This window comes from Meriones unguiculatus, chromosome 19 (assembly GCF_030254825.1).
Source record: "Meriones unguiculatus strain TT.TT164.6M chromosome 19, Bangor_MerUng_6.1, whole genome shotgun sequence".
In the NCBI taxonomy this organism is placed as follows: domain Eukaryota; kingdom Metazoa; phylum Chordata; class Mammalia; order Rodentia; family Muridae; genus Meriones; species Meriones unguiculatus.
The window spans coordinates 23,104,803-23,248,981 of NC_083366.1; the positions used below are offsets into that span (position 1 = coordinate 23,104,803).

Here is a 144,179-nt window from a genome sequence, read left to right on the forward strand (position 1 = left end):
TGTTGTTGTTGTTGCTTTGTTTTGTTTTTGTTTTTTTCCTTCATCAGGAGATATAAGCTGCCAGTCTACATTTGGCATCCTAAATGGGGCACATTATCCATACCCTTAACGTTGGTACTCAGGTATTAAAAGACTGGCTAAACCCACATGGTTTTCTAGGGCAGACTGATCCGGTCTAAGCTCATTCCTGTGGCTGTGCTAGCTACTCCACTCTCCTGCCCACCATGCGAAAGCTCTCATTCTGAGTCATTTATAAAAAGTTTCACAAAAGGTAAAATTTATGTTTTTCTTTACTAAGAAGATTAAAGGCCTGCATATGAAACACTATGATTGGATATAAATACATTGAAATCATTAATTTTAAGGACATAAGGCTAATAACATGGGAGAGAGGACACAGACTTCTTGGAGATTGTCTGATGTCCTCTTCAGTTCTGGAACAACACAAAGAACAACTACAACAATATAAAGAAAAAAATAGAAGTTGGAAGGAAAACATAAAACAAGAGACTGATAGGAAATCTATCTCTTAAGGCACCGACCCTTAAGAGAAGAGGTTAAAAATATTAAGTAAAGAAAATTCTCAGGCAAAGACAAAAGATAAAAATAAAGAAAGCTGAGGACTGGAGAGATGGCACAGAAGCTGTTCTTCCAGAGGTCCTGAGTTCAATTCCCAGCAACCATATGGTGGCTCATAACCATCTATAATGAAAGCTGATGCCCTCTTTGGTATGCAGGTGTGCACGCAGACAGAACATTGTATACATAATAAACAAATAAATAAATAAATCTTAATATAAAATAAAAAAGCCACCTAAAGGTTGTTAAAAATGAATGTTAGCTTATCCAGTTAGTATACAACAGAGAGCAACAGATGATAATCATCCATTGGATTATCAAGAGATTGAATGGCAACCTGTGGAAATGTTAGATTTGAGAAAATATAAAGAAAATGTTACCAATTTTCGAATGCATTCAATGTTTGTAAAACAAATGGTGACTTCTTGGTCAATTAAAAGTAGAGTTCTACCAAAACACAGGGAGGGTATTTTATCTTGTTCAGTATTTTGTTTCTATTTCTGAGTCAAAGCCTTTATGTTGCTGTGTGTGGCCGGTAGGTAATCAATTTTTTTTTTTTATTCTTCACTATTTACTAGAACCAGAATTTCTAAGTTACAAGGTAGATGTGGTTTTTTTTGTTTATTTGTTTTGTTTTTTTATTTTTTATTTTTTTTATCAGTTACATTTTATTAACTCTGTATCCCAGCCATGTCCCGATCCCTCATTCCCTCCCAGTCCCTCCCTCCCTCCCTCATCTCCACCGTGCCCCTTTCCAAGTCCACTGATAGGGGGGGACCTCCTCCCCATTCATCTGATCCTCTTTTATCAGGTATCTTCAGGACTGGCTGCAAAGCCCTCCTCTGTGGCCTAACAGGACTGCTCCTCCCTTCGGGGGTGGGGAGACCAAAGAGCCAGTCATTGAGTTCCTGTTAGAAATAGTCCCTGTTCCCCTCACTTTGGGAAACCAATTGGTTACTGAGCTACCACAGGCTACATCTGAGTGGAGGTTCTAGGTTATATCCATACATGGTCCTTGGTTGAATGTCAGTCTCAGAAAAGACCCTGTGCCCAGATATATTTGGTCCTTGTGGAGCTCCTACCTTTCCCCATCAGACTAACTCCCCTTCTTTCTTATGATTCCCTGTACTCTGCCAAAGGTTTGGTCATGAGTCTTTGCTTTGAGAACACTGCTAGTTAGAGTCTTTCAGATGTGCTCAGTAGACTCCTGTCATACGTTCCATGCCCATCCCATCTGTCTTTCTAAACGAGGATTGATCATCTTACCCCATGTCTGCTCAATTGATTATCTTTTTTAGGTGTATAGATTTCATTATGTTTATCATATCTTATAGGTCTATATAAGTGAGTATATCCCATGTTTGTCTTTCTCCTTCTGGGATATTTCACTCAGAATGATCTTTTCTAGATCCCACCATTTGCCTGCAAATTTCATGATTTCCTCCTTTTTGATTGCTGAGTAGTATTCCATTGTGTAAAAATACCACAATTTCTGTACCCATTCCTCCGTTGATGGACATCTGGGTTGTTTCCAGGTTCTGGTAATCAATTTTTAATTGACTTAAAAATTGAGGTGAGATCACTAGTAGTCATTTCATATATTCAAACTATATGTTAATACAGATTATTCACCTAGTTTCTTTATTTCAAGGCAAATAGACCAGTTTTTTAATTTTATTGAGGAACTATAATAGAACATTGATGTTCTTCTCTTCCCTGGAAGTCTGTTTGCTACCAGTCTACGAAAGCAGGAGAGTCAGAAGATGAGGCACAGTGCTTGGAATGCCACTGAATATGACAGAGATCTGGCAACCACTTCAGGGAGCTAGTTCAACTTTAATTCCAGAGAACAAAGGCTATATATCCCCTGAGGAGTGGGTGCAGGGCTCCAAGGATAGGTGTGCATACATGGCTAAGACTAGACACTTCAAGGATTCTTGATTTGAATTGAACGCATGCTCCTATCATATGAAAGGGAGAACTTTACCTAATTATCCTGTAGGCGCATTGAAGGGAGAACTAGCAGGGAGCTGTGTTAAAGGCCATATATCAAATGTGGTTAAGGGCATCTGAGTCTAAAGACACCCTCCAGATGAAGTCAGGCAGAGAGTAGGAGGCCCTGCCGGGGAGAGGGAGTCCTGCACCTTAGCACCAAGCTCAGAATGGCTATCCAGACTGGGGGGACTACAACCACAAGCATCAGGGTCCACCCAACCGAATTTCCCAGGCTTTCTATTTTTCAATAGATAGATGCAATCTGATAGATGCATGCTTCATTATTTGATTCAACATTCTTTCCTGAGTTTCAGGGAAAATAAAATGAATTATTTATTTATTGGTTTATTTGCAATTAGAGAACATAAAAGTAAAAGGGATAGACTCAGTGCCTTACCAGAAACTAAGAATATATACTTCCCAATAATATCAGCTTCATAAAAATCACTTTTTCTAGAAACAGTTTAATTAAATGCATCATTAATTACTTTTTGTCTTCGCAGTTTTCTGGTCACCTGAGCTTTCTGTTTGTGATGAATAATATGTGAGGACTTCCAGTGGAAGCCCTGAAGGTGGCAGCTGGACAGTGCTGTAGAGGAACTCTCAGATGACAATACCTGGACTTTGTCACTTCTACTCAGTAGCAATTCATCCTGGAATTACTCCAAGGCTCAGGGGAGATAAATGAAAAAGTAAAAACTTTAAAAAGACAGAAAAAAAAGTCATGTTCAAAAAAAATGAGACAATTTCTTTAGCATTTGTCAATGTTAGTATATTAATTGAATGTTTTGATCCATTATGATCATACATTGATTTGCCAAGAAGTTTATATACAAGGATCAGGAGGTGTCAGACCACAGTAGATTGGAGAGGGCTGAGAACTGATCATGCTCTGTGTGGGTGTTTTTCTATGTGTGTTTTGAAGATAAAAGGAACATTTCAGAATATAGCTCACTTAGAGACCAACATCTGCTCCTGCACAATCAACTCTGATCAAGGACACAGAAGAATTTCGAGAGATGTAGGAGGCTTGAGAGTTGGTTTGTTGTCCTTGGAATACTATATGATCTGGTATCATAGGAAAATATATTAGCCAAGATTTTTGTTGGAGTGGGAGAGGAGGAAAGAGTTTATTTCATCATATACTATCAGGTCACAGACCATCACTGGAGGAAGTCAGGGCAGGAACTCATGGTAGCAATCTGGAGGCAGGAGATGAAGCAGAGGGCACAGAGAAACATTTATTACTTGCTTTCTCTTCATGACTTTCTCAGTTGCTTTCTTACTCTACATGGAGGCACTGTGCCCTGGTGTGGCACAAAAATGGGCTGGACTGTGCTCTATCAATTAACGAACTAGAAAAGTTTTTACGGAGTTGTCTATAGACAGTCTGATGAAGCATTTCTTTCTTTTCTTAATTTAATTCTCTTTATATATTTAATCTTCATAATTTATTTATTTTGCATCCCTGCTGTAGCACTCCACTCGTATACTCCCAGTACCACTCACCCTTCCTCTTCTCCCCCTATATCCTTTCCTTAATCCCCTGATAGGGGAGGACCTCCACCTCTTCTATGGCTCTCCCTTATCAGGTCTCTACAAGGCTGGCTGCATCATCTTCCTCTGTGGCCTGGCAAGGCTACACCTCCTGGGGGAGGTGATCAAAGAGCCAGCCACTGAGTTGGGATGCACAACTTTAATCTCAGTACTTGAGAAGCAGAGCAGGCAGATAAAAAGAAAAGCACAAATCATCTGAGTCTTTTTTATAGAGGTGAGAAAGTTCTAAGAGGAAAGTAGCTATAGCTATAGCTATGAGTGTTCATGTTGACTGACAAGTTATTGTCAAGTGCTGGCTGCCTGGGAACACAGATTCATTTTTCCCTTAGAGATGCAGGTCCTGGGAGGCTTTCCATTTCCCAAATTTCAAATTATCCCATGCCCATACAAGTGACACTAAATAGACATTGGGTATTAAAAACTATGAGAAAGAGAGGGAGAGAGACAGAGATATAGACACAGACAGACAGACAGACACAGAGAAACAGAGAAAGAGAACATGAAGTTTCACAGGAAAGGGATAGAGAGGTGAGGAAGGAATTTGAAGGGAAAGAATAGGGAAGTAGATTTGATCCAAACATACTGCCTGCATGTGTGACTATCAAATAAAGAAATATAAAAACAGACACTACAAATAAACCTCTCCAGCATATTGCCTAATGTTGTTGTTTAAGTCCTTCACAAAGAAGCATCCAAAGCAGAAGTAGTGGCAAGATACATTAAAAACCAAGGCAGAAATGAATGGAGACAAAGAAAACACAACATGGACAAGTGAAACAAAAGGCACATTCCTTAAAAAATAGTCAAGGTTGATAAAGGTTTAGTGACATCCATCAAAATAAAACCACGGAAGAACCAAACTAACCACCATATATGAAAACTGGGAGTTTCTTCCAGGTTCCAATAGAATCATTAGGAGTTACTGTGAAATTTTGTTATCCCAAGCATGATATGGATAAATTTCTAGATTCAGATGACCTACCATAGATAAATCAAAACTATATAATCAACTTTAAGATATCCAAAGCAACCAGCCTAATTCATGTAGCAGCATAGTATCAGAAGAAAAGCAGCAACTGGAAAAATTCATCGCCAGTTTCTATTGAACATTTCATGAAGAGCTATATCTATATCCCTCAAAATTTTCCATAAAATAGAAATGGAATGAAGACCATTAAGAATCGTGTGAATCTGTTGTTATCTTGATGCCAAACCTAAATTAAGATACAACAAAGAAAGAGAACTATAAACCTATATTCTTGCTAAACATTCATGACAATTTAATTTAATTTATTAACCAAATACACTTAAGTACACTTAAGTACAGAAATCACAAATAATCAATAAGTGAAGAACTAGTCTTACCTAAAACTAACATCTCTTCATGATTAAAAACACCAAAGAAAGTGTAGTAAGAACATATTATAACATAATAAAAGTCACATTCAACTCATAACCAAAATTATAATAACTGGAAATTGTCTGAGAGCATTTTCTTTAAAATGAGGCCAAAGCTATCTCCTCTTTCCACTCATTATCAATACAGTGCCCAATATCTTAGCTTGAACAATAAACCAAGGGAAACATAAAAGGAGCAAAAGATAAAGGAAGAAACACTTCCCATTTGGAGATTATATGATTGTATACAGTAAAATCGCTAAGACATCTATCAATGTGGACTCAGGTCACAGCACAGACCATGAATATCTTCATGTCACTGGATTACAACACTGTCCTAGGACATCAACCTGGATGCTAGCCATATCAAGGCTACTGACACACACACACATTGCCCTTGGCAGCTTATTGGGACATGGTGGTTCTTCAAAGGAAGTCTAATCTAAAAAGTGGACCATTCCTCATCTTTATCCCCCATCATTTCCCATACCAAGGGTGATCCTGTGGCTGGATTGCTTGTTTGAAAGGTGAGTTACATCTGTATAATCTATATGCTGCTGCATAGCACCCACTCAACCATGCTAAGTAACAACCTACTCTACTACCCTTGATCTCAGTCCTCTCTTTCAGCTGTCACTGTAATCATGCCACTAGTTCTTCCTGTGTCCATAGCCAGCATAGGACTCCTCTGCTCTTGCATCACTCGCATTTCTACCTCACCTGTTTCCTTCTTGCCTGATTGGGGAGGGGGTGTTTGTGCCCTGCCCTGCCTGTCTGGCCTTCCCTATTTCTTATTTTTATTTTTATCATACATACCAAATAAAAATATGTATCATATCAAATATCACATGTATTAATTTATATATATGAATTGTATATAATACATGTGAATATATATATATATTAACTATAAAGACATGTATATTGAAATCTCTTTTCACCCTACAGTTTTGTTGTATATATGCTATGGCTTCCAGTCTAGAAATTTTATGAGATTCCTGAGTGTGAAAGTGAGTGGGTCAATGCTTTTAAATATATTCCTTATCTTTTTTCTTAGGCTTTTTTTTTCTGTTTGTTTTGTCCTATTTCAATGTATTAGTTTTTGCTTATACTTATGTTATCATGTTATATTATTGTTATATTTATCATATTATATTACATTAAAAGGTTATTTTTTCAAATGAGAGACAGAAATGGCATGGATCTGGATGGGAGGGGAGACAGGGAATGAGTAAAAGGAGAGAAAAAAGCAAGCAGCATTAATTGTATAAAAATCTATCTTCTAGATCCCACTATTTGCCTGCAAATTTCCTTGTTTTTAATTGCTGAGTAGTATTCCATTGCGTAAAAATAGCACAATTTCTGTATTCATTCCTCAAGTGAGGTACATGTGGGTTGCTTTCATGTTCTGGCTATTTTGAATAAAGCAGCTAAAAACATGATTGAGCAAATGTCCTTGTTGTATACTTGAGCATTGTTTGGATATATGGCTAGGAGTGGTATAGCTGTATCTTGAGGAAGCGCTATTCCTAATTGTTTGAGAAAGCAGCAGATTGATTTCCAAAGTGGTTGTACCACTTTACATTCCCACAAGCAATAGAAGAGGGTTCCCTTTTCTCCACAACCTCTGTATCTTTTGTCACTTGAGTTTTTGATCTTAGCCATTCTGATGGGTGGAGGGTGAAATCTCAAAGTCACTTTGATTTGCATTTCCCTGATGACTAAGGACATTGAGCATTTCTTTAAGTGTTTCTTTGCCATTCTATATACCTCTACAGAGAATTCTGTTTAGCTCTGTACATTTTTTAATTGGATTACTTGATTTGTTGCTTTTTAAATTCTTGAGTTCTTTATATATTCTGGATATTAATCCTCTGTCAGATATAGGGTTGGTGAAGATCCGTTCCCAGGAAAGTTCATCCTAAGTGAGGTATCACAGAAGCACAAAGAGACACATGGTATATACTCACTTATAAGTGGATATTAGACATATAATATAGGATAAACATACTAAAATCTGTATACCAAAAGAAGCTAAGCAAGAAGGAGGACCCTGGGTAAGACGATCAGTCCTCAGACAAAAGGGATGGACACCAGAAGAGAAAGAAACAGTGAACAGGACAGGAGACTACCACAGTGGGCCTCTGAAAGACTCTACCCACCAGTGTATCAAAGCAGATGCTGAGACTCATAGCCAAACTTTGGGCAGAGTGCAGAGAATCTTATGAAAGAAGGGGGATATGAAAGACCTGAAGGGGACAGGAGCTCCACAAAGAGAGCAACAGAACCAAAAAATCTGGGCACAGAGGTCTTTTCTGAGACGGATACTCAAACCAAATACCATTCATGGAGATAACCTAGAAGCCCTGCACAGATGTAAACCATTGCAGCTCAGTGTCCAAGTGGATTCCCTAGTAAGGGCAACAGGGTCTATCTCTGACATGAACTCAATGGCTGGCTCTTTAATCACCTCCCCCTAAAAGGGGGGGGCAGCCTTACCAGGCCACAAAGGAAGACAATGCAGCCAGTTCTGAGGAAACTTGATAGGCTAGGTTTAGATGGAAGTGGAGGAGAACCTCCCATATCAGTAGACTTGGAGAGGGGCATGGGAGGAGATGAGGGAGGGAGGGTACAGTTGGAGGGAATGAGGGAGGAGGTTACAGCTGGGCTACAAAGTGAATAAACTCTAATTAGTATAAAATTAAAAATTAAAATCTCTTTTCAATAATCAGAAAGACAAGAATTCTCTTTCTTACAAGTAAGTTAACCAGCTGAAATTTCATCATCACTTGTGGAAATTTTAATTCCTCCCTGTGACATGAACTGAACTTTAGCCAGGAAAGCAGAGGAGGAGCTGCCATTACTTAAATTCCCTGTGAGGGTGAACATCAAGCAGAGCAGGCTTCACATGAAGAGTGATAGACCATGGACTCCAAATATCAATGTGTGGAACTAAGTGATGGTTATTTCATTCCTGTCCTTGGCTTTGGTACTGCTGTACCACACAAGGTAAAACCAGTGCTGTCTCTGACATGAACTCAATGGCTGGATCTTTGACCTCTCCATCCCCGAGGGAAAAACAGCCTTGCTAGGCACAGGGGAGGACATTGCAGTAAGTCCTGAAGAGACCTAGTATGCTAAGGTCAGATGAAAGGGGAGGAGGATCTCCCATATCAGTGCACTTAGAGAGGGGCAGAGAGGAGATGAGGGAGGCTGGGTGGGATTGGGAGAGAATGAGGGAGGGGGATACAGCTGAGATACAAAGTAAATAAACTAATTAATATAAAAAATAAAAATTTAATAAAAATATTTCCAGTGAGAGTTGAGAGTTCAAAGAAACTCACCTAGAGTGAGTGTGGGTCTATCTGACTTGTAAAGTCACTCATTTCCTGGGGATAATTTATACTTTTAGAAAGTCAATTATTAAAGATATTTCTACAGTAAAGTTTATTGGATGAAACATTTAATTCTGGTCCTTTGCTTTGAGTTTGACTTAGTATCTCATTTTAATTACTGGGTTTGTTTTGAGCAAAGTAGATGTACCGTGTGTTATTTTTGTGGCTGTTGATGATTCACAAGATATCATCACTCTGCAAACAGGACAGTCTGGAAGTTTTAATTCCCCTTAGGCTTTCCAGTGCTCTTGTTACAGACTTATTCTGAAAGCAACTCCATGAGAAACCAAAAACTTAGTAAAGGCATTGAGACATAATTTATCTGTGTTCAAACTTGTTGGATTTAATGCACATTGTTACAAACCTTTGCAATGAAAGTATGGAACTGGAGAGTTCACTTGCCTGTAATGAAAGTTGTTTTCTGGTAATATACATATCCTGACTAACAATATGTATCTAGGGACTAGTTACCAAAGCTTTGAATTCACTCTTTTGTTCTATGAATTTATTCATTTTATTTTTATTCATTTGTTTTTCTTCTCTCTTCTCCCTTCCACTTCTTTCCCCTTGCCTCCTCTCTCCTTTTCTCTCCTTCCCTCTGCTCCCTTTACCTCCTTTCCCCTCCCCTCCTCTCACCTCCCCTCCTCTCCCCTCCCCTCCCCTCCCCTCCCTTCCCCTCCCTTCCTCTCCTCTCCTCCCGTCTCCTCCCTTCCACTCCACTCCACTCCTGTTCTCTTCTCTTCTCTTCTCTTCTCTTCTCTTCTCTTCTCTTCTCTTCTCTTCTCTTCTCTTCTCTTCTCTTCTCTTCTCTTCTCTTCTCTTCTCTTCCTCTGCACCTCCCTGCCACTCTCTCCTCTCCCGTACCCCACTGTGTTTATTGTATGCATACTTGCCATGGTAATATTGTAGAGGACAGGAGTCAAAAAAATTATGTCATTTCACCTACAACATGTGGGTCTCAGGGATTGAAAATGGGTTATTAGTTTTGTTGATTAGCACTTAACTTGTTGACTATTTCAATGGACTCAAGGTGTTTTTAAAGTGCTGAAGTGCCCCAAATAATGAAGAACAATGACAACAATTCTTTAAGTTGTGCAAAAAAGTAAGATGAAGGGGAAGAAAACATTGGTACCACCAAAAGAATCCAAAAGAAGATAAGGATGGTGTCCAGAAGAGGTACCAGAACCTGGTATCTTGTGTACAGTGATTTTACTGATAAAATTAAGAACACAGATTTTATAGTACATAGATGGCAAGCACACTGCCAACAGCTCCCATAAAGACATTTTAATTTGGAGACAGGATTTTTGGGACATGTTAGTGTCTTACGTAACAAATTGTGAATGAATGTCTTTGAATGGTGGCTCTAAATCACATTCATTTTAACACCAGCATAAACTTTGAGAATTCACATTTGGGAAATGTGTTCATTGTGCCATTCCTGAAAGAAAGCTCTTAGATGATCCATGATGTAAGCATATGTAAGAATTAACTGTGTAGGAAGAAACAAAGGAGAGAATTTAAGTTACCACATGCAACTAGAGCAAGGTTTACTTGCCACCAGAGGTGGGGAATCTCAAGTTTGGGCTATGCTCTGATCATGGGCACAGAGCCCAGTCACCAAATGACCTAAGTTCAAGGGAATACTAGATTGTGTCATTTAAGCTGGATTTCTGTAGCTAATGATAGGAAAGAGAAAAGGGAGGATCAATAGGTTCAGACTGGGAATGCAGGCTATTTTTTTCTCATCAGAATATTTTTTAATTTTTATATTTTTATTAATTAGTTTATTCGCTTTGTATCCTCCCCATTCCTCCCTTCCTCCTCCCCTCCCAGTTCCACCCTCTCTCTTCCCCACCCGTTTCCCTCTCCCAGTCTACTGATAAGGAAGGTCCTCCTCCCCTTCACTCTGATTCTAGTCTATTAGGTCTCATCAGGAGTGGTTGCATTGTTTTCTTCTGTGGCCTGGCAAGGCAGCTCCCCCCTCATGGGGAGGTGATCAAAGAGCAGTCCAATCCGTTCTTGTGAGAGACAGTCCCTGCTCTAATTACTATGCAGCCCACTTAGATACTGAACTGCCAGAGGCTACATCTGTGCAGGGGTTCTAGCCCATCTCCATGAGTGGAACATAGCTGGAGTATCAGTCTCAGAAAAGACCCCTGTGCCCAGAGTTTGTACCTTGCTGTACTTGTGGAGCTCCCGTTGTCTCCAGGTCTTACTATCTCCCACTTCTTTCATAAGATTTCCTGCACTCTGTCCAAAGTTTGGCTATGAGTCTCAGCATCTGCCTCAATACCCTGCAGGGTAGAGCCTTTCAGAGGCCCTCTGTGGCTGACTCCTGTCCTGTTCCCTGTTTTCCCTCTCCTCCAATGTCCATCTTCTTTGCCTTTCTGAGCAAGGATTGAGCATCTTAGACAGAGTCCCCCTTCCTGATTAGCTTCCTTAGGTGTACAGATTTTAGTACGTTTAACTTGTATTATATGTCTAATATCCACTTATGAGTTAGTACATACCCTGTGTGTCTTTCTGCTTCTGGGATACCTCACTCAGGATGATCTTTTCCAGTTCCCTCCATTGACCTGCAAATTTCATGATTTCCTTGTTTTTTATTGCTGCATAATATTCCATTGTGTAGATGTACCACAATTTCTGTATCCATTTTTCAACTGAGGTGAATCTGGGCTGTTTCCAACTTCTGGCTATAACAAACAAAGCTACTATAAACATGGTTGAGCAGATGTCCTTGTTGTATACTCGAGCGTCTTTTGGATAGATGCCTAGGGGTGGTACAGCTGGATCTTGAGGAAGCACTGTTCCTAATTTTCTGAGAAAGCACCAGATTGATTTCCAAAGTGGTTGTATAAGTTTACATTCCCACAAGTAGTGGAGAATGGTTCCTCTTTCTTCATGATCCCGCATGTGTTGTCACTTGAGTTATTCATCTTAGCCATTCTGATAAGTATAAGGTGAAATTTCAGGGTTGTTTTGATTTGCATTTCCCTGATGACTAAGGACATTGAACATTTCTCTAAGTGTTTTTCTGCCATTCAATATTCCTCTATTGAGAATTCTCTGTTTAGCTCTGTATCCCATTTTTTAAATTGGAATATTTGATTTGTTGCTTCTTAAATTCTTAAGTTCTTTATATATACTGGATATTAGCCTTTTGTCAGATATAGGTTTGGTGAAGATCCTTTCCCAATCTGTAGACAGTTGTTTTGTTTTGACGACAGTGTCCTTTGCTTTTCAGAAACTTTTCAGTTTCATGAGGTCCCATTTATTGATTGTTGTTCTTACAGTCTGTGCTCTTGGAGTTCTATTCAGGAAATTGTTTCCTGTGCAAATGAATTCCAGGATCTTCCCCACTTTTTCTTCTAACAGGTTTAATGTGTCTGGTTTTTATTGAGGTCTTTGATCCACTTGGACTTTATTTTTGTGCAGGGTGAAAGCTATTTTTGAAAATGCAGCACCTGCTAACTTTATGCAATTTCCAGTTATCTAGGGGCAGGAGAAGCTGTTTTCTTCTGGAGTTACCAAATAGCTGTCCTTCTGGAACTTTTGAACACAGTTTTAGGACCTTGGCATTTAGGGTCATTTCCTTATAGAGTATTTAATTTTTATGTCAAATGGAGCATATTTTCCTGTGTAAATCGTGCTTAACATCTTTATGGTTACCTGAAGTAAGTCCTAGATTTTAGGTGCTAGTGGACATCTCCTATGTCATGACTAACCTCTGATTCCAAGAATAAAAGAGGTTCCCAGGTTACCTGACTCTTGTTACCCCATAGACAATGACCACTATCATATCAGAGGGAATCTTTACTATAAAACATGGAAAAATAGATAGCAGAGAAGTCACATTTTGTGCCCGAGTACATTCTGAATCATACATATCTATCTATACATGCCACTTTTTGTTGCTCTTCAGTTTCCTGTGAGTATGGCTAAGGATATCACCAAAATAGCTATTGATGCTGGCTTTCGTCATTTTGATACCGCTTCTGTCTATCACAATGAAGATCAAGTGGGAGAAGCCATCCGAAGTAAGATTGCTGATGGCACTGTGAGGAGAGAAGATGTATTTTGCACAACAAAGGTACCGTTTACGTCATGTACCCATGAATGAACCATGGTGTTTGAATAGGCAGGTGTTCGTATATTAGATCAGTAATGGCTAGCGATCCTCACTTTCTGGTTTGTATTTATTCATATATATTTGCATATCGCATACAGTGTTGATTCATAGAAAGTGACTTTCTCATCATTGCTGCCTGTGGATTCCTGAATTTAATGCATGTCATTTCTACATCTCAGTTCATAGGTATATGATGTAAACTAGAGTATGGAAGACAGTAGCCCTGCGTATCTCCTGGATAACTTTTTATGTGTCGACACTTTAAAAATTGTAGATATCTTTTTTTTAGTGTTATTGCTTATTTTTATTTATTTGGTATTTTATTGACAAATATTAACTGTAAATATTTATCAAACACAATTTGAGCTATTGTTCTGTCATTTTATTTTAGATTTACATTACTTTTTCTTTCTTTTTTTTTCTTTTTTTTTTCTTTTTTTTCTTTATTTTATTTTATTTTTTTTTATCAGTTACATTTTATTAACTCTGTATCCCAGCCATGTCCCGATCCCTCATTCCCTCCCAGTCCCTCCCTCCCTCCCTCCGTCCCTCATCTCCACCTTGCCCCTTTCCAAGTCCACTGATAGGGGGGACCTCCTGATATCTTTAAGCAAGATATAATGCATCCTGTTTGCTTTCTAGCAAACATACAATAAAATATTGAAATTATATCCACTACAGTTATAAAAATTAAAAATTACATAAGGTAGAGAACGACAGAAATAGGCACCCAAGGTTGAAATTATGGGATTGACATATAACTCTTCCATATGTGCATGTGCATACCTAATAAGCAAACCATACATACATACACTGACCCTCCCACCACTAATTCTTCCATATTGAGTTGACTGGCTAAGAGCAATAGACCCTTAATGTGCATTTTCAATCCAGCAAAACATAATATGGAGATGGAACATTATTATGACTTGATTAAAACACTGGACCTTGAGTGATTTCAAATTAATTCATAATAAACATAAGGGATTCCCATGGGAGAATCAGATTGAAGGATATTTGGAAAGAAGTACAATATTCCCCCAAGCACATCAATTTCAAATTAGTAGAAAAATGTCTCTGTGTTAGGTGATTTATAGGATTTATTAATTCACTGTGAATTCCATCTTTAACTGTAGCTTTGGTGTAATAGCCATCGCCCAGAATTGGTGAGATCTTCCTTGGAATGGTCACTAAAAAAATTTCAGTTGGACTATGTGGACCTATACCTCATTCATTTCCCAATGGCCCTGAAGGTATGTTGTTTGTATTTCCAGATATATTTCTTTTAGAGTGTATATTTGGGTTAGGATGGCTTAGTGATGTGGCACCTATACGTTCAATGGATCTAAAATACAACTCCTGCTAAAGCTCAAGTATCGTGGTAGAGGAGGGAACAGAATGATTATAAGATCTAAGAGAGTGAAAAGTTTGCTTTGAGATTGCCTCTTATAGAGATATCAGAGAAGCTATACCTGTGAAGTCTTTCCAAAATGCTGACTAAAGAAAACCAGGATGAGAACCAGTAGACATTAATGTGGAAAGGAAAAGTCTCATGGGGCTTAACACTAAGGAAAAAAAAACCTACAACTAAGGAATTCTGAGAGATTGAAATGGTCTTTTCTGGGGAAGAGACCTCAAATTGGCTTCCAGCAAATGGTCATCATGAAACAGTCATAAGTACTAATTAAGACACTCCAGACTGATCCAAGATGCAATATTTAAGATTATATATAATATATATAAGAAAATAAAATCTTATAACCAAGGGAATTGCCTATAACTCAATTTAAAAAATATATTACAAATAAAATGTTATTAAAAATATTCTATCTATCATATGGAGATTTAGTTCTCAGATTTCCCTTTCCTGAGAAGCATAGCTATTGGTTGGAAAATGTGTTTGTTGAAGGTTATTTTAACACTTGATTCTATTCCAGCCAGGAGAAGATGAGTTCCCAAAAGATGAACATGGAAAATTAATATTTGACACAGTGGATCTCAGTAACACCTGGGAGGTAAGTACTTGAACTCGAGAGCACAGGGGGAATGCAGCAAGAGAAAAAGTCATGCCACAATTGATTTGTGAGAATAGAGTGTACCTTTTTTCATACAAAAAAAAAAAAAAAAAAAAAAAAAACAAAACAAATCTAAAGCTACTTTCAAGTGCTGTTTTGTCTTAAGAACAGGGGTCATGTTCATGCCTTTATTGTAGCAGAAATGAAGAAGGTGTGCAACCCCATCAAATGTTTTGTGACTATCTTTTCCTCCATAGGCCATGGAGAAGTGTAAGGATGCAGGACTAACCAAGTCCATTGGGGTGTCCAACTTTAACTGCAGGCAGCTGGAGATGATCCTGAGCAAGCCTGGACTCAAGTACAAGCCTGTGTGTAACCAGGTGAGAATCTTGGCATTCTCTTCTCTTTGTCCATTCCCTTGTTTCCCTTCTTGCCATTGGTTGATAAGTACTCTTCCGGTATTCATCTTAGCTTTGTGGAACGGCATGAGCCTATGCAAGTGTTTATGCATAGGACATTTATGATGCTTGACTGCTTTGCTCTGGGAAAGTCTTAGTGAATGTCACAGAGAGAAAATATTGGATTCTTGGTAGATTTTAGAGAGGTAAGGATGATCAAGGTAGACTGTATTCATGATCACACTCCAAATAGGAAGGTTGTCTTATACTTGATGTCCTAAGAATGAACAATGATGAACAGGAGGAACATGGTAAGGGTCTGTGCCAAGAAAAGACAGAAAAAGCTTGAGATTACCCTGAAACAAGGGTGCTTTAACAGTAACGGATGATGATGGTTTGTGTTTTTGTATGGTTGAGATGCTTTGTTGATTATATACCAAGACTTAGCTACATTAAAAATTACAATAAGGATATTTGCTCAATCACGTTTGTAGCAGCTTTATTTGTAACAGCCAAAACCTGGAAACAACCAAGATGCCCCTCAACTGAGGGATGGATACAGAAAGTATGGTACATCTACTCAATGGAATACTACTCAGCAACAAAAAACAAGGAAATCATGAAATTTGCAGGTGGGATCTGGAAAAGATGATCCTGAGTGAGCTATCTCAGAAGCAGAAGGACACACATGGTACATACTCACTCATATAGACATATAATAATGAATAAACCTACTAAAATCTGTACACGTAAAGAAACTTATCAGGAAGGAGGACTCTGGCTAAAATGCTCAATCCCATCCAGAAAGGTAAAGAGGATGAATGTCAGAAGAAGGAGAAAACAGGGAACAAGTTAGGAGCTTGCCACAGAGGGCCTCTGAAGGTTCTGCCATGCAGACTATCAAAGCAGATGCTGAGAGTTATGGCCAACGTTTGAGGAGATTGCCGTGAACCTTATGAAAGAAGTGGGAGTAAGTAATACCTGAACAGGACAGGAGCTCCACAAGAAGAGCAACAGATCCAAAAAATATGGGCACATGGGTCTTCCCTGAGACTGATAGTCCAACCAAGTAGCATTCATGGAGATAACCCAGAACCCCTGCACAGATGTAGTCCATGGCAGTTCAGTCTCCTAGTGGGTTCCATAGTAATGGGAACAGGGACTGTCTCTGACATGAACTGATTGGCCTGCTGTTTGATAATCTCCCCTTGATGGGGAAGCAACCTTACCAAGCCACAGAAGAAGAAAATACAGCCACTCCTTATGAGACCTAACAGACTAGGATCAGAAGGAAGGAAAAGAAGACCTCCCCTACCAGTGGACTTGGGGAGGGGCATCCTTGGAGATGGAGGAGGAATGGAGGGATTGGGAGAGGAAGAGAGAGGTAACAACAGGGGGGATCCAAAGTAAATAAAGTATAATTAATAAAAAAAATTTAAAAAAATCACAGCAGACTAAAATTCTCATCCAGGTTAGAAGCAGGAAGTTAGTTATCTGTGATGACATTATTTGGGTATGTAAAATTTAGTACTCAGAAAAAAATGAACAATACTTCAGCTACTTTTATTTTTGATCAGATTTGAATACATTCTTCTGGTTTTTGACATCAAGTAAATTGTGACATAATTTCTTTTTATCTGTGGCTGCATTGTTTTAGGTATTTATAACAAGTTTCAATAGACAAGTGAAATTCACAAATAGGAAATGAGAGCATATGTTATTTATGTATTTGACATATAAGGACCGAATCATTAGATATTCTGATATTGAAATAAGAAAGAATAGGCGGGGCAAGATGGCAGTGCCAGGACAACTCTCATTCTGACCAGCAGCACAGCAGGATCAGCACAGTGACCAGCAATCAGAACTCACAGCCATAAAACACAAGCAATTGTGTTTCCCAGGTGAGAGGATACCCCACGGTGGGGGATTCAATCAGCTTTAACTCACGTGGCTAAACCATGGAAGAGATCCGGGTTCCACCACGCTCTTGGTCACCAGCCCAGAGCCACATGCCAGCAGGCTCTGGTCGCTGTCCCAGACTGAACTGTGGGCACCAGGACATCAGAGACTGAAACTTGCAGTCAAGAGATAACCCCATGGTGCAGGAAATAATTGGGACCTACCTTAGGTCACCCAGACATCCCCTGGATAAAACTCAGGTTCCCAGGGTGCACCAGGAGCGAGCCCAGAGGCAGAGCCGGGGACCCAGGCACGGGCACAGAGCCCTGCCTGCACACCTGATTCGCTGCCCCAGATAGAACTGTGGGCCCCAGGACACCAGAGACTGAGTTTCACTGTCTGGTGCAAACCCACAGGGAGGGGAATAGCTGGTCTGATCTCAGAGCATTCAGCTGATACCACCACCCCGAAAAGGTCTCAGGAAAAGTTAACCAGTTTCGGCAGACACCCAGGCACCCAATCCCCAAAAAGGCGGAGCTATGTAAGTCTGTGCCTTCAGGTTCTACATGCCATCACAGACAGAAAGGCTATCCCCAAAGCAAAGACTGGGTGTCCCTGTCAGGAGGAAACCCCACAGTGGGGGGATAATCAGATCTAACACTCAGGATACCCAGCACCAAAAGACTTTCTGGATTCATGCAGACTCTAGGCTCTAGCCTTCTACTGCAGGCAGGAGCGCTGTGCTCACCTGCCATTATTGAGTACCACTAGGGCACTGGGGCACACAGGTGCATCTTTAGACCTAGAAAAGCCAGAGAGCCATTACAGCAGCCCTCAGATACTGTGCCAAGGATGAACCAGTTTTCCCTAGCTAGACTGACAAAACTGTGGGAATCCCTGGTCCTTCAAGAGGGATGCACCCAAAAATTACACCTTAAGAGCAACAGCTGCTGCTCACTAAATTCAGAGCAAGAAACCCAGCAGCAGGACAGCCATCACCAGGACAATTCCTGATGAGAGGAGAGCCTTCTTGAATACCAGTTACCATACAGGTCCATACACCTGAAGTGAACTGTGACAATTCCTGAGAAGTACCACTATTCAGTTGACCATACCCAAAAAGCAGAGGAGAACTTCAGAACCCCACCAAGTGGATTCTCCCCGCCCCAGGACTCAGCAGGCACCAGAAATTAACAGACAACACCTGAGACAGAGAGATGGGTAGAGGCCAGCAAAAAAAAAAGCACAACGAACAAAAGGCAAAACAACATGACATCCCCAGAACCCAGTTATCTGAGGGCAAGTATCCCTGGATACCCTAACATAAGTGAAATTCAAAATGACCTTATATCTATGCTAATGAAGAGGTTAATGGAGGAAGTAAATAAAATGCATAAAGAATAAGAGGAAGATATAATAAAACAGATTATGGTCATCCGTAAAGAAATACAGGAAGATGCAGCCAAACCTTCTGTGTCACTGAAAGAAATAAAAGAAACAGAGGAACGTTCAAACAAATAGCTGAAGGACTTGAAGGAAAAAAAGGAAAATACAGTCAGACAGGTGAAGGAAATCAACAAAACGGTTCAAGAGCTGAAGACAGAATTGGAAGAATTAAAGAAAACACAAACGGAAGAAATCACGGAGAGGGAGAACCTAGGAAAGAAAACAGGAACTACAGAGGTAAGCATAACCAACAGACTACAAGAGATGGAAGAAAGAATCTCAGGTGTGGAAGATACAATGGAAGAAATCGATGTATCCGTCAAAGAAAATAATAAATCTAAAAAATTCCTGACACAAACCATCCAAGAAATCCAAGACAACATAAAAAGACAAAACCTAAGAATAATAGGAATAGAGGAAAAAGAAGATTCCCTCCTCTAAGGCCCAGAAAATGTTTTCAACAAAATCATTGAAGAAAATTTCCCCAACTTAAAGGGGAAGGCTATAAGAATATAAGAGGCTTACAGAACACCTAATAAACTAGAACAGAAAAGAAAATCCTCCTGTCACATAATAATCAAAACAGTAAGTATACAGAACAAATTAAAAATACTAAAAGCTGCAAGGGAAAAAGGCCAAGTAATGTATAATGGCAAACCCATCAGAACCATACCTAACTTCTCAACAGAAACTATGAAAGCCAGAAGAGCTAGGACGGATATCGTGCAGACGCTAAGAGAACACAGATGTCAGCCAAGGCTACTGTACCCAGCAAAACTTTCCATCCTCATAGATGGAGAAAAAAAGATATTCAATGACAAAAACAAATTTCAACAATACCTACAAACAAATCCAGCATTACAGAAGATACTAGAAGGAAAAATACTACCCAAGAAACTAACTACTTTCAAGAAATCACAGGAAATAAATAACCTCACTACAGCAAAACAAAAGTAGCCAAACACACAAACACACTACCATGGCCAACATCAATATCAAAAGATCTAACAGCCACTGGTCATTATTCTCCCTCAACATCAATGGACTCAATTCTGCAATAAAAAGACACTGACTAACAGAATGGATGCATAAACAAGACCCAACAATCTGATGCATACAAGAAACACAGTTAAATCACAAAGATAGACATTACCTGAGAATAAAGGGCTGGAAGATGGTATTCCAAGAAAATGGACCCAAGAAGCAAGCAGGAGTAGCCATTCTAATATCCAACATCCATTCATGTTTAAATATTGGAGAGATCAAGGATACAAGGCACATACTTGAAAATAGTAAAAGTGATATACAGCAAGCCTATGGCAAACATCAAACTCAATGGAGAGAAACTTAAATCATTCCCACTGAAATCAAGGACAAGGAAAGGCTGTCCACTCTCTCCATATCTTTTCAACATTGTTCTTGAAGTCCTAGCTAGAGGAATAAGACAATCGAAAGAGATCAAGGGGATACAAATTAGAAAGGAAGAAGTCAAAGTATCACTCTTTGCAGATGAAATGATAGTATACCTGAGTGACCCCCAAAACTCTACTAGGGAGGGGCAAGATGGCGACACCGGGAGGACTCTCATTCTGAGCAGCAGCAGCAGGATCAGCACAGTGACCAGTAATCAAAACTCGCAGCCATAAAACACAGTCATTGTGTTTCCCAGGTGAGAGGATACCCCACGGTGGGGGATTCAATCAGCTTTTAACTCACCCAGCTAAACCGCAGAAGAGATCCCGGTTCCACCAGACGCTTGGCTGCTGGCCGCCAGCCCCAGCCCCAGCCCAGAGCCATAAGCCAGTGTCTCTGGTCATGGTCCCAGACTGAACCATGCGTAACACACTATCAGAGACTGGAATTTTCAGTCAAGAGATAACCCCAGGGTACAGGAAATGATTGGGACTGGTCTTAGGTCACCCAGACATCCCCTGGAAAAGACTCGGGTTCCACGGGCACCCCAGGAGCCATCCCGGATCCAGAGCCTGGGACCCAGGCTCCAGCACCACAGAGCTCTGCCTGCCTGCGCGCCTGATTCGCCACCTGAGATAGAACTGTGGGCACCAGGGCACCAGCGAATGAGTTTCACTGTCCGGTGCAAACACACAGGGAGGGAAACGGCTGGTCTGATCTCAGAGCACTCAGCCGACACCCCCAGCCTGAAAAGGTCCCCAGAAAATTACCAAGCTTAGGGAGGCACCCAGGCTTCCAAAGGCCGCAAAGGCAGACACAGGCAGTTTCTGCGCACCAGACAGCTGGCAGAGACTGAGCCGCCATCAATCAGCTGTGCTCCAGGCACAGGCAGTTTCTGTGGCCAGCCAGCTGGCGGACACTGAGCAGTGCGCACCAGGGCAAAAAAAAGAAACTGGGAGTCTGTGTCTTCAGAGAATCCACAGGGAAGGAAGGAAACTGTACTGACTTAAATCACCCAATCCTTCCCTAGAAAATGTCTAGCAGACCAGTGGGGCCGAGGCGCCAGCACTCAGCTGTGCTCCAGACACAGGCACAAACAGTTGCTGCTCGCCTGATGTCCAACTGGGTCACAGCAGCTGATCATTAATTTTACAATAAGAAACCCAGAAACAGGGCAGCTGCCCTCAGGACTTTCCTGGGTGAGAGGAGAACCCTCTCGACTAACAAAGACCACAGTTACCACTCAGGTCTATATCCCTGAGGTGAGCAACTCCTGAAAAAACACCAGCCATCCAGGGACTATACCCAAAAAGCTGAGAAGACATCCTTCAGGAAAAACCAGCTTTCTGCAAAGGGGATACTCTCCACCACAGGATCCCCAGGAACCACCAGGAAATAACCCCAAACACCTAAGATAGCACAATGGGTAGAGGCCAGCGTAAAAGCTCAAGCAACAAAAGACAGAGCAATATGGCATCTCCAGAACCCAGTTACCCAGGGGCAAGTAGCCCTGGACACCCCAGCATAACTGATATCCAAGAAGATGACCTAACAACTATGCTCATGAAGATGATAACAGAGGAAACAAATAAGATACGTAAAGACATAGAGGAAGATAAACTCAAACAGAATATTGCCATCCATAAAGAAACAGAGGAAGCTGCAGCCAAACAGTTTATGGCCTTTAGAAAGGAAATGCTTAAAACACTGAATGAAATGAAAGAAACAGAGTTGAAGGAACTAAAAGAAAAACAGGAAAGTACAATCAGACAGGTGAAGGAAGTAAACAAAACAACTCAAGACCTGAAGATAGAATTGGAAAAATTAAAGAAAACACAAATGGAAGAAATAATGGAAAGGAAGAATCTAGGGAAGAAAACAGGAACTACAGAGGTAAGCATAACCAACAGACTACAAGAGATGGAAGAAAGAATCTCAGGTGTAGAAGATACAATGGAAGAAATCGATGTATCTGTCAAAGAAAATGTTAAATCTGAAAATTTCCTGACACAGACCGTCCAAGAAATGCAAGACAATATGGAAAGACAAAACCTAAGAATAATAGGTATAGAGGAAAAAGAAGTCTCCCTTCTCCAAGGCCCAGAAAATATTTTCAACAAAATCATTGAAGAAAATTTCCCCAAGCTAAAGGAGAGGCCAATTAGAATACATGAGGCCTACAGAACACCCAACAAATTTGACCAGAAAAGAAAATCCTCCCACCACATAATAATCAAAACAGTAAGCATACAGAACAAAGAAAAAATACTAAAAGCTGCAAGGGAAAAAGGTCAAGTAACATATAATGGCAAACCCATTAGAATCACACCTGACTTTTCAACAGAGACTATGAAAGCCAGAAGGGCCTGGACTGATATCATGCAGACCCTAAGAGAACACAGATGTCAGCCCAGGCTACTATACCCCGCAAAACTCTCAGTCCTCATAGATGGAGAAAATAAGATATTCAATGACAAAAACAAATTTCAACAATACATACAAACAAATCCAGCATTACAGAAGACACTAGAAGGGAAAATACAACCCAGGAAAACTAGCTACATTCAAGAAAACACAAGAAATAAATAACCTCACTTCAGTAAAACAAAAAGCAACCAAGCACACAACCTGATGACCACAGCCAATATCAAAATCAAGGGATCTAACAGCCACTGGTCATTAATGTCTCTCAACACCAATGGACTCAACTCTCCAATAAAAAAGACACAGATTAACAGAATGGATACTTAAACTAAACCCAGCAATCTGTTGCATACAAGAAACACACCTAAGACACAAAGATAGACATTACCTGAGGGTAAAGGGTTGGAAGACGACTTTCCAAGCAAACGGACCCAAGAAGCAAGCAGGAGTAGCCTTTCTAATATCTGATAAAATAGACTTTCAACCAAAATTAATAAAAAGAGATGGGGAAGGACACTTCATACTCATCAAGGGAAAATTCCACCAGGAAGACATCACAATCCTGAACATCTATGCCCCAAATACAAGGGCACCCACATTTGTGAAAGAAACATTGATAAAATTTAAAGCACATATAGATCCCCACACATTAATAGTGGGAGACTTCAACACCCCACTCTCAACAAAGGACAGGTCAACAAAACAGAAATTAAACAAAGAAACAATGTCTCTGACAGAGGTCATGAATCAAATGGACCTAACAGACATTTACAGAACTTTACACCCAAACACAAAAGAATTTACCTTCTTCTCAGCACCTCATGGAACCTTCTCCAAAATAGACCATATAGTGGGTCACAAAGCAAGCCTCAACAGATACAAGAAGATTGAAATAATCCCTTGTATCTTGTCTGATCACCATGGAATAAAGCTGGACCTCAACAATAACAGAAATAGCAAAAAGCCTACACACACATGGAAACTAAACAACTTGTTACTAAATGACAGCTGGGTCAGGGAAGAAATAAAGAAAGAAATTAAAGTCTTTCTAGAAAACAATGAAAATGAAGACACAACATACCCGAACTTGTGGGACACAATGAAAGCAGTGCTAAGAGGAAAGTTCATAGCACTAAGTGCCTTCAAGAAGAAATTCGAGACAGCTCATTCAAGCACCTTAATGGCTCACTTAAAAACACTAGAAAAACAAGAAGCAAACACAAGAAGAAAGAGTAGACGGTTGCAATTAATCAAACTCAGGGCTGAAATCAATCAATTGGAAACAAATAAAACAATTCAAAGAATCAATGAAACCAAGAGATGGTTCTTTGAGAAAATCAACAAGATCGACAAACCCTTAGCCAAGCTAACTAAAAGGCAGAGAGACACCACACATATCAACAAAATCAGAAATGAAAACGGGGACATAACTACAGACACTGAGGAAATCCAAACAATCATTAGGACTTACTTCAAAAGTCTATATGCCACAAAATTTGAAAATTTAAATGAAATGGACAATTTTCTTGATCGATTTGACTTACCAAAGCTGAATTAGGACCAGGTAAATCAAGTAAATAGACCTATATCCCCCAAAGAAATAGAAGCAGTCATCAAAAGTCTCCCATCCAAAAAAAGCCCAGGACCAGATGGCTTCAGCGCAGAATTCTACCAGACCTTCAAAGAAGAGCTAACACCAATTCTCTTCAAACTATTCCACAAAATAGAAACAGAAGGAACATTACCAAACTCATTCTATGAAGCCACAGTCACCTTGGTACCTAAACCTCACAAAGACTCAACAAAGAAAGAGAATTTCAAGCCAATCTCCCTTATGAACATTGATACAAAAATACTTGATAAAATACTTGCAAACCGAATCCAAGATCACATCAAAGATATTATCCACTATGACCAAGTAGGCTTCATCCCAGGTATGCAGGGGTGGTTCAATATACGGAAATCCATCAATGTGATTCACCATATTAACAAACTGAAAGAAAAAAAACCACATGATAATCTCCCTAGATGCTGAAAAAGCATTTGACAAAATCCAACATCCATTCATGTTTAAAGTATTGGAGAGATCAGGGATACAAGGCACATATCTAAATATAGTAAAGGCGATATACAGCAAGCCTATAGCCAACATCAAACTGAATGGAGAGAAAGTTAAAGTAATCCCACTAAAATCAGGGACAAGACAAGGTTGCCCACTCTCCCCATATCTCTTCAACATAGTGCTGGAAGTCCTTGCTAGAGCAATAAGACAGTTGAAGGAGATCAAGGGGATACAAATTGGAAAGGAAGAAGTCAAAGTATCACTATTTGCAGATGATATGATAGTATATGTGAGTGACATCATAAACTCTACCAGGGAACGCCTACAGCTGATAAACACGTTCAGCAAAGTGGCGGGATACAAAATTAACTCAAAAAAATCAGTAGCCCTCCTGTATACAAAAGACAAAAGGGCTGAGAAAGAAATTAGGGAAAGAAGACCCTTCACAATAGCCACAAATGACATAAGGTACCTCGGAGTAACCCTAACCAAAAAAGTCAAAGACTTGTATGAAAAAAATTTCAAGTCTCTGAAGAAAAAATTAGAAGAAGATATGAGAAGATGGAAAGATCTCCCATGCTCATGGCTTGGCAGGATTAACATAGTAAAAATCGCCATTTTACCAAAAGCAATCTACAGATTCAATGCAATTCCCATCAAATTACCAACACAATTCTTTACAGACCTGGAAAGAAAAATTCCCAACTTCATATGGAATAACAAGAAATCTAGAATTGCTAAAATAATCCTCTACAATAAAAGATCTTCTGGAGGTATCTCCATCCCTGATCTTAAGCTGTACTATAGAGCAACAGTTTAAAAAACTGCATGGTACTAGCATAGAAACAGAATGGTGGATCAATGGAACCGAACAGAGGACCCAGAAATAAACCCACACACTTATGGAAGCTGATCTTTGACAAAGATGCCAAAACCATTCAATGGAAAAAAGATAGCATCTTCAACTAATGGTGCTGGTCCAACTGGATGTCTACATGTAGAAAAATGAAAATAGATCCATACTTATCACCCTGCACAAAACTGAAGTCCAAGTGGATCAAAGACATCAATATAAAACCAGACACATTAAATCGGCTTGAAAAAAAAGTGGGAAATACCCTAGAATTCATTGGTACAGGAGAAAACTTCTTGAACAGAACACCAACAGCACAGGCTCTAAGAGCAACAATCAATAAATGGGACCTCATGAAACTGAAGAGCTTCTGCAAAGCAAAGGACACCGTCATCAAAACAAAGCGACTGCCTACAGATTGGGGAAGAATCTTCACCAACCCTTTATCTGACAGAGGACTCATATCCAATATATATAAAGAACTAAAGAAGCTGAAAAGCAGCAAACCAAGTAATCCACTTAAAAAATGGGGAACAGAGCTAAACAGAGAATTCTCTGTAGAGGAATACCGAATGGCAGAGAAGCACTTAAAGAAATGCTCAACCTCATTAGCCATTAGGGAAATGCAAATCAAAACAACCCTGAGATTTCACCTTATACCCATCAGAATGGCTAAGATCAAAAACTCAAGTGACAACACATGCTGGAGAGGTTGTGGAGAAAGGGGAACACTTCTCCACTGCTGGTGGGAATCTAAACTTGTACAACCACTCTGGAAATCAATCTGGTGCTTTCTCAGACAACTAGGAATAGCGCTTCCTCAAGATCCAACCATACCACTCCTGGGCATATATCCAAAAGAGGCTCAAGTACACAAAAAGGACATTTGCTCAACCATGTTTGTAGCAGCTTTATTTGTAATAGCCAGAAGCTGGAAACAACCCAGATGCCCCTCAACTGAAGAATGGATGTAGAAATTGTGGTACATCTACACAATGGAATATTACTCAGCAATGAAAAATAAGGAAATCATGACATTTGCAGGTAAATGGTGGGATCTGGAAAGGATCATCCTGAGTGAGTTGTCCCAGAAGCAAAAAGACACACATGGTATATAATCACTCATATAGACATACAACATAGGACAAACCCACTAAAACCTGTGCATCTAAAGAAACTAAGCAAGAGAGAGGACCCTAACTAAAATGTCCAATCCCCATCTGGAAAGGCAAAGAGGATGGACATCAGAAGAAGAAGAAAACAGGAAACAACCTAGGAACCTACCACAGAGGGCCTCTGAAAGCCTCTGCCCTACAGACTATCAATGCAGATGCTGAGCCTGAAGGGCAAGTGTTGGGCAGAGTGAAGGGAATTTTATGTAAGAACTGGGAAATTGTAAGAGCTGGAAAGGATAAGGTCTCCACAAGGAGTGCAACAGAACCAGAAAATTTGAACACATGGAATTTCCCAGAGACTCATACTCCAACCAAGGACTATTCATAGAGATAACCCAGAACCCCTGCACAGATGTAGCCCAGGGCAGTTCAGAGTCCAATTGGGTTACATAGTAATGTGAAGAGGGACTGCCTCTGACATAATCTGATTGGCCTCCTCTTTGATCACCTCCCCCTGGGGGGGAGCAGTCTTAACAGGCCATAGTAGAGGACAATGCAGCCACTTTTGATGTGAACTGATAGACTAAGTTCAGAAAGGAGAGGAGAACCTCCCCTACCAGTGGACTTGGGGAGTGGCATGCATGCAGAGGGAGGAGGAAGGGAGGGATTGGGGCAGGAGGAGGGCGGGAACCACGTGAGGGGATACAAAGTGAGTAAAGTGTAATTAATAAAGAAAAATAAAATAAAATAAAAAGAAAGAATAATGTTTTGTTAATCACTGTTTTCTAGGTTTATTTATTTTTTTTAGATTATTCATTTATTTTTATTACAATACAATATTCTTCTTGTGTCTGTGCCTGTGTACCAGAAGATGGCACAGTACAGCATTATAAATGGTTGGGAGCCACTATGTGGTTTCGGGAATTGAACTCAGGACCTCTGGAAGAACAGCCTATGATCATAACCTCTGAGCTATCTCCCAGCTATCTCCCAGTTAATCACTTCTTAATGTAGTTTAATTGTTACATTTAGTGATTACATTTAATTGTTGCATTTAGTGATTTTGAATGGGTGGTATAGATCTTCTATATTTCTTCTTCTCTGTCCAAAATTGTTGACCATTTGCAAGACTGCAAATTGTAGCATAGTTTATGTGATTACATATGGATATGTGTGTTTCACATGTTGTATAACTTTTTAAAGTTTAACATACATATCATTATTAACTGCTGATGATTTCATGAAATTTCTCATAGTAAAGAAGATACATATTTTTTGTGATTGTATTCACATTATGAGAACCGAGAGAGTTTATAATATCTCATTGTATACGGTTTTTTTTCTTGTACATGTGCTTATGGTGTACATCCAGTGTAGGTAGGTGAATATGTGGAGGCCTGAATTTGATGTCATAAGTCTTTCTCTGAAGCTTGCTCTTTGAAGCATGCTATCTTATTCAAGCCCATTTTTAATAAGGCTAGTTTTGCTAACTGAGTTGAATCCCAGGTCTCTGCCCCTGTTGTCTAGAAATATTGGCACACTGTTCTGCCCATCTCAAATTTATATACATTCCTGGGATCTTCCTTGTGTAGTATTTACCCTAACAATTCAGCCATTTCTCCAACCCTCATTCTGTTATGAATTATCAATTCACAATCAATTTCCCTGTTATTCAAAATAATCTAGGTAGTTCATTCACCAAGGAAAATTGTTATTCTTACATCTTTTCCAAATATATTCCCACCTATTTTACAACTTCGTATTGATGATCCCTTTTCCAAATGACATAAATGAAGGATATTTACTGTTATACGTTTACAACAACAGATCACCTGGAGGTATCTCCATCCCTGATCCCTGATTTATTACTATGGAGCAATAGTAATAAAAACTGCATGGTACTGGCATAGAAACAAAATAGTGGATCAATGGAATTGAGTAGAAGACCCAGAAATAAACCAGCACACCTATGAATACTTCGTTTTTTTATGCCAAAATAATAGAATGGAAAAAAAGATAACATCTTCAACAAGTGGAGCTGGTCTAACTGGATGTCTACATGTAGAAAATGCAAATAGATTTATATTCATCATGCTACACAAAACTAAAGGCCAAGTAGATCAATGACCTCAATATAAAACCAGACACATTAAATCAGTTAGAAGAAAATGTGGGTAAGAGCCTTGATCTGATTGGCCCGGGGGACAACTTCCTGAACAGAACACCAACAGCACAAGCCCTAAGATCAACAATAAATAAATGGGACCTCATGAAACTGGAAAATTTCTGTAAATCAAAGGACTCTGTCCTCAGAACAAAACGACAGCCTACAGATTGGGAAAGTATCTTCACCCACCCTATATCTGACAGAAGGCTAATATCCAGTACATATAAAGAACTTGGGAAGTTAAATGGCAAAAAATCAAGTAATCCAATTAAAAATGAAGTACAGAGCTAAACAAAGAATTCTCAATAGAGAATGGCAGAGAAACACTTAAACAAATGCTCAACATCCTTAGGCATCAGGAAAATGCAAATCAAAACAACCCTGAGATTTCACCTTTTACCCATCAGAATGGCTAAGATCAAAAACTCAAATGACAACACATACTGGAGAGGATGTGGAGAAAGGGGAACCCTTGTCCATTGCTAGTGGGAATGTAAACTTGTACAATCACTTTGGAAATCAATCTGGCATTTTCACAGAAAATTAGGAATAGTGCTTTCTCAAGATCCAGCTATACCACTCCTAGGCATATATCCAACAGATTCTCAAGTTTACAACAAGGACATTTCCTCAAACATGTTTGTAGCAGCTTATTTGTAATAGCCAGAAGATGGAAACAACCCAGATGTCCCTCAACTGAGGAATGGATAGAGAAATTGTGGTACATTTACACAATGGAACACCACTCAGCAATTAAAAACAAGTAAAGCACAAAATTTGCAGACAAAAAGCGGGAACTAGAAAAGATTAACCTGAATGAGGTATCCCAGAAGCAGAAAGACACACATGGTATAAGTGGATATTAGACATATAATATAGGATAAATGTATGAAAATCTGTACACCTAAAGAAGCTAAGCAAGTAGGAGGACTCTGGGTAAGATGATCAATCATTACTCAGAAAGGCAAACAGGATGGATAATGGAAGAGGAAGAAAACAGGCAACAGAACAGGAGCCTACCACAGAGGGCTGTTGAAAATCTTGACCCTGCAGGATATAAAAGCAGATGCTGATACTCATAGCCAAACTTTGGGCAGAGTTCAGGGGGTTACTCTGATGAAAGAAGGGGAAGATTAAAGACCTGGAGCCAACAGGAGCTCCACAAGGAGAGCAAGAGAACTAAAAAATCTGGGCACAGGGGTCTTTTCTGAGACTGATACTCCAACCAAGAACCATTCATGGAGAAAACCTAGTACCCCTGCACAGAGGTAGCCTATGGAAGCTCAGTGTTCAAATCATTTTCCCTATTAAGGGAACAGGGGCTGTCTCTGACATGTACTCATTCAGTGGCTGGCTCTTTGATCCTCTTCCCCTGAGGGGGGTGCAGCCTTACCAGGCCACAGAGGAAGACAATGTACCAAGTCCTGATGAGACCTGATAGGCTATGATCAGAAGGTAACAGAGGAGGGCCTCCCCTATCAGTGGACTGGGGGAGGGGCGGCAAGGGAGGAGAAGAAGGAGGGAGAGTGGGATTGAGAGGGGATGAGTGAGAATGCTACAGCTGGGATACAAAGTGAATAAACTGCATTAAAAATAAACTATACTGGAAGAAGTAAAAAGAATAAAGTACTAGATTGATTTAGGTATTTATACTTTAATGAAATATATTTTTTCTAACACTTCAAGCTTGTAAGAGGTTGAGCTGTAAGCGCTTATCACACTAATGATTAGCATTTTTGCCAGGAAAATATCCTGCTGTGTTCTGACATTCACAGAGGCGTCAAAATATCCTGATGCACTGTCCCACTCTTAGTCATGTGCCATTGGACAGCTTGGCCACACTAGTCTCACGCGGATCTATTTTTTGTCAACATTTTTTTCTCCATGATATTACTGTGACATGGGTGCATGATTTACAAAACAGGAATTCATACTTTATGATGAACTTTCACATAATATTTGAGAATGCATCAATGATTTTTACCTGAGTGAGTTATTTTGTTGAAGCTTGGCAATACTCTTTCTTTTTCAGTTGTATTGTTACTTGTTTACTTGTCTACTACAGAAAATTTACATACTAAGTCTCAATCCACCAGAGCTGTATTTATTGTTAGTGTATAGCTTTAGTTACCAATGTTCTAAGAAAAGTTTCTGTACTAACCACAATTGATAATGAGAAATATATTTTCTTTTCATTTTTCTATGTCCAATTATCTGTTTGTGTATATGCATATTAATATATTTTTTTTATTTTGAATTATTTCACCTTTTGAATTGATTTTTACTTTTCATTTCTTGCTAAAAATCTGCCTGATTTGAAATCTCTACCCAGCTGGCTGTTTCATCCTATGGACTATAACCTTTCAAATGTTTGATCAAGTTCATACTATTTCATAGTTAAAATTTAGTAAGTCCATTCCCTGTTCCACATTTTGACTCTATCATGAGTCCTTATTAAAGAAATGGACATTTACCCCTAAGATTTTATGCAAAGGTTGGTTCATCTCATAATTGTTACTTTTAAAACTATTCATAAGAACATAGATATTAGAAGTTTTCATAGAATCTGAAGAATTGAATGGGAATTATGGGAGTAGAGAGTAAAAGGAGGGTGAGAGTAAGTAGAGCAAAAGTGCAGGTTATAGTCATATCAACATATCTTTACAAAGTCCATCAATATGTACAATAAATGTAGCAATAAAACATATATATCATGGGTCTAGTGAGATGGATTAGTGAATAAAATTAAGCCTAAAAACCAGAATGTGATCCTTCAGTTGGTGGAAGGAAGGAGCTGACTCACATTAGTTGTCCTAGAACCTCCAAAAGCATGCTGTCACACACACACTCTCTCACACACACACACACACACACATACACACACACACACACATTGACTCAGCCTTCCAAATTCTGGAATTAGAGCCATGAACAAATCTATTATTTTCTTTTATATACTTAAAAATTGTATGTGTTCTTTTGAAAATTTATGTATGTACCTCAGTGAAACTCCTCCTGCCAATTATCCTTTATTTCTTCATTCTACACCCGACCCACAAACATTTTCTACTTCCCAGGAATCTCAATTTTCATTTTTTAATGAACGCCTGACATTAATTAATGTTTTTTGCATCAGCATGGTCAAGGGTTATTTGCTGAAGTCTTTTCATTGTTATATTTAATCCACACTTAGTTACACAGGCTTTCCTAATTTAGCTTATTGTAATTTAACACGTTTTTATGTGAACATGGGATTTCATCTAATATGGTATCTTTCTTTATTCGTCTGCAGGTAGAATGCCATATTTATCTCAACCAAACAAAACTTCTGGATTTCTGCAAGTCAAATGACATTGTACTGGTTGCCTATGGTGTCCTGGGAACACAAAGATACAAAGGATGGTAATGAAGTCATTAAATCATAAACTCACAATTGTTCTTGACATACCTTTAGTCTTGCAACTTTAAGACTATAATCATGGGTTTGGAAGCAGAGAAAATTTGCATTTTGGAGAGAATAAAAGGTGATAATGGTGTATCAGGTCCAGGAACACACTTGGGACCCTCATTCTCTAGAGCCGCTTTTGTGTATATTTGAAGCTTCTTTGCAAGCTACAGCTTGAGGAATTTAGCCTCCTTACATTTCATTTCAGGGTGGAAAAGAACTCCCCTGTTCTTTTGGATGAACCAGTTCTTGGTTCTATGGCAAAAAAGTACAAGCAAACTCCAGCCTTGATTGCACTTCGCTACCAGGTGCAGCGTGGGATTGTGGTCCTCAACACCAGTCTCAAAGAAGAGCGGATCAAAGAGAACATTAAGGTGAGGAGTACTTGAAACAGTATGTTCTTCTTTAACAACTCAAAAGCCTTGATGAATGTATTCCTTCTACCTCATGTTCTTGGTATTGATTTCAAGATCAATGCTAGTGATTTATAGACAGAATTGTTTCAATATCTTAATAATTATAGGTCATCCTGTAGATTAAACTTCAAAGTGTATTAAAGATGACCACCTGGAAGCCAGTTCTTAGTTCCTTTCAATGAGACATGCCTAGTATTAAAATATCTATATAATTCTCACTTACTGTATGTTCAAAATAACATTTTCATACTTTGACTTTTCTCTGTTCAGGCATTGAAATAAACCTATATAAGTGATGATTACTGAATTGAGTTACACATTCAGACAATTGCACTCATGCTTTAGATCTCCTAAGCAGTGATGTTTTTCTCTTTGAATTATATCCAATTTCTTTCCTCCTCACATTTCATTCAAATCTTTCTTGGTTGTTTATTGTGGATGGATTCAATATGTGGAGGGCTTTTGAGTGATGCTGATGCTGGAATTTATTTCTCACTTCAGTGTTTTATTGAATACCTTTGTATTTTGTGAAAGCCGGGATTTTTCAAGCATTTTACCAAGCAACCACATTCACTGTTCAATCTCTTAAATTTACAATGTGCTGATTGGAAAAGATGTAGTTTAATTATGTAAATACATAAAAATGTTTCCTATCTGTGTGGTAGGTTTTTGACTTCCAGTTGAGTTCAGAGGATATGAAAGTCCTTCATGGCCTGAACAGAAATTTGCGATATATAACTGCTGACAAGTAAGTAGCTTTGTTTATATGTTTTATTCTGTTTTTTTTTTTTTTTTTTTCTGGAGGAACATTTTTAATGTTATCTCAATAAATGTAAAAAGACAGAGAAAATCAGAGTACAGGAGTTCTGTACTGTTTCAAGGGAATATCCTGGGTTAGCCCACCTCAGTGTAGAATCTCTATTTTCTCTATGGTGAACTCAATCTTTATGTCCTGTAAATATGCACTGTGGACATATCAGGTAGCTCATTGAAACGTCCCAATATCAATATCATGCCATCATGTCATTTTCACCAGTACTTGCTTAAATCTTGATCTTACTAAATGTATGACATCAACCTTATAGTCTATGTCACCACCTGCATATGAACTTGTTCAATGTCATCAGGAAATTTAATGACTTTAAAGGTTTGAAAAACTTCTCTTCATTCCTGACGTGCTTCTGTTCAGGAATTAAGTGTTCTAGTTTGAGAACTGCTGATTGATGTGATCAGTAACACAGCTGGTACTGATTTTTCTCAAATATTCTAAGGTCAATGTAGAGGACTAAAAATCATTGAGAAGACATTTAAGGCCCATGGAGATGCTGAAAGATGGCTCAGTCAGTAAAGCACTTGCCTTGCAAGTGTGATTAAAACCTGGGTGCAACATGTGCTCTTGTAATTCAAGTGTTCTGGAGGTGAAAACTTGAACATACTCGGGGCTTGCAGGCTAGCCATCCTATGCTAACCAGTGAGTACAAGGTCAGTGAGAGACCCTGCCTCAAAATAGTGAATGCATTCTTGATGATACACGTAAGGGTTTCCTATGGCCTCTATATCCATGTACATACTTTATACATGAAAATGCTTCTGCAATCACAAATACACATATATACACCTACACAGAGACACACATATACACATTTTTAAAAATCATGGAATAATATTTTGAAACATTTTTATTGCTGTAGAAAATTTTTCATTTATTTATTTATTTTTATTATTAATTACATTTTATTAAATTTGTATTCCAGCTGTATCCTGCTCTCTCATTCCCTCCCAGTTTCACCGTCTCTCTCTCATTTCCTCCCTGCCCCTTTCCAAGTTCACTGATAGGGTAGGACCTCCTCCCCTTTCTTCTGACCCTGTTTTACCAGATATATTCAAGACTGGCTGCAAAGTCATCCTCTGTGGCCTAGCAGGGCTGCTCCTCCCTTGGGAGGTGGGGAGGTCAAAGAGCCAGATATTGAGTTCATGTCAGAAATAGTCCCTGTTCTAACTGGGGAACACTCTTGGATACTGAGCTACCGTGGGCTACATCTGAGCAGAGGTTCTAGGTTATCCTCAAGACCCAGCTATACCACTCCTAGGTATATATCCAAAAGATACTCGAGTGCACAATAAGGGCATTTGCTCAACCATGTTTGCAGCAGCTTTATGTGTAATAGCCAGAACCTAGAAACAAACCAGATGTCCATCAGTGGAGGAATGGATACAGAAACTGTGGTATTTTTACACAATGGAATACTACTCAACAATCAAAAACAGGGAAATCATGAAATTTGCAGACAAATGGTGGGATCTAGAAAAGATCATTCTGAATGATGTATCTTAGAAGGAGAAAGATAGACATGGTATATACTCACTTATATAGACCTATAAGATATGATAAACATAACGAAATCTATACACCTAAAGAAGATAAAAAAGAAAGTGGACCCGGGTAAGATGATCAATCCTCACTTAGAAAGACAAATGGGATGGGTATTGGATGTAGATATTTGTATGGGCTTTACCTACATGTATGTCTGTGTACCATGTGCATTGAGGAAACTTATAGGGCAAAAGAGGGCATAGTATCCCCTGGAACTTGAGTTTCAGATGACTGTGAGCCATGGGGATTGTGAATAGCATCTGGGAGCTCTGGAAGAGCAGTCAGTGCTTGTGAACCCCAAGCCATGCCTCTAGCTCCTCTTCTCTCTCTCTCTCTCTCTCTCTCTCTCTCTCTCTCTCTCTCTCTTTGATAGAGACCAGTTTGATACTTTATTTTCTACATATTGAGTACTAGGAAAAGAAATCTCTATAATTTATCTACTGTTTTCTTTTCAAGTAGAAAGAACTATTTTGAAAGTAAGAAAAGATGATTGTATGCCTTAGGAAAATAAATTTTCATACTTTCATGCTAAAATCAACTTCATAGAAATCATTCCTTCTGGAAACAGAATGACCACATGCATTATGGACTTTCTTACTTTCTTTGTCTTTGCAGGTTTGATGGCCACCCTAATTTTCCATTTTCTGATGAATACTAGTATGTGAGGATGTCTCTTGGAGGCCTGCTGGTACCAGATTGCTCAGCTGCAGATGTCTGGACTGACCACTTGTGCTCAGTAGAACCTCCTGGAACTATTCCTCAGCTAAGACAATAAACAGCAATGTGCCATTCTCCAAACAAATAAAAGATACATTCTTTAGCATTTAACAGTGTCACTATATTGTGTTAATGTTTTGTCTTCCTCTGACTCATGAGAACCCCAAATTAATTTGCCTGTGAGTCTGTGCTCAGTTGGTAAACAATAACAGTCGCTTTGCAAATAGTTTTTTTCACCAAAATAGGTAATGTTACCATCCTTTGAAGAGTAACATTTAGCAGGCATTTATTAGTCTATGTTTCTTCAGCTCAAGGATGGAAAAAGTTTATTGTGTGGTTAGAAAGCATTGAGAAGAAAGGACAATAAACCCAGGGCCACATTAAGAGATTTTGGCATAAAAGATATAAGGTATACAGAATGAGATTTAGTGTATGACAGTTGGCAGAGTTAAGTGAGAGATGAAACAGACTGAGGTTCTCATAACAAACAATACATTCCTGTGGGTATTTTATTTTTATTCTTCTGTTATTTATTACATCAGCACTGCAATGTCCCCTCCACTACACCTCTGCTCTCCCTGCCTCTATTCCCTCTCTCCCAGATCCTCTTCTCCATTTCCTTTCTGAAAAACAAAAACAAAAACAAAAACAAAAAACAAAGAAAGGACCTCCCAAAGCCTGACATAGAGGACCTTTGAAAAGCTCTGCCCTGCAGACTATCGACTTTTGGGCAGAGTGCAGGGAATCTTAGGAAAGAAGTGGGAAACAGTAAGATCTGGAGAGGACAGGAACTTCATTAGGAGAGCAACAGAACAAAAAAAAAATTTGAACACAGGGGTCTTTCCTGAGACTGCTATTCCAACCAAGAACTATACATGGCGATAACCTAAGACCCCTGCACAGATGTAGCCCATGTCAGTTCAATATCCAAGTGGGTTCCATTGTAATAGGAACAGAGACTGTCTTTGACATGAACTGATTGGCCTGCTCTTTAATTACCTCCCCCTGAGGGGGAAGCAGCATTACCAGGCCACAGAAGAAGACAAGGCAGCCACTCGTGATGAGACCAAATTGACTTGGATCAGAAGGAAGGAAAAGGAGTCCTCCCCTATCAGTGGACTTGGGGAGGATCATGCAGGCAGAGGGTGGAAGAAGGGAGGGATTGGGACGGGAGGACGGAGGGAACCATGGGGGGATACAAAGGGAGTAAAGTATAATTAATAAAGAAAGAAAATTAAAAAAAGATATCCAAACATAGCATAACAGGTTACAATAAGACTAAGAACATGACCCTTCAGGAAACACAGGCAGCAGATGTGAGCTGCATGCTGCCCTCCAATCCCCTACACCTGCAGCTCCATAACTTTCTTTCTGGATGAAACCTGCGTGCATCAGTATCATCCAGGCTTTTGGGACCCCAAAAATAACCAGGATAGACCCTGCTCAGATATTCCCCTGTCTGCCAGAAGATACAGCCAGCAGGGGTATGCTGCTCACTATCCCTTCTTTCCCCCACAGCTCCATAAACTTACCTCTGGAGGAGGCCTGCTATCTCCAGAACCATCCAGGCCTGTGCGTCCCTAGCTACAGCCAGGATAAAGGCCGCACAGCCTTTTTCTTGTATTCCTGGGGATACAGACAATAGATGAGAGCTGCAAACTTCCCCCTCTTCCTCCAGATCCATAACTATCCCTCTGGAGGAGGCCTGCCAGGCCTGTGGGTCCTCAGGGATAACCAGGTTAGACCCTGCCAAACCTTTCTCCTGCCTGCGGCAGTTGTGGGTAGTAGGAACACAGCCAGCAGAGGTGAGCTTCTATCCCTCATATACCCCACAGAGATCCATAACATTCCCTATGGAAGAGGCTTGCCAGCCTCAGGAACAGCCAGAAACAGCCAGGTTACCCTGCATCCAGCATTTCTACTACCTGCCATGCCCATGTGAGACACAGCCAGTGGAAGAATATCCAAGACTGCAGATTCCCAGCAACACCCACCTAACATAAGTGAGCAGGCTGCTATTCCCTGCTATCTACTCTCTGGCCCAAGGCTCTACCTGTTTTTCTGAGGACTCCTGTCAGCATCAAGAATGTCTAGCCAAGATCAGAGTCAACCAGATGGGTAAAGGCCAATGTAGGAACACAGCCAAAAAAACTCAAGACAATATGGCATTACCAGAGCCCAGCTATACCACTACAGTAAGCACTGGACATCCTCACACCACCAAAGCTAAAGAAGACTACCTTAAATCCAACCTTATAAAGATGATAGAGGCATTAGGAGGATATGAATAAATTCCTTGAAGAAATATAGGAAAATTCTATCAAACATGTGAAGGAACTGAATAAATCCCTTAATGAAATACAAGAAAATACAATTAAGCATGTGAAGTAAATGAGTTAAACTTTCCAAGATCTGAAAATGAAAGTAGAGGCAATAAAGAAAACACAAACTGAGGGAATCATGGAGATGGATAATTAGGGAAGGGCCTAGAAACTACAGATACAATAGAATACAAGAGATGAAAAGAGAATCTCAGGTGTTGAAGATATGATTGAAGAAATAGATACATCAGTCAAAATTAATGTTAAATCTAAAAACTTCCTGACACAAAACAACCAAGAAATCTGGGACATTATGAAAAGACCAAACTTAAGAATAATATGGGTAGAAGCAAGGGATGACTCTTAGCTCTAAGGCCCTGACTATATTTTCAAAATAATCATGAAATTTTCAGGCAAATGGCGGGAACTAGAAAATATCATCCTGAGTGAGGTATCCCAGAAACAGAAAGACACATGTGCTATATATTCACTTATCAATGGATATTAGACATATAATATAGGATAAAAATACTAAAATCTGTAAACCTAAAGAAGCTAAGCAAGAATGAGGATCCTGGATAAGATGATCAGTCCTCACTCAGAAAGGCAAATTGGAAGGATATCAGAAAAGGAAGAAAACAGGACAGGAGCCTCCAAAGAATGCCTCTGAAAGACTACCCAGCAGATATTAAAGCAGATGCTGCGATTCATAGCCAAACTGTGGATGAGTGCAGGGAATCTTATGAAAGAAGGGAGAGACAGATAGACTTGGAGAGTCCTGTTCCCTTCAGGAGCTCCACAAGGAAAGCAACGGAACCAAAAAATCTGGGCACAAGGGTCTTTTCTGAGACTGATACTCCATCCAAGGACCATTCATGGAGATAACCTAGAACCCCTGCACAGATGTAGCCCATGGTAACTCATTGTCCAAGTGGGTACCCTAGTAAGGGGGACAGGGACTCTCTCTGACATGAACTCAGTGGCTGGTTCTTTGATTGCCTCCCCTGAGGGGGGTGCAGCCTTACCAGGCCTCAGAGGAAGACAGTGCAGCCAGTACTGATGAAATCTGGTAAGCTAGTGTAAGATGGAAGAGGAGGAGGTTCTCCTCTTTCAGTGAACTTGGTGAGGGACATAAGAGGAGATGAGGGAGGGAGAATGGATTGGGAGGGAATGAGGGAGGGTCTACGGCTGGGACACAAAGTGAATAAACTATAATTAATATAAAATAAAATAAATTTTTTTAAAAATCATAAAAGAAAACTTCCCAACCTAAATAAAGAAATGCCTACAAACATACAAGTTATAAAACACGAAATAAATTGAAACAAAAAAATCCTCCCAACACAATAACCAAAACACTAAATGTACAGAACAAAGAAAGAATATTAAAAGGGAATAGCCAAGTCACATATAAAGGCATAGCTTTCAGAATTATACCTGACTTCAAAAGAGATTCTAAAATCAAGAATGACAGATATCTTAAAGGCACTACGAGACCACAGATGTCATCCAGAATACTATATCCAGCAAGACTTTTAATCGCCATACATGGGAATGCAAGATATTTCAAGACAAAAACAAATTTAAACAATATCTACACACAAATCCAGCCCAACAGAAGATACAAGAAGGAAAACTCCAACCCATGGAGGCTAACTACACCCAGGGAAACACAGGAAGTAAATAACCACACATCAGCAAAATTGGAAGAATGGAAGCACACAAATACCCTCTACTACTACCAAGATCAAAATTACAGGAATTAACGATCATTGGTCATTAATATATCTCAACAACAATGGACTCAATTCCTCAATGGAACGATACAGGCTTACAGAATGGATATCAAAACAAGATCCATCATTCTTATGCGTAAAGGAAACATACCTTGGCAGCAAGTACAGACATTATCTTAGAGTACAGGGCTAAAAAGGGTTTTCCAATCAAACGGACCCAAGAAACAAGCTGGAGTAGCCATTCTAGTATCTAATAAAATAGACTTTCAACCAAAATTAATCGAAAGAGATGGGGAAGGGTATTTCATACTCATCAAAGAAAAAATCCAGCAAGATGACATCTCAGTTCTGATCATCTATGCCCCAAGTGCAAGGACACCCTTGTTCATAAGAAACATTGATAAGGCTTAAATCCCACATTGAAGCCCACACATTAATAGTGAGAAACTTCAACACCTCACTCTCACTAATGTAAAGATGAAGACAGAAACAAAAATAGAGAAATAATGAAACTAACAGATATCATGAATCAAAATGACCTAATAAATATCTGCAGAATATTTCACCTAAACACAAAAGAATGTACCTTCTTCTTAGTACCTCAGGGAACCTTCTCTAAAACTGAACATACATTCAGTCACAAAGAAAGCCTCAAAAGATACTAGAAATTCGAAATAAATCCTGTATCTTACTAGAGCACCATGCATTAAAGCTGGATTTCAAAAACAACAGAAACAATAGAATGCCTACAAACTCATGGAAACTGAACAACTCTTTACTCAATGACCACTGGGTCGGGAAGGAAATAAAAAAAGAAATTGAAGACAGTTCTAGAATTCAATGAAAATGAAGATAAAGCATACCCAAACTTATGGGACACAATGAAAACAGTGCTAAGGAAAAGTCCATAGTACTAAGCACCTTCATAAAGAAAGTAGAGAGTTCTCACACTAGTAATTTAAGAGCACACCTAAAAGCTGTAGAGTACATAAAAAAAAAAACCAAACCCAAGAAGAATAGATGGCAGGATAGGCAGGATATAATCAAACTCAGGAATGAAATCAATAACTTAGAAACTAAGAGAACAATACAAAGAATCAATAAAATGGAAAAAGTCAGTAAGACAGTCAAACCCCTAGCAAAACTATGTAAATGCTAGAGGGACAGTATTCAAACTAACAAAATCAGAAATGAAAAGGGGGATATAACAAAATACAATGATGAAATTTAAAGAATTATTAAGTCTTACTTCAAAAGCTTGCATTCCACAAAATTGAAAAATCTAAATTAAATGTACAATTTTCTTGACAGATTTCACTTTCCAAAGTTCAATCACAATCAGATAAACAATATAAACGGTAATATAATCAGATAGAAGCACTCATCAAAAATCATCCAACCAAAAACACCAAAAAAGGGGTCAGATGATTTTAATGCAGAATTCTAACAGACTTGCAAAGAACAGCTAATACCATTAGTTCTTAAACTATTCCACGAAATAGAAACTGAAGGAACATGCCCAAACTCATTCTATGAAGCCACAGTCAACCTGATAGCTAAACCACACAGACTCAACAAAGAAAGAGAATTTCAGACTAACTTCCTTCATGAACATTGATGCAAAAATACTTAATAAAATACTTGCAAACCGAATCCAAGAAAGCATCAAATACATTATCCACCATGATCAAGTAGGCTTCATCCCAGGAATGCAGAAAAAACATCAAAATCCCATCGATGTAATCCACCATACAAACAAAGTGAAAGAAAAAAAATAAAAAAGAAAACAGTGTATGATCTTCTCATTAGATGTTGCAAAAGCTTTTGAGAAAATCTAATCCAACTTCATGATAAAAGTCTTTGAGAAGTCAAGGACACAAGGATCCTACTTATACATAATAAAGACAATATAAAACAAGCCAATAACCAACATCAAATTAAATGGAGAGAAATTTAAAGCAATTCCACTAAATTCAGGGACAAGACGTTCCATTCTTGTTATATCTGTAAACACAGTACTTGAAGTTTTAGCTAGAGCAATAAGACAACAAAAGTCAATCAAGGGGTACAAATTGTCAAAGAATAAGTCAAAGCTTCTCAATTTGCAAATGGTATGATAGCATACATAAGTGACACCAATTTTCTACCTGGAGACTCCTACAGCAGTTAAACACTTTCACGAAAGTTGTTGGATTAAAAAATTTAACTCAAAGTAATTCAGTAACCCTTCTTTATACAAATAATATGTGGGTGGAGAAAGAAATTATGGAAATGACACCCTTCACAATAACCACTAATAATGTAAAATATATTGGTGTAACTCTAACCAAACAAATAAAAGACCTGTATGACAATAACTACAAGTGTATGAAGAAAGAAATCGAAGAACTTATCAAAAGATGGAAAGATTTTTCATACTCATGAATTGGTAAGATAAACAGTAAAAATGGCCATCTTATCAAAAGCAATCTAAAGATTCAATATATTCCAACACAATTTTTCAAACTTCCAACACAATTCTTTACATATCTTAAAAGAACAATTCTCAATTTCGTATGAAAAAAACAAAAAAAAAAAAAAAACCCAAAATATGGAAAACAACCCTCTACAATAAATGTACTACAGAGCAATAGTAAGGAAAACTGCATGGTATTTCACAAAAACAGACAGATTGATAGATGGAGTTGAAGATGAAGAAATAAACCTACACACCTTAGGACACTTGAGTTTTGAAAAAGAAGCCAAATCTATACAATGGAATAAAGAAAGCAGCTTCAACAAGTAGTTCTGGTCTAACTCAATGTCAGCATTTAGAAGAATGCAAATAGATCCATATTTTTCACTCTGCACAAAACTCAAGTCCAGTTGGATCAAAGACTTCAACATAAAACCAGATACTTTAAATCAACTAGAAGATAAAGTGTTAAATAGCCTTGAAAGCATTGGTGTAGGAGACAACTTCCAGAACAGAACACGACAACTGAGGTATTAAGAGCAGCAATTAATAAATGAGACTTCCTGAAATTGAAAAGCTTCTGTAAAGGAAAGGCCACTGTTAGTAGGACAACATGGCAGCCTACAGAATGGGACAAGAACTTCGGTAATCCTACATTGAATAAAAAGCTAATATCCAAAATATATAAAGAATTCAAAAATTAAACACCAAGAAACCAAATAACCCAATTAAACAATAAGGTACAGATGTAAACAAAGAATTCTCAACAGAGGAATCTTGAATGGCTGAGAAGCACTTAAAGAGATGTTGAGAAAAGTGGGAACGGGATAGTAGCTTACCACAGAGGGCCTCTGAAAGACTATCCAGCAGGGTATTGAAGCAGATGCTGAGAATCATAGCCAAACTTTGGATGAGTGCAGAAAATCTTATGAAAGAAGAGGGAGATGAAAGACCTGGAGAGGAGAGAAGCTCCACAAAGAGAGCAACAGAACCAAAAAATCTGGACCCACGGATGTTTGCTGAGACTGATACTCCAACCAAAGACCATGCATGTTGCTAACCTAGAACCCCTGCACAGAGGTAGCCCGTGGTAGCTCAGTGTCCAAGTGGGTATTCTAGTAAGGGTAACAGGATCTGTCTCTGATATGAACATTCAGTAGTTTGCTCTTTGATCATCTCCCCCTGAGGGGGAGCAGTGTCACCAGGTCACAGAGGAAGACAATGCAGCCACTCCTGATGAGACCTGATAGGCTAGGGTCAGATAGAAGGGGAGGAGAACTGCCCCTATCAGTAGACTAGGGAAGGGGAATGGAAGGAGAAGAGGGTGGAAGGGTGGGGTTGGGAAGGGACAAGGGAAGTGGCTACAGCTTGGATACAAAATGAATAAATTGTGATTAATTACAAAAAGAAACATTTAACATCATTAGTCATCAAGAAAATGAAAATTACTCTGAGATTCCTTCTTAAACCCACCAGAATGGCTAAGAACAAAAACACAAGTAACAGCATATGCTGGCAAGGTTGTGGAACAAGGGGAACACTGCTCCATTGCTGGTGAATGTGCAAATTTGTACCTCCACTTTGGAAATCTATCTGGTGTTTTTCTCAGATAATTGGGAATAGTTCTACCTCTAGATCCAGCTATACTATTCCTGGGCATATACTCAAAACATCCTTTATCACAAGAATGTTTGTTCAACTATGTTCATAGCAGCTTTATTCTTAATAGCCAGAAACTGGAAACATCCGAGATATTCCTCACCTGAACAGTGGATAAAGAAACTGTGTGGCAGCCTTTTTGGAGTCAATGGCTATTTAAGAGTGCACGTCTCAACAAGGGAATTCGGCCTCTTGGTCCCTGTTCCTATCTAAATCTTGGGGGCTAAGAGATTGACCTTGGAAGCAGAGGTCTCTGGCCCTGAGAACTAGACCATAAATTCCAGGTAACCTTGGTAACCAGACAGCAAGTTCTGTGTAACCTTGATTAAGCCCTCTTATGTTTTGGCTAAGTAAAATTGCCTGCGTGAGAAACTGCTTGTACTTTTTTGCCTACTTAAGTGTTAACCTGACGTCCATTAAACTGACACTTTGATCGGCATGTAGACTTGGTGTCCTTCTCTGTGTCGTTCTGTCTCTCTCTCCCCAGCCCTCTCTCAGGTGGTATTCAGGTGTCACTGCTGGCCTGTGACAGATGGAGCTGAAACCCTGGGAACCAGAGATGGAGGACCAGCTGAGGAAAGTTATACAGACCACAGGAGCAGCACATGCAAAGCAATTGACCAAAGTAATGTCATCAGGTGGCTGTCAGGGGCAGGGAACTAGTAAGATGGGATCTATCTATCAGATCCCCTAAATAGGTTTTTAAGACACAGGGAATTAGAATAAAACTCCCTAATCCCTTTACTTTGTAAAACTAAAGAATTACTTGAAAAATGAGCAGCCAAACAGGCAAAATATATATATATTTCTAAGGTTATTTCAAATGTTCATGAAGGAGCTCGAACAGATTTGTGTAATTTGAGAGCAGAAAATAATTTTAGGAGCTAGATAGTGAAGATGAAACGGAGTCAGAGATAAAAGCTGCCAAGTCTCATAATTCAGACTGGCCTCCTGCGCCCTCCCCCCATGGGTGCAGTGGCTCGAGATCACTGCAGGAAGATGTTACTGTTCTCTGAGAAAAATCCAATTAGAAAGAGAACAGGTTTAATTTTTAAAAAATTGAAAAAGTTAAATATTATTAATAATAATAATTTTAATGTAACACAAAAGGAGTATTCACTTAGAGTAGATTTCCTTTTGTGAAGCAATTGGCTTTTGAGAATGCTAATTCATCCTGTAAAACAGCTATCAGGCCCTATGGAACTAAAGCAAACTTAACTGTTTATATTGAAACTTTGTGTTGATATTGGGCCACTCTTGACTATCATGCTAAAATTACAGCTGAATCCAGTAAAAAGAGCTTTATCTCTGTGTTTAAATATATGGTCATGATATGTTTGTTTTTTGACTGATCTTAAATGGCTAATATATATCTAGGGTATAGATCAAAAGTAATTAAATATATTTTAAAGTTATATTCAAACTTGTTTAGAATATATATGTATATATATGCATATATGTTTATAAAGTTTATAAACAAAGTTTATAAACACATGTTTAAAAGGCAACCATATGATATAACTCTGTCATCTTTGCTATATGATATGGGTTAAAATTATTATAAGACCTCTTAGTTAACATAAATTTTGTTTCCTTTTAGACTGAAAAGACAAGTCTCATTTTAAATTGGTGTTGATTTTAAAAACTGGACTGTTTGCACTGGTAAATTTTGAAGTTTTAAAATTATAAATATGCTTTATAATTTCACTCCTAAAAATGCTGTTTTTAATATTGCAAAAAGAGGTTTTAAAAAATATTTAAATGTTGAAAAAGCAGGTACTGCAGTTGTTTCTTGTCTTTGTCTTTGTTTTCTGTTTTTGTCTGCCAGCTATCTGTTTTGGTTTCTGGTTTCAGTTAGCTCACAAAGTCTGGGGAAGCTGAGAGTTTCCAATCTGGTTGAGGGAATCTGGAGGACACTCTAATTCCCGGGGAGGGGGACAAGAAAGGGCTCCAGGGGCCTGTAATGTCTCTACTCCTTTTGGGACAAGTAGAGAGGTTCACTGGGACCCTACTCTGGATGGAGAGAAAGCTACTGGAGCCCACTCTCCATCTGGAAGCTGTGCAGAGGGCCATAGGGGCTGTGCACCTTGTGATATCTATGTGGGGGGGGGGCTTGTCGGGGGTCCACTCCTTCTGGAATCTGTGGGACTTGTGTCCATCCCGTAGGGGAGGTCAAGTCCTGGTATTTGGATATTCTGGTTACTCCAAGGTGGCAATGTTGAACTTCTATGTTCCTTATGTATGTCTCTCTGTGTGTATGTTTATCTGTAGACTTGGACGAACTATATTGATATTTTTGGACATGAAACAGTTTGAATCAACACCTCTGATCCAGGACCATTGGAGTTAAATTCTATAAAACATTTTAAAATTTATCAGGTATTTTAAAATGATAACCCTTGGGCAATCTAACAAAGAACTTAAAACAGTTTCTCAACCCTTTGGGAGAGGTCAAAGGACCTTGGCATTTATCTTATTAATTTTGCAAAGTGAAACCAAGCCATGCTGTTTGAGCCAATTAAGAAAACTGTAGTTATTACAATATATCATATCAGGAAAAAAACTATAAAATATGTTGTTCTTCATTTTAACAGACTGGAGATTCTTCAAAGCAAAATCTTTGGTTATGCTCTTTTAAAGGAAAAAATAAACTGCACTTCCATATTAGCCCAGGGTTATATATAACCTGAATATAACCATTTACGGGGTTATATTCAGATCATTGTTAACCATTATAGGGCATATAGTTCCCTCTAACACACCATGGAACATGCCCGTTTTTATAATTAGAAAAATATCTAACAAATTTAGATTATTACAAGATTTAAAAAAGCTAAATGAGACTATGATAATTATAAAATCATTACAACCAGGACTCCCATCACCTGGTGGGATTCCTCACAATATTTACAAGATTGTTTTAAATTTAAAAAATTGTTTTTTTTTCCATTCCTTTGTATCCTGAGGATTGCCGTAGATTTGCTTTTAGTCTCCCTTTTATTAATTTTAAGGAAACTATAAAACATTATCATTGGAAGATGCTGCCACAGGACATGGCAAATAGTCCTACTTTATGTCAACAATTTATAGTTAATGCCATTAGTCCAGCACAAACAAATGGTCTTCTATTTATATGATTCATTATATGGATGATATTTCATTAGCCTCTCCTATAGCTCAAGAAGTTATGACTTGCTATACAAATCTATCTAAGGCTTTGTCTCAAGCAGGATTAAATTTGCTCCAAAAAAAGTACAAACTAGAGATCCATATAGTTATTTAGGTTTTAAATTATTTCCTCTGCCTATTAAACATCAATAAGTGAAAACTAAAAAAAATAATTTAATGACCCTTAATGACTTCCAAAAATTATTAAAAAATATAAACTGGCTTACACCATATCTAAAATTAACCACTAGACAACTTATGTCATTGTTTAATATTCTTAAAGGGGATACAGTTCTTACCTCCCCCCCCCAAAAAAAAATTGACCCCAGAGGCTCGAGATACATTATTCTTAATAAGAAAAGGCTTAAAAAATCAATTTGTAACATATTGGGATCCGGAGACTCCTCTTCTATTACTTGTATTTCAAACAGTCAACTCCTCCTGGATTGTTATGGCAATCTAATCCTCTATTGTGGATCCACTTATGGGCTAGTCCCAATAAAGTAATTTTGCCTTATTATAAGGCTGTTGCCCAAGTCATTGTGTCGGGACATACCCAGGCAAGGGCTTACTTTGGAATTGATCTTTCCAAGATTATTATATCCTATAGTAAAGTTTAAATTAATTGGCTTTATTCCAATTCAGATAAGTGGTTCCTTTCTTTGGCTACAACTAGATAATCATTACCCTTCCAATAAGATTATTCAATTTTTTACTTTACATACTGTTGTTTTTCCTACCATAGTTAAAAATAAACCTTTAAAAAAATTCTTGTTCAATTTTTTTATGGTAATGCTAAAGAAAAAGCTGGCTATACAAAAAAGTTATTTTTCAAGTTCCAGAGTTATCTGCTCAACTTGCAAAACTGGTGGCTATTCATGCAGTTTTACAACATTTTTTTGAGCCTTTTAATTTGTTTACTGATAGTGCTTATATTGCTCAAGCTATTCCTAAGCTTGAAACAACAGGGCAGATTCTTTCTACCACTTGGGCTAGTCAAATGTTTGCTCAGATTCAAAGACTTATTCAGGCTCATCATAATCCTTTTGCTCTTATTCATGTTAGAGCCCATTCTGGCCTTGCCGGACCTCTTGCTGTAGGTAACCACACTATTGATAAAGCCTTAATAACCTTGGCTCAAAAAAAGCTATACAAAAAGCTCAATTGGCTCATGGATTGCATCATATTAATAGTCATTCCTTACATTTAGCTTATGGTCTGACCAAAAACCAAGCCAAAAAAAATTGTTAAAAAATTTAAAAATTATGATGTTTTCAATCCATTACCTCATCTTGGGGTTAACCCCTGAGGGCTGACCCCAGGTCAGCTATGGTAAATGAATGTGACTCATTTTATAAAATGGAAATAATTAAAATTTATTCATGTAACTATTAGTACCTGTACAGGATTTAGTTTTGCTTACATTCTGGAGAAGCTGCACGGCACATTATAGATCATTATTTGCCTGCCTTCATTGTTCTTGACATGGCATACCAAATTAAAATTAATAATGGAACAACTTATACTAAGAAACCCTTTCAAATTTTTTGTAAAAAAATTAAATATTAAGCATGTAACAGGTATTCCTTATAATCCTATGGTCCAAGGCATGGTTAAACGTGCCCATGATACCATTAAGATGCATTGACAAAAGACAAAAAAGGAGGAATTATGTCCAACTCATACATTCAGAGTTCAATTTAAATTTTTTAACTTTGGACAAACATGGCAAATCTGCAGCTGAAAATTTTTGGCACCCTGAAACCTCCATGGTTAAATCGAGGGACCCCTTGAATGATACATGGCATGGACCTGACCCCATTTTAATTTGGGGACGAGGATATGTTTGTGGTTTTTTTTGCAGGGTAAAAGTGCTTCTCAATGGCTGCCAGAGAGACTGGTGCAACAAGTGGATTACATCAAGGAACAAGATTATTCCTCAAGTGACTATATTGTTGATCCTGCTGCAGCTGATTCATCCCAGTGAAGGTTGGGCCTTAGTGCCCAATACCCCTCTTGTTCTCCCTGTACATGTTAGCACACCTTTGTTTGGCTGGTCTGGTATATTCATCTTTGTTATTGCCAGATGTGTCCACTTAGCTCAACAGCGCCAAGCTAGAATTAATGCCATTGAAACAGCAGTATGGTGTGGCTCCCTTGCTCCAGGTAGGGGCTTGGCTTGCCCAGCTCAAATGTCAGCTTTAACCTTCCCTTTCCTGTGTGATGGGCCGGTTCGTCAATGACAGGTTCTGGATGATCAGGTATTTACCAACCAAAGACAGGGAAATCCCCCTATAAGCATGATTTTTCCATGATAGGTTAAGGTATTCATTGGGAATCACCCCCAACTAAGATAGGAACGGTCTCTGTGTTTTAACTCAAAAGGGAGGAATTGTGGCAGCCTTTTTGGAGTTACTGGCAAATTGGCGCACCCATATCAACAAGGGAATTCAGCCTTTTGGTCCTGGTTCCTATCTAAAGCTTGGTGGCTAAGAGATTTATCTTGACAGCAGAAGGCTCTGACCCTGAGAAATGGACCATAAATTCCATGTAACCGTGGTAACCAGGCAGCAAGTTCTGTGTAACCTTGAGTAAGCCCTCATGTTTTGCCTAAGTAAAATTGCCTGCGTAAGAAACTGCTTGTACTTTTTTGCCTACTTAAGTGTTAACCTGACGTCCATTAAACTGACACTTTGATCAGCATGTAGACTTGTTGTTCTTCTCTGTGTTACCCTCTCTCTCTCTCTCTCTCTCTCTCTCTCTCTCTCTCCTCAACCCTCTCTCAGGTGGTATTCAGGTGTCACTGCTGGTTGGTGACACCCTATCCCCCTCTCCTAGCCCTCAGAAGGATGTCCTTCTCCCCTACCCAATGATCCTAGCCCATCAAGTCTTCTTAGAACTGCCTGCATCTTCTTGCTCTGTGGTCTGAGAAGCCACCCTGCCAAGAGGGCCAAGAGGGAAATGATCAAAGAGTGGGCATAAGAGTCTATGTCAGAAACAACCTCTGCTCCCCTTACTAGAGAACCCACATGGAAATAGAGCTGCCTACCGGCTACATATGAGCAATGGGTCTAGGTCCTCTCCATGCATGGTCCTTGGTTGGTATATCAGTCTCTGCAAGCCCCCCTGTGCCCAGATTTGTTGGCTTTTTTGCTCTCCTTGTGGAGCTCCTGTCCTCTCCAAGTTCTTCTACCTACCAACTCTTCCATAAGACTCTCAATGCTCTGCTCAAATTTTGGCTGTGAGTCTTAGTATCTGCTTTGATCCTCTGCTGGGTGGAGTCTTTCAGAGAACATCTATGGTAGGTTCCAGTCCAGTTCTCTCACTTCATCCACATCCAGTTTCTATTCTATTTTCTCTTCTGAATGAGAATTAAGCATCCTCCCTAGGGTCCTCCTTGTTATTTAGCTTCTTTAGATTTGGGGATTTTAGTATAGTTATAATTTTTAAATGAATGAATGAATGAATGAATGAATTACAGTTTACTCACTTTGTATCCCAGCTGTAGCCCTCTTCATCATCCCCTCCCAATCCCATCCTTCTTCCCTCTTCTTTTCCTATGCCCCTCTCCCAGTCTAGTAATATGAGAGGTCCTCCTCCCTTTCCATTGAACCCTAGTATATACGGTCTCATCAGGACTGGCTACATTATCTTCCTCTGTGGTCTGGTGTTGGTATAATGTTCTTTTAAATTGTATACGCCTTACCCTTGTTAATTCAAATACTGATTTCTCCCCAACCCCACCCCAACTCTCTGGTTTCAATCAGGATAGTGCATTGTGATACTCATTCTAAGCATCCTGTCTCAACTCTTGTGTAAACAGGACAAAAATAAAGCAACTAGACACAATGTTGTGCAATGGGAGGAGCCAGAGGACAGGAAAGAGAGGATGAGCCAGAAGGCAGGAGATGAGTGGGAGGAGAAGGGGCGAGAGGAGAGCTGGGAGAGCAGAGCCGGAGGAGAGATCTTGGAGGATGTGGAGCATGAACCAGACCTAAGATTTCACAAAAAGCAAGTATAATGTGGGAAATGTAAATGTTAGGAAACTGAGGTCTTGGAGGTTTAGGAGGGAGTAAATATTGCCCAGCATTGTGTTCTCGGTTAACTAAAAACCCAGTCTCTGTGTGGCGATTTGGTTATACAGCTGCTGAGGATTAACAGCAGCATTACCAGAAGATAAACAAATAGTAAATATTAACCGCTTACAACAGTCTGGTAGGGCTGCTCCCACCTCATGGGGAAGTCCCTTTTTTAATGGCTAATATCTGCTTATAATTGAGTAATACTGTGTGTCTTTTTTATTTTTTTATTTTTTTCATATGTGTCTTTCTGGTTCTCAGTTACCTCACTCAGGATGATTTTTTTAAATTCCATCCACTTCCCTGCAAATTTCATGGTTTCCTTGTTTTTAATAGCTGAGTAGTATTCTATTGTGTAAATGTACCAGAATTTCTGTATCCATTATTTGGTTGAGGGACATCTCAGTTGTTTTTAGATTCTGGATATTATAAATATGCTATGAGCATAGTTGAGTAACAGTTCTTGTATGGTAGAGCATCTTTTGGATATATGCCCAGGAGTGGTATAGCTCATTCTTGAGGTAGAGCTGTTCCAATTTTCTGAAAAAGCAACAGATTGATTTCCAAAGTGGTTGTACAAGTTTACACACCCACCAGCAATAGAAGAGTGTTCCCCTTTCTCCACATCCCACCAGAATGTATTTTCACTTGAGTTTTTGATGTTGGCCATTTTGGTGGATGTAAGGTGAAATTTCAGGGTTATTTTGATTTGCATTTCCCTTACGACTAAGGACTTTGAACATTTCTTTAAGTGTTTCTCTAGCATTCGATATTCTTCTGTTGAGAATTCTCTGTTGAGCTCTGTATCCCAATTTTTAATTGGATTAATTGATTTATTGGTGTTTAATTTTTTGAGTTCTTTATATATTTTCGATATTAGCCCTCTGTCAGATATAGAGTTAGTGAAGATATTTTCCCATTCTGTATGCTGTCGTTTTGTTCTATTGACATTCTTTGCTTTACAGAAGTTTTTCAGCTTAACTTATTAGTTGTTGATCTTAGAGCCTGAGCTGTTGTTGTTCTTTTCAGGAAGTTGTCTCCTGTGCCAGTGAGTTCAAGGCTCTTCCCCAGTTTTTCTTCTAGTACATTTAGTGTGTCTGGTTTTATACTGAGATCTTTGATCCTCTTGGACTTGAATTTTGTGAATCTGGAGGTTTCACTTTTCTGCTATTGAATTTCATTTCTCATCCACAACTGCCCACTTCTGTATATAGTTGAAAATCTATTGTGTTGGTTTTAATTCAGGAAGGAATGCCTTTATGCTATCATTTTGCTCAATAAATTTAAAAGTTCTAATTGTTTATTTTAATGGAATGTACATTTCCCCTCTATGAGGAAAAATTGTTTAGATTTCTAGACTGGTTGGTGGGATTCAAAGAGAAACAATGGAGGAGGTGACCTTGGCTCCTGTGGCATTTTTAAGTCGTGTGGCTTAATTTCTTGTATGGGCTTATGGGGGTGAAAGTAGGACTTATTGTCACATGGTGAGGAGCTTTGTCACCATCAGTCTGAGGCTATGTCACATAATCTGTGATCTGAGACAGAATCTATAACCTCTCCTTTGCCCAAAATTTATAAAATGCCATTTAGAATTCATGACTATAACTAAACAGCTGTGTTGCTGCCCTCTCCTTGCATTCTGGTGTCGGCTGAGTAAATACAGTAAGAAGAATTATGAACAACTAGGACTTTGTGAGGTCGTGTAGGTTGTGTTAAGAAAAGACTCATTGCTTATTGCAAATGCGGGGGGGGGAATAAAAACAAACATCCTGATTCGTTTGGTTGTGTCATAGTACCCATATTTCTCAGTTTCTTTTCTAGCCTCTGTTCCCTTTCAATTTTCTTTGACCAACTCAGTCATAGAATGTCTCATGTATCACTTTATTAATGTCCATTCTAACCTGCTCACATTTCTCACTCTTTAATTTCAGGGCTTACTTTCCAATAGAATCTAAATGCGTGTCACTGGCAAAGCTCTAGGTTTACCTGTAAAACTGTTTTTTGCCCTCAGCTGGCTACCTGGAAACTCAAATATAATGTGTGTAAAATTCAATTCTCATCTTCCTGAGAAAACCTGATTTAGTTTCATCTTCTCAACAAATCTTCATTTTTTGGCCTCACTAAATTTTGGGACTCAATCTGAAGTCCATTTCTTTTTTTTCTTTTTCCCCTCATTATGAATGTAATATTAGAAAGCTTTCTTTTCTCCATCTTGAAAAATAGCCATTTTAGTAAAACCCCCTTCCCTGATGGTGTTCTGATTCAAGTCTGTACTAATTCACATGTGAGAAGTTTAGGAGAACTTGTTTTCCCCCACACCTGAAGCTTCTTCTAAACAACAGGCAAATGACCTTGTGAAAACACACCTCTTATGTACGGACTGTGCTGAGAAATCATAGTGATTCTCCTTTTATTCCTGTGTAAATATGAAATCACACAAGTAATCATTGAGAAAGTATAGGGAAGAATCAAAATTATTAAGGTTCTTAACTAAGTAAAGGAATCCTCCAAACTGAAAGGATGGGGTTGAGATTAGCGAGGCATTACCAAGCCGTGTAAGTGGAAGATCCAGACCCTGTAGGAGCTTCAACTGAGATTCTAATTATGGTTCTCTCCTTTTTTCACCCTGCTAGCATGGCTATAAATGAGACATAATGAATATTTCCATAGGAAAGAAAGTACCACTGAAGCCTAATTGTCTCTCTCTGACAGATGCTCTTCAGTTTTCATTTTTTGAGTCTTTTCTCATTGATGCTCTTCACTTTCATACCACATTGTAATTGACAGCACAGAATTATGTGGTCTGGATTTTGTGGCTTTTGGTAATGATATTTTAAAAATTGGCTTCTCTAGGAGATAGGGGATAGCCCCATCAACTTCCACAATAAACTACTCTGTCTGTCTATCTATCTTCAGACAATAAAAAGGTTTATCACCTTACCATTAAAAAGGATTTTCATGAATGCAGTAAGTAAAAGGAGCTAAAATTTCCATCAGCAGGTGAAGGTATAGACAATATGTGACCTAAATATAAACTAATACAACATTACTAAGCAATCAATAGAATGAACTGCAGGCTCTTTCAGTCACATTGATGGATCTCATTGATAGATATGCTGCACAAAGGAACTAGGCACAAATGTAATATAACTGATACACTTTTCTATTTCTTTTAAAATACTATTTATTTTTATGTGCCTGTGAGTCCATCAACCACATACATTCCATGCTCATAGAGGTCAGAAGAGATCGTCAGATCCCCTGGAAGTACAAGACTTTGTGAACTCTCAAGTGGTTATTGGAGCTGATGCTCTTAAGAGCCAAGCCCTCTCTTCAGCCTTCTTTTATATTTCTCTTTTTTTCCCTTATTAATTACACTTTATTCACGTTGTATCCCCTCTGTGGTTTCTGCCCTCCTCCCATCCCAATCCCTCCCTTCCTCGACCCTCTGCATGCATGCCTCTCCCCAAGTCCACTGATAGGGGAGGTCTTCTTTTCATTCCTTCTGATCCTAGTCAATTAGGTCTCATCAGGAGTAGCTACATTGTCTTCTTCTGTGACCTGGTAATGATGCTTCCCCCTCAGGGGGGAGGTAATTAAAGAGCAGACCAATCAGTTCATGTCAGATACAGTCCCTGTTCCTATTACAATGGAACCCACTTGGATAGTGAACTGCCATGGGCTACATCTGTGCAGGGGTCTTAGGTTATCTCCATGCATAGTCCTTGGTTGGAGTATCAGTCTCGGGAAAGACCCCTGTGCTCAGATTTTTTGGATCTGTTGCTCTCCTTGTGGAGTTCCTGTTCTCTCGAGATCTTACTGTTTCCCACTTCTTTCCTAAGATTCCCTGCACTCTGCCCAAAGGTTGCCCATAAGTCTCAGCATCTGCATTGATAGTCTGCAGGGCAGAGACTTGCAGAGGTCCTCTGTGTCAGGCTCCTGACTTGTTCCCTCATTTCTCCTTCTTCTGATGTCCAGCCTCTTTGCCTTTCTGGATAAGAATTGAGCATTTTAGCAAGGGTCCTCCCTCTTGATTAGTTTCTTTAAGTGTACAGATTTTAGTAGGTTTATCCTATATTATATGTCTATATGAGTGAGTATATACAATGTGCATCTTTCTGCTTCTGGGATAGCTCACTCAGGATGATCTTTTCCAGATCCCACCATTTACTGCAAATTTCATGATTTCCTCAGTAAACACTTTTTTCCAGACCCCGAATTGATAGATATCAATTCTTGAATATTGAAAAGCATACAGAAAAAATATTAATCACAATAACTGTTTCTTTGAAAAGAACCAAGTTTTATAAAATTCAGCCTTACCTTATATATAATGCACATGGTATGGCCACATTACATTAACGGTTATCATATATTCTAGTCTCATGTGCTCTGCTTTAGTGAAAACCCCGATATTCAAGGTAAATCAAATTAAAAAATCTATCTCATCAATACTTAAAATTTATTCTTCCACTCTAAAAGTCAGAGTAATTTGATAATTTTCAGTTTAGTTCTTCTACAAATGTAGATTGAAGCCATAATTATAAAACACTGATTTACATTTTAACACATTATTTACATTTATCTAAAAATCAGGGACGGGAGAGGTGGTGCACTGGTTGGATGATTGCTGTGAGGTCAAGGGACCAGAGTTTGTGTCCTAGCACCCGTATACAAAGCTAGGTTTCATAGGAATACTGCTTAATACATCCCATGTGATTAAACACATTCTTCTGGCACAACCAGCATGTATACACAAACATTTAACAAATTAAATGAATATTTTTAAACTTACATATGAAACGTTTAAGTCTTCTTACATGTGGCAAAATAACATCCAGTAGCTGCCAAGAGTTTATCAACCACTAAGCACTATCCTGTGCTGTCCCTTTTACTGTATGGATTTTAGGATTGTACTTGTGACAATGACAATAAAAAAATACAGAGAAAAAAATTGTAGTGAGAAATTTAAAAAAAAAATTAACCTTTTCAATTTTAATTGTTGGTCATTTTGAACCTCAAAATATTTTAAGTGTCTATAGTTGTTTCTTCGTTCTTTGAGTATGCTCACATGGTGTGTGGTAGCTCATTAATGGTTTGGTGGCCTTTCCATAGCCAATCAATCAAAAATGGAACATCCATTTTGTGTTTCGACCAATAGGTGTTTGCCAGGCCAGTATCTCCCTGCTTTGGACATACTGTGTGGGACCGGACTCTTTAAATCTCCCAACTAACTTGAGCATGGGTTCTCAGCTCTCACCGCTTCAGAGGTGAGGGTGAGTGTGGATGAGCCCAAGCTGCAGCTTGTAAAAGAAATATCCTCATGTGTTTTGCAAGACTCCTGGTGGTGGTCTTTGAGGGTCTTGTGATTCGGGAACCACAATAACACTTTATTTAAAATTTATTCTTCATGGAGGACTCCAAGAAAGATGCTTGAATCTTACTCATAAAGGAAATAAAATAAAAATCTGAAGTAGATGAAAAGAAATAACCGGATGGGAGAGGGGGTGGAGATGAGAACAGGGGTGAAGATCAGATGCAGAAAGAGGGGGAGGACTAGTAGAAAGAAGGAAATTTGGTGGAGAGGGGGCTTCTCTGGGAATAGCGGAGGCTTCTGGGGGTCTATGGTGGTGACCCTACTTGAGACTCCTAGAAGCAGGGTACATGGAGCCTTAAGTTGCCATTTCCTGTAGCCAGGTGGGACTTCCTGTGAAGGGAGGGAGATACCAACACACCAACACAAATCTCAACACAAAGTTTGTCCTGCCTATGGGAAATGATGAACATGGAGTAGAGACTGAGGGAAAGGACAACCAATGACTGGCACAACTTGAGACCCACTCAATAAGAAAGAACCAACTCCTGACACTATTAATGATATCTGCTGTGCCTGCAGACAGGAGCCAAGCATAACCATCTTCTGAGATGCTTTTACAACAGCTGATGGAAACAAATGCAGATACCCACAGCCAAACAATAGGCAGAGCACAGGGCGTCTTTTGGAAGAATGGGAGGAAGGATTGAGGGAGCTGGAGGGTTCAAGGATACCACAAGAAGACCTACAGAAGCAGCTAACCCAGGATCCTTGGGGGCTCACAGAGACTGAACCACCAACTAAAGAGCATGCATGGGCTGGACCTAGATCCTCTACATATATGTAGCAGATGTGCAGCTTGGTTGTCATGTGTGTCCTCTAACAATTGAAGTAAGGGCTATCTCTAACTCTGTTGCCTGTCTCTGGATTTCTTTCCCATTGCTGGGATGTCTTGCCTGGCCTCAGTGGGAGAAGATATACTTAGTCTTGCTGTGACTTGAGATACCAAGGAGGATTGGTACTCATGGTGGGGAGGTTCTCTTCTCAGAGAAGTGAAGGAGGTAGGGAGTGTGAGTGTGGGATTGGGAGAGAGGAGAGAGGGGCCTGTGATCAGCCTCAAAGTAATTAAATAAATCAATGAAAAGAGAATAAATTGCAAAAGAAAAGTTAAAAAACAAATATAATCATTTTCATATGAAAAATGAGTGGTTTCCTTTATTACATGTGGATTTAACTTTTTTGTCTCCTCCCTTCTGTTGGTTGTCCATTAGACAGTCAGTAGTAGTATTTAAATAATAGGCACACATCAGTATTGTTTAACTGTTAACCAGACAGTAGCACTGATTAATCATTAGCCAGGTATTTGAAATATTTAAATAGCCAAAGACTAGGAATGATTAACCTAAAAGGGAGTGCCACTTGTTAATAGTGAGTCAGCAAGTGGAAATATGATTTCTGATTCAGGGCCACGGAAGTATCTACTTAGCCAGAGGAGCGAAAAGTTCCATTTCTTTTGAAACACTGAGTTCCAAACTGCAGTGTGTCAAACTAAATGATGGCCACGTCATTCCTGCCTTGGGCTTTGGCACCTATAAACCCAGAGAGGTAGGAATTCATGATTCTCAGTATCTCCAGGCTAAAGCTGTTCCCTGTACGAAACGGCAGATTGCTTGCCCTGCATCCGGGTCTGATTGTTTCTGTACTTGTTGATTATTCCTGTTAAATAGATTTTACAGCAGCAGCTGCAATTAGTGGCTGTGGTAGAAGACTGAGCTGGTTCCCTGGATAGGTCAAGTCAGGATTCAGACCGAACAGGGTCTATATTCATGCTGCATGTCTGTGGGAAAAGATCCCTGTTCACTGTGAGCCATCAGGGAGGTGTGCTTAATGGGGAACAAATGAAAGGCCTAATTTTTAAAATATTTTATTTGAGGGTGGGTGTTATTGCAGTAGATAACGTAACTACAAAGTACATGCCTCAGTTTCACTGGGACATTTGCACTAACTAAGTGATGGACTTCCAGTACAGGGAGAAAGTTTGTTTATTTTTCTTGTGATTCTTGCTGTCACTAGGAATCTGGGCCTGGCAGGATGTGGCCATGTCTTTTTTTCATGAATTTGCTTTTCTGCCTTAGACCTGCCTTGAGTTTGTTTCCATTTGGGGTCTGTCAGCTCTAAGAGTGAGCTTGTTATGAATCTTCAGTCTGTGAGCTCTAGGCTTAAAGGGACAGACCCATGACTAACAATTTTGGCCACTATGCTTTTCCTGTATCTATGTTTCTCAGCTTAATAAAAGATAAGAAAGTCACTGGATTGTCTGTCATCTTTCTTGGTCACAGTTTGCAAGGGGACTTCTTTGTGCATGTGTACAATACACAACACCATGTTTCCTGTTAAAAAGGCAAAATGCAGGGATATCAGCATGATAATTCAGGATGTCTTTCTCTGATTTTCAGACTGTGGGTCATGACCCTTCTGAGGGTCAAACAACCCTTTTCACAGGAGTTGCATATCAGCTTTCCTTGATATACTATATTTACATTAAGATTATAGCAGTGGCAAAATTACATTTATGAAGTAGCAACAAAAATAATTTTGTGGTCGGGGATCATTATAGCATGAGGAATGTATTAATGAGTCAACAAGTCCCAACATTGGGAGGGTTGAGAACCACTGCTGTGGACTAATGCATGAAACAAATACTTGAGGAACACTTAGGTTTGGGGTAGCCTTCAGCATTTCACAGTGAATGTTGTACCACAGCTAAGTGAAGTCTCCCGGGTATAATTCTTAACTGTGGAATTCTTAATTCTAGTCATTTCTTTTAAAAACAAATAATCTTTTGTTGAAGGGGCTGACACCCCAAATGAATAATTTTCAACATGACTTATGTAATCCACTTAGCATAGATTTTCTCCTGTCTATATTTAGGACTGTCAGACAAAGAGAATGGATATGTAGAAAGACTACATGCAGTGCTTTTCTCTGTCAAAGTCTCTATTATTAACCTGGCCTTGCCTGGTATCTGTGATCTTTGCTTTCTCACTCCTTTGTGACAGTGTCTTATCTGGGGGCAAGGAAGAGTGTCTGAGGAGTGTCTGTATAATTGTATGTTGTCCCGAGCAGACTTCCTTGTGTTCATATTGCTTTGTCACCCTGTTACATAATAGAGCATGACTCTAGCAAACCACTGAAACCAGGGTAAGCTTGGCCTTCATCAGTGCTAGTAAGAAAGCAGGGTATAAAATGGTTCTTGGATGGGATAGTCTTGCTATCAATTAAAAAAGAGCCCAAGAAAGTAGTTTTTGGCCCATTACCTCAAATGTGGGCCAAAATATAGGCAAACATTGATCCTGTGAAGATAGTTTTCAGTGACATATATTAGATTTCTGGAGATTTCGTTGTGATTTATAGAATAGAAAGCAGGAATTCAAGGATCAGGGGACAAGGCTCTTGCCTAACAAGTGGTCTGAACATGACTTTGAAAGACAAAATTATTTTCTTGTCTAGTAAACTTTCTGCTAGGCTCACTCTGAGCTATCTCTCAGGACATGTATCTCTAAATACCTCCTTTGATTCCCCCTCTAGGTTCCCAAGAACTGGAGGCTGCAAATCTAGCTATAGATGCTGGCTTCCACCATATTGATACTGCTTTTGCCTACCATGTAGAAGAGGAGATAAGACAGACCAATCAAAGCAAGATTAAAGCTGGGGTTATAAAGAGAGAAGACAAGTTCATCACTACAAAGGTATAATTTTTATGGTATGCAAATGTGCAGATTATGTAAAAAATAACATTAGGGAAGTAAAAATTGTATTACTGGATGAGAAGCAGGTTAAAGGTATCAATTGTACAACTGGGTAAAGGAAAGTAATGGCAGATTAAAATCTATATAAAGATAATTGACTTCTTGGAAATTCTTATTAATGTGCATTTTATTTCTTGATTAATGTTTTCATTGTTCAATAAATGAGCCAACAATAACCTAAAAAAAAACCACCAAAAACAAATGAACAAAAAAACAAACTATAGCTGACTTCACTTTTTTAAGTAAGAGTAAGTAAATCCTGGGTTAAAAGGAATGACTATTACTTTCCTTCAAATTTAAAAAATATCTCAGGATTAGGATAAATGTATATGCATATTTGGATACTCCATTAATCCAGCACAACTTCCATTCTTCAACCTCTGCAGCTTTGGTGCACTTGCTTTCGACCAGAGCTGGTCCGGCCTGCTTTAGAAAGATCACTGAAAAGCCTTCAGCTGGACTATGTTGACCTTTACGTTATGCATTACCCAGTGCCAATGAAGGTAAGTGATTTGTATTGTCAAATGTATATATCTTTGCATGGGGGCATGGGTATCATTTTTATGGATGGTTGAGATAAGTTTCTATTATAATTTTATATAATTTATATGTTACTAATCTTCTGAGAGGGTTACACAAAGAATTTAAGGGATTACAAAATGAGGTGCCCGAGCAATGTTCAGAATCACAGATTAAAACTAACCTCCAGAAAAACTTGTATTTACACATCTTTTACATTTGTACTGCTACATGTTTTCAGTCTTGTCTTGTTTTCTCTCCTGGAAGCAAAAGTGCTTCAAGACAGTTTCAGCTTCAATGTCATTAATGCTTTATTGCTTCTTTGAAACTTTTCCTGCCAAAATTAATCCTGTACAGTCCTGACTGGCCATCATTGGCTCACATGCCTGCTCTTAGGCTAACATGTATTCATATTCATTGTTTATTCTCGATGAGGACTGATATAATTTTTCCTGGAGGTAAAGGCCATGAAATGACTGGGTTTCCCAATGAACATGAAGCATTTCCTTTTTCCCAAAATAAAGAGTATGCAAAAGAATGTAAGTCCACTAGAAAGTCTTTTTGTAAATATCTTTTAATTGTAGGAATTATGTATTTGTGTGTGTGTGTGTGTGTGTGTGTGTGTCTGTGTGTAACAATTAAGGAAAGAGAGGCCATGAATTTTAGGGACAGAAAGGGCATGTATGGGAGAAACTGGAGATAGAAGAAAGAAGAAGGGAAATGATATGATTAAATTATAATTTCAGGAAGAACAGTTTTTATAAAAAAAGAAGCTGTTTATTTATATAGTTAATATATGAGAATACATCAAACTAGTCTGCAAAAGATAACTTTTACAACTCTACATTCATATCACTTCATAAACACAGTATACATTATGATGCCTCATCACTTAATGGCTGTTGTCTTATTTCCAAGATATTCTTGGAAATATATTCAAAAACTATATTTTTTGTTTAATGTGTATGGGTGTTTTGCTTGTTTGTATGTCTGTGCACTCAGTGCATGCCAGGTGCTTGTGGAGGCCAGAACTGATCTTTGGATGCCATGGGACTGGAATTGCAGGTAGTTGTGACCCACTATATAGATTCTGGGAATTAAACCCAAATACTCAGAGAGCAGTCAGAGTTTAATCACTGAACAATCTCTCCAGATCCTCCAAGGTAGTCTTAGAAACATTATCATAGGCAAAATCCATATTTTGGGAGATTGTAACAACTGCTTGCCTTCCAGGCAGGGGATGATGATTTTCCTTCAGATAATGAAGGAAATTTTCTATTGGACTCAGTAGGTTTCTGTGACACATAGGAGGTGAGTATTTTTCAAAAGGACAATAAAGCAAGCAAAGAGAGGGAGAATCAGCTCATTTTCCCTTGGGTATGGAAATTGATTTGCACACATCCATATTAGCTGGAGTGGAAGGGGAGAAATGTATTACTAAAATGTAAGGGAAGGAAATGAAGAAGGACTTAACACAAGAGGCATATGAATATTTTGCCAACTTGTAGTAATAGCCTCTATTTTTCTAGCAATGTTACAGACATTTCTCTTTGGCTGGCAACTTTCTCTTTCTTATCATCATCTTGACTGCTTTATTTAAATCCAGTGATCATTTGGGCAAAAACACCCTTTCGCACCTTTTTTAATGCCTGTGATCAAATTTAGGCTCCTGTACACACTGGCAAGTGTTCTAATATGTGTCTAGATCTAGATTTTTTTTTCCTGTAACCGTTCCATAATTCTGTTTATATTGATGCAGTCAGTTGTAAGTATGACCCTTCATAACCTCTTTCACATCACCAGGCATTGGTTGGAGAAGTGTAAGGGTGCAGGATTGATCAAGTCCATTGGGGTGTCGAACTTTAACCACAAGCAGCTAGAAAGAATCCTAAATAAACCAGGACTTAAGTACAAACCTGTCTGCAACCAGGTGAGGACCCGCCTTCCTTCTCCATCTCTCATGCTTTTCCTTACTTCTGTACTGCCTGACTCCCATTTTATTTGCAATCTGCCCATGTGATTCTCATTTTGTGGAAAAAATATTCTAAGAGCAGTATCACTGTTTCAAAAAACATGGAAGATTCAAAATTTAGCCTTGGACTATTAAAGTACTGGTAAGAAAAGGGACATACTATAGAGCCCTACTGACAACGAATGTGGAGATTTAGAGTTGCTGTCAGACAGAAGTTGAGGGCAAGGGAAAGTGACCTCCCTGAAATGAGAACAATGAGCAGACATGGGATTGTTGGCTGAGAAATTGAGTTAAAAAAATTTATGCAGTGACCAGGACTTGTGTGGAGTTTATGCTTATCACCATCTTATTATGGTCCTTCCTTATGATTTTATTAAGCTTAGCAGCTGCTGTCTTCACCCACTAAACCATCTTGCTGACTGCTATTTTTTTTTGATCAAAACTTGCTAGTCAAATGTTATCAGAAAATTGATTCCGAATTAGTTTTGTCTTTTAAGAAAAATTGGAACAGTTTGATTTTTTTAATTCAAATGGGATATTGCATGTGATTTTCTTATTCTACTATATTGGCTCTAAGCATTTTATTTTTATTTTTATTATTAGTTACATTTAATTAACTCTGTATCCCAGCTGTATCCTGCTCCCTCATTCCCTCCCAACTCCACCTTCCCTCCCTCATCTCCTCCCAGTCCCTTTCCAAGTCCACTGATAGGGGAGGTCCTTCTCCCTTTTTATCTGACCCTGTTTTATCAGGTATCTTCAGGACTGGCTGCAAAGTCCTCCTCTGTGGCCTAGCAGGGCTGCTTCTCCCTTGGCGGGTGGGGAGGTCAAAGAGCCTGCCATTGAGTTCATGTCAGAAATAGTCCCTGTTCCCCTTACTAGGACAACCCACTTGGTTACAGAACCACCACAGGCTACATCTGAGCAGAGTTTCTAGGTTATATCTGTACATGGTCCTTGGTTGGATAAACGATCTCATATAAGACCCCAGTGCCCAGATAAATTTGGTCCTTGTGGAGCTCCTATCCTCTCCACATCATACTAACTCTACCTTCTTTCAAATGTTTCCCTGCATTCTGCCTAGTGTTTGGTTATGAGTATTAGCAGAGAATTCTCTGTAGAGGAATATAAAATGGCAGAGAAACACTGAAAGAGATGCTCAACATCCTTAGCCATCAGAGAGATGCAAATCAAAACGACCCTGAGATTTCACCTTACACCCATCAGAATGGCTAAAATAAAAAACTCAAGTGACAACACATGCTGGAGAGGTTGTGGAGAAAGGGGAACCCTCTTCCATTGCTGGTGGGAATGTAAACTGGTACAACTACTTTAGAAATCAATCTGGCACTTTCTCAGATAATTAGGAATGGTGCTTCCTCAAGACCCAACTATACCACTCCTAGATATATATCCAAAAGAGGTTCAAGTATACAATAAGGACATTTGCTCAACCATGTTTGTAGCAGCTTTATTTGCAATAGCCAGAACCTGGAAACAGCCCAGATGTCCATCAATGGAGGAATGGATACAGAAATTGTGGTACGTTTATGCAGTGGAATACTATTCAGCAATCAAAAATGAGAAAATCATGAAATTTCAGGCAAATGGCGGCTTCTAGGATAGATCATTCTGAGTGAGGTATCCCAGAAGGAGAGACACACATAGTATATACTCACTTATATAGACCTATAAGATATGACAAACACAATGAAATCTATACACCTAAAGATGATAAACAAGAAAGAAGACCTGGGGTAAGATGATCATTCCTCACTTACAAAGACAAATGAGATGGGCATTGGACATAGGAGAAAATAAGTAAAAATACAGGAGCCTACCACAGAGGGCTTCTGAAAGACTCTTCCTAGCAGTGTATCAAAGCAGATACTAACATTCATAACCAAGATATAATCAGGTATCTTTCTCTCATATTCTATCATAGGTTGAATGTCATCTTTATTTGAACCAGAGTAAGCTACTGGATTACTGCAAATCAAAAGACATTGTTCTCATGGCTTATGGTGCTCTGGGAACCCAACGATACAAAGAATGGTAATAAGATAAAAAGGGTAATCCTGTCAAGCAAGACTGTTTATTTGTATCAGAACACTCAGTTCTCAGGGAGAGGGGGATCTTTCTTAGAGGGACGTGGTGAAGCAATATCTTAGTTTCTTTTCCTGTTGCTCTGATAAAATACTCTTGCAAAAGCAACCTAAGGGAGAAAGGGCTTCATACAATTCACAATTCAAGGGAGATCAAGGTGTCAGGAACTTGAAACAAATGGTCAATTCTCAATACAGTCAAAAAGCAGAGAATGATGATTGAACAGTAATGCTAAGAATACTCTCTCTATTTGTTACAATGCAGGATACCCTGTTCAGGAAAGTGGTCCCACCCATAATTAAATCAGGTCTTCCCTAATCAATTTTCATAATAAAATAATCCCCCACAGGCATCCCAGAGGCCCATCTTCCAGATGATTCTAGACTGTCCAGTTGACAATTATCCATAACCATCACACCCAGTTTAACCATCATAATCTTACTGTGTTTTGAAGCACCATAGCAAAACACAAAACTTGGTCTCATAAGCTTATTTTTTCTTTCCTTCTAGGGTGGACCAAAACTCTCCAGTTCTCTTGAATGATCCAGTTCTTTGTGATGTGGCCAAAAAGAACAAGCGCAGTCCTGCCCTGATTGCACTTCAATACCAGATTCAGCGTGGGGTTGTGATCCTGGCAAAGAGTTTTGAAGAGCATGAAATGAAACAGAATTTGCAGGTGATGAGCTCTGGTCCTCATTGTTCTTACATAGTATCTCCCTTATGCTTGCTTCCTTCAAATCGTTCAGAATATTTTTGAGATCAAGTCCATATCTCCTTGTCTCTTCCTCCCTCTTTCTCTGTCTTCATATTTTTAAGATACCGAAGGACTTAACACTGCATATGTTTTGAGATGTGAGTAGTTAATGAAAATAATTTTAAAGTTAGTGTCTCAAATTTAAATAAAAAGATCCTTTTTAGAGCTAGCTCTTTTGTCTCACATGAATTTAAACAAGTCTTGGCTTACCTAATGTTGAAAAAGTGTTGTTTACACGTTAATTGTTTAATGTTGGGTTACATAAATCTAGCGCCCCATGCAAATCACTGATTTGTGTGATGTGTTTTGAATTTTTGCTCTAGGTTTTTTGGAAACTATCTAACTTTGGATGATGTCAACATCTTTTTTTTTTTCACAATCTACTCTCGAGATTAGCTCTTGTCTGTAGTGTTGTTCAATTTTAACAAATCTCAAAAACATTTTTTTTTCATTTTTACTTGGTATTTATTAACCAGGAATGTTTTGGTAAACAATGTTCATCATTTTTGGAACATACATTTACATTGCCTTTGAGACATAAAAACACAATTCATTCAAAAGCTAATGTCTTTGTTTTTCTGACAGGTTTTTTGAATTTCAGTTGTCTCCAGAGGACATGAAAACCCTAGATGGCCTGAACAAAAATTTTCGCTATCTTCCAGCTGAGTTGTAAGTCATGCTGATAAACACCCCTCCTCAATTTGTTTTAGTCAAGTAGCTCCCTCCCTCTTCCATTCATGATGTTTCAGAAACTAAATGCTCTGCTTGTCTGTAGCAAGTTTCCCATGGAGACAATTAATACAACATTTGTTTCCAAATTTTTGTAATGGGATGTGTCAGCACAAAATACAGAGAAGGTTTCCAAAGTCATGCTCAAAAGTAAGAAGAGAACCTTCAGGAAAAAGCTTAAGAACATTAAGCCATTCAAACATCTTTAGTTTCCCTTTATGTTCTCATGGTTACAAAATTTGATAATGGACATTGGTTATAAATGATGACAAAGAAATAATGGATATAGGTACATATATGTGCATTTGTGCATATTCATCTCTATCTAACTATCTAGCTATCATTTCTCTATTTTCTGCTTGTAAAATTTTCATTCTTAGTAGAAATAAATATGATAATATTTGAAGGAGGATTAGAAAATCTACAATGTAAAATTGGGGTATCTATCATGATTATTAATATTTTTGTTAGTCTGGAGCAGAATAAAGCTGACGAAAGAGATATAAATGAGTGATTGAATCAATGTTATAAGTAATAAATATTTCTAACCACATTTTAACAATTAATAATGCTCACCATTGTATATTTTGGAGTATTATTCGTATATAGAGTCCTACAAATTATACTGTTAGCTCCTTGGACATGGAAGCCCATTTTATCAATGACATTCTTTTCCTAACTCAATCTAATACAATACAGTATGTTTGATGGGCAGAGACTGAATAATTAATGAATTACTAATAGTTAATGTAAGTGAAAGTAGTAGGCATAACTGATGCATGGTAAGATATTTTTGTGTTGCCTAATGTCTATAGAATTACCTTGAACTAAAGATGACATAATGGTTTTCTCCTTTTATTAGATACAAAAGTTGGAAATGATTTTTGGCCCTTCTCACTTTGATCCATAGATGAAGCTAAGAGAGACAAATATTTATGAATACTGGTCTTTGTGTTTTCTGTTCTAAGCAAATAGACCTAATTTAAAAAATTATAAATCATATTTAAAAAACATTTCTTATAAAACAGTGTAAAGGACTATAAGAGTATGTCATTCTGCAACTAATCAGGGAACAAAATGGTTAGCTTTTACCTCAATTGTAGCTTCCTAGATATCACATCTTTACATTGTAAAAATATATCATACAGTGTATGCTTGTTTTTATTTCCTATTTTAGTTTTGCTGACCACCCGGAATATCCATATTCTGAGGAATATTAACATGGGAACCTGGTCATGACTTGTGCCTGATATCTCTGTGTGTGGGCAATGATGCTGGTGATCTGTCTCCGGTGCAGTTGGGTGGACATGTCATTTCTGATCAATGAGGGTTGCTTAGCAACTCATATTCGACTGAAGTACCAGCTAATGGTCTCAAAGAAAAGGAATTTATTTTTTTTAATTTTTTATTTAACTTTTATTAATTACACTTTATTCCTTTTAATTTTTATGATTATTTAAAAATAAATATAATGTTTTCACTCAAAAGATATTTCTTTTTTTTTTTTCTTTAATCATTCCTACACAAAATTGGTTTTGGTGCACTAGTTTGTGAGTGGTGTTTGGAGATGACTATTCCCATTTTATAAACATTTCAGATGAGGGGATGACTGCTGGTAGTTGTCACATAGTCCATGATTCTCAATCTGGAAGGTGAGCTGGACATGGTAAATTTGATCAATAGTGCCTGGGCTCTCACCGGCTGCTTAGCATTAGAGACTTGGAACTGGAGAGTGAGAGGCATTCCTGAGACAGGTTAGGCTCAAAGAGGTGACATAAGAACTGGCCCAGCAGGATCATTAAAAGTCAGGATGGGGGACTTCACGGGCAGGGAATTGACTATAGCTCTACATAGACATGATGTCAAGGTTGCTTTTTTCTGTATGTATGTAGAATGTATGTATGTATGTAAATATGTATATATATATATTACATACAAAGATGCTTTTTATACGTTTAACCCAATGACACAGCAGAGTTAATCTTAGCATTTTTTTAAAAGAACCAGTTTTAACTATAATAAATAAGAATTGTGATGCATTGACGGAATGGTATCTAAGAATCTCTGAAACTTTAGTGTATAAAGAGGTTAACACAATGTTGGACTAAGAAGCTTCAAGTTTTTCCCAATGGAAACATCAGAAAAACCTTGTGACCCAGGATAACTCACATCATACAGGCTCTGGTAAGGAGTTGGCTGTCTACAAAAACCAAGAAAGCACCCAATAATTAGTAACACATAGTTCCAAAGTAGATAGTTTTACTGTGTTTTATATCCTACATTGAAATGCCTGGCACCGTGTGGTATTGGCATGAGAGTGGCATCAACACTTGCCATTTTTCTTTAAAGAAGTTATAGCAACTGATATTATAGGTCCAGTAATTGAAAGACCCATCATACCAACCCTGTGCTTACTGTTTCAGAATCATTTTCTTAGTACTTCCTACATACAGTCTAACCTTTTAAATAGCAACTAACAATAGGTAGCAACTCTAGGTCTATGGTACTTTCTTTAGGAATTTTACAATTTGTTTTTAATGAAGCAACTTCCATTTATTATGAAGGCTGTTGTTGGGTGGTGACCCTTAACTGTCTTCATCCTTTACAGGGTCTCCTTGCCCCCTCCTACTGCTGGGATTCTTTGGGCTTTCTTTTTAAAATATTTTGTTTATTATTATTATTATTATTATTATTATTATTATTATTATTATGTGTGCATGTGCATAATGTTCCCCTAGGTCACATATGCCATGGCATGCATGGAGAGATCAAAGGACAGTTTTGTAGATTGGTTTTCTGTTTCCAGCTTTATGTGAGTTCATTCAGTCAATTTCAGGTGTGAAGTCTTTCACAGAAAGGGCCTTTACCCACCATAGGACCAAAGAAAGTGTGTGTGTGTGTGTGTGTGTGTGTGTGTATGCATGTGTTTGTGTGTGTTTTGCAGCAGTAGTAATGGGAATTGAGAACAGGGTTCTGCACACACTAGACATGCTCTATGCCACTAAGCATGCTCCCAGGTTTAGTGTATTCTACAAAAAGCCTGTTGACCCCTGGCCCCTAAACAGTGCAGTAGCTCCATTTGTTGAACAGACACCAGCTAAGTTGTCAGGGAACTAGCAAACTCAAACACCAGGTTTAATCACATAAAAAGTGGGACCACACTTTTCAGGGAGAAACTCCTTGATACTAGAGCTCATGTTAGAATGTTTGGGAGGATAGTCCAAGCATGAAGGGAGAGAGATGGGGAATCGGGCCCATCTCCATCTCATCAGATGCCCATTGGGATGCATCCTAAAGAACCAGGACAAATATATCCCTGACACTTTCAAAAGGAGGCAGCTTGTTTTCTTTTGTATAAAGCCCAGCTCTATTATGAGTTGGGGTTGGAAATACTTGGTATCTGAATGGGAGCCAAAATTTGAATACCATACTACAATTTATTGACACATTTATCAGGGCTGAAAAATAATTCTACAAGATTCCTTACGTTTAAGCCTTCTCTGTTAATTATGTAGCCATCCTCATGCTTGATCTACTTTGCAGGTTAAAAAAAAGAAAAAGGGTGAAAAGTTTCTTATGTACATATTTATATCCTTAAAGGACAACTCTAGCTCTTCCAAAAGCTACAAATTAGAACCCAATTCCAAGTATTTATTCATGTGAGTTAACTGGCTTTAGCATTTATAGACTCGATATTGATTCAAACATTCTGTGGGGAATCAAATTCATTACAGTCTGGTCTTAGTGCAACATGCAGATCATGAAATAATTTAAAATTTGAAAATATTAGGTTGTAGGTTTTCACCATCAAGGGTTCCCTCTCTGAAAGTTTTTTCTTAGATATAAATGAGAGAAGGTGTCGCTCTGAGGGGAGAAAGGACTGTTTTCTGTTGCTTGTCAATATCCATTTCCAATGTCTAGGACAAGGTTTGCATATTAGAAACGGGACAAGCATCCTGGTTGCAGCCTTTCATCACTCAACAGCAAATCATCTGTACAGTAGACAACAGACTTTTCTCTTTGCTTGATTGATACTCCACGAAAAAAGTAACCATTTGCAATCTCTTACAGTCTTTCATTGGAACAGACAGATTTTGTGAACCCAAACTTCAATTATACAGTTAGCTTACTAACAGTTTTTGCCATGTGTCTTTTCCCATTCCTTTTCTTGTGTAGTAATTCACGGTTCATCATCCTTGAAAGCTCTTATCATGGCAGGCCCTGCTGCAATGCAACAGTTAGTAACTGTCAGAATTGTATGAGACCAATTAAAAAATAGGAGAAAGAGAACCAGGTGAATCCCACATAGTCACATGGGAAAGCGGGTAACTTGCCAGCTTTATCTTCTTCACCTACTCCAACCTCTGGCCTCATCAAAGAAATCCTTTATTCACTCCCATAAAAATATTTCTAGATGTTTTCCTAACATTGTTTAAACAGGTGTGGACCTGGTTAGCCTCTCAATCCTTATGTTGTTGAATATTTCAGTCCTAGTCCCTCCTTTTGATGGGCAATCAAATTGGTTTGTCCCAGAAATCAACAGATTACTTTTCAGATAGTTATGCAAAAATATTGCTCTATTTCTCCTGGACCAGATCCAGAGACAATATAGCTTACATTGAATTAAATAAGACAAGTTTTCTTTGGGATGTTTTTTTAAGATTCTTTTCTTTTCTTTTCTTTTCTTTTCTTTTCTTTTCTTTTCCTTCCTTCTTTCTTTCTTTCCTTCCTTCCTTCCTCCCTTCTAAACTAGTCTACCGATATGTATACCTACATGCCAGAAAATGGCACCAGATCTCATTATAAATGGTTATGAGTCACCATGTGGTTGCTGGGAATTGAACTCAGGACTTTTGGAAGAATGACCAGTGCTCTTAATCTCTGATGTTACTTATACAAACAGGCACCCACAACTTTTTTCTCATGGTTCAATTTTTATCTTATGTCTTTGGTCCTTTTTAATTAATACCCTAATACAACCAACATCATCAAGATTCCACGCTCAAAAATTCAACTGATGGTAACTGAGCAATGTTAACTCCTGACCACTGCAATCAATCCGTTTTTTTTAAAGACCTCCAGAACTCAATATCCTTGGAGAAATCTGTGGTTCCTTATCTGATGTTCCTATTGACAGTGTCCTCACCCAGCAAGAAATAGGCACAGTGTTTTCAGGAAACACTGCCCCTGTTTCCTGAAAAATTTCAAGAGCCTAATGGTAAGCATGAGGTTGGCTGACCAATGGTAATCTCAAATCAGGATAGAAAGAATAGTAGGTGATCCCTGAACCTTAGTACAGGAGCTGTGATGTGGATTTATCAGTTGGGACCGGGCTCCACAAATGTGCATTTTGATTAGTTGTGTTTTTTCTATGATGGTCTATGTCTGTTACAAATAGAAGTTTTCCTGATGAAGAATGGGGATTAAACTTATCTTTGAGTAAAAGAACAAATATTTAGATGTAGTTAAGAATTGCAATGGTTTAATAAAGGGGTATTATAGGTTCTTCCCGAAGATCGATGACTGCACTAGTCCTGGGTAGATAGCCAGATTTTCAATACCAGGACTGTTTTTCCCATTGTTGAGTGGATCTTAAGTCCTTTTAGTCAGCTGTTGGTTACCACCAAAGTATTTTTTAAAGGCTTTATAATTAATTAATTATTTTTTATTAAATACAGTTTAATCACTCTGTAACTCAGCTGTAGCCACCTCCCTCGTCCCTCCCAATTCCAACATCCCTCCCTCATCTTCTCCTATGTCCCTCCTCCAGTCTATTGATAGGGGAGCTCCTCCTCCCTTCCATCTGATTCTAGTCTTTCAGGTTTCATCAGGACTGGCTGCATTGTCTTCCTCTGTGGTCTGGTAAGGCTATACTCCTATCATTAATGAAACTACTACATAGTTAGGCATATTGTACCATGGTAGTGGTCATTTTAATTGGGACAATTCTTGGCCCTCAGGAGTTTGTGTAGATGGTGGTGGTGGGTGAAAAAGATAAAACAACATTTGGCAGTGTTCCTTTCACTATGACTCCCAAATAGAACATAAAGAAAAACATGGAGGAGTGGTTGACTTTACCACTTCAGGAATTTCCTCACATGAGAGGGTGTGTCTCTTGAAATTAGGTTTTTCTTAGTGAACTTTTCTACTTTGGGGTTAAACTCTCTCCCTCAATTATGAGACTGAATTTTGAGCAAAACATACTTTCAATAGATGTAGAGCCCTTTTTAAAAGGTGCTCACACTGAGGGAAATATAGGTGAAGGATCAACAGAGAGAGAAGATTTTGTCTGTCACAGTCAAGGTCACACCTGCCCAGCCTGGTCTGTTCTTATACTGAAGTTTGTTCTTGCTTCCTTGTTTGCTAAAATTCAGTGCTAGACTGCTGGCTCAATAGTTGTGCTATCATGATGTCTTCTCTTTTATGAGCACAAGAAAAGTGCTGCTGAGGTTGAGACACAAGGAGACCTGGGACATCGCCATAACCACAATGGACTAGGTTTCTATCTAGGAAACAATCAGTGATTCTTCATGTTACCTCTTGCAGTAACATGCATTAATTTATACATTTATAAAGAGCAATTTTACAAAATAAATTATTGCTATATAATTATTTTCTACAGAATTAACTTTTGATTAATTGGTAACTGAATGGTATCAAGTCACATGTGAATTGGTTCTTTAAGTTTCCTACCTTCCCTTTTTAATTGTTTAACAGTTAAGCAGATAATGTCACTAGTTAACCATTAGACAAGCAGAGGTATTGTGCATTCATTAATAAGAGAGTAACACTGCTTAGCCATTAGAAGGGATGTTTATCTGGTTCTCCATTAGCCAGAGAGTCGATTAATAGGTTCACAAAGGCGGCTGGAACATCAGAACCTGCTTACTCAGAAGAGTGATAAGCAATGAGTTCCAAACAGCAACGTGTGAAACTAAATGATGGCCACTTCATTCCTGTACTGGGCTTTGGCACGTATAAACCTGAAGAGGTAAGAACAGTGGTGTTATGGTAGGGGATTGAGGAGAAAACAGACTAAGGGTGGCTGGAGGAGATAAAGCTGTCAGGTCACCCACTTCCTAGGTGACACTGTGGGACTCATCTGGTACTGTTTCTTTAGACTAGAGCTATTCTAGGCACAAGATAGAAGATAGTGTGACTTTGCTCTGTATTAAGGTCATATTTCGTGTTTCTTTGCTTGGGAGAAGAGATCAGTCACCTGTCCAGAAACACATCAGCTTCCTTGATTTGATCCTAGTTGAAGGGTTTTATGGCTTAGCTCTAAATTCCAGGGTTTTGCCCCCCTATTAAATAGTGCAAGACTTAGGGAAATCAGCATGTTGAATGTTTGTGTAGACATGACACATAAAGCAAATGTCTAAGAAGTATTGCAGTTCTGTGTTGGAGAAATGTCAGTATTGTACCATAAATGCTGCCCCTGAGTTAAGTGAAACCTCCAGTGTGCCACCCTCTATTTAACTTTGAATTAACATATTTCTTCTTTTCTTTCTTTCTTTTTTTTTGAGACAGGGTTTCTCTGTGTAGCCTTGGATGTCTTAAAAATAATTTGTAGACCAGGGTGGCCTCAAACTCACAGAGATCTTACTCCTTTTGCCTCCCTGGGTGCTGGGGTTAAAGGTGTGTGCCGCCGCGTACAGCAAGTTCATTTACTTCTCATCTCTAAGATTTACAAAGATTGTATGGAATGCCAATGGCCACATTGCCTGTTCACAACTTATCTTGTCACAAATATTTAAAAAGTGAAGAAATATAAGGAACTTAATTACTTTGTAGGATAAAGTGGCATAAATAAAAAAGAAAAGCATCAATGTTGAAGAGGTGGCTCAATGGTTAAAAGCATTTGTTGCTTATCCAGAGACAGGATTTGATTCCTAACAGTCATATGGTGCCTCACAACCATCCATAATTCCAATTCTAGAGATCTAACTTGGGCCTCCATGAATACTGTATGCATGTGATGTGCAGGCATACATGTAAGGAAAACATTCACACACAAAATTAATCTAATAAACAGTTTAATACCAAGTCTTCATCTGCAAGGGTATCAAAGCAGATGTTGAAACTCATAGCCAAACTTTGGGCAGAGTGCAGGGAATCTTAGGAAAGAAGAGGAATATAGAAAGATCTGGAGAAGAGAGGAGCTCCACAAGGAGAGCAAAGGAACCAAAATATCTGGAGCCAGTGGTCTGTTTTGAGAGTGATATTCCAACCAAGGATCATGCTTGGAGATAACCTAAAATCCTTGCACAGATGTAACCAATGGCACTCAGTCTCCAAGTGGGTATCCTAGTAAAGGGAACAGGGATTGTCTCTGACAAGAACTCAGTGGCTGGCTCCTTGATCTCCCTGAGGGGGAGCAACCTTACCAGGCCACAGTGAAAGACAATGCAACCAGTCCTGATGAGACCTGATAGGCTATGGTCAGATGGAAGGGGAGGAGGACCTCCCCTATCAGTAGTCTTGGGGAGGGGCATGGGTGGAGAAGAGAGAAGAAAGTTGGGATTGGAAGGGGACAAGGGAGGGGTCTACAGCTAGGATAAAAAGTGAATAAATTGTAATTAATAAAAAACTTTATGAAGGGAAATAAATATAGAAAGAGAAAAGAAGAAGAAGGAGGAAGAGGACAAGAATAAGGCAATGTCAAGAAGCTCCAGGCTGAGAAGCCCTGTAGGTAGAAATCCTGGGCAGGCTTCTTGGCTTGGTGCTGGGAGTCTTCAATTCATGTGCTATAACTTCATTGTGAAAAGAGATATTTTTTCTTGTTTTATTTGTTTTAAGACAGGGTCTTACACAACAGCCCAGGGCCTGGAATTTGCTATGTAGACCAGGAAGGCCTTGAACTCACAGAGGCCTGCTTCAGGAGTACTGGGATTAAAGGTGTGTGCACCTTCCCTGCTCTAAAGTATTTATATAATGCAAAAGTAGTTTGATGCCTATCCTCTATTCTTAAACACATGAACATTACAGCATTATCTAATTCTGGCAAAGAGGGAAAATTATACATCTGCTTATATCTTCACTAAATAAAGTAATTATTGCTTTAAGGGCTGACAACCCAATATGAATTATCCTTTACAAACTGAAGAACAAACAGCTTTCTATACAGATGAGATTAACCACATATTGTTACAATTTGATACAGAACAGAACTCAGTATTTCCTAGGAGTCTTCACTGGGAGAAGACTTATAATGCTGTACCAAACTTGTATTTCTTCTCTGTTTTGTTCCAAGCATACTTATCCTGTGTTCACTGTACTGGTAATGCCACTATTTAAATTATAATAGAGCTACTCCTGTATACTTGTCCTGTAAGCTTTTCCAGAAAAAACAACTGAATTTGAGGTCTATTTGAGGACCTTCATTGCAAATGATTGACCATTATTGTGTGGTTATAAAGATTATAGGATTTGAAATTCTGATTATTACCCTGAAAAGACCCAGTTAAAGTAAGTTGAGACTTGCTACCCCAAACATTCAACTAACCAAAGATGTGTGGGAAATGATGATTCTCCTGAAATCACCTTTGTGTCTGTGATCTCTACAATTAATGTTTGTAGTTTCTGGTAAGTTTTGCAGGAGGTAGAATTAGAGTGGTCAGGAAGCCAGCCACTTATGAAGCAGTAAAATGGTGTGAGAATGATAGGAATATATAGGCCCTATTTCTGCAGAGAATTACCTATCAGATCCACTTGAGCTACCTCTTTTATCATGTGTCTTCAAATACTATTTTTTTTCCTTCAGGTTCCTGAAAACAAGCCACTGGAGGCTATCAATTTAGCTATTGAGGCCGGGTTCCGTCATATTGATACAGCGTACGTGTACCCAACTGAAAAGAATGTAGGACAGGCTATTCATTCGAAGCAAGATTGCTGCTGGCATTGTGAAGAGAGCAGACATGTTCATCACTACAAAGGTATTGTGTGTGTGGTGCTTGAGTACACAGATTAATTGAAATGTGATATACGCAAAAGACATTTGATTGGCTCATTAATTGGTGAAATATATATACTGACACAACTGTTACATGCATACAATCCATTAATGAGTTCAGCATGAAAAGCAGAAAAAGATAACGACTTCTTTCTATTTACAAAACAAAGCTCAAAGTCCTTTCCTTTTCTGAGCCTCAATTCAAAGCATTGAACCTTAGCATGGGGTATGATTTCAGATAAACTGTGAAATTGTGGCTTTCTCTATCTCCCAGATAGCATTGTAAAATCTGTTGTATTTCAAATACTAATTTTTACCTTTAAGTATTGAAAAGCAGGAAAAGAGAACTTTCACATTAAAGATTGGTAAGAAGACTTACAGGGTAAAGGAACTTGGGCCCATGGGGGTATGAAGAGTGTGCATGGGCTATAACTAGACCCCCTACACATATGTGGAGCTTGGTCAACATGTGGGTCTTATACCAATGTGAGTAGAGGCTGTCTCTGACTCTGTCCCCTTCTTCTAGCTAGGGTCCTTTGTGGGAGATCCTATCAGTGGGAGAGGATGCCCTTAGTTAGTCTTGCCCTGACTTGAGATGCTAGTGTGGGTTGGTACCCCTTGGGGGCCTCCTCTTCTCTGAAAAGAAGAGAGAGGAATTGGGGAAGGGAAGCATGAGCATGGGAAGAGAGAAGGAAGGGGGCTGAGATCATGCTGTGAAGTGATTAAGTAAAAAATAAATAAATAAAAGATTAGATAGTTATAGTTCATTTCCTTGTGTCCATCACACCTTAAAATGTCACCTTGCTTTTGTTCAATGATGAACACACTGGGCTGTTAATTTTTTTGGTATTGGATGAATGGATCACATAATTAGATTAATATTGTTTTCTAATCGCTGTGAGATATAATCTAGAGAAAGAACATGATTAGTACTTGGTAGGAGTTTTATCTTTTGAGAAAATTTCTTTCATTTTATAAAGATTCAGAACAAATTTATAATCATATTTATATGTATAAGTCAGATTAGTGGAAGCCATAGAACAAAGAAAATTTTATGTCTTATGATCATGTTTCTATATAGTACAAAATATATCAGTATTAGGAAAAATAAAACCTTCATGTTTGAATAATATAGTAATCCCATATTACTTCCATTCTTTCATGTACGTAGCTTTGGTGCACTTTCCATAGACCAGAGTTGGTTCGACCTATCTTGGAAAAATCATTGGAAAACCTTCAGCTGGCCTATGTTGACCTCTATATTATTCACTACACATTACCGATGAAGGTGAGCAATTTGAATGATAAGACTTAATCAACTTGCCATTTTTTTTCAGGATGACCAAGATATGGTTCTATTATACTGTCTTGTACACTCAATTTTTGTGTTATGCAGCTTGCTCAAAGTAGGTTATACAAAATGCCATAAAATGGGAAACACAAGAAATTTCTAGAAATATAGCTTCAAAAATTAATCTCCAAAAATGTCACTGCTTAAGCATTCCTTATATTGTGTTTGGAGATACTCCTGTATTATTCTGATTTTTCTTCTTTTAGCATTGAAAGAATTCAAGCTTTTGGTTATTACATCTTTGTATCTCCTTTGAGTTTTCGCCATCAAAGTTAGTCTTGCATGTGACCTTGTTTCACATTATTTAGTGGTCATAGTTCCCTTCTGCCTAAATAAATTCAGTAGATTGTTTGGCCTGGGTCAGCAATGAATTCTAAAATTCACTGAAATTTATTACTGCTAGAGGTCCACGTTGTATGGCTACTTAATTTTTCAGTGAAAGAGAACTGTCTCACTGGAAGTATGAGGAGGAAGTGACAAAAATAGTGGACATCAGCTAGAAGAACACAGGTAGATCTATGAGAATGCTGTTCAATAATAAAAATATGTACATAAACATGTATATATGATTTATACATGAGACTAGTTCAGACACCTAAAAATACACCTTATAATTCCACATACAAATCACTGTGTAAATATAAGGAGGGGTGACTTCCTGCAGTGGGAAATGAAGAAAATAAAGGGAAATGAAGAAGTACTCAAGACAGCTGGAATGAACGTATTTTACCATCACATTCAATGTGAAACATCACTGCTTCTTAGAGAGGACGGAGGGATTCCTTTATGGCTGTCACTGTCTTCCTCTATTATCTTTACTCTTTTGGCTTCTTCATATTCAGTTTCAGTGGTCATCCAGGCAGTATCTCCCTGGTGCCACTTCTTTAATGTGATGATGAGCAAATTCAGGGTCTGCCATACACTGGCAAGTGCCCTGCCAGTGAGCTGTATGTCAGAACTGGATGGTGTACTCTAAACTGCTCCATCTTGCACTTATTTCTGTGCAAATATGATTCTTCAGAACTCTTTCATTCCTAGGCCATGGAAAAGTGTAAGGATGCAGGATTGGTCAAGTCCTTTGGGGTGTCCAACTTTAACCGCAGGCAGCTGGAGATGATCCTGAACAAGCCAGGGCTCAAATACAAGCCTGTCTGTAAGAACACTCACATGTCCTTTCATCTCACACACTTCCCTATTTTTGTTCTGATGCCTCCAGTACATTCATGCCTTCCTCAATTCATCTTATCTTCACGGAAAATATCCTAAGAGCAGTGCCACTGTGTCAAAGGACACTTGGAGATTCTAAAATTCAATCTTGGATTTTAAAATTTTTGTGAAAATGAGGGTACAGCTTAGTGCCCAACTGGTACAGTGTGTAGAAATTTAAATTAGTCCAGGAAGCAGTGGTCATTAGTAGACTTATCCATGGCGTAGGAAACATATCAGATGAATGAAGGTGCTGGCAACTGGACTGACTTATAGTCCAGGAAAACAGTGAACGGGCAGTAAAAAAACCGAACAAAAATTGGAGAGATGAGTGGTAACAGCAGTTTTGGAGGTTGATTATTCTTTGCTGTTTTCTGCTCTTGGAGTTTTGAAACAAAGACATAGCTGCAGGGAAAGTAAACTTAAAATTCTGAAAATCATACACGTTTGAGAAATCAGATTATATGTTTATGGTGGTCTTAATGTTGGATAAAATTCACATCTAGAGACTTCAGCTAGTTCTGTGCCTAAAAAACCTCTTGGTGAGCTTTTCTTTCTTATATCCTAACACAATTTAAAACATATATTCTGTGAGGGGTCTTATGTTCTCTATGACTATTCACTACATTTTTATCATGTAGTGAAATATTTGACTAGAAACTGTAGTGAACTGGCTACTTTGGTAGCAAACAAGAGGTTGGTGGGCAGCTGAAGGAGTCCCCTGATAGACCAGAATAGGAAAAGCATCTCTTTGAGTGTGCTATAACAGAAGCATTGCCTGCCCTCCACTCCACTGCCCCCTCTTTTCCCTCCCCTTTCCATTGTTCCTCAAGCAATTTGTCTGTACTTTCAAGTCACCTACATATGTGGGATTTATGCATCCACAAGGTCCAGGACCCACAAACGTGAGAAAAGGTGAGGTACTAGTCTCTCTGCAACAAACTTAAAATAATATTATCTTGCTATAATTAACTTGTCTCCAATGCATCAATTTTCTGCAAGCAATTTAACTTCATACACCTTTGTGGCTGAAAACTTCCGGAGTGCTTAGAAAGCCCATTTGCTTTATTCTGTCCTTCATTGTTGGCAGCTATGTTTGCTCCCTAACCTAACTATCATATTCTGATAGCAGCCTTCCCCTGACAGAAAATACAGCTTTAGGCCATTAAGTTTTACATGATGACACAAAAATGTGACTTTCCAATGTAAATACTAAACTTTTTATGTGGTTTTGTTATTAATTTTGTCAAGAATTTATTATCATAATTTTAATCAAAACATCTGAATAATTGATGAGCTGATACTGAATATTTCTGCTTCCTAACCTTTATCCCCCAAATGTGACTGTTTGTCACATGGGAAAATATACCCTTTCCTCAGCTTATTTTATTTGCATAGAAAAGAATATGTTAAGAGCAGTGTCACTACAAAAAAGGACACGTGGAGATTCTAAAATTCAATCTGGATTATTAACATTTTGTGAGATGCAGGTATACCGTAGTGCCCAACTGGAGATTTAAGGGGGTCCGGAAAGCAGAAGCCATTAATTGTGTTTCAGGATCAAAACAGATTTATCCCTGAGCTGGGAAATATATATCCACATTATATTTTATTTAATTTTTTTAAATTACATTTGTGTCTGTGCATATGAGTATGTGTATGCATGTGTGTGTGTGTGTGTGTTTGTGTGTGTACATGCATGTGGTGTGGTGGTACATATGTGCAGGGCAGAAGATGACTTGTGATTCATCTCACTGGTCCTATTTTTGTAACATTCCATGAATGATCAGTGTAGATCCTTTGAATGTTCACCTTCAGAGAGCACAGAAAATATCACCATGAATGATGTTATCAGACATTGTTAGATTTGTATTTAGAGAAATTAACAATAATTTTCTTGTATACTCTGAACCTATCTATATTTAAAATCCCCAATAATTTGGGGAAACATCTTCAAGGCAGCACTATGCTTTTTCTTTGTAATGCAAAATGGAATTAAACTTCATAATTGGTTATATATTAGTAATATAGATGTGAAATTAGGTTTTAAAAACTCAGATTAAATTATATTAATAATCTAAATATGTTACATTTTCTTGTTCAGGTGCTTAAATTTATTGCTTCTCTTTTACATTAGCATAGCATCTCATCTAAACAGTTGGCTTTCTGTTTGTCCATCCACAGGTGGAATGCCATCTCTACCTGAACCAGAGCAAGCTGTTGAACTACTGCAAGTCAAAAGACATCGTTCTCATTGCCTACTGTGCTCATGGATCTCAAAGACCTGAATGATGGTAAAAGAACAGTAGGGCATTTACTTCCAAAAGCAGTGTTGGTGAAAGCTTTTCGGTACTATAAACTCAACTTTCAGAAGTTCAGTGCAGACTTGGGCAAGGAGAGGGAAGAATTTGCATTTTTGAGTTTCTCAATGATGGAAGTGCTGCTGATCCAAGGATTCCGGTGGAGTCTCCTGATTTTGAATGAGCAACTTATGTGTTCAGAATCTCTGTAACACTTCTCAACCTTTGAAGCTAAAGACTTCTGCCTTTTACTCCAGGTTAGACCCAAGCTCTCCAGTTCTCTTGAATGATGCAGTTCTTTGTGACATGGCAAAAAAAGCACAGTTGAAGCCAGGCTCAGATTGCCCTTCGCTACTATCTTCAACACAGAATTGTAGTCCTTGCCAAGAGTTACAAAGAGAATGAGATAAAAGAGAACTTGCAGGTGACCAGGGAAGCTGGGGGCATTAGGACTCTTACATTCTCTTACATTCTCTATCTCTCCACTATGTTCTTCTTTAAAATATCAACTTTGTTTATCTTTTTTTTTTAATTTGGTCAATCTCCTTAGCATTTCCTATTCCTGTGAGATTTCAGTTGCATTTAGAAGTATTCTGTTCTACTCTAAAACACAAATATCAACGTAGTTTAATAGAATTAGGTTCAGAATTAGAATAGAATTAGAATAGAATTAGAGCACAGAAATTTAGGATTCAACATATGTCAGCCACGCACTGTGAATACCCCCTTTGTAATGGATCTCTTCATTGTTCCCGGAAATGATAGTTTCAGATGGGGCATATCATATCTTTATATAATAATTTTTAACACCTGTATTTTGCATTTGGACTACATATTCACGTATTTCACTTTATTGTTGTTTACTCAATTTTAAGTATATGGGTATAGATGTTTTGGAGACATAGATGTCTGCGCACCATGTACATCCCTGAAAAGCCAGAAAAGGCTGGCCTATACCCTAGAACTGGAGTTGTGGATGGTAGTGAGCTGCCCTGAGGTTGCTGGGAATTGAACCTGGCCAGGCAGAGCAGCTAGCGCTCTAAACCACTGAGCCCTCTCTTTAGCCGTACTCTCATATTTTTGTGGAAGTATCTATTTATTTATTTATTTGATTTGCCTCACTGGCTAAGTGCATATTCTTTTCTTGAAGACTTACCTGTGCTGATGATCATCTATTTTCAACTGCAAGAACTTTGCTATACCATAACCTATAGTAGTTGCAAAATGAACCAGGCCCAACATAGTGCTTCAATACAAAGTTTTGTTTATTTCATTGTTCTATGATTTTAAAATTTTCTTCAGTTCAGCCTGAACCCTGAGGCATCTGTCTAGCCTGAGTTCACTCAAGTGTGTTCATGGAACTGTTGTATATGTTTTCAGGATGATGAGCTCCATCTGCCTCAGGATTCATATATCTCTTACCTGACATTCCTTAGCTTCAAATGGTTTTCATTCACTAGCCAACTGGCAGAGGTTTCACCTACTCACATACTCCTCTTTCAAGAAATTGAGTAGATACTTGGGAAGACTTTAAACCTAAGCAAAGGATTATTATATCACTTCTCCTGCTAAGTGTAGTAGTCAATAAAAGCTACAAAAATCTTTAAGAGACTGGAGATGGCCCCATGGTTAAAGCTCTTGCCAAGCAAATGTGGGACTAGATTTTATATTTCTAGAACCATAAGATCCCAGGAGGATGTGCCCACTCCAATCTCAGTCTAGCAATCAGAGATAAGGGATCCCCAGAGTAAGTGATTCTAAGTAAGTGATTCAGAGTAAGGATCCCCCTTGCTAGTGAAAATAGCCTCAGTGACTAAGGTGCAAAAACTATGAGAATGAAGCCTAGTACCAACCTCATGCTTTCATATATGTGCACACATGGATGCTCACACAAGCCCATGTGCACATGAAAGAAGGCAAAAGTGTGTCCCTAAATATGCAAACATGAATAAATACACACATGCCACACATACTCACATGGACATAAAAAAAGGATAAAAAGGTTAAGATTAAAGGGATGAGAAAATAGACACTGCCTGGTAGTGAAAGTATGCACAGATTTTCATAGAGTATGGAAACTGAGAACACATGTTGTAATTAATTTACAGCAACTTACATATTCTCCACCTTAATTATGTTGCAAATTCAGATACATATGTTCTGTCCTAAATTCCGTTATGTTTTATTCTCTTTTTATATATGTATATATACATATATATTTAAATATATGTTCTCATGAGAAAAAAGTATATATATGAGCAAAGGTTTCTTTTCATTGTTTTTCTTTATTCCTTTAGTTTGTGGTTAAATATCATGTTTTTTTCTTCATTAGGAATAGAACATCATATGCTTTATTTCTTTAAATTTATTTTTTAAACAAACTCTTTTTTGTAGGTTTCTTCATTTATTCATATAAGTACTCTATTTGCATGCATGTGCATGCTTTCATGAATGAAGAGGGCATCAGATCCTATTACAGATGGTTGTGAGCCACCATGTGGTTGCTGGGAATTGAACTCAGGACCACTGGAAGAATAGCCAGTGCTCTTAACTGATGATCCATCTCTCTCTCCAGGCTCAGCCAATTTTTTTTTTTTTTCAATGCAGTTTATTCAGGAACATTGAACAATCCTCGGACCCCGGGGAAAGCCAGCCCACAGCTTAAATAGCCTCTGGGTAGCCAACCCAGGCGTGCCACGGGGGCAATGCAGATAGGTCCACATACATAGAAGCAAGCCAGATCCTCGGCCTTAGCCAAATGTGGAGTTGTTCGTGACAGAGAGCACTCACCATCGGGAAGGTGGAAGGCGGAAACCAGCTCCATCTTTAAGGCATAGCATTCCGCAGCTCTCTACAGTTCCCCCTTTTTGTTTTAGACGCATCAGGCAAGAGTAGAGGTCTGATCTCTGATATTAGAAATAAATTGGGACTTTGTACAGATGTTCATTTAGGTGTCATCCACCCAAAGAGCATCAGACCCGTCCGATACCTTTTTCTCAGAGGCGGGACCTGGGGCATCAACCCGCATGCAATCAGACATGCTCTTCTCTGGGTCCAAAGCGGCTGACCCTGAGTGCAGTGCTTAGCCTCGCATCCTGAGCGTAACATTTTAGCTTTTTATGGTATCCAACCATGCTTGGGGAGAATGTCCTGCTTCAATGGCTGTAAAGGCCTGAATGATCATGGCTGCATCACACTGTTGTGAGACTCTAATCTTGCATATATACCACAGGCAAACCAAGGAGACCAACACCAGAAGGCCTGCTAACGCTCCCATGCCCACCCATTCCTTCAGATGATTCATGGCTGCAGCAATCCATGTTGATAATCCTGTGGCTAGTCCTGCGTCCACTCCGGTAGAATTTACTGTGACAATGGCCACTCTCAGCTGCTCCATCGTAGTATCGAATTCTCCAGTCCAATTACCTAAAATATAGCTCAAAATTGTTTAGACAGATTTGCAGCGCAGGAGAAATTCTCATGTTGTATGCTAGTGACACAAAGTCCAGCATACTTTCATTGACAGCCAGGTTGAGCGATTTGCCATAGGGTATCAATTTGCTCCTGCAAGAGGTCAAATCTGATTGAACACCATCAAGCTTCCTTTTAGTTGAGCATTAATTCCTTTATGTACAACTAAGGCATGAGCTACATTGGCTAAATGATTATTCAGGGTCTGAGCCGTCTGCCCAGTATGACTCATGGCTAATGCCCTGGTGGTAGCTCCAACAGCCGTCAATGAGATGGTAGTAACAATGGTGGCTGTAGTTCCAAGATCCCTTTTCTGTCTGAAGAGAGTCATAGTGTGAGGGGCATCAATGGGCATAGGCACCCAGTGAGGCATGCGAGTAACCAGGGCATACCTAACTTTACTAGCATTCCAGCATTGGGCAAAAAAGCAAGTATCATTACCACAATTACTTGGCTCTATCTGGCTAATAATGAATAAAAATGGGGGATATAGACAAACAGGTGTGGGCTTATAGGAAATATTATGAGAAGCCTTAACCCCTCGTTGGAACATCCTGCGTCAGTTCTAGAACTAGCAGTGGTGGTGTCCGAGGTCTGAGTAGGTTCAGGAGACCATTGCCCCCAGGGGCGAGACGTGCTCCATGCCAATTGACTAACTCCATGTTTTCCTCCAATTTTGAAAGTCATTTAAGGTTCTTAAATTATTTTTTTCCCTTTTTTCTTAAATTTTTCATCAATTACACTTTATTCATTCTGCATCCACCCATAAGCCCCTCCCTCCTCCCATCCCAATCCCACCCTCCCTCCTCCCTCTGCTTGCATGCCACTCCCCAAGTCCACTAATAGGGGAAGTTCTCCTCTCCTTTCTGATCTTAGTCTGTCAGTTCACATCAAAAGTGGCTGCATTGTCCTCTACTATGGCCTGGTAAGGCTGCTCCCCCCCAGGGGGAGGTGATCAAAGAGCAGGCCAATCAGATTATGTCAGAGGCAGTCCCTCTTCACATTACTATGTAACCCAATTGGACTCTGAACTGCCCTGGGCTACATCTGTGCAGGGGTTCTAGGTTATCTCCATGAATAGTCCTTGGTTGGAGTATGAGTCTCTGGGAAGTTCCCTATGTTCAAATTTTCTTGTTCTGTTGCTCTCCTTGTGGAGACCCTGTCCTCTCCAGCTCTTACTATTTCCCAGTTCTTACCTAAAATTCCGTTCACTCTGCCCAACAGTTGCCCATCAGGCTCAGCATCTGCTTTGATAGTCTGAAGGGCAGAGGCTTTCAGAGGCCCTCTGTGGTAGGTTCCTAGGTTGTTTCCTGTTTTCTTCTTCTTCTGATGTCCATCCTCTTTGCCTTTCTGGATGGGGATTGGACGTTTTAGTTAGGGTCCTCTCTCTTGCTTAGTTTCTTTAGATGCACAGGTTTTAGTGGGTTTGTCCTATGTTGTATGTCTATATGAGTGAGTATATACCATGTGTGTCTTTTTGCTTCTGAGACAACTCACTCAGGATGATCCTTTCCAGATCCCACCATTTACCTGCAAATTTCATGATTTCCTTATTTTTCATTGCTGAGTAATATTCCATTGTGTAGATGTACCACAATTTCTGCATCCATTCTTCAATTGAGGGGCATCTGGGTTGTTTCCAGCTTCTGGCTATTACAAATAAAGCTGCTACAAACATGGTTGAGCAAATGTCCTTTTTGTGTACTTGAGCCTCTTTTGGATATATGCCCAGTAGTGGTATGGCTGGATCTTGAGGAAGCGCTATTCCTAGTTGTCTGAGAAAGCGCCAGATTGATTTCCAGAGTGGTTGTACAAGTTTACATTCCCACCAGCAGTGGAGAAGGGTTCCCCTTTCTCCACAACCTCTCCAGCATGTGTTGTCACTTGAGTTTTTGATCTTGGCCATTCTCATGGGTGTAAGGTGAAATCTCAGGGTTGTTTTGATTTGTATTTCCCTAATGGCTAATGAGGTTGAGCATTTCTTTAAGTGCTTCTCGGCCATTCGGTATTCCTCTACAGAGAATTCTCTGTTTAGCTCTGTTCCCCATTTTTTAAGTGGATGACTTGGTTTGCTGCTTTTCAGCTTCTTTAGTTCTTTATATATACTGGATATGAGTCCTCTGTCAGATAAAGGGTTGGTGAAGATTCTTTCCCAATCTGTAGGTGGTCACTTTGTTTTGATGACGGTGTCCTTTGCTTTACAGAAGCTTTTCAGTTTCATGAGGTCCCATTTATTGGTTGTTGCTCTTAGAGCCTCAGCCAATTATTTTTAATTTTTATAAAAGTGTGTTACAGCTTTTCTTAGCATTTCTTTCTAAACCCTTTTTTAATCAAAATGAAATTTATACAATCATGTGAAGTAAATATTCAAAAAACACTTAAATAATTTTCTAAAAATCTCAGTGCTGTTGGCAGCAACAATACTTACATTCATGGATTTTATTTGTCTTATTTATGCTCATTTTTCTCAAATTATGTTGTAATGACAGTCTTGCTGAACAAAATCTACCCATTCCTATTTAAAACTATGACAAATTACCTCAAGAATATGGCTGTTTAAACAAGATCTGAATAAGGACGGAACCAATGGGCACTCCCACATGTAAGGCAGAACTCTTATAAGGGAGCATACTTATATAAAGAGCTGCAGGAAATTAAAGAATTCTAAGAATCTAAGAGCAAAATAATTAGTCTTCCTTAGGATGGATTCCTTAATTGTTAATCCAATACCAACTAGTCAACCATGAAATCATGTACATGCAAGCAACACTAAACAGATTCACCAGGCTCTTTTTATGTGTGTGTGTAGTAATAATTGCACAAAAGAGACATAAATATGAAAGAAAGTAGCAGAGAAACACATGAGAGTTCTAGAAAGGAAAACAAAGGGGGAAATGATATAACTGTATTTGAATTAAAAAAATAAAAACCTGAATCTCTGGGAAGTTAATTGATATATATGCATATATATGTATATATATGTATATATATATATATACATATCATCATTTATTATTGTTTACCTTGATTACATCTTTTAGTGATTAGATATCTAAGTCCTTAGGTAGTACTGTTATTCATCATCTGAGAAAGAACTGAAGTTTTAAAATATTAAGAATTTTAATATGTAATTGTAATAGGACTTTTCAATTTTAGGTGGTATTAAAATATAATTTTAATAACATGTTTTCTTTTTTTAATTTTAAATTAATTTTATTTTCAATTATACTTTATTTACTTTGTATCTCCCCTCAAGTTCCCTCCCTCTTCACCTCCCAATCCTTCCCTTCCTCTCCCTTTCTCCATGCATGCCCCTCCCCAAGTCCACTGGTAGGGGAGGGTTTCTTTTTCTTCCTCCTGATCCTAGTCTGTTAGATCTCATCAGCAGTGGCTGCATTGTTTTCCTCTGTGGCCTAGTAAGGCTGCTCTCCCCTCAGGGGGGAGGTGATCAAAGAACAGGTTCTATTAAAACATTTGTATATATTCTGTAAGGTTTATTGATAGAGAAGTGAATCTATTTAATCTCCCTCTCTCTCTCTTTGTTTTTGTTTTTGTTTTTTTTTTAAGACAGGGTTTCTCTGTATAGGCTTTGCATGTGCCACTGTGCCAGGATTGTTTACCATCTCTTAATTATGTATTCTTTGTTCTTTTGATAGGTCTTAAATATAAAAGAAAAGTTCACTCAGTGCTTTTTACTAGAATGGATTGTTGACATTTTAAGCTTTTTCTTCTCTCTTTATTCATCCTTCCCTTCTTTCTTTTCTCCCTCCCTCATTTTGTCCCTCTTCCTTCTCCCCTCCCTTCCTACTTTCCTCCTTGGTATTTATTTATCACCATTTTGAGGAAAAAACAGCGATAGATAATCTATTTGTGATGTTTCTTTTAGAGATTAGTAAATATATGTAAAGTATACCAATGCTAGCCAGTGACATTCCTTTTTTTTTTAAGTCAAATCCCTTATTTATTGGAAGTGATTAAAAATAATACCTGAATACTTGTTACTTTAAATTGTGATGCAAAGAACATTGTTAATATTGTAACAGTTTGTCAGTGAGATATGAAAAGTAAATTGTATTCATATAAATATTTGAATCATATGGTTCAGAAATTTACCTCAGATTGTTTAGAAACTATCACTTTCACTTCGAATAAATCAGCTTTGTATCTTCTGAAGCTTCCTTTGTCTATATTGTGCTTCTTCAACATATCTCAAAAATGATTTCCTTTAACCTTTATCTGACACTTGTTGACCACTTGAGTATCTTGCTTGATGTATTTATAACTTTCAGAGCTTTTTTATATTAAAAAAATACCTTTTCAGAATAAAATGTAATTTATTTTGTATTTTAAACATTCACAAATGGGGAGGGTCTTAAAATGTTTATGATTGTTCAATAGGTGTTTGAATTTGAGCTCCCTTCAGAGGATATGAAAATCCTAGATCACCTGAACAGAAATTTTAGATATGCACCTGCTCCATCGTAAGTAACTCTTATAAATATGTCACATTTGTTTTTAGTTTATGTCTTTCCTTTTTCAGCAAATACTTATTCAGAAATCAAACACTTTATATGAATTTCTTGAAGGTTGCAATGAAGACAGTAATTTTAACAATTGTTTTTTCCTATTTCTGAGTTATGAATATCTCAATACTGAAGGTAAAATTTATGAAGAAAGAGAATTAAGCCAAGGAAAGCATTTTTTGGGGAAAAAAGCTTCATCACTGATGAAACTGACAGTCATTAAAAATCTTTACTCAAGATCAAGGGGACACAAATTGGAAAGGAAGAAGTCAAATTATCACTATGTGCAGATGATATGATAGTATACATGAGTGACACCAAAAACTCTACCAGGGAAGGCCTACAGCTGATAAACACCTTCAGCAAAGTGGCCAGATACAAAATTCACTCAAAAAAATCAGTAGCCCTCCTGTATACAAAAGACAAAAGGGCTGAGAAAGAAATTAGGGAAACAACACCCTTCACAATACCCACAAATGACATAAGATACCTCGGGGTAACCCTAACCAAGGAAATCAAAGCCTTGTATGAAAAAAATTTCAAGTCTCTGAAGAAAGAATTAGAAGAAAATATGGGAAGATGGAAAGATCTCCCATGCTCATGGCTTGGCAGGATTAACATAGTAAAAATGGCCATCTTACCAAAAGCAATCTACAGATTCAATGCAATGCCCATCAAATTACAAACACAATTCTTTACAGACCTGGAAATAAAAATTCTCAACTTCATATGGAATAACAAGAAACCCAGGATTGCTAAAACAATCCTCTACAATAAAAGATCTTTTGGAGGTATCTCCATCCCTGATCTTAAGTTGTACTATAGAGCAACAGTTTTAAAAACTGCATGGTACTGGCATAGAAACAGAATGGTGGATCAATGGAACTGAACAGAGGAACCAGAAATAAACCCACACAGTTATGGACACCTGATCTTTGACAAAGATGCCAAAACCATTCAGTGGAAAAATATAGCATCTTCAACAAATGGTGCTGGTCCAACTGGATGTCTACATGTAGAAAAATGAGCATAGATCCATACTTATCACCCTGCACAAAACTGAAGTCCAAGTGGATCAAAGACCTCAACATAAAATAAGACACATTAAATCGGCTAGAAAAAAAAGTGGGGAATACCCTAGAACTCATTGGTACAGGAGAAAACTTCCTGAACAGAACATCAACAGCACAGGCTCTAAGAGCAACAATCAATAAATGGGACATCATGAAACTGAAAAGCTTCTGCAAAGCAAAGGACACCGTCATCAAAACAAAGCAACTGCCTACAGATTGGGAAAGAATCTTCACCAACCCTTTATCTGATAGAGGACTCATATCCAGTATATATAAAGAACTAAAGAAGCTGAAAAGCAGCAAACCAAGTAATCCACTTAAAAATGGGGAACAGAGCTAAACAGAGAATTCTCTGTAGAGGAATACCGAATGGCAGAGAAGCACTTAAAGAAATGCTCAACCTCATTAGCCATTAGGGAAATGCAAATCAAAACTACACTGAGATTTCACCTTCCACCCATCAGAATGGCCAAGATGAAAAACTCAAGTGACAACACATGCTGAAGAGGTTGTGGAGAAAGGGGAACACTTCTCCACTGCTGGTGGGAATGTAAACATGTACAACCACTCTGGAAATCAATCTGGCGCTTTCTCAGACAACGAGGAATAGCACTTCCCCAAGATCCAGCCATACCACTCCTGGGCATATATCCAAAAGAGGCTCAAGTACACAAAAAGGACATTTTCTCAACCATGTTTGTAGCAGCTTTATTTGTAATAGCCAGAAGCTGGAAACAGCCCAGATGCCCCTCAACTGAAGAATGGATGCAGAAACTGTGGTATATCTATACAATGGAATATTACTCAGCAATGAAAAATAAGGAAATCATGAAATTTGCAGGTAAATGGTGGGACCTGGAAAGGATCATCCTGAGTGAGTTGTCCCAAAAGCAAAAAGACACACACGGTATATACTCACTCATATAGACATACAACATAGGACAAACCCACTAAAACCTGTGCATCTAAAGAAACTAAGCAAGAGAGAGGACCCTAACTAAAATGTCCAATCCCCATCCAGGAAGGCAAAGAGGATGGACATCAGAAGAAGAAAACAGGAAACAACCTAGGAACCTACCACAGAAAGCCTCTGAAAGCCTCTGCCCTACAGACTATCAAAGCAGATGCTGAGCCTGATGGTCAACTATTGGGCAGAGTGAATAGAATTTTATGTAAGAAGTGGGAAATAGTAAGAGCTGTAGAGGACAGGGTCTCCACAAGGAGAGCAACAGAACAAGGAAATTTGAACACAGGGAACTTCCCAGAGACTCATACTCCAACCAAGGACTATTTATGTAGATAACCTAGAATCCGTGCACAGATGTAGCCCATGGCAGTTCAGTGTCCAAGTGGGTTACATAGTAATGGGAAGAGGGACTGCCTCTGACATAATCTGATTGGCCTGCTCTTTGATCACCTCCCCCTGTGGGGGGAGCAGCCTACCAGGTCACAGTAGAGGACAATGCAGCCACTTTTGATGTGAACTGATAGACTTAGATTAGAAAGGAGAGGAGAACCTCCCCTATCAGTGGACTTGGGGAGTGGCATGCATGCAGAAAGGGGAGGGAGGGTGGGATCGGGAGGGGAGGAGGGAGGGGCTTATGGGAGGATACAAAATGAATAAAGTGTAATTAATAAAAAAATAGCAAAAAAAAATTCAACCAGAAAAATAAAAAAATTAAAAAAAATATGATTTAGAAACAAAAAAAATCTTTACTCTTTCTTCTTGCTCTATGAGATTATGTAATCTGATATTTGATACATCTTTCAAGTAAAGAGAAGCAAAGAATACACAATCCCTTATACTTGTGGAAATTATACTTGTCAAAATAAGTAAATATAATAACTTTTTAAAGTGGTAGACAGTTTGCAAAGACTGGAATGTATATTATCATTACTAGTAGAGGTTATATTATTAATAGAACAAAATGAAGGATAAGGATGGTAGATAATATAGGTCAGAGAGTAGCAGGCAATTCTTGCTACATATTAAATATTTTAGTAAGTAATGACTTCTGCCAATTTATATTTTGTAATAGTGCTAAAGTGTAAAGAACTACAAATTATATGATAAGCTTGCTCTCTAGATTTTGTGATGATTAATGTTTAAACTTGTGTTAAAGATATTCACTTTCTGCTTTTATTGAACGACTGAAATGAAACGAAAATATTTCCTGTTTGACGGACTGACTGTAGATGCTGAAAGAAAGGAGAATTTTGTGAATGTGTTATTCTGCTCCAGGCAAGGGAATTTAATTTGAAAAATTCAGTTATACAGTTTTAAAAACATTCCCTTCACAGTCAAGTTTGTGAAAATAAAAGTAGAAGATGCTTCAATCAACCAGGAAAACTAAAAGGTCAAGTCTGACGATAACATCATAGATTTCTGCCTTTGCTACAATAGAAATGGATTGAGAGTTAATGCTTTACATTTTTCTTTTCTCTTTCAGTGGTAAGGACCACCCAGAGTACCCCTTTTCTGAAGAATTTTAATGTGGAGGCCTGTGTCATGATGTCTACACAAAGTCTCAAAGTCCCTCTACATGGATAGTGATGTGGGCAACATCCTAGATGCGGGTGATTAAACATGTATCACTTCTGCTCAATCTGAGCTGCTTAACAGCCCACCTTTCAGCCAGAGCTGTGTCCACAAGTCTGGAATATAAGGCATTACATCTTCAGCATTCTTTTAAATAATGTTAATGTTTGCAATAAAGGTCTTTCTTTAGTACTGTCAGTATTTCTTGCCTGGTTTGTTTCCTTTCAAAACCCTAAGACCAAAAATTAACTTCTGGGGAAGCCTGGGGGCAGTGTCTATAAAGTCAGGATCTAAGTGGTTACAGAGAGGGGAGAACTTCCTCTCTAGTGAAGCTGGGGTTAGCAGGGATTTGTGAGAGTGATCATCTGGCCTGCCAGCTAGAAAGAAACATATTAGAACATGTGGTTCATGCTTCTCAGTCTATAAAGTGAGGCATTCTTGGAAAGCCTACAGCGTTAGGGTTTCCACACAGCCTCTAGAAACTTGAGAATCCTAGAAACGGGGAGTGAGACTTTAGTCCTGATTTAGTGTTGGCTCATGAGGTGACAGGAGGGTTGGGCAAGGTACTGATCTTGGGTACAGCACTAGGTCATTAGGAGTCATTCTGTTGCTATGTTCCTTTAACAGAGTAATAGTAGGTTTCCCCTTGAAATTAATGACCTAGCTAGTCTCAGATTCTTGGCCGTATTAACAGTGTCAGGTATGGGTTGCATCTTATGGAGTAGCTTTTAAATCTAATAAAGCATGGCTGGCTACTTTCATAAAATTTGTCCAACTATTCCACCAGTATATTTTGCATGCAGGTCATTGTTGTAGTTTGCAGGGTTTATAGATGTGTGATAATGATGACTGCTTTTCTCCTCTGGTAGCATAAAAAGTGCTTTCTAGGCCTATAAATGCTAGTCAGTAGGTCTGAAGCTTCTAGTTGGGAACCAGGTTCATTTCTCCATGTTTGATGATATAAGTAAGGTATGATCTTACTCAAAAGAGCCTGTGTATATTTCAGAGACCCCAGAGCATTATTTTATTTTCATAGCAATAAAGTACAACTTCAAGTAAATGAAAACAGCAACAAAACACCCAATTTTTTTATTGTTATTATTTGTGGTGTGGGGCTATGAAGTTCTACATTCTCTTATGGAAATATCAATGATTTACTTGATGTTAGCTAATTGACATTATCCAGACACTTGGAAACAGTCAACTGTCTACAGCAACAAAATAAATAGCCAAACAAGATCAATGAGATTTTAGTTGGTAGGTAATCTTACTGTGTTTTTCCCCAGCCTTGCCAAACATGCCCAGTGTGATCTTGGTCTATAGGTTAGCCAATTTCTTGCTTCAAAGCAGAGTACTGAAAGTTACAAAATCTCATCTTACTGGTCCTGTGCTTTGAAAATGTATCAGAACAAAGTTTAGTTTATCATCTCTAAAACGATATAGCCTCTCCTCTCAGCTCTGGATGCACCTTAGCCTCATAGAAAACTGCTGAAACCAGGGCAACACCTTTGGTTAATGGTGCCATTTTGTTTATCTTAGAAATATTTGCCATAGAATCTTTGTAAATTATAGAAAGTACAAGGAAATAAACTTTGATTTTATTTACTCTTGAGAAAAATGATTGGAATATTGACCAATACCTGTTACCAAAATATGGAAAATAGACCATGATTACACATTTGATAGCCTTTTGAATATCATACTGTTCCTTTTTCATTCTTCTTCTTCTTTTTTTTTTTTTTTCAAAATTTCCTTCCTCTTTAAATTTTCTCCTTTTGCCAGTACCTCAATTAGATGTAATTCAGTCCTGGTTACTGTAATCTTCATTTAGTGACAAGAGATGGCCAATTGGGACTCCCTTTCCTCCACTGTTAGGAGACTTCATTAGGACCACCTTCATCTATGTTAGGAAGTTTCCACAGTGCTGTCTCCATATCACACCCACAAACGCTCCTCCAGTCTAGTTGCCTTGCAGCTCATTTCCTCTGTTTTCACCATCTCTTTATCCTCCTGCCACATCCTCTCATTCCCATCCCCCTTGTTCCCACTCCAGCAATAAAACCTATCTATTTTTTCCTCCCAGAGAGATTCATATGCTCCACCTAGTCTTTTCTTTTATACTTGGTTCCTTAATGTCTACAGGTTATAGTTTGGTTATCATTTGTGGCTAATATATACATATAAGCAAATACCCACCATGTTTATTTTTCTGTGTTTTGGATACCACACCAGAAAGGTTTTTCTTTTCTAGTGCATCTATTTGCTTGCAAATTTCATGATGTTAATTTTTTTAAAGATCCCAGTAATACTTCATTGTGTAAATACACCACACTTTATTTTTTTAATTTATTTTTATTAATTACAATTTATTCACTTTGTATCCCTCCCCTGTAGTTCCTCCTCTCCTCTCCCAGTCCCTCCTTCTCCTTTCTCAACCTAGCCCTTCCCCCAGTCCACTGATAGGGGAGGTCTTCCTCTCTTCCTTCTGATCCTATTCTATCAGGTCTGATCAAGAGTGGCTGCATTGTCTTTCTCTGTGGCCTGGTAAGGCTGCTCACCCCTCAGAGGGAAGTGATCAAAAAGTAGGCCAATCATTCATGTCAGAGACAGTCCTTGTTCCCATTACTATGGAACCCGTTTGGACATTGAACTACCATGGGCCACATCTGTGCAGGGGTTCTAGATTATCTCCATGAGTGGTCCTTGGCTGGAGTATCAGTCTCAGAAATGACCCCTGGTCCCAATTTTTTGGTTCTGTTGCTCTCCTTCTGGAGCTCTTGTCCTCTCCAAGTCTTACTATCTATCGTTTCTTTCATAAGATTCAGTGCACTCTGCCTAAAGTTTGGTTATAACTTTCAGCATCTGCTTTGATACCCTGAAGGACAGAGCCTTTCAGAGGCCCTGTGTGGTAGGCCCTTGACCTGTTCCCTGTATTCTCCCTCTTCTGATGTCTATCCTCTTTGCCTTTCTGAATGGGGATTGAGCATCTTAGCTAGAGTCCTCCTTCTTGATTAGTTTTTTTAAATGTACAAATTTTAGTATGTTTATCCAATATTATATTTCTAATATGCGCTTTTGAGTGAGTATACACCCTGTGTGTCTTTCTACTTCTGGGATACCTCACTCAGGATGATCTTTTCCAGTTTCTACCATTTACCTGCCAATTTCATGATTTCCTTGTTTTTTATTGCTGAGTAATATTCCATTGTGTAGATGTACCACAATTTCTGTATCCATTCCTCAGTTGGGGGGCATTTGGGTTGTTTCCAGGTTCTGGCTATTACAAATAAAGCTGATACGAACATGATTGAAGAAATGTCCTTGTTGTGTACTTAAGCATATTTGGATATATGCTGAGGAGTGGTATAGCTGGATCTTGAGGAAACACTATTCCTAATTATCTGAGATAGCACCAGTTTGATTCTCAGAGATACCACATTTTCTTAATCCAGCCTTTCATTGAGGGATGTCTGGGTTTTTTCCAATTTCTGGATATTATTAATAGAGTAACAATAAATATGGTGAAGCAATTTTTCTTGTGTTAGAATGAAGTGTTATTTGGGTATATGCCTCAAGCTGAATCTTTTTTAATTAAATTATTATTTTTTAATATTAATTACAGCTTCTTCAACCTGGATCTTGAGTTAGATTGATTTCATCTTCCTGAGGATCCACCATACTGATTTCTATAGTGGCTGTAAAAGTTTGTACTCACACAGACATTAGAAAAATGTTCCCCTTGCTCCACATCCTTGCCAGCATGAGCTGTCACTTGTGCTATTGATCTTAGTTAGCCATTCTGACACCTGTGAGATGGAATTCTGAGTAGTTTTGATTTGAATTTATATGATGGTTCAGGACTGAACATTTCTGTGTTTCTTAGCCGTTTGAGTTTTCTTTATTGAGAATTCTTTGTTTAGATCTGTACTCTGTTTTAGATGGGAATTTTATTTTTGATATACAGTTTCTTGAATTATCTATCTACCTTAGATATTAGTTCTTTCTCAGATGTGCAGTTGGTAAAATATCGCTTTCCATTCTGTAGGTGGGCACTTCGATTGACTGATGTCGTCCTTTGCCTTAAGAAACCTTTTAATTTCCTGAGGTCCCATTTATTAGTTGTTGATCTTGGTGCCTTTGCTAATGGAATTCTGTTCAGAATGTTTTCTCTTGTGCCAATGAGTTCAAGGTTATTCTCCACTTTCTCTTCCATCAGGTTCAGTGTACCTTGTTTTATGTTGAGGTCTTTGATCCATTTTGGACTTGAGTTTTATGCAGGGTGATAAGTATGAATCTATATGCATTCACTACATGCAGACATTCAGTTACACCAGCACTATTTATTGAAGATGTCATTTTCTAGCATTTATTCTAGCTTCTTTATGAAAAGAGATCTATAGGTGTGTGGATTTATTTCTGTGTCTTCAATTTGAGTCCGTTGATCAATGCATCTGTTTTTATGCTAATACCGTGGTATTTTTATTACTGTCAATTTGTAACACAGCTTGAAATGAGAAATGGTGATAACTCTAGTAGTTCTTACGCTGTTTGGGATTGTTTCAGCTATCCTGTTTGTTTTTTTTTTTTTCCCCATATGAATCTAAGAATAGTCCTTTCAAGATCTTCGAAGAGTTGTGTTGGAATTTTGATGGAAATTGCATTGAAACTGTAGGTTGATTTTAGTAGGATGGCCATGTTTTACTATGTTACTCTTAGTGTTTCATTATTTTATAACATAAGTCTTTCACTTATTTGGGTAGAGTTACCCTAAGATATTTTATATTATTAAATACTATTGGAAAAGGTTCTTTTCTGTTCTTTCTATTTGTCATTAGCATATAGGAGGGCTATTGATTTTGTCAGTCTGCTTTTGAATCCAGATACTTTTCTGAAAGTGTTTAGCTGTAGGAGTTCCCTGGTCAAAATTTTAGGATCACTTGTATATACTGCCATATCTTCAGCAAATAATGATACTTTGATTTCTTTATTTTCAATTTGTAGGTCCCTGCTCTCCTTCTGCTCTTATTGTTCTAGCCAGAATAGATATGAGTATACCAATGTCACATATAAAATGTATGTGAATAGAGGGTTAAGAGTAATAATTGATCAGTTAGTGTTTTCTGACACAGTCTCCTATGCTTTTCTTTAGTGTCAGTACCATAATTGACAGGACCAGTAGACAGGAAATAGAAAAGTTGTGGTCAGGACATCTTGCATGAGCTGTGTATCATGGCAAGTAAGCTTATTAAGAGGGACAGTAACATACATCGTTTTTCTGGGTGAAAATGGGATAGAATCAGCAGAGAACTATCATATAATAGAAAAAAGTCATCAGGAAGATAATCAACAGAGTATCTCAAGTACACTATACACCATACACATGAGACCTTGGGATTGATCACCAGAGCCCTTTTCAGTGAGACGAGTTGAGTTCTCAAAATGATGCTGCAGCTCTTGTAAAGCCCTGGTTCCAGATTATTATTTGCTTTGCTGGTCATGCTCTGGGTTTAATACAAGAAGCTATGTTCCTTTACTATACTGCAGGTCCTCAGAGAGAGAGCGTTAGCTCAGCCTGGCTCCCAACATCTTCAGTGCAAGAAATATTTCTAGTACCTCTCTGTAGCTCTGGCTTAGTGAACATAGATTCATTCAGGTTTTTTGTTTGTTTGTTTGTTTGTTTCATCATGAAATAGTTTTTCTCCTTCAACCCAGACAAGTAGTTTTTCTGGGTATATTAGTCTAGCTTCAATGCTGTGGCCCTTCAGAATTGGAAATACATATAATTCCAAGCTCCACTACCTTTAAAGTTTTTGTTAAATAATTGCCTGTTGCTTTAATTCATCTTGTTTTATATGGTACTTGGTTTTTCACACAGGCATCTCTCAAGACAATTCTTTTTCTATATACTTAACGTTTCAATTTTGATACACCATGAGGTATTTGTTCCTGGCCTTGTATTTTGCATTCTGTTAGCATTTGAACCTGGCTGGATTTTCCTCTTTATTGATTTGGGATGTTTTTGTTTTTGTTTTTGTTTGTGTTTGTGAAAATATATTCTTTGTCTTTGATAGGTGTTCTAGCTTCTATGCAGTATTTAAACATGGAATTTCAGAGATCTTACAGGATCCCTTCATGTTTTCTTATAAAAATCTATCATTGACTTTAACTAAATGTGTAATTCTTCCAAATTTTCTTCACCATTTGATAATATGTCTGCTCTATTTTCTATTATATTAGCAAAGATTTCCTTTGAGCTTTTTTTTGTTGTTCTTTTTAAAAAATTATTTTATTTACTTTACATCACAAGGGAATCTTCTCCCTCCTCTCCTCCAAGTCTTTTCCCATTCCCTCCTTCCCCTCTCCCTTCCCATCCTGAGAAAGGGAGCACTCCTCCTTCCCTTATCAACCTTCTCCAGCATGTCAAATCACATCAGGACTGAGCATGTCCTCGTCCACCAGGTTCGGCAGCCTTGCCAGGGAGAAGTGATCAGAAAGCAGGCAACAGAGTCCATGTTGAAAACAGCTCCCCCCTCCACTTGCCAGGCACCCCACATGAAGACCAAGCCACCCATTGGCCACCTATGTCCAGGGGCCCTAAGTTGAGACCACCATTTTTCTTAGTTGATTTCTCAGTCTCTTTAAACCCCATGGGTCTGTGTTAATTGTCTCTATTGGTCTTCTTTGAGGTTTGTGCTCCATCCAGGTCCTTCCAGCTTTCCTCCACAGGACCCCCAAAGCTCTTCTTTGAGCTTTTTTTTATATGATTGAGTTACTTTTAATTCTTTGACTAGAATTTCATAAACACCTTTTTCATTTCGGTGTCATTATTCTGGTATTAGTAATTCTGCAAGATGTGCTGGGACAATGAACTTGTGGGAGTCCGGTTCAACTGGAGGCCTGTCACAAGAGGAAGCCCATGTGCTATTTTGCCTGGATGCCCAGTAACTGGAGCTTGGATGCCCAGAGACCTGGGGTAGAACACAAACACTACTGTCCTGACCCCACCCCACCCCGAAAATCAATGAAATGATTCCTAATGATAATCTGCTACACTCATAAATCAGTGTTTGTCCAGCCATTATCAGAAAGGCTTCCTCCAGAAGCAGATGGGAATGGATGCAGAGAAGCACAGCCAGACATATGTGGAAAGAGAATTTAAGTTAGAGGTCTCTGTTTAGTTCCTCTCCTTGGAGATTAGTGAACTCTGAAGAAGAGAGAAAAGAAAGACTGTAGGAATGAGAGAGGATGGTGGACACCACTAGAAACAAATCAGATAAGCCCACGAAATCAAGGAAGCAGGGTTCACAGAGACTGAAGCGGCAAACATGGGGCCAGCATGCGTCTCACCAAGTCCACTGTATATGTTATAGCTTTCACCTTCATGTTTTTTGTGGGACTCCTAACAGTGGGAGCAGGAGTATCTATGACTCTTTTGCTGCTCTTGGAACACTTTTCTTCACACTTGGTTACCTTGTCCAGACTCGATATGAGGGCTTTTGTCTTACACTATCTTGCTTTGTTCTGTTTTGCTGTGTCTTCTGCAGGCCAGCTTTTTTTTTTCTGAAAAGAAAATGGAAGGGGTGAATTTAAAGCAGAGGAGAGGGAGCTGGGAAGTATGGAGAGAGGGAAAACAATGGTCAGAGTGCATTATATGAGAGAAGAATCTATTTTCAAAAAAAAATAAACAAGAATAAAAGTCTTGCAAAACAATGAGGAAAAAAGTGTTCTTTCTTTTTTATGTTTATAGTAATGTTATTTCTTTTTAAAAAAATTATTATTAATTACACTTTATTCACTTTGTATCCCACCTGTGGAACACTCCCTTCTCCTGTCCCAATACCTCCCTTCCTCCACTCTCTGCATGCATACCCCTCTTCAAGTACACTAATAGGGGAGGTCTTCTTTTCCTTCCTTCTGATCCTAGTCAATTAGGCCTCATCAGGAGTGGCTGCATTGGATTGTCTTCTTCTGTGGCGTGGTAATTCTGCTTCCCCTCAGGGGGAGGTAATTAAAGAGCGGGCCAATCAGTCCCTGTTCCTCTTACAATGGAACCCACTTGGATATTGAACTGCCATGGGCTACATCTGTGCAAGGGTCTTAGGTTATTTCCATGCATGGTCCTTGTTTGGAGTATCAGTCTCAGGAAAGACCCCTGTGCTCAGAGTTTTGGGTTCTGTTGCTCTCCTTGTGAAGTTCCTGTCCTCTCCAGATCTTACTGTTTCCCACTTCTTTCATAGGATTCCCTGCACTCTGCCCAAAGTTTGCCCATAAGTCTCAGCATCTGCATTGATAGTCTGCAGGGCAGAGCCTTGCAGAGGTCCTCTAAGTCAGGCTCCTCACTTGTTCCCTCTTTTATTCTTCTGATGTCCATCCTCTTTGCCTTTCTGAATAGGGATTGAGCATTTTAGCAAGGGTCCTCCCTCTTGATTAGTTTCTTTAGGTGTACAGATTTTAGTAGCTTTATCCTATATTTTATGTCTATATGAGTGAGTATAAACCCTGTGTGTCTTTCTGCTTCTGGGCTAGCTTGCTCAGGATGATCTTAAATTGAAAAGCTTCTATAAAGCAAAGGTCACTGTTGTCAGAACAAAACGACTGCCTACAGATTGGGAAAAGATCTTCACCAACCCTATATCTGACAGAGAACTAATATCCAGTATATATAAAGAACTCAAGAAGTTAAACAGCAACAAATCAAGTAATCCAATTAAAAAATGCAGTGCAGAGCTAATCAGAATTCTCAATAGAGGAATATCGAATGGCAGAGAAACACTTAAAGAAATGGTCAATGTCTTTAGTCATAAGGGAAATGCAAATCAAAATGACCCTAAGATTTTACCTTCCACCCATCAGAATGGCTAAGATCAAAAACTCAAGTGACAACACATGCTGAAGAGGTTGTGGATAAAGGGGAACCCTCCTCCACTGCTGGTGGGAATGTAAACTTGTACATCCACTCTGGAAATCAGTCTGGCACTTCCTCAGACAATTAGGAGTAGCGCTTCCTCAAGATCCTTCTATACAACTCCTAGGCATATACCCAAAAGAGGCTCAAGAACACAATAAGGACATTTGCTCAAGCATGTTTGTAGCAGCTTTATTTGTAATATCCAGAAGCTGGAAATATCTCAGATGCCCCTCAGTGGAGGAATGGATACAGAAATTGTGGTACATCTATACAATGGAATATTACTCAGCAATAAAAAAAACAAGGAAATCATGAAATTTGCAGGTAAATGGTGGGATCTGGAAAAGTATTATTTCAATGGGAGCATTTAAAATATTCTGGCAGCTGTCACGTTTCTTTGTTAAGTTGGTGTTCAGAGTATCTAGCTGTCTCCATAGCTCACCCCTAAGAGTAAATTCTCAATAGTAACATTAGACACTGCTCAGCTGTACACTCCTGATTTCTGGGTTTCTTTTGTTGATTCTTACAGACCTATCCTAAATCCAAGGTTAACTTACTGCTGAGAGTTTCCTCTGTGATGGGCAGTCACTTTGTGTTATCCCTGTTTCTGAAGACTGTTTCAAACCTGTGTGTGGCTCTGGCCTTGGTTCTGGCTAGAAGCACAGTTTTGGCTCTGGCTCCAGACCAGGCTGTGTTTTTTGTCTGCAGAGCTTGAAGTCTGGAAAGAGCTCTATAAGTGGAGTAAGTCTCAAGCACTCCTTACCTGAGCACTTGGTTTGAACTACAGTGAATCCTCAGCTTAGTTTGCCTTTGTTAGGCTAGGTATTGTATGAAGACATATAGAGAACATGCTGGTGGGGTAGGTGAGGTGATCTCAGTTTGACAAGTGGATTTACATATAGAATTCATGTAGATGAATTTCTAGAGGCTGGAAGAGACTGTGTGCTTGAGTTGCAGTTCTCTGACTCACTGACTTGTCTATTTTGGTGTCTATTCCAGTCTCTGGTTTTAGGTAAAAGTCCAACTTTGTGGTGAGAGAAAGCCAAGGTTGTGTTGAGAGAATAAGATTGGACTGGGCTTGGGATACTAGGTTGCTGACCTCACACACAGATCACACAGGCTCCGGTTGCAGTGAATTGCTGCTGTGTTGAAGAATTCTATTTATTTTCCTAGCTTTTTCTTTCATTGCTATGGTGGACATAAGTGCTTAAAAGAGCCTGAATAGTGTTAGTTTGCAAATGTCAATTGGATTCTTGATGTTTCCAAGTTTGAATTTGGAACTTCATAGGCTAAGATTTTGTTAACATTCTGCAACCTCAATTTACAGTAGATGCATAAGATTCTATTCAGTCTTGACCTCATAAGTGTTACAAGTATTTTCAAACAGAAATGCTTCATTCCTCATTTTTAGAACCCAGATCCTGAACTGATGGGAGGAACCCTGGCAGGGTCAGTTTCTCTTCTTAGAGGTGCCACTTTGATCTGAAAAAAATTTACTGTGTGTAGTTTGTTTTGTTGTTGATCTATAGGCTGGGTGGACTGAGTTCTTTTTTTCTGCCTCTCTTTAAAAAATTAATTAGTTTATGCACTTTTCATCCCAATCATAGCTCCCTTCTTTCTCTTCCCCCAGTCCCACCCTCCCTCTTCTCCCTATTCCCCCTTTTTTTAACCTTCAGCAAAAAAGGGAGCCTCTTCCCTACTCATCAACCCACTCAAGCACATCAAGTTGCGTCAGGACTGAGTGCATCCTCTTTCATGCTGGCCAGGAAAGACAGTCCTGCCAGAGGAAAGTGTTCAAAAAGCATGTAACAAAGTCCTTGTCAGAAACAGCCCTGCTACCCTTACTAGGTAACCCACATGAAGAACAAGCAGCCCATTGGATACATATGTGTAGGAGACCTAGGTCCAGTCCATGCATGGCTGCTAGTTGGTCCTTCAGTCTCTGCAAGCCCCTCTTGGCCCATATTCCTTGGCTCTGTTGGTCTTCTTGTGGAGTTCTTGTCTCCTCTGGCTCTTTCTCTCAACTCTTTCACAAGTCTCCCTGCCATCAGCCCAATGTCAATGGCTGTGAGTCTCAACATATGTCTCTCAGGAGACAGCTATGCCAGGCTCTCATCTACAAACAGCAGAGTGTCCTTGATAGTGTCACGAGTTGGCTCTTTCTCATGAGATGGGTCTCAGGTTGGGCCAAGCATCGGTTGGATATTCTCTCAACCCATGCTCTATCTCTATCCCTACACATCTTGTAGGCAGGGTAAATTTTGGGTGAAGTTTTTGTGGGTGGGCTGGGAAACACTGACTTTTTAAACCATCAAAGGGCCACTTCCCTGGAGCTTGAAGTTTCTTTTTCCCATTCATCTAAATGGCTATTATTGCCCCCACTTTTTCCCACTGACTTCTAGGCAAATCAGTCAAAAGAAACACAGACAAGTAACAGAGATGGCAACAGAAAAAAATCTTTAGGGAAAAGAACATTGTATTTATTTCAACAAGTGATTAAAATCTAGCTCCTTTTTTTTCAGGTTGGTGATTGTGGTTTCAATTGCCTGTGAGTTCTAAATGTGTGAATAATCCAGAAGTGGTATGACTCATTAGCATCATGTCAGTCATCATGGTCAGGTTCATTAGCCACATTTAGGATCTTCAGATAGATACCATGATAAAAGTGCTCATGTTAATATTCATCAGAAAATGGAAAATTGGGGTGTTCAGCAGCACTAAAATAGAAAAGAAAAATATGTGTACCATGTGGAAGTATTAGCTGTCAATAAAAAAGCTGATGGTCTGTTTGCTGAGGCAGGAAATAAGTGGTGGGAGTTCCAGCAGAGAGAGATGAACTCTGGGATAGAGTCAGAGAGGGAGATTCACCCTAGACTCTGAGAAAGAGGAATGCATGTAACTGAGGAGAAGTAACCAGACATGTGGCACATACCGAATAGAAAAACTGGTAAAATAAGTTATGAGTTAGTCAGGGAATGAGCCAAAGCTTATGGCCTAGGCTTTTATTCATAAACATTAAAGTCATGGAATCATTATTTTGGGAACTGGGCTGTAGGTGCAAAGGCATGAGGATAAAAGTATACCCAATGTGGGCTCAATGAAATTGGTTCATCAAACACATAAAATATGTAATTATTGTTATTATAATTTATTATTATTTCTTACTGGATATGGCACTAGAATAAATTTGAATTTCTTTATTTTCTGGTTACAGAATCTGCCTTTCTTACTTTCATGAACGTATTCATAAAAACATTTTAAAATACCATAACTAAGTTATTTAAATTATATTCCCTGGCCTAGAAGAGAAAATGAAGAAACAAGTTTTCACAAATATATATCTTACTTAACTACATCATACCAACCAAACAAAGCAAAGAAAATTCCATAATCTTCTCTAATTTCAATCAACTAAGGAAAATAGGTACTGACTATGCATGTTTAGTACAAAGACATGTCTAGATAGTTGCCAAAACAAATGAATTAAGAGTGTCTGACTTGTTAAGTCAAATAAATTAAGAGTGTCTGGCTTCTATTTCCCTTCTCTTTAATACACACTAATTATTTTATCATTCTGAATCTCACACAATATCTTGTTTAAATAATCAGACATAAAATGCCTTTTAAAAGTCTTCAATGTCCATAGAATTTCAGATATATGGATAGATCTGTTTATATTAACAACGATATAATATATAAATAATATTGATGCTTTCTCTATCTTTGTATTATTTCTATACTTTATTTATCATTTTCTCTGTACTAATAAAACTTAGCAACAAATCTAACATTTTTTAGCATAGACAATTGTGGTTTGTTGAATGCCCTTTCAAGCATTATCACATTTATTTCTTCTATACATAATATTTCCCACAAACAAAAGAATAGCAGAGTTTCTTCTTCCATACAAGCAATACCTTTGGACAAAGAACTACAGGCAGTTATTGAGTAAAAAAATAGGGAGAGTTATTATCTTCCAGGGATGAATGCCTTGACTGGTTGTCCAACACAAGGGAGTGGGCCCTGGAATCATACACATAAGCAACACTACACAGATTTATCAGATTATATTTATAAATGTATGCACACACATGTGTAACAGTAATAAAGAAAAAAGAGGACATCAAATTGAGAGGAAGTAAGAGGGGCCATGGCAGTGGTTGGAGAAAGGAGACATGAGAAGGCCTGAAAGGAGGAAAGGAGAGGGCAGGAACAATGTAATTATATATTAACTAAAGAAAATTTAAAACAATGCTTGTGAATGCCTTGCTTACTCTCATTTGTAACATAAAGTCAGGATCATATTCTGAAGTAGAAAACTAAAGAAGAAGAAAAAATTTTGATAATTATAAACTCTCTTCAATGACTGAACTTCTGCCTAAATTCTCTTTCCTTCTGAATCGCTCAGCAAAATTTCCGTTAGTCTTTCCATGGAAACTCCTGTATCTCCAAAACTCAAAGCCAAAATATTAAACTGTGGACTTCTGAACAAACTTTGCACCAAAAGAAGGGAAAGTCTTAACACATTAGGCAAATTGATGCAACATGTTTGTCAACCTTCTAGCATTTATTGAAGTTACTTACATGTTCGCGGGAAAATATCTGAAATTTCTGTTCAGGCCATTTAGGACTTCCATATCCTCTGAAGGCAACTGGAATTCAAGTGCCTGCCACACAAGAAGAAAAACGTTTTCACAAATTTATCCTGAGAACTTGTGAATCTTAAAACCCAAGTTAATCTGATTGGTTCAGATGCAATATTTAAAATATATGATAAATTTGTAAAATTAATAAAAGGCATCTGACAAAATATACAGGTTATCAGGTAGAATAAAAAACATTTTTCTTTTGGTTACTATTTTGATTAATACTTTCAGAATTTCACACAATGTGTTTTGAGTGTATTCATTCCCCAGCTCCTGTCCTTATCATTTTGTTCACTTTCTCATTCCTCCTCATCCAACTGTGAGATTACTTTTTCTTTTTCATCTTTCCTCATTGAGTCTATTTTGTACTTTCCACTCGCTTTTGTTATTGGGACAGCCCCAGTATGTGGTCAGCTATCAATGGTTACATTAGTAAAGGGAAATGACCTTCCTCTTAGTAACTACCACATATACCCATCACTCCTCAGCTACTGGTATTACTGCGTGTACACCTTACTCTTTCTTGCTACACTTTCGTCCAGCTGGAACTTATAAATGTCACCTGTGTGCTGTTATAATCACTATGGGTTTAAATGCACATTTACCTTGTTGTGTCTGGAAAACACTCTTTCCTTCATGTTATCAACCACCTTTTACATTCTTTCTGCCTCCACTTCTGGAAAGATCCCTGATCCTTGGGGTGAGATACATTGAAAATGCATTTATCTGACATGAACTCAGTGGCTGGCTCTTTGATCACTTCCCCTTGGTGGGGGTGCAGCCTTGTCAGGCCACAGAGGAAGATGATGCAGCCAGTCTTAATAGGACCTGATAGGTTAGGGTCAGATAGAAGCGGAGGAGAACCACTCCTATCAGTGGACTAGGGGAGGTGCATAAGGTGAAAAGTGGGAGGGAGGGTGGAACTGGGAGGAGATAAGGGATGGGGCTCCAGTCAGAATACAAATTGAATATAAATTATAATAAATAATAAAAAATAAAAATTTAAAAAAGAAAGTGTACTAAATAAGGAGAGCCAAATGTGGGTGCAGAACAAATAAAGATGTTGTCACACCATGACTACAATGACACAAACTTAAAAGTTCTGAAGAATTAAGAATAGTTTCTTTTAATTTAAACTTATTTTATTTACTTTATAGTTCTTTATTTTTTAAATTTAAAAATTTTAATATAATATTTTATGTATTACAACTTATATTCACTTTGTATCCCAGCTATAGCCCCACCTTCATTCCCTCCCAATCATGCCCTCCCTCTGTCCTTCATCTCTTCCCATGCCACTTCACCAATCCACTGATATTGGAGGACCTCCTCCCTTCCATCTTACCCTAGCCCATCAGTTTTCATCAGGACTGGTTGCATTGTCTTCCTATGTGGCCTGGTAAGGCTGTTCTTCTCCCCTCCTTGCCCCCGCTGGGGGAGGTGATCAAAGGGCCAGCCACAGAATCTTTTCAGAGACAGCACCTGTTCACCTTACTAAGGAGCCCATTTGGAGACTGAGCTGCCATGGGCTACTTTTTTTTTTTTTTTTTTGCAAGTGAATTGTTGAGCAAATTTTTATTGACTGATGTAGATTTTACTTTAAGGAAGTTGCTTGTGGCTTTTTGCTTTACAAAAGCTGAGTGTTGAATAAACAAGTCTTGATCAGAATCTTGTCTTGACTCCATTCCTTGCATCTCTGTCCCTATCATTCCCACTTTCTCCTTCAGGTAACCCTGCCCAACTTGCCCCGTGGGACGCATAGCCAAACTTTGGGCAGAGTGCAGGGAAACTTATGAAAGAAGAGGGAGATGGAAAAACCTGGAGGGGAGAGAAGTTTCACAAGGAGAGCAACAGTACCAAAAAATCTGGGCCTAAGGATCTTTTCTGAGACTAATGCTCCAACCAAGGACCATTCATGGAGGTAACCTAGACACCCTGCACAGAGGTAGCCTCCAAGTGGTTTCCCTAGTAATGGGAACAGGGACTCTCTCTGACATGAACTCAGTGACTGGTTCTTTGACTACCTCCTCCTTCCAGGGAAGCAGCCCTACCAGGCCACACAGGAAGACAATGCAGCCTGACCTGTTGAGACCTGATAGGCTAGGACCAGATGGAAGAAGAAGAGGACCTTCCCATCAGTAGACTTGGGGAGGGACATGGGAGGCGATGAGGGAAGAAGGGTAGGATTGGGAGGGAATGAAGGAAGGAGGTACAGCTGGGATACAAAGTGAATAAACTCCTAATATTATGAAAATTATAAAAAGAAAACCAACCAAACAATCAAAAAAAAACCAGAAAGGTCACATGTAGAAAATGCAAAGATCACAAATCAACTAAACTGAGAAAGCATTAATTGACATTCCTTCAAAACAAATAAACACATGAGCACTATGTATGTGAAAATTTAGAGGAATGCAAAGGATAACCATAATAATTTATAGAGTAACATTATCCAATAGAGATCTCATTTCTTAATATAAAGATGTCACTTATGCAAGTATGACTTTGTGATGAAATGTAAATCTCTATGTTTTCTTTCAGTTGATGTTTTCTCTGTTATCTGAGAGAAGTTGGGGTATGGAAAAGAATAACAAAATATACTGTACATAAAGTTCAAATGAGAGTAATTAATATTTTAAAATAAGAAGGAATATGTTATTAAATAAGCAGATGAGATTGGGTGCATTCAGGTTAGTTTGGCCATATACATGGAGGGGGATGAGGATCTCGCCTATCAGACTGGGACAGGGGAATAGGAGAAGAAGAGAGAGGGAGGGTGGGGTTGGGTGGGAACAAGGGATGGGGCTACAGCTGGGATATAAAGTGAGTAAATAATAATAACTGTAATTAATAAAAAAATAAATAAATTTTAAAAATTAAAAAGTTCTGAGAAGCCTTAAAATTAAAACAAAACTGTAAAAAATAAAATGAATAAACATTAAAATAAATAAATAAAACTGTAAAAATATTAAAAAAGAAGTCATAGGAAAGCCTTTGCTTTGTGTTTGGCTTTGAGTGAAACATTTCAGCAAAGCCTTTGCTGTTTGTGTGGTGTGCCAATCTTTTTTATTCTAAGCCTTTACTTTCCAAAGGAGCAGAAGGGATGCTTCATATTTTGACTGATATTAGCTGGAGGTGCCACAGTAGAGAGAGAAGCTCACCAAGATTCTAAGCCTTCATTTTCCAAAGGGCTTCAGCTTTCTTGGGAAAGTCTGGCATCCAGCTATCTAACTCCAATTACTTCATTCAAATATCAAAGTTAATTGGGGCAGGGAAATGCCTTTTCTGCCCAAGAGAGCAGACAACTGACACAAATTTCAGTTCCTTTTGTAAGAACTCCAGGTTTGGGAGGAGTGTGTTAGGACCAACGTTTGTGCAGCTGCAAGCTTCCACATTGCAGCAAGTGCAGATTATCCGGAGAGACAATATTTCTTCAAGGCTCAAACAGTCTCAAAGCAATTTCTCAGCATCTACTGATTGACCCAAAAATAGCAAAGGCTTTGCTGAATCATTTTACACAAAGCCAGACATAAAGGACTTAATGTACATTTCATTACAGAATGCCTTGAACCTATATTCAATATAAATATTTTAATATTTATTGACAGTTCCGGGAACCACCACAAATGTAAGCTTTCAGTTTTACAATATGTTAATAATTTTTGTAAATCACAACACTTGAAACCTCACACACACAGGAAATGGTAGAGACAATGATTTGGCGGGGGGGATGAAGTAAAGAAAAGTACTTTAAGGTTTTCAAAGAAATTCATGGGTGAGGAAGAATACCCAGAGTCCCAGATACCCATAGCTCTCCACATCACCTGAATGTTCTCTTTCATCTCATTCTCCTCATAACTTTGAGCCAGAGCGACGACCCCACGCTGCACCTGGTAGCGAAGGGCAATCTGAGCTGGACTTCGATTGTGCTTTTTGGCCATGGCACAAAGAACTGGATCCTTCAAAAGAAATGGGGCTTTCTGATCCACCCTGAAAAGAAAAGCAGAAATACTGAACTCCAGAATCCGAGTGTTTGCTTTCTTAGGGGACTTACAAATGCAGCAAGATATTGCTCTAGACAAGAGATGATCACAAATTTTCCTTGGACCGGAAGAATCAGTACTCTGAGGAGACTTTCTAAGATGCAAATCCTCTCATTTTCCTGAATCAATTCAGAGTTAAGTCCTTTAAATGGAGGATTACAAAAATAAAAATCGTTGTGCTTATATGACAGCTATGAACCACATCAATGACCAGCATGGCACAATAACCCTAAAGGTGCAGTTGTGGCACACATACCCTGGCTGTAGTCAATAACTCTCTAATTAGATTTACCACCTTTCAACAAGAAGGAGACCTTGCCTGGTGTTTGAAACTGAGCCAGTTACTCATTGATAGTAAAGTCATGAATATTGGAGGAGAACTTAAATCACTACTTTACTAAAACAGCATAATTTCTAACAACAATTTAAACATTTGTACTTATACCCACAGATAAGTGTAGTCTTCCCCCCTCATTAAGGACAGTTCTCTTTGTAATAAGTGGAGACCACTACAGAACACCAAAGTCAAGTCCCTACGTATATATCTGCCAAACACCCCTGAGCCTAAAGCAAATGGAACATGTCAGAAGAGGTGGGCAGAAGACTTAAGAGCCAGAGGATCTTGTTATGAAATTTTGTCACCTAGCAATATCAGAAGCTAAAGTCTCATCAATGTGACTGCCCTAACATGAGCTAAACAAGGATAACACCACTATACAAAGAGCTATAGATAACTGAGGAAACTGGAACAGAAGAGGTGGCCTTTCCCGGGGAAGAGCGTACCAGTCAGTGTCAAACAGTCAGCTCTGAAAACATATAGGTAGCACTATATAGACTAAACAGGTTGTATTTGTATATACATATATTTATGCATGAAATAACAATTAGGGAAAAAAGAGGCCAAAAATTTGAAGTAAGGTAGGAAGGGGCATATGTGAGGGTTTGGAGGAAGGAAAGGGAAAATTGTACTTAAATTATAATTTCAAATAAAAAGTTATGATTATTACCAGGCCTTAGGACGCTGAGAACCCAGGGCCCCATAGGCAACCAGAACAATGTCTCTTGACTTGCAGAAATCCAACAGCTTTTTCTGGTTCAGATAAGGATGACATTCGACCTAAAGATGGACAGTTTAGGAATATATTGTACTATAAAAATTCTATTTAACAAAATTGTTTTTAATGTGTGTGTGTGTGTGTGTACATGTGTGTATTGGTGTCCTTTAAGGGTTAAATAAGGTTTTAGATCCATTAAAGCTTTAGAAGAGCAGCAAGCACTACTGATTTGCCACATCTCTAGCCCCAGCCCCAGAATGTCAATATCAATATGAAAATAAATATGAAAAATAAATAAAACTGAAAAAGAAAAATAGGTAGATTATATTTGAATAAAAGTAAGTAGCATGATTAATGTCTTCTAGAAAGTGATTTATCAGTGATCCTTCTTTCATGATTAAAAGTTATTGAGAAGTAAATTAGAACAAAAGACAAATGTGCTTCAATGGATTTGATTAAGACACAAAAGAGATGATGATTATGATATGGTTAAGAACAAGATCAGCTATTGTTCTGTAAATAAACTTCATCTACCATTAAAACTACTATAAATAGGTAACTTGTTTGTCTAATCTGCACACTTTTTATAGCCTCCAGTTAGGAACAATGCTTTTGACTCTGGGGTCACATTCATATCCACAGATTCATTGGGTTACTTCCATTCATTGGGTACTAATATCGCCCTGTCATCTTTACTAAGTTACCATCAAGAAGACATACATTTGAGAATCTGCGATATTCTCCAAAACAAAGACAATTGCTATGAGAATCTTGAACTCTACAAATCTAAGATGAATGAATGGGAAGTGGAAAGAAAAGGTTTGCCTGCTACATGATAGAAAGAAGAACACGTAGAACAGAAAAGGGGAAAGTTTTCACCTGGTTGCAAACAGGCTTATACTTGAGTCCAGGCTTTTTCAGGATCATCTCCAGCTGCCTGCGGTTAAAGTTGGACACCCCGATTGACTTGGTCAGTCCTGCATCCTTACACTTCTCCATGGCCTAGGGAAGGATGAACTTTAATAAACGTATAGGGTCATGAATACATTTATTAAACTATGTGGCACTGAAACAAACTGGAGTCATTTGAAAAGAAGATCTCCCAATTGAGGATAGGTGAGCATGTAGGACATTCACTTAATTATTCATTGATGTGGGAGGACTCAGGCCACTGTGAGTGGTGCTACACCTTGATAGATTTTCCTGGGCGGTATAAGAAAGCAAGCCTGCCAGTGAGCAGCATTCTCACATGGTTTCTTCTTCAGTCCTTGCCACTATTTCTGCCCTGATTTAGTTCTCCTGGCTTCACTCAGTGATTGACTGTGATGTGGAATTGTAAGATGAAATAAACCTTTCTTTTTCAAGTTGCTTTTGGCCATTGTGTTTTATCACAGCAATAGAAACCCTAACAAAAGCATTCAGCTAATATGAATGAAAAAATGGAACTGTTAAAAGAACTGTCTACAGATGACAATGGATTTTTTTAAAAAAGCTAAACACAAAGTACTACAAAGTATTTAAAAGACTAAACTCAAAGAAAAAACATCAATTTAAAAGTGTGTTATAGAACTGAAAAATGTAGTTAACAGAAAAAGAAATAGAATTGGTTAAGAAATACTTTTTTAGAATGTTCAATATCCACAGCTAACAACAAAATGCAAATTAAAGCAAATTTGAAATTTAATCTTAATTCAGTCAAGGAAAAAATACTGGTATAGATTTTATGGAGAAAATACAACACTTATTCACTATCGGTACAAGTGAAAATTGGGACAGATAGAAATGAACTTGTTTTGGAGGCTCCTCATGAAGCAAGCAATATGTCTACTATATGATGCAGCTATATACTAGGAGTATACCTTCCTATCGAGATTCTTTCTCATCCATTTACATTACCGCTCTACTCACAATTTCAAGAAAGTGGAAGCACCTAGACTCCACCAAAGAATGAAAGGATAAGGTAAATTTGGTCCATATACACAATACAATTTTATTCAGATGTAACACAATTAAAATTCTGAAATTAGCAATTCATAGTAAAATTCTATTGCTATTAGTAAATAGATAGAGCTGGAAATAGTTATTCTGAATAAGGCAGGTCAAAACAAGAAAGATATTCATCATATCACATGTTTTCTTTTATAAGTGGATCCTAGCTTTGAATCTTTAGATATGCATTTAAATTAGAGCATGTGTGGAGGTCAGAAAATGGCCCCGGAGGGATAGATTTTAAGGGAGAGTGATAGAGCACAGGTTGGGTAAAAGCAGAATGGGAATAATGAAGGAAGAAGGGTTAAGTAATGTGGGGATGGGAGAGCAGAGTAGAGGAGACAGTGATGGGAGTAATAACAATCACTGCAGTCTTATGAAAAAGTCAAGTGGAAACCTACTACTGTACAAGCTTCCATATACATATATCTGAAGATAAGGGAAGCTTAAATGGTGTTACCCCCAAAGTGTGGAGAGTGCCCTTCCTAGATACCATAGAATAAAGATGATATATTCCTAGACTATCATACAAAAAGTCAGGTGTTGTGTTGGTTAGTCCCTTCAAATCAAAATTTTGATCTTTGGAGTATCACACCTCCCCCCAAAGTACAAGTTATTGTCTTTCTCTTGGGTACCCTCCCTAACTTGATGGGAAGATATTATTGCTGCAGATAGCATGGAGTTGACTCACAGGACATGAAGAAATAAATCTGGTAGTGACCTGTAAGCTTCATCACTGCTAGTTATTACCTATAGTGCTGGAAAGTGCTGTGCACACTAATGAGGAATAGAAATAATCAGAAGTCTCATTTAGTGGTAAACTCTGTGAGCTACAATAGTGACCAGCCTGGTAAGATATGTTTATTGTTATAATACAGCCACAACTGCGCTTGGAGTTACAACCACTTTCAGATAGTATTTAAGGATGATCCACAAGATGCAATTTATACCTGGTACTTTTACTGGTGCCACAATCTGCAGCGGGCTAGGTCATAAGTCCTCAAGAAGAGCCTACCTCTATTCTGCTAAATGGATACACTCCTAAACTACCCCCTAAATGTTTAGATTTATTTCTATGGCCTAGTGGAGCTCTCAAACCTTATCAGAAAGCTTCATTGTGAAGTAGATGGCAATTCGTACAAGCTCACAATTGGTCAAAGTGCAAGCATAACAGAATGGATTGTTCAGGTCTAAATCAGAAGTCTATATCAAATGTTTTACCCTAAGGCTCAGGGATCATCATGGAAAGAGGTAGGGAGTAGAAAGATTAAAAGACTCACAGGTAGGAGAGGACTGCTGTGAAAGTTTGTTGTTGGTTTTTTGTTTGTTTGTTTGTTTGTTTGTTTGTTTTTAAATTTCAGGAAAACACCTGTGAACCCAGAATGCTTTCGAGACTCAAGGGTGCATACTCCATTCTCGAAAGTGAAAGCATGGCCTGGTACTCTCTTTTGGGTTCCTCTGGGGTCTCACCTTTATGTACTCACCTCCCATGTAGCACAGAGATCTACTGTCTCAAATAATATTTTTCCATTTCCATCTTTCGTAAGCATTGCCTCTGATGGCTGTAATAAAAGCAGTTGTTATAGAAATCTCAGCCAATACATGCATCTCACCCATTGTAATGGCCTTAGAAATCTATTGGATATGGGAAAGTAAACAACCACAAAATAAGTGAAGCACAACATCATTTATCATTTGTATAGACAAAGTTAATTAGGTTACATGATGCAAATGGCATACCTTAATTGACATTGGGTAATGAATAAGAAAGAGGTCAACATAATCTAGTTGAAGGTTTTTCAGTGATCTCTCTAAGCCAATGTCAACCAATTCTGGTCGGTGGAATGTACACCAAAGCTGTAGGGGTAAAGAATGAAAATTATCTTAATGATAATCAGAGCTGAGAAGTTTTGTAATGCGTACAAGATAGTAACTAGAGGGCATACTGTGTATTTCAATTGGGATATTTGATTTGATCTATATATGTGAACCAGAATATTACTGGTTACTAATAGTCAATCTAATTAATATGGAAAAGACACCACTGAAGGGGCAAAATTCATGGTCATAATGTTTAAATCATATTTTACAAAGATATATTTCTATAAATACCCCATCCCTCAATTTTGTGGAAATGTTAGCATTTGTTTATTATTATAAATTATATTAAATGTGCTATGGATACTTAATAATCATTGGACACAAATTTTCACTAATTGGAAGAATATTATTTAACATTTCCTGTACTCTGATACTCTGTTATTTTCAGTAGAAAATAAAAATGTCAATATTTTAAATGTTCTAAGCTACCCAATATATAAGGAAAACTCAAAACTGATCAAGGTCATTCCTGAGTTTACAAATTAAACTGAATTATCCTTCATTGTCCTGAGATAATAAGAGAAAAGGATTTGAAAGCCATACATTTGTGGAGAGTAAGGAGCCTATATTTTTCTGTGATTTTAAATTAAGCCTTATATGTGAAATATATGTGGATAAATGTTATGCCAATAATCACATTTCACTAGGTACTAAGCCAATAATATAATTTAAATGTTTACATCATATTTTATTAATCCATACATTAGCTTGTTATACACACAATACCTTTGTAGTAAGAAATATGTCTTCTCTCCTCACAACACCATCTGCAATCTTGCTTCGAATAGCCTGTCCTATCTCTTTTTCATTTGGGTACACATAAGCAGAATCAATATGGCGGAACCCAGTATCTATTGCTATTTTAGTAGACTCCAAAGTCTTACTCAGAGGAACCTAGAGGAGGAAACAAGAGGATGATTTGGAGATAGATGTCCCAAAAGGTGTAAATTTGAAAACCATCTTCAAGCCTTTTAGTTAATTGATGAGGGATTGGTTCCTAGAATGGGATTTTGCACTTACCTTTTCCATAGGCTTTGCAGAACTTCCGGTGAGCAACAGTGAAATACATAGGCAGAAGCAATTACTTTCATAATACCTGTTGTGGGGTAGTCATCAGAGAATACTGCTCAGACACAGGCTTAAGTCAAGGGAAAGTATTAGCCAGCCAATGACTACAGTGGATGTTCAGGATCCCAGTGTAGCACTGAACCTTCTTTAGGGTGAGCTTTTAAGCAAAAAACCCATATCCTTAGTTGACACCCTTCAGTTAACAAGAACAGTTAGCCAGAAGCAGAACTATAGAAGTACAGAAGCCAAAAAGCAAGGTTAGTTCACTTAGAGTCTTTTCAATAACAATGGACTTTGAAGGATTAGACCTTTGTTTTAGTTTTGACAGGTAGTGCTGTGTTCAGTTTTACAACCTAAATAGCACTTGCATCAAGGAATCAGTTGAGGCCCTGTGATATTCCCCACTGGTCTTAGTGAGACAGTCAAGTCATGGACTCATCCTGTTCTGGTTAAAGATGCAGGGCTCCACTGTTCATACAGTCAGCCCAGCCAGTGCTGATAATAAAGTGGTTATCAAGGGGAACCAAGAGAACAGAGACTGGTACCAATTATTTGCCAACCAAGGCAAGATTTTTTTTTCAACGCAGTTTATTCAGGAACCTTGAACAATCATCTGACCCCGGGGAAAGCCAGCCCACAGCTTAAATAGCCTCTGGGTAGCCAACCCCAGCGTGCCATGTGGGCAATGCAGATAGATCCACATACATGGAAGCAAGCCAGATCCTCAGCCTTAGCCAAATATGGAGTTGTTTGTGACAGAGAGCACTCACCATCGGGAAGGTGGAAGGCAGAAACCAGCTCCAACTTTAAGGCGCAGCATTACACAGCTCTCTACAGTTCCCCCTTTTTGTTTTAGACACATCAGGCAAGAGTAGATGTCTGAACTCTGATATTAGAAATAAATTGGGACTTTGTACTGATGTTCATTTAGATGTCATCCACTCAAAGAGCATCAGACCTGTCCTATACCTTTTTCTCAGAGGCGGGACCTGGGGCATCAACCCGCATGCAAAAAATCACTTTTGACCAATTAGCTAGGAAATACTAGCTTGTTTTCCAAGCTAGACATAGTGCACTTTATCTCATGAGAAGTAAACCTAAGTGTCTGGATTTGTAGGGTCATTTCTGTAAAGGAAGCTAATTGTTGTTTCAATACCTGTAGGTCCTGATCAACTTGTCTGCTTAGTTTTCAAGCATCAGAAGAGGCATATTTAATCAAACCCTTAGTACAGGCCCACTAAGTACTTTTCGAGGCATAGTGAAGAATTAACCCCTAAGGCAGAAGACTGGGCATCAGAAAAAGGGGAAGTGCCTAGGTTGAAGGCTTCAGATAGTAGACAAATTTTAGCCCTTTATATGTCTTCTGATATTAATTTGGGCTGCCTCTGGTCACAGTGAGTCTTATTAGTCAGTGGGTTGACAGTCTGGTTAGTTTCTGCCCCTGTGTAGTACATGGGGAGAGTGTCTAAACATAACCAGGAATCCTGGTTGGTTTTTGGCTGGAAATGATTAAGTCTTCCTCCAGGGTCCCATCCTGTGGCATAGAGTCTGACTCTCCAGGTTTTATCTGTTTAAGACCAGAATCGTTTTAAAGGAAATTATGAGGAAGCCTCAGTTCTACAATCCAAGTTTATGCAAATGGAAACCCCTTGTTTCCTGGCTACTGAGGGTCACAGCTGCAGAGTCTGTATAGAATTGTAAACTCTATTTTTAGGCCAGAAGATAAATTTAATATCATAAAACCATATATATGATTTTATATATATACACACATATATAGATATACAGATACACACACATACACATGTACTTTATATATACAACTGTAGCGTAATATATATGTCCAGATATTTAAAGCAGGCATCAGCAAATAAAGATCAAGATGGAATATGGGTTGCTGGTCTGCAGTCAGACTAGCTCATGTCATCTCTGAATCTGTCTTCTTCAGTTTCCAGTCCAGGCCTGAGGATGGTTGGGTCATGACCCTGGGTTCATATCCGTAGTATAAAATGTAAGACTCAGGAGGAGGTAGAGGGGCAAGGAGTGGAAGGGCCTGGGGACTCAATAAAACACTTCTACCCATGCTGAAATGGTGTCTTTAAATACTAGCAAAAATTTTTATTCTCCCTGGATAATTGGCTGGATCTTGGTAAAGTCAGTTTTTCAGTTTGCTGGAGTGTTAGTCTCTCATTTGAACACATTCTGGGGTAATAGCTCTCTGTTTTAGACTCATCTGAGGACAAACTTGCCATTTGGATGAGATATCCTATGTGAGGCTGTCTAGTCTAGGTTAATATACCTTAGACTGAGCAGCTCAGAAAGGATTGTGGACCCCAGAGGAGTAGCCTGATGAAAGTTAGTTACTGAACAGTCCTGCCAGTTGAATGATGTTTCCCTTTGGTGTTCTCCATTAACCTTGGGTTTGAGCTGTCTTTTTTTTTTTAAACCACAGCTCTCAGGTAGTACAAGGTCATGGTATATCATCAGAGTATCAACAGCCCCCATTGGTCTTAGGGCAATTTTTTTTTTTTGGCAGCCAGGTCAGAAGTCCAGCAGTGGAGAACAGAAATTTTTAGGGGAAGCCAAAAGGCCTCTAGGAGTTTCAAGATTTTTCAATATCATTTTTCTCAGCTATGAGAAGCCCTCTTTCTCTATAGATCATACTATGGACATAGCTGGTAGTAAAGGTATACTGACTGATGCTCTCTGTACATATGTAGTAGACTTTTTTTTTTCTCCACCTGAGAGTCTGGGTCAAATCAATCAGTTCTGTTCTCTGAGATGCCTGGATTGTTTAAAGTAACTACTGTAGCACTCATGGACCTGGTTTCATCTTTCATCTCCTGACAGTCATGGATAAGCACCTGCGTCATCAAGCAAGAATGTAAATGAATTGACTGTAGTGAGTTTCTTAAACCAGACTCTAGGGTGGGCCAGGAGCAAGACTTGGTACTGGGTTATACAGTCATTAAATGGCCAGTGTTCTGGTGCTCCTCAGAAGAGGGTCTCAAATGTGTCATGGATGCTGTGAGTATAAGATCTTGATCCAGAGCTAACTTGTTTGATTTATTATTGCTGTTGTTGATGTTGTAATATTATTATTGTTATTATTATTATTATTATTATTATTATTATTATTATTATATTAGCAGTAGGCACACAGCTCTTAGACAAGTGGGCTATCTTATGGCTGTAAGGTCCAGTCATTTGGACAGGTATGTCATAGGGCATTTCTATAGCCCCAAAGTTTGGGTTAAAACCCTTTTGTCTTTTGATTATTCTCAGTCCAGATTAGTGCCCCCCACCTTGTGCTAGTGTATGAAGGCCTTGCTATTCCCACAAACTCTGGTGTCTAGAGGCAGCTATATTGAGCTGTACCGAGGAACTCTTGAATCTATCTTTCAGTCTTTGGAGTTGGGATCTAAAGAATGGCAGCAATCTTATTCTAAGGCATGCTTCTTTTGTCTCCCTTTAGCTAGTAGCCAATATAGGTATCATTCTACAAACTTGGGCTTTGTTATCCAACAGTTTGTAGTCAACAGTATGTAACTCTTGCAGTAGTCCCTCAGTGGCTTTTATGATCTATTTTCCCAGGAGACCACTGATGGAAGGGCAGGAAGTCTATGTTGAGTGTCTTTAAATCCTGGGGCAACCTGGTCCAGGTATGTTACCTGCTATAATCTTCTGTTGAACCTTTTTATTTAAAAGCAAAGATGTGTGACTCACCTCTGACAAGGGGAGACTGAAGAATTCATCATTCAAGTCCAATACAGTGCACACCTACTTTTCTGGAGGAATCAGATTCAGAGGAATCAGAGGTTCCAGGTCTCTGCATAGGCATGAGGTATATTCCAGGCAGGCAAGAAAGGCACTAAGATGCCTGTCTCTTTAAGTCAGGAAATAATAGATTGTAAATTTTCCCTTCTGCTTCTAGGGTCATTAGGCCCTAGAATCTGGATGGAGGTAGCTGAAATGGTTAGCTCAACAATTACAGAAGCATACTTGGGCCAGCCCTTGGGGGTGATTCCTTCTGACAGAGGGTGAGACACTAAAATTTTCCTTGGCATCTTTAAGTCTAATTGCATCTCATTATCAAAAACACATAAAACAACAACAAAAAAAACTAGACAACATCTTTCATTTTATGCAAATGGTCTTGTCCTAATCAGTTCTCTGTTGTTAAACATTCTTTGGGCTACCTCCAACAACTGGAAGCTAATTGTACTTTTAATTTTTAAAATAACTTTTGTTAAATTTGTTTTTAATATTAGGGGTAACTGGGTGACAAAAAAAAATCTTTTTAGTAGCTCCCTTTAGTCTTTATAAAGGATCTAGAAAAAGTTGTTTAAAATCTCCTTGGTCAGTGTTGGACAGAAGGGAAAATATGATCTGTCCAGGCTGGGTTGTCCTTTAATAACCCTCCTGCCCGGCCAGAGTGGCATTTTGTTGCTGTTGTTGTTTGGTTGTTTGTTTGCTTGGTTGGTTTTGTTTCATAACTTTTTTCAGAGAATGGTGGTTTGTATGGATTATTGGTTAAAAAGGAGACATAAATCATGAAAGAGAAACAGTGGAACTTACTCTTCTCCTTCAGGCTCAGCCCAGCAAACCTTTTCACCTTTCCTGGAGCTGCTTATAGCAGACATGGGGCAGAATAAGAGAATGCTCACCTGGGGGAAACATTTCCCCCTCCCAGTGAGCATTCCTCTTAGATGTCACGGGACCTGGATGAGAGGCCTAGCCTCTTCTCCCTTCTACACAGGGACCAGCCTTGACTGTCAACACAAGTCAAGCCACAAATCAAGCAAGCACTCCTGGACACTGAACCTGTAGCCATGTCCTACGTCTCTTATGTGTCCAAACAGAGGGCACCTTAACGAAATTCAGCTCTGGAGGTTACAGACAGGGTAACTTTCAAACTTCTTTGGGGGTGTGTTAGTATTTTGGAACACAACCTGCTCCTGGGTTACCCAGCAACTTATGATGTCATCATGTGTTGCCAGCCAGGTGGCCACACCTGGAAGGCGTGGTTATCTTGCCCCTTAAAGGGCCAAACCCGACACTTGGTCTCTCTCTCTCTCTCTCAGGGCACCCCTCCTTTCTATTTCTTTCTCTCTCCCATCATGTCCTGTTCTCCTACTCCCTCCATACCCACTTAATAAACCTCTGGCATAGAAGATCAGTTGACCCCTGCCTCATGTTTCTTTAATTAATAACTAACATTGGTGCCATGACTAAGGAAGGGCTCCCCTAGCTTAGCTAGGGCCCCTTTCAGACTTCGGATAGGACTGTTACAACAGATTTTCTCCTAAAAATTTCCACTTTTCTCTCAACTGCCCTCATGCCAGCACACAGCCATTTCCTCAGGCTGCTTCTGCTCTCCCCAGGCGTGGGTCCCTCCCCTGCAGCGGGTACCCATGCTCTAATTTGGCACCATGGCTGGGGCTCTCTGAGAGGTGCGGCAATACAGGTGCAGTTTTGGTAGGGGACTGGAGACGCCCAGTGCAGCCCCAAAGGGACAAGGCAAGGCTGTAGGGGCATGTGGTGCCGAGGCGTGTGGTACTGGGCACCCAGTGGCTGTCTTTTCTTGCCGTGGCTGCTCTCCCCTGCCAGCATGGTGACCAACAGAGAGGCCCTACCACGGACATTGCTCTCGATTCGAGGAGATTCACGGAGACTCACAAAACACAAAAATCAACTTTGGAAAACTTGGTAAGGAATTTCTAAAAAACCCAGCACAGCTGCAAAACTTTTAAATCTCCAGCGGGATTTTAAAATCTCATGAGATTTCCAGTACCATCTTGGTTTTGGGAGGAAGTGGGTGAAACTATACCTTAACCATTCACTTAACGTGGCGCAGCGCCATCCTGCACACCCTGCAGGCAGCCATCTCTCCATGTGCTTTCCCCTCCCCCACCAAGCTGAGTTTCACTCCTGCTACTCTGGTGCCTGCCACTGCCTTCTCTATCTTGCCATGTGCTTCTCCCCACCACCAGCAAGCTGCTTTCGTTTTGCTTCTAGCTCCATTTTGCTTCTAGCCATGTGCTTTCTTCTAGGAAGCTGTTTCCAAGCTTAAAAAAAAAAAAAAAAAAACCCTTTTCTCCCTGATTTATGTACACTTTACTCTTTACTCTTATATTTTAAATTCCTTATCTAATGCTTTACATAATTTTCTCATTGAGTTTGCATTTATAAATCTTAATCATATTAACTGTTTATCTTATCTTTTAGACTAGGCCACAACAACGAGCCTCATTGCAAGTAGGTATGGATTTTTATAAAAATTCAAAGTTACATTTTTACTATCTTATGATTCAACCCTGCTTCAAATAAATTTTATATAATAATAAAATTTTAAAGTTATAAATATCTATTCAAATTAAGTTGGTTTTTGTGTTGTTTAAATATAATTTTAAAATCGCTTTATACTGTTCTGCTCAGGGGTTCATTATTATGTACAAGTTGTTTACCAATATTCTAAATTAATTTCTATTAATTTTAGAGGTATTTATTTATGTTAAAACTGGGTCTATTTGCTGTATCCCTACTATCAAAGGGTTAGAATATACTTGGTTAATTTTAAAATTGGTTTATACTGTTCTGCTAAATTGTTGGTTTTAAACTTATAGCTCAAGAGTTCATTATCATGTACAAATTGTTTACCAATATTCTAAATTAAGATCTATTAATATTTAAAAATATACATTTATAATAAAACTGGGTCAATTTACTGTATCTCTGCTATTAAAAGGTTAATATAAGTTTGTTCTTGTTCTCTTAAAATTGTTGTTATTAATCTGTAGTATAGCCTTACACTATTATAAGCTATAAACTTTTATATACTAAATCATACAAAAACTCTTGTGCTCTCAATTTAATAGATTATATTCATGACTTTTAAGATTCTAACTTAGCAAGGACAAAACCTGAAGTCCTAATATTTAATGGTTAACAAATGCAAGTTAATAGTCATCTTACAGATACACATTTATATTTCTACAGATGCAAACATGGTCTCACTGCAATTTTTAATAAACACCTGAGGATGGTCCTTGAGTCACCATATAGGAGTTGGTAAAAAATAGTAAGAGCCATCCCACCTGACTCTAGACCTTAGCTGCTGCACTCTGAGACTTCTGGTATTCCCACAAAAAAGGGAAGAGGTTTGCATAGCCAAAAGGCCATTGCGCCAGGTGACATTTTCAAATGCAGCCAAGTGGATGCTGGTCCTGCTTCTAATGCAACATTCCAAAGCTGGCTGCTGGCAAACTGGCCTCTTCAAGTCAAAATGCCCCAAGCAGGCTTGTCCTCTGTGCCCAGCCATGGAGGTTCAACCAGCGCAAGAGCCACAGATACTTCCAGCCTTCTAGCTCATTGGCCTGGCAGAGGACGAATGGCTCCTTTACTTAGCAACCTCCACAGCTCTTGCACAGGTCTGTTTTTGACCTCAGAATGAGGTCACACGGACATATTGCCAACTTCTATGTTGGGAGACTTCAGGTGCATTCCCAGTTCTCTTTATATGCAGGAGACACCAGGCCTTAAGCCTAAGCACTAGAGCTGCTATTTTCAGGCCTAACACAGTCCAGACTCAAGGAACAGGCCTAAAGGTTTATAAATACAAGTTATTCGTGTTTAAGAGTCTAAAAATGGGTCTTAAGGGAGGTAACACAACTTAAAAATGTTTGAGGATCTAAAAAAATATTTTAAAGTTGGTAAATGCAAGTTATAAAGGTTACAAGGTCTAAGGTGATTTAAGGTATTAAGATACCTTAAATAGGTATCTTAAGGTAAAGGTAAAAAGGTTTAATGTTTCCTCCTGTTGTTATGCTACTGTTGTATTGACTGTCCAGAGTTTTAACCTTTATCAATAGAGCTCTAATTTATTTCTCTGACTGTGTTACAAAAACATCCCACTATACCATGTACTATTATGGTTCTAAACTCAAGATTGTAAGCCTCCATAATATGCATACTTATACTAAAAGTTAAGATCAAGTGAGTTTACCTTTTACTTGATAAAAGGCTATTGCATTTTCAGAGCTCACCTTAAAAAACACTCACGCTATTAACACAAATATGTATGTCTACTGCCTTTTTCTACAATGCAGAGTACAATTGTGATATTAACATGTCTAAAGTTTTATCTCCGTCTTAAAACTTAAAAGTAATTCTTGTAAGCTGCAGAAAGTCCACCTAAATCCACCTCTCAGGTCAATTGGACTCCAGCTAAGTACAGCATTTATTGCCTATCTCAAAAGGTGGGACTCCTCCCCTTTCCCTGGTTTTGGGACTTCCTTTCCTGGCTACCAGACTGCTATTTACTGCATGCAACACTGGCTGGATTGGTGAGTCCTCCTTATTGACCAACCACTAGATTGGTGAGTTCACTCCATTTTTCTCAGCATAAACGCCTCTCTTGGTAGGGGAAGCTTGACCTCAGAGCTCTGGCAACTTTGTACTATCTTTAAGACAGAGGGACCCTCCCAGCTGTAGCCTTAACTGTCTAGGTTTGAACCTCTATCCTGACCTCCATTTTAGGGTCTCACTCTCCCTTGGGCGGTACATCCCCCCTCACACATGATTCCTTTCTCTCTTTCTCTCTCTCTCTCTCTCTCTCTCTCTCTCTCTCTTGCTTGCTCATGGGAAGACCTAGCGCTAGGTGAACCATTGTGCCCCAGCCATTGCCCAGTGGGCATCTGCACCCCGGTCCCTGGCCAAAAGCTGATGAACTATTGGACCAGGTAGCGCCCCTCTTGCTTGGAGTCACACCTTGCCATTGGGACGCCTCTAGAAGGTCGCTGACTTCTGCCCCCAATGGGAGATGCCCAGAGGCCTGTCCCTCCAGATAGGATGTCCTCCTGAGAATTTTAAGTTTCTACACCTAGTGCCAGTTGGCACCAGGGCCTCTAAGATGACACGCTTCTATAACCAAACCTCACCTCAATGACAGATTGAAAACAAAGCCTTCTTTAAATATTGCCAGTGATTGGGTAAATAAAGTCCCCCCCAGGTACACAGAGGTTCCCATGTTCAAGTCTCATTGATCTAAACCTTCTATTCCTGTTTGCTCTCCCAGAAGTTTTCAATGTATACCTACAGGATTTTCTCTATAACCTACTCAAATTTATTTTTGCCTATATAGGTCTTTCAGTGTCCTGCCAGACACAGATGTTTCCTATAGCCACAACAGTGCCAAAGCAGCTACAGGTATTCAACTCTGATCTCATGGACTTCCAACAAGCTGCAGGTTTTCAACTCTGACCTCACACACAGACTTCCAACAAGCTGGACCTGCACCTTCTTTCCCAGCCTTGGATGTTCTTGCAGACCCTGGAAAGCATCAAAACAGCCTATTCTTCCTGGATTTGGCCAACGTTTCAGCCTTTTGACCTCCCTACAGCATCCCCAGTGTCAAGAGGAAATAGCCAAAAGAGAATCTGTGCCCATTATTGACTTGTTAACAAAAGGCTGAAATGGTGTGCTTCAGGACCGGGACAGGTGGCTCCAGGTTCTCCCAGCATTCCCCAATACCTACCTGTTGCCTTGCATGGCTGACAACTCTTTATTGACAACCCTCTACCCTAAATTTTCCAGGGCAGAGGCTTCCCTTACTCTTGACCTTGCAATATGACCATTTTGTTGCTATAATTTTCTCTCTCTCAACCCCTTACATGACAACCAAGAGCTGCTTCCAATGAGCCTAAATTTATATACTTTAACTTACCTTATAAAAAGCAGCCCGAGCTCCCCATTTTTTAATTATAGAAAAAGGGATGAATGTTAGTATTTTGGAACACAACCTGCTCCTGGGTTACCCAGCAACTTATGTTGTTATCATGTGTCGCTGGCCAGGTGGCCACACCTGGAAGGCATGGTTACCTTGCCCCTTAAAGGGCCAACCCCAACACGTGGTCTCTCTCTCTCTCTCTCTCTCTCTCTCTCTCTCTCTCTCTCTCTCTCTTCTTTCGGTGCCCCCCTTTCTTTTTTTCTCTCCCCACCATGTCCTGTTCTCCCACTCCCTCCATACCCACTTAATAAACCTCTGGCATAGAAGCTCAGTTGACCCCAGCCTCATATTGCTTTAATAACAGGGTGGAGGTGTCAGCCTTCATGAAAGTTTAGGCAGCAATTAAACAAAGCCCTGGGTACTTGGACTATCTCAGGTTCTGCACCCCTGAGGAGCCCACTGACTACCACACTTTTTCTCTCTCCTAGGCCTTTGAGATACTCAGTCTGGTCTAGCAGAATCTCCAGAAATGTTGCAGGGTATTCACCAGAGAAGACTGCTTGGACATAGGCTTAAGCCCATAGAAAGCCTTTATTAGCTGGTGGGTAACTACACTGCATGCTCAGGATCCCAGCATAGTGCTGAGTCTTCTTCAGGGTGATCTTTTAAGCACAAAAAACATATCTTGGGCTAACATGTTTCAGTTAACATGAATGGTTAGTTATCCAGAAGCAGAAGTACAGAAGCTAAAAAGCAAAGTTAGGATATTTAGAGATTAACTATCAACTTTGATAGATTAGGCTTTTTTTCTTTTAGCGTTGGCATGTGGTGCTGTCTACATGTTGAGTTACAGCCTGAATGGCACTTCCATCATGAAGTCAGCTGTGCTAAAGACTGGTGCCCTGTTACATTCAATCATTCCTACTGCATGTGGAACAATAAACACATGCCAATATTTGTCTTGGTCTCCTTTTGTTAATAAAAGTATTTGGTAATCAAGAATTTCTTCACACATGAGCAATGTTGGTTAATAATTGGCTAAGAAGAAGAACAGTGAGTTAAATAATTTTTCGGAAGAATTTCGAGGAATCTGCATGTGCTTACAAATATACCTTAAGTAACTCGTTCACCCCACCCCTGGTGGTCTCTGTTCTTTTCTCTTTCCCTATCTTTCTGTCTCTCTCCCTCCCTCATTTCTTTCCTTCTCTTCTCTCTCCCTCCCTCTATCTCTCATCTCTCCCTCCCTCTCTCCTCTTTCTCTCTCCCTTTCTCCCCTTCTCTCTCTCTCTCTTCTTCTCTCCTCCTCTCTCAGCCTCCCCTCCTCCTCTTTCTCTCCCTCCCTTTTCTTTCTTCATCCCTCCTCCCCTCTCTCTTCTCTTTCTCTTTGTGCTCAATGCTTGTGCATATGTATGCGAATGTGGCTATAAGCGTTTATGCACGGAGAGTGAACTAAGAACACTTGTGGGAATAAGAGGACAATTTGCAGGTGTTACTTGTTCTTTTTTTTACCATGTTGGTCCTTGGTCCTGGGTATAGAACTCCAGGCAACAGGCTTGACTTTTATCCACTATGCCATCTTGCCCACTTGTACATAATTGACATAGTGATATTAGAAAATAAAAGGAGCAGAGTGGAAATATTTCTGGAACAAAATATGGGAGTAATGTAGTACAGGTTCTTATGAGAATTCTACCAAGGAGTTTTTATGAGAACGTTTCCAAAGAAGACACAAAGCTTTCATTCCACCAGCCTTGAAATATAAATTTATGTGAGGAATGCATTAACAAGAAAATCTCTTAAATCAGGTCCTAAAATTTCTCCAAGCACTGATTACCTTCACTTCGTTGCTAGCTCACAAAATATTCTGCTTGTTCGAAGGAAATCAGATACACATATCCACTGCCAGCAGAGACAGTCAAGATACAGTTAATATTCCCAGTAGTTATGAACTAGAAATCAAAACACTAGATGTGAGATTGGTGAGAGGAAGTGAAAGCTGCTGTGATACTTTAAATCTTTGAAACATAGACCTTTAGTCCATGTCACAAAACAAATTACTGGTGGGGAATTTTATATTCTACAAGTTAGCATTTAGAAATGTAAAATTAATATCATCACGTAAAGCACATGTTTATTCTTTGCAGAGATGTGTCTGAGGTAGAGTTTTAAATTATTGCCTTTTTTTTACATTTCTGTAATGGCTTGAAAGTTTATGTCTTATGGGTAAAAGAGAACATCAAATACATTCAGGCCCATACAGTTTAGAAAGTGTTGTTTCCTAACAAAATTACAATGAAAAAATAATGATTTCATGTTCCTCTTTCAACACCATCCCTTTCTTAGCTGTGAAGAATTTATCAAAGTGAAACTTTAGTAGGACTCTGTGTTCTGCCTTGCCATTCACACTGCTTTGGTTGCTTCCGAACAGTTAGGTGTTGCCATCATTTTACAGTTATGAAAGAGGTCTGAGTATGAACACAAAATTCAGTTAATTTGTCTAATGTTGCACAGCTGAGTAGTATAAGAAGGTTTTAGACTATCAATTTGCTTCTAGGCTACTAAGTTCTCCATTTCCTGTCATAGTATCATCTGTATCAGCACAAATGTTCATAAAAGCTTCCATAGGTTTTATATTTTACATTCATGTAAATTTCCCACAGTTGTATCACTTGAGAAATTCTACGTATCCCAATTAGAACATTTACTAGGAATTTCTGGAGGCTTCCCTGCAGAACAGAAGAACCAGTTATTCTATGCTTCTCATTTCTAGTAACTTTCAACACACCTATTTTGTAGTGTTTTTTTTTCTGATTGCAAGCAAAGAAGAAAGATGTCCTGAATTGTAGAAATAAGCAGATAAACAATGTACCAGTTTTATTAACATTGTTAAGTCAAGGAGGCTATGAGGCAGTTCTGTGCAGTAATGACTTTCATCTTTAGAACGAAGCTGGGAAATGAACTAAGACATGAAAAACACAGTGTCCAGAACAATCAATCAAAAGCATAACCAGAACCTGTTGGGATAAGCTCTAGCTATTTCTATTCTTAACATGGAATAGTCTAGCTAGCAGAATCTGAGAACCAGAGATAAAAAGGTAAGTTCAACTCCCACATATAGTTTGTTTTCTATGAGACCCTCCACCCTAACCCTATATGCTTTGTTACCTCCCGATTTTGAGAAGTGCCATAGCCCAGAATAGGCATGATGTAACCATCATTGAGTCTCACACAGTGCTGTTTAGAACTCATGGCTCCCTCTTCACTCCTCTGATTGTGCAGATGCCATAATATTTTTCTTTCAGTTATAGCTGGTTCTAAAAAGAAGGGCAGAGCTTCACCCTTAGAATCTGTTTAACCAAAAGTTAAACATTATGGGAGGAGTGAGGTTGATACAAAGTAACTATAGGAAACAGTCAGAATCCGTTTGAGTTATGTGATTGTGGTTTCTTTCATAAGTTAGAGCCACTGACACTGAAACTACTAGTTTTAAATAACTTTCCTCTTCATGGCCTTCATATTACTATACTAATTATAACATTGAATAATTACCAGCAGTTCGAAAATGTCACATTGTTTTAACATTTATTTTCTCTCTTTCCTCTCTTCTCTCCCTACCTCAACCCCTGTGTGTGCAAGTGCACATGGCAGGGGTACATAGACATCATATCCCTTGAAGCTGGAGTTATAGGTGTTTGTGGGCTGCATAATGGAGATGACTGATCTGAACTCTGGAACTCTGAAAGAAAGCAAGCTCTCTTAACCATAAGCCATATTGCCCGCACCAGCATTTTTTGCTCTTGGTGGAAAACTTTTTGCATTATAATGAATTTGACTATTACTGTTGTATAATCCATGAAAAATTCAAAATAAAGAAAATATGTTAAGAATTTTTTATGACATGATTCTCTAGGGTCCAAAATTAAATTAAAAAAAAAAACAACTAACTTTTACAATTATGTCAAAATATTTTCAGTGTTTTCTTCTTTATTTTTCTTACCAAGAAATTGTTCCAATATACAGCAGAGAATCAAGCAGCATAGAAGGTATTTAATGAATGGTAAATTATTAACAGTGGTTGGAATTCATTGCCAATATAAACAGAATCCTAGAACTGAGTATTTCTTTATCATAACAGAACTGCTTGAAAGTAAGGAGATGAGGGAGGGAGGGAGGGAGGGAGGGAGAGAGGAAGGGAGGGAGGGAGGGAGGGAGGGATTGGGAAGGGAGGAGAGAGGAGGCTACAGCTGGGATACAAAGTGAATTAATTAATTAATTAATATAAAAAAGAAAGTACCAGAAATAATTGTATAAAAATACAGATGTGTTGTGGGCTTGTCATACACATCAGCATTTTGCTGTCCTTCTGCACACAGAATGTTGACCATATTATTGAACCAGAGCAAACCATTGTTCTAGTTCCCTATGTGGCATGGGGCGGTTTCAAAAACCTAAATAATGGTAATAAGGGTAACGGAGTTTACATGAGACTTCAAAGTTGATGAAATACTTTCATTCATTCCCTCAATCTTTATTTTTCAAATGTTAGTCTCAATTAGGTCTGGGAAAGGGAAGAATTGGCTTTTGGTTTGCTTGTTTGTTTGAGTGACCTTTGATATTTCTGATGCTGCTGGTCTAGGAGGACTCTTAGGGATCTCTGATCCAGAACAGACATTAGGTTGAGTTTTAGGTATCTTCAGAATCTCATTTAACAAGCGTAGAATTTCTGCATTTCTCTCCAGGGTAGACCAGTACTACCCGGTTCTCTTGGATTCTTCAGTTCTTTATGGTGGGTCCAAAAACTGTAAACAAAGTCAGGCCTAGATTGTTTTGTGCAATCATCTTCAGCATAGGATTGTGGCTCTGCCAAAGAGTTTCAAAGGTAAAGACATCAAAGGGAACTTTCAGGTGATGTAGCTGAGCTGTGAGTAGGATCACTTGCATAGTATTTCTTACCTGTGGACTGCTTATAAACATGACTAGATTATTGGGTCAAATCACTGTTTCTGTTGCTTCCTATACATGTGAATCATCAGGTGTTTGGTGAAAATGCTTTCTCCTATGCTACAATATAAGAGGTGGTAGTGCTTATAGAATAGGACGGAAATGAATACAGACTTGTATTTCCACATTACTTCATTCATGTCAAAGGAGCATATTTTCTGTTTATATTGGGTGCTGTTTATGTAATAAGCTGTTATGATTATAGTGGCATTTTCATAAAGCTGTACATATTTCAGAACTCACATGTTCATTTAGTCTGTGCTTCTTTCTGATTGCTAGTTACTCTTCTGTACATTTCAATCTGACAACCGTCTTTAAATTTTTCAAGTGGAAGAACTTTCTTTTACCATGAGCTTAGTGGTTGCAGCACCAGTGATTCCTAATATAGATTTATAAGTACTGGGACAATTTATTGAGCTGGATTATACAGTGAAGGTCTTTTTGTAGGATGGATTCTCATACACTGGTGGTGAAGTCTGCAATATATGTGTAGGACAGAGCAGTTCTTATACACCAGGATGCTAATTGGGTTTTTTCCTGGGTGTTTTAACAATTCTCCCTATATTTGTTTAATATACCAGCAAATTTTCTCAGGTTTAAGATTATTATGTAGAACGGTGTGTAACCAGTATGTAGATACTTCTAAAGAATTTTTATGCCGAGGGTTAGATAGGCGCATCCTTGTAATTGCCAAGTTCTTTATTTTATTAATTAATTTATTTTTTATTCACTATAAATCCTGGTTGCAGTCCCATCCTCTTTCCTTCCCAGCCCCACCTCTTTCCCCCCTCATTTGTTCCTCAGAAAAGGAGGGCTGCATTTCCCATCTATTCCAGCTCATCAAGTTACATCAGGACTGATCATAGAGACCAAACAAGACACCTTCTAACTAGACTAGCCTCCTAGTAGAAGGAGGGGAACTCCAACCCACCCACAAAAACATCAACCCAAAATTTACCCTGCCTACAGATGTGCAGGAATAAAGATAGAGTAGATAGAGCAGAGATCGAGGGGATGCCCAACCAATGCCTGACCCAACCAAAGACCTACCCTATGTGAGAGCACAAACCTCTGACAGTATGAACTGTATTCTGTTAAGTTTGCAAACAGGAGCCTGACAGAGTTGTTCTCTGTCAATAATCTGTTAACAGATTCTGGCTATTACAAATAAAGCTGCTATCAACATAGTTGAACAAATATCCTTATTGAATGGTGGGGCATCTTTTGATTATATGCCCAGGAATGGTATAGCTAGATCTTGAGCTAGTGCTATTCCTATTTTCTGAGAAAGAGCCAGATTGATTTCCAAAGTGGCTTTACAAGTTTGCACTCCCACCAGTAATGGAGGAGGGTTCCCCTTTCTCCATATCCTCTCAAGCTTGTGTTGACACTTGTTGGAGGTTGGTAAGAGGAGAGGGGGTAGTGCGAGCAAGCCCAAGCTATAGATGTATGAAAAAAACTTATGGAAACCCACCCATTTCTAACCTATTTAAAGATCCAATATATACTTTAACGAAAGAGTTTGAACAAAAGTATCCTTCATGAGTGGGCAATGTTGCTTTCAAAAGACCTGATTTGCAAAATGAAAATGTCAGGGGGCAAGATGGCAGCGATCAGTATGCATCATTTCTGAGAGCCAGAAGAATCAAAACTTTGAAATTGGTGAGTGGAAGAGCATTTGAAGCTGGAAAATTGACATTGTGGCTCCCCAAAGGAGGAGGGACAGCACAGGAGCAGAGAACTCTCTGATTCAGTTCAAACACTGACTTCGCTAGGATTTGAGAGGTGACTTTCCTTCCAGCCTCCCTCCCCCTCGAAGTAGCCAAGCCAGAGCGCCAGCACCAGCACCAGTGCTGCCTGAAAACTGAGGCAGCTAAGGTGAGAATACAAGCACTTCAGCCTCAGCAGACAGCCTAACCAGCTTGCGGAGCCCGAGAAACATAGTAAAAGGATGCCTGGTTCCCATGACCAAGAGCAGCCTGCTCTACGGACTCCACAGAGCCTGACTATACTGTAAGGGATGCTTAGTCCTTCAGTGGTGGACTTAGTCCCTCAGTGGCAGACTCAGTAGCTGTGCAGCGCGTGGTGTGGCAGACCTGTAAAACCACCCAGGTGCACCAAGCGATGAACCATGGTACAGGCCCCACAGGACTTCCTGGCAGGCACCTGGACACCCCAGTTCTATAGCCATATTGGGACCCTGGGTACAGGGGCTACAACACCAATGAGCTGTCTTAGTGCACATTTGGCTAGGCAGGTCCAAACCAGCCAGTAGAGATCAGGAGGAATCTCTGCTTTCCCATTGACCTATTAGAGAGTGAGTGGGTTCCCTAGTGCCTGCAGAGCCCCAGATCCAGGGTTTCTAAGCTAGCAGCCAGACATAAGAAATCTCCTACCCACACATCCACTGCAGGAAACAGAGGGTATCCTAGGACATGGAAACCCCGCTCTGAGGTGGCACCAGTGGAGTTTAGGCAAATAAAGTGGAGCTTAGTGAGAGCAATATCAGTAGCCTGTAGGCCACTGACATACCCAGGAAATTTGCAAACATGATCATAACCAGAGCATGTGATAACTTCAGTGCCCGCGACCCCTTTGGTAAACACAAGGCGCCCTTCCCTCACACTGAAGTCCTCTACATTCTCTAGCACCCTGTCCCTCAAGGCAAGCTTCCATGTACAGGCACACATAGCACCCTTGTCCTTCTGAGCTTGTGGACTTCCCTCCCACAGGTACAGCTGAAGCACAAACTCACATGCTGAAACCATTGGACCTCTCTTATCTCCCTGAAGAATTCTCCAGACAACAGAGAAAGATGGTACCAATCTGATCTGCAGAATCTGAGAACAAACAGTGAAGGTTACATTTAAAGAAATGGCCAGAGGTTGGCGAAAGAACACACCCAACAAAAATCAGGAAATCATGGCCTCACCAGCAACCCTGAAAATCAATGGATACTCCAGTTCTCAGGTAAATGACCTTAAAGATATGCTTATCCAGTTACTAGAGACACATAAAGAGTAAACAACTTTCTCAGAGAAATTGCCATGCAAATAGACGGACAAGTAGAGGCAAAATTAGTGGCATATAGAGAAGAAACAAACAAACAAACAAAAAATAGAGGCCATCATACAGAGACAAGAAGCCACATTCAAACAGACGAAGGAAATGGTACAAGATGTAAAAATAGAATTAGAATCAATAAAGAAAACACAAAGAGAGAAAACCGTGGAGCTGGAGAAATTAGAGAAAAAATCAGGAACCACAAAAGTAAGCATCACCAACAGAAAACAAGAGACAGAAGAGAGAATCTCTGGCACTGAAGATACCCTTGCAGAAATTGATACTTCTCTCAAAGAAAAAGTAAAATCTGAAAAGTCCTAAATGCAAAACATCAAAGAAACCAAAGACACCATGAAAAGGTAAAATTTAAGAATAATAGGAATTGATGAAAAAGAAGACTCCAGTCTCCAAGGACCAGAAAATGTCTTCAAGAAAATCATAGAAGAAAGTTTCCCCAACTTAAAGAAAGAGATGTCCATAAATATACAAGAGTCCTACAGAACACCAAACAGACTAGACCAGAAAAGAAAAAACTCATGTCACATCATTGTCAAAACATTAAACATACAGAACAAAGAAAAGATATTAAAAGCAGCAAGGAAAATGGCCAAAAAACATATAAAGGTAGACCTATCAGAATCACACCAGACTTCTCATCAGAAACTATGAAAGCCAGAAGGGCCTGGGCAGAGGTCATGCAGGCTTTAAAGGCCTACAGATGCCATGCCAGACTACTATACCCAGCAAAGCTTTTAATGAACAGAGATGGAGAAAAGAAAATATTCCATGATAAAACTAAATTTAAGGAATTTCTACACAGCAAACCAGCCCTACAGAAGATATTAGAAGGAAAACTCCAATCCAATGAAAACAACTATACCCAAGAAAACATAAGATACAGGCAATGTCCCTACAAATATTAAAAGAAAACAATGACTCACAGTAAGACCATCAACACCACAATAAAAGGAACTAATATTCATTGGTCACATTGTCTATCAATGTCAATGAACTCAACTCAACAATAAAAAGACACAGACAATCAGAATGGGTACAGGAATAGGATCCAACATTCTGCTATATCCAAGATATACAAATACACCTATGCAACAAAGATAAATTCTACCTCAGAGTGAAGAGCTGGAAAAAAATATTTTCCAAGCAAAAGGAGCCAGAAAACAACCTTAGGTAGCAATCCTATTATCTAATAAAATATATTTTCAACCAAAGTTAATCAAAAAAGATAAGGAAGGACACTACATTCTCATCAAATGAAAAATTCACCAAGAGGACATCACAATTCTGAACATCTATGCCACAAATACAAGAACGCCTACATTCATAAAGGAAACATTATTAAAGCTTAAATCACACATCGATCCCAACACCTTAATAGTGGGAGACTTTAAAACCCAGCTTTCACCAAGGGACAGATCATCTAGACAAAAGCCAAATAGGGAAATAATGGCACTTACAGAGGCCCTAATTCAAATGGACCTAATAGATGTATACTGAAATTTTCACCCAAACTCAAAGAGTATACTTTCTTTTCAGCACCTCTTGGAACCTTCTACAAAATAGACTATATAGTTGGTCACAAAGCAAGACTCAACAGATACAAGAAGATTGAAATAATCCCCCATATTCTATCTGACCAACATGGACTACAGCTGGACCTCAACAACAATAGAAATCACATAAAGCCTATACTCATATGGAAACTGAACAACTTGCTACTCAATGACAGCTGGGTTAAGGAAGAAATTAAGAAACAAATTAAAGACTTCCTAGAATTCAATGAAAATGAAGATGCAACATACCAAAATTCATGGGACACAATGAAAGCAGTGCTCAGAGGAAAATTCATAGCACTAAGTACCTTCAAGAAGAAATTTGTCATATTTCATACAACCAACTTAATGGCCCAACTGAAAGCCCTGGGGGAAAAAAAAGGAGGCAGATACACCTAAAGGAACAGATGGTTGGAAATAATCAAACTCAGGGCTGAAATCAATCAATTAGAAACAAATAAAAGTATTCAAAGAATCAATGAAACCAAGAGCTGGTTCTTTGAGAAAATAAAAATGATAGACAAACCTTTAGCCAAACTAATGAAAAGGCAGAGAGAAGCTATCTAAATCAGCAAAATCAGAAATGAAAAAGGGGACATAACTACAGACACTGCGGAAATCCAAACAATCGTCAGGTCCTACTACAAAAGCCTATATGGCACAAACTTTGAAAATCTGAAAGAAATGAACAAATTCCTAGATAGATTCCATCTACCAAAATTAAGTCAAGATCAGGTAGAAAGATTGAAAAGCCTTATATTCTCTAAGGAAGTAAAAGCAGTCATCAATAGTCTCCCTTCTGAAAAAAAGAAGCCCTGGGCCAGATGGTTTCTGTGCAGAATTCTACCAGACCTTCAAAGAAGTGCTAATTCCAATTCTCTTCAAACTGTTCCACAAAATAGAAACAAAAGTAACTTTACCAAACTCATTCTATGAAGCTATAGTCACCTTGATACCTAAACCACACAAAGACCCAACAAAAAGAGAACTTCAGATCTCTCTTATGAACATTGATGCAAAATACTCAATAAAATACTTTCAAACAGAATCCAAGAACATATCAAAGATATCATTCACCATAACCAAGTAGGCTTCATCCCAGGCATACAAGGATGGTTCAGTATACGGAAATGCATCAATGTAATCCCTCATATAAACAACCTGAAGTAGAAAAACCACATTATCATCTCCTTAGATGCTGAAAAGGCATTTGACAAAGTCCAACATCCATTCATGTTTAAAGTCTTGGAGAGATCAGAAATACTAGGCACATACGTAAACATAGTAAAGGCAATATACAACAATCCTGTAGCCAACATCAAACTCAATGGAGAAAAACTTAAATCAATACCACTGAAATCAGGGACAAGGCAAGGCTGCCCACTCTTTCCATATCTCTTCAACGTAGTACTTGAAGTCTAGCTAGAGCAATAAGACAAGTGAAGGAGATCAAGAGGATAAAAAACAGAAAGGAAGAGGTCAAAGTTTCACTATTTGCAGATGACATGATAGCATACATGACTGACCCCAAAAATTCAATCAGATAACTCCTTCACCTGATAAACACCTTCAGCAAAGTGGCAGGATACAAAATTAATTCAAAAAAATCAGAAGAAATCCTGTATACCTAAGACAAAAGGGCCAAGAAAGAAATCATGGAAATGACACTCTTCACAATAGCCACTAATAACATAAAGTATCTTGGTGTAACTTTAACAAAGCAGGCGAAAGACCTGTTTGAATAAAACTTCGAGTCTCTGAAGAAAGAAATTGAAGAAGATATCAGAAAATGGTAAGATCTCCAGTGTTCAAGGGTTGGTAGGATTAACATAGTTAAAATGGCCATCCTGCAAAAAGCAATCTACAGATTCAATGCAATTCACACCAATATACCAACACAACTCATTACAGAACTTGAAATAAAGTATCTCAGCTTCATATGGAGAAACAAAAGACCCCAATCTCCAAAATGATCCTGTATAGCAATAGATCATTGTCAGGAGCCGTGACTCCAGTGGCCTGCTTTGATATTTAAATCTCGGCGGAGAGATGGCTTTTAGCAGGCCTTTACTAATGGTAGAGAAGTACTTGCAAGTCCATCTTCTTTTGTTTGTGACAGCAGGTGGGATAGCTTGTGAGGGTCACACCTCTTCCTCAGGTTCCTTGTGCAAAATAACCTATTGTTCTGAGATGTTTTACTGGCAAAAAACAAACAAACAAACAAACAAAACCAACAAAAAACAAAACAAAAAAAAAAAAAACAACTCCTCACAAATAAAGAGGTCAGAGGGCTGGAGGCTGAGGAGGAGGCAGAGACTTGAGACTTGCTGCCTGCTGCAGCAGCCTGCCTTTTGCTGTGGCTGTCAAGTCTGGACCTTTAAAAAAGTTTCCTGTGTGCTGTGTGTTTATTTTATTAATATTAATCCTCACTCCCAACTCAAGAACCTTGGGACTCTGCTGGCTGGCTCCGGCAGATCATCTGGAGGTATTTCCATCCCAGACCTCAAGCTGTACTACAGAGCAATAGTAATAAAAATGGCATGGTATTGGCACAGAGGCAGAAAAGGAACCGAATAGAAGACCCAGAATTAAACCGAAACACCCACGAATACTTGATTTTTAACAAAAAAAAGCCAAAACTGTGCAATGGAAAAAAGAGAGCATCTTCAACAAATTGTGCTGGTCCAACTGGTTGTCTACATGCAGAAAATAAAAATAGATCCATATTTATCACCCTGAACAGAACTAAAGTCCAAGTGGATTAAAAACCTCAACATAAAACCAGATACAGTAAATCGGTTAGAAAAAAAAAAGTGGGAAGACCTTGGAACTCAAAGGCACAAGAGACAACTTCCTGAACAGAACACCAACAGCACAGGCTCTTAGAGAAACAATTGATAAATAAGACCTCATGAAACTGAAAAGCTTCTGTGAATCAAAAGACATTGTCTTTAGAACAAAATGATAGCCTACAGACTGGGAAAGGATCTTCACCAACCCCATAGCTGACAGAGGGCTGATATCCAGAATATACAAATAATTAAAAAAGTTAAAAAGCAATAAATCAAGTAATCCAACTAAAAAATGGGGAGTATAGCTAAACAGAGAATTCTCTGTAGAGGAATATAAAATGACAGAGAAACACCTAAAGAGATGCTCAACCTACTTAGCCATCAGAGAGAGGCAAATCAAAACAAAGATGAGATTTCACCTTACACCAATCAGAATGGCAAAGGTTAAAAACTCAAGTGACAACACATGCTGGAGAGGTTGTGGAGAATTGGAAACCCTCCTCCACTGCTGGTGGGAATGTAAACTTGTACAATCACTGTGGAAATCAATCTGGTGCTTTCTCAGCCAATTAGGAATAGTGTTTCCTCAAGATCCAGCTATACCACTCCTAGGCATATATCCAAAAGTTGCTCAAGTACACAGCAAAGACATTTGCTCAACCATGTTTGTAGCAGTATTTTTCGTAATAGCCCAAACCCGGAAACAACTCAGGTCCCTCAGCAGATGAATGGATACAGAAATTGTGGTACTTTTACACAATGGAATACTACTCAGCAATTAAAAACAAGGAAATCATGACATTTTCAGGCAAATGGTGGCATCTAGGAAAGATCATCCTGAGTGAGGTATCCCAGGAGCAGAAAGACATACATGGTATATACTCACTTATATAGTTCTATAAGATAGGATAAATATACTAAAATATGAGCAACTAAAGAAGATAAACAAGAAAGAAGACCCAGGGTAAGATGATCAATCCTCACTTAGGAAGACAAATGAGATGGACATGGGAAGTAGGAAAAAACAAGAAACAGGACAGGAGCTTCCCAGAGTGTGTCTATTAAAGACTCTACCTAGCAGCATATCAAAGCAGATGCTGAGACTCATAACCAAACCTTCAGTAGAGTGCTGAGAATCACATGAAAGAAGGGGGAGTTAGTATTATCTGGAGAGGACAGGAGCTCCACAAGGACAAAATATACGGGGCACGGGGGTCCTCTATGAGACTGTTTTTCCAACCAAGGACCATGTATGGATATAACCTAGAACCCCTGCTTAGATGTAGCCCATGGTAGCTCAGTATCGATTTGGGTTACCCTAGTAAGGGGAACAGGAACTATTTCTGACATGAACTCAATGACTGGCTCCTTTACTTTCCCCACCACCACTGAGGGAGGATCAACCTTGCCAGGCCACAGAGGAGGACACTGCAGCTAGTCCTGATGATACCTGATAAGCTAGGTTCAGATGGAAGGGAAGGAGGACCTACCCTAGCAGTGGACTTGGAAAGGGACAGGGAGGAAATGGGGGAAGGAGGGTGAGAATGGGATGGAATGAGGGAGGGGGCTAAGGCTGGGATACAAAGTAAATAACCTGTGATTAATATTAAAAAAATAAAAATTAAAAAAAAAGAAAATGTCATGCCAGGTATTTTACCACTTAAGAGTTATTTGTCAAGGAGCTCCCTCAGAAGCTTGAAACTATACAAGCTATTGCTGTTGCTCTTGGCTGTCCATTGCTTGAACACCATTCTCTTTGAATGGAGGATGTAGAGAAATCAACCTCAACTGATAAGAAAATCCACAGCCTACATAGTGCTGAATGTGCTAAGCAGGCTGCTGGGGTAGAAAAGACACCAAGTGTCTCACCCAGAGCTGGACTTTGCACACTTCATTACTAACCAACCTGCTTGTCAAAGTGGATTTACTGGTACAATGGTGGAATGGCAGTTATGGAGGTAACTGAGAGCTTTCAGATTGGATATGAGGCCTGTTTCATAGGAGAGCTTTTATACTTGTAAATTTGGCTTGAAGCCCATGATAGAGGAGATCACAAACCCTTGAGTTGATTCTACTATTGTTTTTCTATGTGGCCATTCTGTATAACTGCTTTATGAAATTTTATGTTAATACCCATATACTTATTTTTTCTCTCAGTTTTGGTCAGAGAAATTTCTTTTGGTTAATGAAGAGAATCATAATTTATAAATGGTCGAAACATCATATAGGAGCAAATTTCATGATTTCCTTGTTTTTAATAGTTGAGTAGTATTCCATTGTGCAAATTTTACATATTTTCTTTATCTTCAGTTAATGGGCATCTAGGTTGTTTCCAGTTTCTGGCTATTATAAATAATACTGTGGGGGGTGGCATTGCTTGTCAAGATGGAGGCCTGTGATAGGGTAGTCTCCTGAGAGGATCTGGGTATGATTCTAGCTGAGGGTCTTAACAGGGTGGGAGGCATGAAGACTGATGTGACCACCTCCTAACCAGGCAGGTCTAGTGGAAGGAGAGAAAGAACAACCCACAGACAAAACCTGTGGTCCAAAAATCACTCTGCCTACAAGAAGTACAGGGATAATGAGGGAACAAAATTTGAGTGAAAGTCCAAATAAGAATTGGCCCAACCTGAGACCAACCCCACAGTAGAGAGCCAGCTCCTGACACTAATAATGATACTCTGCTATGCTTACAGACAGAAGCCTAACTTGACTGTCATCTGGGAGGCTCCAGCCACCAGCTGATGGAGACAGATGCTGGGACTTACAACCAAGCATGGGGCAGAATTCTGGGAATCCTGTGGAAGTGTTGGGGGAAAGATGCAAGGACCTGGAGGGGACAGCAACCCCACAAGAGGGAAAACAGAGACAACTAAACCAGTCCCATGGGGGCTTACAGAGACTGAGACATCAAGTAAAAGCATGAATGATCTGGACCTAGGCTCCCTTCATTCATGTAGCTAATGGACAGTTTGGTCTTCATATGGGGTACCTGATGGGTGTGGGGTGGTGTTTCTAACATGGACTCTATTATCTGCTTTTGGATAGCTTCCCTCTGGCAGGGCTATCTTACTTGGTCTCAGGGTACATGTTCAATACTGATGTGACTTGTGCGGGGGAAAGTTGATGGTGGGAGGGATCTCCTTTTCTGGGGGAAAAGGGAGAGAAAGACAGGGGAGACTTGAAGGATGGAGGGAGAGGCATCCTTGGGATGTAAAGTAAATAAACAAAAAAAAATAATAAAGCTGCTAGTAACATAGTTGAGGAAATGTCCTTACTTATGGTAGATCGTCTTTTGGGTATTGCGCCCCTACACATATGTCACTGATGGGTAGTTTGATCTTCATGTGGGTTCCTTAGTAAGTTGAACAGGTGCTGTCTGTGACATGGACTCTGTTGCCTGCTTTTTTATCACTTCCCCTTGCACAGGCTGCCTTATTTGGTCTCAGTGGATCAGGATTAACTCAGTCCTGATGTGACCTAATATGCTGGGGTTTGTTGGTGAAGAGTGGAAGGGTGGGACCAAGAGGAGGGAGGAGGCTATGATAAAGATGCAAAGTGAATATATAAATTAAATATAAATTAAAAAAGAAGTAACTACAAGTACTCAGCTACGGATGAATGGTCTATATAGATTTCCTCCCATTCAAGGCTCAGGGACCTTCAAGGAAGAGGGGACAGAAAGAATAAAAAAGCTTCAGGATGTTGAGAACTGGACATGAAATGACTGTTGCAGGCATCAACTCAGAATAGATGTGGTTGCCTAAATAAGACTTATACAAAATCAAGTCAGTCAGAATTCCAACATGTAACAAGGAGGGGCCCTTAAAGGCTTCATCCTTGGCAGAGAAGCTATTGTCACTAGATGATTGTTGAGAGGAGAGACTGTTTTTGAGAGGCATGGCCTCTGCTAGGTGGTTCACATTCCGAGAGATGGCCAAACACCCAAGCACATATAGGCAGCACTAACTGGACTCCAGGGAATATAAATAAAAACCACAAGGGAACATGAAGCCATGGGGTAACAAGGATGAGGCAGGCTAGGAGAAGTTAGAGGGAGGCAGACATAGATGAATATGATTAAAATATATTGTGCAAATATATAAAATTTCAAAGACTAAACAAAAATATTATACTGTTGAGAAACTGAAAAACATTTTCTTACTATGTAAGAAAAAAAGAACATCACCATTGGTTGGCCTGAGATTGCTTTGAGTCTATAGAACACTATATATTTATGATCATTGAATAATAATTACCCAAAATTCATGAACATGGTATGCTTTGTACTTTCTAGAGTCTTTGACAGTTTTACATAATAATTACCCAAAATTTATGAACATGGTATGCTTTGTACTTTCTAGAGTCTTTGGCACTTTTAAAAATCACATCTTATGGTTTTTATTGTTGAAAACTTTTAGATCTTTATAATGCTCATTTCCAAACACTTTGTGGTTTGTGTATGAATGCAATTAAACTACCAATTACTGATTCTTTTTAGTAATCTTATTAATTCAGTTTCATTTTATGTACACATGTGTCTACTTGTCTGTACCTCCACCACGTGTGTACAGTGACCAGTCCCGTGGGCTCATCAAACAGGGTCCACCTGAAAGAGGGAGTGGAAATTGGGGGACAGAGATGGGAAGAATGGAGACAAGACAGATAACTGATCAAGTTTCAGTTTACTGAACATGCAAACAACCCTTATAAAGCAAAGGGTACAAGCAAATTTTTTTCACAGTAGCAACACATCTGTGCCATCTGGAAAGGCATGCAGGAATTCACTCAAGGTTATACAAAGTCTGCTGTCTGGTTCCCAAGGTTTCAGGGAGCTTGCTATCTTCTTCCCAGGCTCAGAGCACCCTGCCTGCAGAGACCGCCAAGGACAGTCTCTGAGAAATGGAATTTAGATAAGACCTGAATCTGCCAAGGCCAGGAGACAGAATTCCAAATACCAGACTCTTTTATTACAAGTACCTGTGGAAGCCAGAAGAAAATGTCAGACCCCCCTGTAACTGGAGTTAACAGTGTTTGTGATCTTTCCACTGTGGGTGCCAGGAACCAAACCTGGGTCCTCTGTATGAACATGTGGTTATAACCTTTCAGCTATCTCTCTAGACCCCAGCAAATTTATTAATGTGTATAGAAAGAATAAAGAGTGCTTTAGTTAGGGTTTCTATTATTGTGAAAAGACCCTTGACCATGGCAATTCTTATAAAGAAAAAACTTTTAAAATTTAAATTTATTTGTATTAATTACACTTTGTTCACATTGTATCCCAGATGTAGCCCCCTCCTCTATCCCTTCCCAACCCCACCCTCCCTCTCTCTTCTTCTCCTATGACTCTCCTCCATTCCAATGATAGGAGAGGTCCTCCTCCCCTTCCATCTGACCCTAGTCTGTCAGGTTTCATCAGGAATGCCTTCATTGTCTTCCTCTGTGGCCTGGTAAGGCTGCTTCCCAATAAGGGGGAGGTGATCAAAGAGCTAGCCTCTGAGTACATGTCAGAGACAGTCCCTTTTCCCTTTACTAGGGAACCTACTTGGATATTGACCTGCCATGGGCTACATCTGTGCAGGAGTTCTAGGTT

At 38.8% G+C, this 144,179-nt stretch overlaps 2 protein-coding genes and 2 pseudogenes across 4 annotated transcripts; 3 read left to right on the forward strand and 1 right to left on the reverse strand.

The window, feature by feature from the left end:
- Positions 1-8,381: 8,381 nt before the first annotated feature.
- Positions 8,382-35,882, forward strand: LOC132649305 (aldo-keto reductase family 1 member C21-like). Its single transcript, XM_060372949.1, has 9 exons — positions 8,382-8,538; positions 12,853-13,020; positions 14,196-14,312; positions 14,997-15,074; positions 15,332-15,454; positions 32,147-32,256; positions 32,508-32,673; positions 33,381-33,463; positions 35,705-35,882. The coding sequence occupies exons 1-9, from the start codon at positions 8,455-8,457 to the stop codon at positions 35,745-35,747; spliced, it is 972 nt and encodes a 323-aa protein (XP_060228932.1). The 5' UTR covers positions 8,382-8,454; the 3' UTR covers positions 35,748-35,882.
- A 22,111-nt stretch (positions 35,883-57,993) lies between these two features.
- On the forward strand, positions 57,994-67,914 carry LOC110539886 (aldo-keto reductase family 1 member C13-like; annotated as a pseudogene).
- A 5,330-nt stretch (positions 67,915-73,244) lies between these two features.
- Positions 73,245-92,803, forward strand: LOC110539887 (aldo-keto reductase family 1 member C13-like; annotated as a pseudogene).
- An 11,405-nt stretch (positions 92,804-104,208) lies between these two features.
- LOC132649306 (aldo-keto reductase family 1 member C1-like) lies at positions 104,209-129,478 on the reverse strand. Of its 3 annotated transcripts, XM_060372951.1 has the most exons (10): positions 129,325-129,478; positions 116,385-116,460; positions 116,091-116,258; positions 115,224-115,340; positions 114,968-115,045; positions 112,374-112,496; positions 111,447-111,556; positions 110,221-110,386; positions 106,335-106,417; positions 104,209-104,467 (listed from the first exon to the last, which is right to left on the reverse strand). In XM_060372951.1, the coding sequence occupies exons 1-10, from the start codon at positions 129,375-129,377 to the stop codon at positions 104,425-104,427; spliced, it is 1,017 nt and encodes a 338-aa protein (XP_060228934.1). In that variant the 5' UTR covers positions 129,378-129,478; the 3' UTR covers positions 104,209-104,424. The 3 variants fall into 3 exon arrangements, with proteins under 3 accessions (XP_060228934.1, XP_060228935.1, XP_060228936.1); XM_060372952.1 differs by lacking the exon at positions 116,385-116,460 and having other exon boundaries at positions 129,325-129,461; XM_060372953.1 differs by lacking the exon at positions 112,374-112,496 and having other exon boundaries at positions 129,325-129,453.
- Positions 129,479-144,179: the final 14,701 nt, after the last annotated feature.

Excerpts from the sequence above, each read along its gene's own strand:
- LOC132649306 (XM_060372951.1), bottom strand. The coding sequence starts at position 129,377 with ATGATGGTTACATCATGCCTATTCTGGGCTATGGCACTTCTCAAAATC. Across the intron at positions 115,046-115,223 it reads ATTACCCAATGTCAATTAAG|CCATCAGAGGCAATGCTTAC; the intron begins GTATGCCATTTG and ends CTTTTATTACAG. Across the intron at positions 110,387-111,446 it reads TCTCAGCGTCCTAAGGCCTG|GGTGGATCAGAAAGCCCCAT; the intron begins GTAATAATCATA and ends TTTTCTTTTCAG.
- LOC132649305 (XM_060372949.1), top strand. The coding sequence starts at position 8,455 with ATGGACTCCAAATATCAATGTGTGGAACTAAGTGATGGTTATTTCATT. Across the intron at positions 8,539-12,852 it reads GTACTGCTGTACCACACAAG|TTTCCTGTGAGTATGGCTAA; the intron begins GTAAAACCAGTG and ends GTTGCTCTTCAG. Across the intron at positions 32,674-33,380 it reads GGATCAAAGAGAACATTAAG|GTTTTTGACTTCCAGTTGAG; the intron begins GTGAGGAGTACT and ends TCTGTGTGGTAG.